The sequence below is a fragment of the Oxyura jamaicensis genome, chromosome 2 (assembly GCF_011077185.1).
Source record: "Oxyura jamaicensis isolate SHBP4307 breed ruddy duck chromosome 2, BPBGC_Ojam_1.0, whole genome shotgun sequence".
Taxonomy (NCBI): domain Eukaryota; kingdom Metazoa; phylum Chordata; class Aves; order Anseriformes; family Anatidae; genus Oxyura; species Oxyura jamaicensis.
In genome coordinates this window covers 146,545,216-146,685,444 of record NC_048894.1, presented here as the reverse complement: position 1 = coordinate 146,685,444, position 140,229 = coordinate 146,545,216, and the positions used below count along the sequence as shown (strand labels likewise).

Genomic DNA, 140,229 nt, shown 5'->3' with positions numbered 1-140,229 from the left:
AAGGGTTTTCAGTTTAGTGGTAATTACAGAGTAACTTTATGATCAGTACTGTGGTAGTCTGAGGATATAGAGGAAACAACTATTTGGAGGGGAGGAGGTGGATATTTTAAGGTTTTCTTTTTATTTGTTTTGTTTGTTTTTAAATCCAGTATTTTGTGGGTCTCTGATAAGATGATTATGGAAGTAGTATCTGAGTTTCCGTAACTGAAACTCTTCTGTTCTGGAACTGAAGCCAGAATCCCCCTCTAAAAATCTTAATCAGACTATTTAATCGTGAAGGTTACAAATTATTTTCTTGAAGCTGAAGATAATTTCATTCGATCTAGAAGGAGAGGCTTTATGGACGTTTTGTTAGCCTTAAAAAAAAAAAAAAAATATCACTCAAATACTGACTCTAGTTTCTATTTGGAATCAATTACTGTTTCTTTATGAAATTAACCTTAAACAAGAGAAGATCTAAATGAAATAATAAATTGCTGTAGTAATGATAAAGGCTTTTTGGATTCTGTAAGCAGTTAGTGCATAGAGAATGCTGTTGATTGCCAGATATTTTGTTGAGCATTCTTGAAAGCAGACAGTTGCCACAAGGAAAATCATGTCATGTCCTTTGAAATTGGATTCCTAAGGAGTACAGTGGCCTGGAAGATAGATCTCAGAATAAATTCTGAGATAGAATTCCCTTAATTTTTGGTGTTACTTAGTATCTGCTCTATTTTCTTTTTAACTTTTTTGGTTTATATGCTTGCTTGCAGACGGAGACGTGGAGCCTCCACCAGTGATTCTACACCCTCTTGCTCATCTCCCTCACTTGATAGCACATGTGATACGGATGAGAGTGGTGAGAGCAGTGAGGACAGCGAGAGCACATCTACAAGAAGGTTGCTGTCATTAGAGAATAGGGGAGGGATGAATCTTCTTCAAATGAATTTTTAACTAGGTTTAAGTTTATGTCAATTTAACTAGGTTTAAGTTTATGTCAATTCAAGGGTCTTTATATTAATTAATAAGGTCTTCTACGTTTGCTTGGCATCATTATAAAAACAATCTTCTAGCTGCGTCTTAAGTTATAAGGCTTCTTTTTCTTTCTTCTTAATTCAAATCAGGGATTTTCCAGTGAAACTTCAGAAACGTGACCTAAAGAGAGTTCAGAGGGACCAAAAGAAAGTTGGAGGAAGTCAGGGTGATCAAATGCAAATAGATAGTGCGGTAAGTCTTTAATTAATCATTGCGTCAGCGAGTGTTTCCAGTGTTTATGAAAGCTCTCAGTAAGGTGCCATCTACAACTACCTTCGTTGATGGTTTTCCCTAAAGCAACTTCAAAAATTACCCAGAATGTTTCCTTTGTGCTGAGATAATTTCTGATGAAACCTGTATCTAGGTTGCTGCTTTCTTTAACATATAAACTGTGTTGTGTTGAATTTCTCTTCAGCTTGGATTTGATAATGTGGGTGGTCTTTCAGAACACATCGCAGCTTTAAAAGAGATGGTGATTTTTCCCCTCCTCTATCCAGAAGTCTTTGAGAGATTCAATATTCAGCCCCCAAGGTAATTCCTTAAAGTGATGAATTGTAAGTCAGCTGTTTTTGGGAGAATGTTCAGTTAAGGTATCAACATGCTTCCATGCTTCAACATTTTTGGCAGTGTTGAGTGTTTGTTTTAGTAGCAGTAAAAAGTAATTTCTTAAGAATTGATAGAATCCAGAATATATGTAGATTAAAAATATAAGCAACGCCTTGAAGTTTTAAGTTTTACTGTCTGGTGTTTTAAAATGAGAAAATACTTCAAAAGTGCCTGGGTTTTAAAAAGTTGCATTGGAGTGGTTTTGTTCTGAGTTTTACATAAAAGTCAGCTTGATTAGTTTGTAAGCAAGAAGGGATTATCTAGTGGAAGTCAACTGTAATATGTTGCTTGGAAGCCCACCTACTTTTGGTTTCTTTTTTTTTTTTTTTTTCCTCTGAGTGCTAAGGCATCACTTTTCCTTCCAGCTTTAGATCTCCTCACTTCCCATCAGCAATAGATGGTCTGAGAGGCCAAACCCAGTAACTTAATGCTTTTGAAGGGAGAATTAAATGCTTTGCTATCAAATTCTGGGTTTTGTGAAAGCAAGAATATGCAGTTTATCACTGAAGAATGAACTGGTGATTTGTCATTGAGCACATTCAGAGGTTCTGTGCTGAAGTTTGCTTGTTTGGCTCCGGTTTACTGTAATCACCCTTTTGTCAGTAGTTTTGGAAGTGTCCTTCTGGGACAGTACACTCTCCTTTGAAGGTTTTGTACACTTGAGTTACCCCCCTTATTCATTTATTTGGGTGAAAAAAAAATTATTGTGAAGTGTTATAAAAATGCAGAGCTTGTATCTGTTCTGACTCCACCCATACTTCAGCTATTACTGCTGTCTTATACACGTGTTTTGGTTAGGAAAGAGGAGCTGTTTGTTCTAGAGATGATGGTTGTAAGAGGTACTCATGATGTTTTTTTCCTATCTGAATCTTTTTTATTGCAGAGGCTGTTTATTCTATGGTCCCCCAGGAACAGGAAAGACACTGGTTGCTCGTGCTCTTGCCAGCGAATGTAGCCGAGGTGACAGAAAAATATCATTTTTTATGAGAAAGGCTTCGGACTGCATGAGAAAATATGTGGGGGAATCAGAACGTCAGCTTCATTCGTTATTTGAACAGGTTAGGTTGAAATGTGCAATATATTCTGTCAGAATTTAAATCGTCATTTTCTATGGTCAAAATTTTTAAGTAGAACTTGCTCTTTTTTTTGTATTTTGTTAGTTTTTTTCCCACTGAAATGGAAATGCCAGTGTTTCTGCTGTAAATGTCAGCTGCAAGAACTACTGGTGTGATTTGTTTCCTGTCACCCAGTTACAGTGGGTTGACACAGACTGCTGTCTTCTATTAGTCATGACAGATACTCCATTAGCTCTACAAGTAGAAGTCCCAGATGCTAAAGTGACAAATCTAGTTTAAGTGACATTCCAACCATAATGTTTTTGTGCATTTTTTCTTTAAATAATGCTGTTTTACTCTGTGCTTTCATGCTAGGCCTATCAGATGCGACCTTCAATTATTTTCTTTGACGAGATAGATGGTCTCGCTCCTGTGCGGTCCAGTAAACAAGACTACATTCATAGGTATTACATTTTTGCACCGACATAAAGTCTGCTTGATCTTTGGGGATTAAAAAAAGGATGATGACCTGTTTAATTTACTGTGAACACATTAATTCATCCTGAAAACTTGTATCTCAATTGCCAAAAAAGGTGATTTTAAACGATAGTTGAAAACAATTCCCTAAGGCTGATATCAGCACATGGTCTGTGCTAACTTACCTTTTTTTTATGTCTTAAAATGAGTCTTGTCCTTAAAAAGCTTGTCCTTTTTGACTACTCATGGGAGAAAGTCATGTGGAATGTAACAAAATTTACTGAACCAGTAAGTAAAAATTATGTTTTTCTATTAGTTCAATTGTCTCAACTCTTCTGACGCTTATGGATGGCATAGATAACAGAGGGGAGATCGTGGTAATCGGAGCCACCAACAGGCTGGATTCTATAGATCCTGCTTTACGAAGACCAGGACGTTTTGACAGAGAGTTCCTCTTCAACTTGCCAAATAAAGAGGTGAGAACTTCAATTCAACGTTCATGCTAGTGTGGCAAAGTCCAACTTTATAGAAAAAAAAAAAAGACAACTTGGACAAAAGAGTGGTATGTGCAGACACTGTGTCATTCTGTGGAGGGCAAATCTGGTACTGACTATATATGGTCAGGATGATAGCACCAAGTAGTTAGTTCTATAATCAAATCTTTCATTCCCAAAGTTCCCATTTGCTTAATTATTTAGTCCACTTAGGCGCTTTCATCTTGAAGTTGTGTTCTTGGTCTCAATGCTTGACGTATGAATGAATAGGGAATGTGTTTGCATTTGATTATTCCCCAGATCAGTGGTAGTAGTTTGAGTTGTAATTATTTTCTTCTTTATAGTAATGGTAGCAGTTCGAAACATAGTGCTAGAAGTGCCTTTCTGTGAATTTACTGACTGAAGAACAAATGTGATGAACTAATGAGGCTGTCACAATGAAAGTTTGCTAAATTTTAGAGAAGGTTTCACGAGAGAAAAGATCTGTTTCTGGATACATTTTTCATTCATTTTCCTCTGGGTAGTTAGGTCTCATAGTTTGAAAACTTACTATTGAAGCTATAAATGCCTTATTTTCCATTACAGGCTCCTAGAAAAAGTTCAGCATAACAACTTCAGAAATATTAAATTTCCTGGTTGAAAAGGCAGAGTGTATATTAAGTAACTGTGAAATACTTGAAAGTTTAGCAAATAAAAAAAATGTATTAATATATGAGGGGGTTTTGAGGGAGAGTTGGTTTTTTTTTGGTTGCCTTTTTTTTTTTTTCTTGTTGCTATTTTTAGGGAAACTTAGGACAAGCTAAAATGCGATGATTTTTTTTTCCAGGCTAGACAAGAAATTTTCAAGATTCATACTCGTGACTGGATCCCTAAGCCACCAGATATGTTGCTTGATGAGCTAGCTGAGAAGTGCATTGGTAAGACTGAAAGCAAAATGGATTAATGCTTGTGACTAAGTTGTAAAGAATCTTAGCTTGTACCAGGCAGTACCCAAGCTCTTGTGCCTTGCTGCACAGCTAGTCAACAAGGCAGCTGGCACGCCTTTGTAGCAATCAGTTAGTTGCTTTCATCTATTTACTTTTTGTTGTCGTTCTTCTTGTTGCCTGAGAACACTGAATGGTTCTGGGGCATTTTTCTCAAGAGTATAGTTTTGATGAGGAGTCTGCTTCAGCTTCATAAGCACAGGGTATCAGGCGATGAGCAACATAAAACTTCCCTGCAGAGCAGTAGCACTTTCAATTCCCTGTTAACCTGTTCGGTTTTGGCATTACAAATTCTTTAAATGTTGCATATTGTATACCTGGGTCTTGACTGATGTAACATTTTTTGTTTGTTAGGATACTGTGGTGCAGATATAAAATCCTTATGTGTTGAAGCTGCGCTGTGCTCTCTGCGTCGATGCTATCCTCAGATTTATGCAAGTAGGGAGAAATTGCAACTAGACGTTAATTCTATTAAAATAAAAGCAAAGGACTTTTTTATGGCTCTGAAGAAGGTTGTTCCAGCATCAAACAGGATCATGGCTTCACCTGGACAAGCACTATCACCCATTTTTAAGCCACTTTTTGAAAATTCAGTAGCAAATATTTTACAAGCCGTGCAGAAGATCTTCCCACATGCACAGCTTGCGCTAAAGAAGGACCGACAGCAAGGTATAGCCACAACATCCGCTTCCTTAAAATTGTGCCAAAGCAAAAACTTGTAGTATGTGCAATCAACATGAACAAACCTTTCGGACATAATAATGGTGGAACTTTATTATTTGCATTCGTGTGTCTTTCTTTTGGGAATATCTGGAATATAATGCATAGGTTTTATTCTGGATTCTAAACTGAAATGCCAAACGGAAGCTCTGAATGACTCAACACATGGTAGAGGACTATGTGTTCTCTACTAAAGCATCCTGCTTCTGACGGTAGCTAAGATAATTAGCATTTGTAGAGGTTGACTTAAGGTTTGAATTATAAGGCACCTCTTTTCCTTTAAGAATAAAAACTCAGATATTTGGAGGGGAAGTGTTTCTAGGTCAATGTTTTTAATTCCTTTCTGAAGAACATTGGGACCAGGATACAAGTATAACTGATTTAAGCTAAATGTTGTTTTAACTATCATCATTTTTAACCAGTCTCCTAATTTAAATGTTTGTGGATCATACTGTACGCTTGCACAGGAGATCAATTAGTATTGATACTTACTAGTGTGTATTTTGAGGCTTTGCTTGGATAGTATATGTGAGCTGACTCCTGACTGCATCAGGCCTGATCAAGTTTAGTCTGTCTGTTGGTGAGAGCGAATAAATTGATAAACTCCCGGTTAACAGAGATCCCTGACTAGTTATGTGCCTATTCCTTGAGAATATCTTACTAGCATGACTCCCAGCAGAGCTGGCAGGAAAACTACCAACAACATAAAAGCAGAGAGGCTAGGGGATTGGTAATTGAGCTACCCCTCTGCTGCCTGCCTTCTCTTATCTTCTTCAGGGATCTTTAAGGAGCCTTACTGAGAAGATGCATTGGTCTCTCTGTCACTTCTCAGTAGTCCTAGGCTAAGGGAATTCTGTGACCATCACATCCTTAATCCCCGTGCTTTCATTGTGGGAACCTCCTCCAGAAAGAAATGGTCTTGTTTTTTAGCTATTTAGCAACTACAGAAATTGTTCCTCATCTTTATTCTAAGGGGAAAAAAAACCACCAAGAGTAGCATACCTTATCCATACACATCAGTGGGACTTAGGGCAGCTTTGTAGAGCCTTGTGCCATCTCCTTAGATCTCTGGTGGGATGAACTCTAGGAAATAGCATTCAGTGTGTGCCCTCAAATGAAGAAAGGGTTTTGGCACTGATTTAGGAGCTGTATTAATGCAAGAGAAAGAGGCACAGGCTATTCAGGAAAGTTAACAAGCCTCTTTTGTCTTTCAGACCATTTAAATCCTATTTTACAAGATGATATATTTGACAGTGATGACGACGCATCCCCAGACTCTGGTGATGAACTAACAGATAAAATGCCTGACAGACCAGAGGAAAAATTCCTCCGTTCCAGCAGGTAAAGAAAGATAGGTCCCCATTGTGTTTAAATTCTTAGGACTACTGAGTCGTTGTAAACAGTTTCAGCTGTTAAAAGTGCGAGGGGGGGGGTGGACGAAGGGGTATCATCAAGTTTTTGTGTTGAAGGGATGCTCGGTATTCACAAGAAGAAAGTGTGAAGGGACTAAAGTTGTAATGAAGGAAGTTGCTCCAAATGACCAAATTGGAAAGCCCAGGCTTCTCTTCCTGAGCCAAAGTGACCCGCAGACTACCAGAACCTGTTGACTTAATCCTTGGCATTCTTTGAAAGACTCAAGACCACATAAATGTGCTGCCTGTCCTTTTAGCTAAAAATAATTGACTTTATGGGTTTGTGTTGCCACCATTTGCCCTTCTGTTTTCCAGGATTGTTAAACTAGTAGTGAATTATGTAGCAGAAAGAAAACTGAGAAATGGCTTGTTAAAATACCTTGAGAAAAATCAGAATGGTGCCTTTAGTTGTTACCATTAAGCCACCAAGTTGTGTTAATCTTTTGGTATTTTAATATGGAAGTCACGTAAGCCCACAGTTGGAAAGTTAGATTATGTTGTCACAGTTGGGTCAGTTATTTTTCTCAGTTTCTATTGCTGTGCTGTCCAGAAGATTTTTTGTCCCTTAGAGCAAGGTGAAGTCTCTAGCATCTTTGATTTAAGCCAGCAAAGGTACGGCCTGATTGTAGTGGGAAACAAGCAAAGGTTTCCCGCAAGTTTATTTCCTAGTAGTAAAGCAAGATTGCCAGGCATTAATTCAGAATTTTGGTTTAGTAAAGAACAGGAAACATAAGGGAAAAAGATGAAACAATTAGAATGACTGAATAACTTAAGTGGAAATCTCGCATGTATTTAATGTTCTGCTGTCATTCAACCAATCCAGTTGTGTGCTGCTTTAGATACAGCCAGTGTGGTTCAGTGCCCACATACATTTTTTTTCTAGAAACATTCTGCTCCTTTCTTGCTACCTTCTCCAGTAACTAGGGCCACATTTCAGCTAAACTTGACAGATGTAGAGATGTCTCAGATACTCAAACTTGAGACCTTCTGAAGATTAGTGTATATGGGAAGTGGTAAGATCCAGACTGGTGTGTGCTGCAAAAGTTGCTGTGCTCCCCCATATCAGGTGGCAGACCAGTTGCCGTCTGTGTATTCGGTTAGACAGTCTGTGTACAATTTAGGAGTCATTATTTAGCCCAGCCAAATGAATAGCAGACACTATAGAGATGGGCAGGATTTCTTAGGGGAAGGTATGGTACAAGATGGTAAGAAAATGGGCTCTGACAGTCTTCCCGATCACAGAACAGCTTATTACTTGCTGGAATATGGAGATTACTTGGGGAGGGAAAAGAAAGTATATAGGAAAAGTACGTGGAACATCTGTGTGTCTATTCAGCACCTCATTTATAAACTTGTTTTCTTATGACTGTTCTAGGAGTGCTTTCTGCGAACCGACATCGTGTCGGCCCCATCTGCTAATAGTAGGAAAAGCGGGGTATGGCCAGGTTTCTTACGTGGCACCAGCAGTGTTGCATGCTTTGGAGAAGTTTCCCGTTCACACCCTGGACCTACCCATTCTGTTTACAGGCGTTGCACCGCCAGAAGAAATATGCGGACAGGTATCTTTTCTCTTTTTATTCTTATTTTCATAGGATTCATTGACTGCATGTAAAGGATCAATTGAGTTGCAAGTAAGGTGAGCAAAATTCATTGGTAATGGAGGTGGCCTTATTTTAATGTGCTGGTATGTTTGCTTCTGTCTGAAAATCCCCTTTTAGATAAAACCATAAACACTGTGGATGTTGTACATGTCCACGTTTTCCATACCCAGTTTTACAGTGAGGATGTTACTAGCAGCTCAGGAAGATGGGAGGTGCTGCTAATAAACCTCTCTGTGGGGAAAGAAATGCTTCCCACCTCCGTGGGATCCAGAAAGTCATTTTCATTGCCTCCTAAGACTATGTGCTCCCAGTAGATGTCTCTGTATCAGACTGTTGTGTACTTTTTGTAGCCTTTTTTTATTATATTTGTAAGGCAAGCAAGGTTTGGGGCTTCTGTTTGTTTTGTTTTTACATGTACATACACAGCTTGTGCTGTTGCAGTATGTGCAATGAAAGCATTAAAATTCACAAAAACGCTTCATTTGCACACTGTGGTTTTAACTAGAAAAAAAATAGAGATTTGGTGTTTTTACTTTTAGGCAGGAAATCCATTTTGTTGTTTGGCATCACTGTCTTAAAATATTTTTACCTTTAGTAAGAACATTTGAGAGCTGTACAAGTAAGGACAGACACTTTACGTGACTGGATAATTATGTGCCACATAACAGGAACATTTTTTTTTTGTTATGCGATGATTGTATCTGGCCATATAGCTACAGATTCTAGTCACTGCCTAAATATATCCTTCCCATCTTCTGACGAGAGTTCCCCGAATACTGATAATTTGAAAGGGCACACAGAGAAATTTGCCACGTGAAAGGACACTTGCCGCTCTGTTCACATAGTTTCATTTCAGGGGGCAGTTAGATGGATATGTAGGTATGTATTAACAGGCTATTTTACGTGTTTTAGTTTTCTTATCCAAGCTTTTCTTTTCACTAGCTGATCCGAAATGCTCAGAAGACAGCACCAAGCATAATTTACGTCCCAGATATCCATTTGTGGTGGGACAATGTTGGACCTGCCTTGAAACTTACTTTTCTAACTCTACTACAGAACATTCCAGCATTTTCTCCGGTTTTGCTGCTTGCTACATCTGATGTGTGTCACTCAGATCTCCCAGAAGAGGTATTTCTGTCAATACTTTTCTTATTATTTCTTCAGTTCCTTGTTAATTTAGGAATGCTTTCAGCATCAAAATGCTGTGTTTTCTTAAATGCATACTGCTATTACTCAGGCACCCTAACAAATCCCTTAAAATTTGCTTAGAGAAAAAGAATACTGTGAAAGCATTTGCTTAAGGTTTTTTTCTGAGTCCAGCAAGCGACTTTGACCCCACTTCTCACGCGCACAAATAGTAAATTTACTTAAGACTAATTCCGGCGGCTACAAAGTGGTTCAGTCAAGAATATGCAGTGCTTGAAATGTATATGACAAAGGAATATTTTTACTGAAGAGATTTCTTCTGGCAGTCTGCCATTTCATGCTATGTTGGGTAAACTGCTAATAATGCAATTTAGTAGAGAATTGAAACGCTTTAATAAAAAATTTGGTTTCTTTCTTCATATAGGCCAAAGCTTTCCAAGCTGGAAAGCTGAGTTCCAATTTCTGCTTAAGTAACTTTAGAATCAATTTTCAGTTGTATTCCTAAACAAGCTGTAGTGAAAGTACATGCATAACTTCGTTGATTTCTGAGAGTTTGCATTAAGGGAAGGTGTTCAAAACAGGAACACACTGTTCTCATTCTGATTATTTTGTCTCAGTTATTGGGGAAGAAAATGTGTCTCACCTAGGTGTGTTTAGTATCAACTGCTCTGACAGTGCTCAAGGTTCCTCAGAAGTTTTTGTACTGGTTCTAAATTCCTTCTAAAATAAGTATTGAAATTCCTTACCTACCTTTTGATACTAGAAATTGAAAAATGGAGGAAAAACAAGAAGTACTAGCTACTTCAGACACCTTCTTTTGGTACAGAAATAAAAACTCAGCAAAAAGCCCTCACTTGTCTACTGAAGCCATTCTCTTCCCCCTGTAGTCGTAAAGGTTCTAACTAAAGGACAGCAAGGCAGGTAAATACAAAGGAAACAATCTTGGATGTGGTGAAGGCCATGACTTTATCAGTGTATTATACAATCCCTTCATTGAGATCTAATTCTACGGGTGTTGCTTAAAGGTGATATTTGAATTCGCCATGTCAGCCTGTGAAAATGTAGCCTTTCAAGGCCAAGAAGATTACTAACCTAAAGAAGACAAACTGAAAAGTTTTCATTTTAAAAGGTACTTGTCTTTTTGGAATAGAATAAGACTTTTTGTGGCCTTATATCTGAAATGTCTTTTCTCCTTCTGCTTTAGATCCAAAAATTATTTATTAAGGAATTTGGAGAAGTTTACAATATCGAGTTGCCTGGTAAGGAAGAGAGAACAAATTTTTTTGAGGACATAATTCTAAATCAAACTGCTAAGCCTCCTATAAAGAAAGCAGGTGAGGATATAAGAAGTACACCTAAAACTTTCCTAACTGTAAGCTATTAGCTCTTTGGGATTTGCTTTGGTGGTCATTTTCTATCAGTAATTTTTCATATGGTTGTATTTGAGTACTGTAAATTGGCTAATTTTTCCCTGATTAATTGAAGTTCATCGGACATTGGAAGTCCTGCCTGTAGCACCACCACCTGAGCCTCAAGAGCCACCAGAGGAAGACGTAGGACTGCTGGAGGAGGAAGAGGAGGATACCTTGCGTGAACTTAGAATTTTCTTGAGGGATGTTACTCAGAGACTTGCCACTGACAGACGTTTCAAGGAATTTACAAAGCCGATTGACCCACAGAAGGTAAACTAGTGTTGAACTGCGTGTATCTGTAATTTCTCGGTGTTTGTATTTCTTAGCATTTTGGGGAAGGTTCAACTTTGTTTTTAGGACTGCACTATTAGGATTTTGCAAGAAGCAGAGGTGGTGCTTTTACTTCTGCTGACTCTCAAATGTCCATTATCGGATTATTTGCTGAAAGCCCTGGTTTCATTCTAAAAAGTCAGACCAAATGCCAACACAGTTTGCTCGTGAAAAGGCTTTGATATTTAGGCATGTTACAGTACTGAAAAGCACAGAGATCTTTCTTTATAATTACAAACAGTATTTACGGGACTATTTTAATGAAGACTAGAGCTCTTTATTGGACTGTCAGTTTCTGTGGGAACAGGAGTAGGAGCAGCAGTTTGTGAAACAAGTTTCGAGATTCTGTTTGATCTGGAACTCCTCAATGTGAATCAACCATAAGTGCACTGTGGTTTTTTCCTCCAATTTGTTGCTTAGGTCCCTTTTCCTCCTTCAGTTTATTTGTTAAGTCTAAACTAGGGGCATGTACTACAAAGACAGACGTAACTTGAATATACCTGCGTATCAGCAAAGTCCTGTTCACGTAGGCATCCACTGACTTCTTCCCCTTTTCTCCTAGGTTCTTGAGGTGTGAAAAATCTAGACATATATATTTATCCTCATCCAAACTAGTCATTAGGCTCTTATGGTCTGAGGAAAAAAAGCAGCACCTCTGGGCCCAGTTATCTCATTCTAAAGTAGATGCCTGCAATAGATACTTCGTAGGTGCAATTCATGCACCTTTTTCTCAATGTCAAAACAAAGAGAATGTCGGATGGCTTACTCAGATTTCATCGTTGTGATTTTCTGAAGCAAAGTGAAACGAATCTCCCACCCTTGGTGTTTCTTTCTCTCTACCTTGCACATGCTTCTGACCTCCCTACTTCTTTTTGTCCTCTCCTAGCAGCTGTAACACCAGTGGAAAGAGCCCTTCCATTTTTGAGAAGCAAACTGGTTAATTTCAGCATCTTCTGATGCAGCACAAATATTCAGGGTTTTTAAGAAGTCATTTATTTAAAGTTTTCAAAATAATATTGGTAGACAGTGTGGAAGTTTAAGAACACCTCTGAACACATGTATTTGATCTGCAGGTACCTGATTATGCAACAAGGATTAAAGAGCCGATGGATCTTTCAACAGTTCTGACTAAAATCGACTCGCGCCAATACCTCACTGCAGGAGACTTCCTGAAGGATATCGATCTAATCTGTAATAACGCCTTAGAATACCACCCAGATCAAAGACCTGCAGGTGAGGATGTGCTTTTTATCCCTAGTTTCAAAAATCTGTCAAACGTATAGATGGATAAATGTTGTATGTGGGCAGTAGACTTTTGGATTAGATGATTTTGAACATCCGCAAAGAACATTTCTTACCGCGTTGTAAATATTTTAGCATTTTGCTACTTGGGCATGGAATTGTGATACAAGTGTTCACAAGGAACTAGTGCTTTTGTTTTAATAATGCTACGTTGTTATGCTGAAAATATTCACTGAGATAACCTTTCAGAACCAACCTATGAAGAGAGCAAATTTTTTCTGTGATCAAAACAGTTTCATTGGTTGGTAGACAATATCCAGTTACAGTCTGTAAAATTTCAGGTCGTCACAGAGCCTATACTTTGCAAGACACTGCATATTCTATGGTGAGGAACGAAATGGATGCAGAGTTTAGGCGACTTTGTGATGAAATTAAAGAATCACGTGAGAAAAGAGGTACGTGCTTTGCTAAGGATTTTAAGACTTGTCTCTGCATTTGTAAACGAAAATGCAAGACAAAGGTCTTTGGTATCTGTTCTTTATTGCAAGGTCGCACCTCTCCAGTGCGTGCTCCATGTAACGACTCCGAGCCACCACAGCAAAATCCTGCTACTGAATACAACAAACCAGATCAAGACAGTAATGCAAATGCGAAGATGAGAGCGGCACCTGTAGATGCCAGTACACCCCTTCCTAATGGCAAGTTGCATTTTATTCAGCTGCTCATGTCATTCATACCTTCTCTGTTCTTGTGACACAACAGGTTTCTCTGATACCTGGCTCTTTATGCCAGAGGTATTGTGTTCTCGAATTTACTTCAAAATGTGAGAGATAAATCCAGAGGTCATTCATTCAATATAGTTATGAATTAAAGTTCAAATAAAGTTGGTTTACAATATAAAAAAAAAAACGACTTTGATGACCCAACTGACATTTAGTAGCCCCTAAATTGCTAATTCATAATGTAAAAAACGTTGGGGATGGCAGTTTCTGAATACTCAACTAGTTTTTAATTATGCAAAATGCTATTTTCCCCCACTAACCCCCCTCCCTTCCCCAACTGCTAAAATCTTTACTACCTGGTACCATGATTTCCAGCTGAAGGAGGGAAGTCTAACTAGTGTGAGTGGGAATTTTGCCACAGACTTCACCCGTATCCTTTTGCAATACTCTGTGAATACTACAAATTTTGGGCTTTTCTGTTGGGCAAAACCATAAAGCTTGTTTTTTCACAAAAGGTTAACTGAATCAGGAAGCATACGAGGTATAAGTCTTCACATTTTTTTTCCTCTTTTGAATATTCCCTTAAAATTCTCTCTTTAATGAAACTCTTCCAAACATATTCAGCTTTTGAAGTCTGCAGCTTGATAACAGACTCGAAGAAGAGTTTATTTCCAAAGGCTTTTCTGATGTTCATCTATATTAGTTAATGTAATTGTATTAATACTTCCCATCCAAAGTAATAATCCTCTGCATGTAAAATCTTGAAGGTGATTATTTTGTGAATGAAATTATGTAGTTGTGTTTTGTTGTTTTGTTTTGTTTTGTAAATCTAATAGCAAACTGACCCCATTAACTTTCAACTCTTTTCTCAACATATATAGGGAGATAGACAGTGGTGCCTCAGTTCCTTTGTTTTCCTTGTCAGTCCAGTAAGATGAAGATAATGGATTTTGAAGAAAGAATTATTTTGGTAATGTTTTGGATTACTTTTTATGCTGTCTCCTTTTAGGTGTGTCAGAAAGAAAGCGCAGAAGGAACAAATGTGCACGTGCTGTAGCAAAGAGAAGAAGAAGTTTTCAATGCAATAAAGAGAACAGAGTACCGATAGATGACCAAAACGATAGTGGCGAAGAAGAGTTTCTAGAAAAACATGTTTCTGGCATATATCACACTAAACATGGTGCTGAAAAGGAGAGTGCCAAGCTTGCTGGATATTCAGCACAAAGATGGGAAACTCTAGATTCTGAAGAGGAAAGTTCAAATGGTAAGTGAAAAGTCCAACAGGTCATTTAACACCGTATTCTTGCTGAGGAGGATTACACTATTTATTAGCTTTAGCCTTCAATTTCACTCTATTTTTTCTGTTACAGCTCTCAAAAATAATCACATGGTTTATTCTGTAATGATGTTGCTCCTCTACTTATTTAGGCCAAGCCCGTGTCTTTCTGTAGGTGCTGGTATTTTGATTCTAAAGTCTGTTTGTTTTTTTTTTCTAATGGTACCTAGCTGACAAACAGCAATCACTGACATTCTTTTATTGTACGAGGCACTTTCCAATAACGAGCAGCTTAGGTTAAAAAGCTGCACTTCAACAGGCGTGGATCCAGAGTAACATGTGGAATTAGGAGACTTATGCCCTAATATTGCAGTATAAGATGTGTTCCCTAACCTGAATTGGCAACATTACTATTTTTTTCGCTATTTTACCATTTTCTTCAGTGCCTTTTGTTTGTTTGTGGGTATTTGTGTTTGTTTTTTGTCTTAGTTTCTAATTTTTATGGTGCAGTGACTTTAGCTGGAAAGAAGGGAGAAGCCAAGTATTTCTCAGTGAAGATGATAACAATTCTGTCTCTGTAGAAAGAGATTGTTTTGCAGGTACAGGATACTTCATTGAGGCTGTATTCTAGATAAACAGAAAACCTGACTGAAGAAATTTGTGTCATTCCAGATTCTTGGACACTTCAAATGACTCCTACCCAACGTTCTCGGGTAGAACAGCAACAGATGAGTGTTGAGAACAACGTGGAAGCTTCTACAGAGCCAGACCATGTAGTTATTGTGGATCGTTATGAGCTCAAAGTATGTCTAATTTCAACTTTTTTTTTAATACTTAAATAGGACATATTCCTGTGACATGTACAATTGCAAATTAAGCCTGTTGTTAACCAATGCCAGTTAAAACAATTAATTGGAAGGACATATAGATAGTGAAATAATTCAACATATAATGCACTGACTGTTTAGTTTCCACACCTTGTGTAGATTTCTGTAGGCTACTGTTTGCTTTTGGTCAGCTGTAGTTTAGGAGACAGGTTCTGTGCCTAATTTTTAAGGTAAAAAGCCTCGTTGAATTTTAAAATACCGCACTGACGACCTGCTAGTACTATTATGAATATTGTTGTAATGATGCATAATTTTTATGATGGGTTGGAGAGCTTTTATTTGGGGATATTTTTTTCATGCTTTGATGTATTAAGAACCTGAAAAGGATCTTTATTTCTTTACAAGAAGATGATTATTTTAAACCTGAAGTTAGCAAGTTGACATAAACTAGCTAGCCATGGATAAGTGACTACTTTTCTGAAATTCCTTCAAAATGCAGTATTAGAATTTCCCATCCATCCTATTGCAGTGTAATAGTTTGCCAATCTCTCATGGGAGGAAAGTGGTTATTCTAGGCTCCAGCAGGGGAAATGGGTAAGAGTGGCCCCTAGGAATGTACGGAAAAAGGTTCCTTCGCATGAGTTGGAGAGGGCATAAGTAGGGACCATCTTGAGGGGATTGCAGAATGAGGGACATTAGAATTTCGAGTGAGGAAATTAGAATTTAGGAAAATTGCTAGGAGTCACGGAGGTTGGCCCAAGGCAGATAAGGGCTGCTGTTTATGTGCATGAATCCTGTGAGGGGATTCTAATCTATCAATATTCTCCCCATTGGTAAAGGGGCTTGCCAACACAATTTTTGTCACATCCTTAAGCTGCAACATAACTTGTAGAGGTGATACTAACTTTTTAAAGCTGGCTTCCTAAGGAAGCAGATTCCAGGTTTCTCTGTTGTTCATGTCTGCCAGTGTATACAGAAAAGCCACAGAGGTTTTTCACAGAGTCAGCTAGCTAAACCTCAAGAAGTAGTTGGGTTTTTGTTGTTGTTTGCTCCGTTGGCCTAGAACTTTGTGATCTTCTTGATCAGTGTGCAGCCATCTATATGGCAGCAGTTAGGTACATACACATGGCACCTCGACCTTTCCCAGATTTTCCTTTTCTGTTTACTGCAGCTGAAAGTGCTCTGGGTGGGTTTTTTTGTGTGTTTTATCTCTGTTGTATAGAATGAAGTTGAGGGGAATACTCAAGTTTTGCGCTAGCTGGTCTGAGGGAGGCAGAGTTCGATGATAAGATGATAAGCAGCAGTATTTCCGGGGGCAGTAATATTTCCATTTGGCATGGCTGCTCCTTAAAGCTACATACTCCCAGTCTCGCACAGATAATGAACAGCTGTGGCAGTGGAAGAAGGTGCTGCCACTAGCTTGTCACTTGCTGTTCCGGAGATAATCATCTCTTCATTTTTGTTAATAGAAATGACTGTGATAGATAGGTGATTGCTACAAGCACTCACTTTGCTCTTTACCCACCCCTGAATTTAAAGGTAGGATTGAGCAAACTAACTTTGCTTTGGGCACTTGAGCAATCTGTTCTGCCAGCAGAGTTGTAGGCATGGCACACATTCTGCTAATGGGTGAAGGTCACCACCCAAGGATGCTTCCTTTTCCAGCTGGCACAGCTGTATCTACAAGATCTGTAGCCTAGCTTCTAAACGTCCTTTTTACAGTGCCCTGTGCTGCTGCAACAGCTTCTCTAATGAAATACAACAGTGGCTTTGCTGTGGCAGCAACTGTCCTACAAAGAGGATCGTGTCATTCCCTGCTGTTTGGAAGCAGCTGACTTGGAATTATGACCATTGATGTGATAGATTGATTAGTAGTACAAGATTGTCTGAAATTTAAGCCTTTCCTTTCTCTGAAGTATGAAAAATTAACTCATTTTCTCTGCTGAAATCTCATGGGATATTTAATCTGTTCTCTGAAGTGTCACATTTTATTTAATAGTGTAAGAAAAGTAGGTTGTCACTTGTATTGTTACTGTTCAACCTCTGAAAACATAAAGAGTGTATTCAGAGGATCTCGTGCTATTCTAAAGTTGTTTTGTTCCATTGTTTTCTTCAGAAACTGTTCCACGCTGTCATTGAGCTAACTAAGGGATTTGACATATTTCACTTGGAAAAAGTTTATGGCATGATTAATCAGTGTATATACAAACATCGGGAAGACTATGACAAAACTGGTTTGGTGGAGGTAATTTTTGTTTTGTATTCTAGCACTTTCTGTCACTGCTATGCAATATTTGTGCATTCTGGATATCGTGGTAATGTAGCATTGCTCTTTACTGCTTAGCTGTCTGTGCGCAGACAACAACAGTAAGACTTTTTCGTTTCAGCCTGGAAGACGTTTATCCATATTGCAAAACCATTGTTATATTTGGCATAATTGTTGGCAGTTTCAGCAGGAAAAAGCTTGAACTTGAAGACAATGGGTCCACCCACACAGCCCTTTCAAAGCAGTTAACCTTAGTCTGTCAGTAGTTTTTCTTGAAAACCATGTTGGGGGCGGGAGGGCTATGGAAGGGAAGGTGCTTTTCTAATCTTTTGCTTCCTCTCTCTCCTCCTACAGCCAGTCGGGCATGGTAATACTTAGTAGTTGTTCCATCCTTGGAGAGAAATTTAAGTATATAACAAGAATTTGAGACTTCTCTCTAGTCACACTCAAATCTCTTTTTAACTAATGTACTTGAACATCTGTAATTTGGGAGACTTCTGCCTGTGCCAGTTTTACACTGAGTCAAATTCTCTGGTCTCTTCCTGTAAAAGATGATTTCTGAGTTGTCAGAACTCAGCAGAAATCTGTGTGAGGCATCCATGGTCCAAGTCAGGTGTTCCCAGTATATACTGGATATTCAGTCTTCAGATTCAAGATCCTTGAACCCATTTGTCTTGGAGTTGCTTGTGCTTGAGAACAGATAAATTTGTTATGCCTATCAGTCTGCCTTAAAAAGAGAGTGCCTCTTTTTTTAGGCACTGGTCATCTCGATCTCTTCCAGATCCGATAAAGAGTTAGAATGGACACTCTGTTCTGCCTGTGAGAGGATTATTTGCACTCAGGGAGGCCACTCCTGAAAAAGAGATCTTTTAGCTTGAGAAGGGGTTTGTTTATGTTATCTCAGGGCCTGTGAACTTTTGTAACTTAACTTTTAATTTAAGTATTAAAAGTTAAATAGCTTTGCTTTCTTGCTTTTCTATTTCTTCCTTTAGTTTCAACAAACAAATCTATTCAAAGGGCACTGTACAAGTTAGTCGGTGCTCTACTGTATGAAGAGAGAGAACAAGTAATTATTCAAAGTCTAGAAATTAATTTTCTGAGCTTGTTGCGGCTTTTCAAGAACTGTTTCCTCTTTCTAATTGTTGTGAAACCACTGCTGATAGAGATCCATTTAGTTTATATCCCACTCTCTATTTTGGATGCATAAGGATGCGTCTGAAGCTAGAAGGTGTAATAGGTCACTGTGATGGTGGTAGCACACTATTTGCTAAATATCACTAACTTTGTATTACAGATTCTTTATTTTTATCATAATAGGAAGTGTTCGTAAGCTTTCATTTGTGCTTACTGCTATTTTGTCTTTTTTCTTACTAGGAAATTAAGAAAGAAATCTCAGTCTTCCAGCGTTACAAGTAATGTGATCTTCAACATACTTGATTTCTACTCTCCAAAGGTTTTCGTTGCACGGTTTTATTTGTGCACAATTTGAGTAAAGTGTATCATATACAGGTATATGACATTTCATATGGAGGTATTTAAAATAAATTTATCTTAAAACAAATTTATGTTTATTTGACCTTTCTTAAATATATTTAAGTGCTTTTATTTGATATTTTTGTCCTATATATAGAGCTCTCTATTTGTTATGCTATATATATATATACATGTATATGGGTATGTATACAGCATGATAAATAGCAAGCTTGGACAGAAGGAATAGAATATACAGTCTTTTGAGATCACCGGGTATAGCTTTTGTTTCCACTACACAGCATCTTAGTTTTCTGTCTTCTTTTTATCGGAGCTACTGCTGACAGTGCCTTTGTAACACTGTAGATCTGGACATCCTTCAGACACTTCCAGTAACTCATTTTAAAAGAAAATGACTGAAAACTGGATAAACTTTTAACGTACTTTGTCAGCTATTCAGAATATATTTTTCTGAAGTAATCTGTGGTGTTCTTTATTCCACTGAACATTACATAAAGGTCTTAACCTATATATGAAATGCAAATCCTTCAGAAACCTCTTAGTGCAGTTTAGTGCAGGAGGTATTTTTACATCCTTTAAAAACTTGTAAACCTCCTTTACCTTAGTGCAGGGAGTATTTTTTTATTTTTATTTTTTAATTTACTGGTAGCACCTTAAGGGGCTTTCATAGTATTAACACCCTAGAGAAACTTTCGTAGAATCAACACCCTAGAGAAAGTATGTGGGAGAAACACTTTCCACAAACAACATTTTTGTCTATTAAAAGTAAACGACACAAGTTGAAGCAAAGCGAGATTTGCTTACTGAAACTTTCTGGTGCAAAGCTTAGCCTTGCTTCTAACAATGACAATCTTACTGATACCAGAGAATACCATTTTAATATGAAAAGCTAGTTACAAGAAAGCCTTATAGTTGAATAAATTGTTTTCTACTGACCTGGAGATAATTATATCTGTTTATTTCATAAAAATGAATATATTGCTGGTGATAAATATATTTAAGTAAACAGAAAGCAATATTCTCTTTGAAGATGGATACCACTTCAAACCAGCAGAGAAAAATTTCTCTATGAATTTGACAGATTTTTAAGTTAAGGATAAGGCAGGCAAGGTTTAATTTTTTGAAAATAAAATTCTGTATCAACTGTGCTAAAATAGGCAGCAGGATATGTTGCTGTTGTGTTATGTCACATCTTGTACACAACACCTAGTGATACAGAATACCTAAATACCTAACTGCAATCCCTGTGTCTGTTTCTTGTATGTGTGTTTCAGATTTCTTAATATGGGGCTTTCTAGCATGTGTCCAAATAATCTGTGTTCTATGAAGAATTTTTTCTTTCATCTGTATTGTTTGGATATGTATCAGTAAAAAGTGAGCCACCATTTGTTTTTTTGTTGTTGTCGTTTTTTAATCTTACACTTAAAACAGTATCAACTTTAAAAAAAGTTTGTGAGTGGCTTACCCCATTCTTGTTGTCTTGGTTATATGTCAAAGGCAAACACAGGAGGAAGAAAAATATATTTTGAAAATTTACATTTTAATGTATTATTACATTGAAAACATAATAAAAGAGTCAACCTCATTTTTACCTAAATTGTTCTTCGACTTGGTTAATGTCACAGATTTTTAGAATCACAGAATCATAGAATATCCCAAGTTGGAAGGGTCCCGGAAGGATCATGGAGTCCAACTCCTGGCATCACAAAGGTCTAGCCAAAAATTCAGGCCATGTGACTAAGTGCACAGTCCAAACGCTTCTTAAACTCCGACAGGCTTGGTGCAGTGACTGCTTCCCTGGGAAGCCTGTTCCAACGTGTGACTACCCTCTCAAGGAAGAACCTCTTCCTGATATCCAGCCTAAACCTCCCCTGCCTCAGCCTGACACCATTCCCACGGCTGCTATCACTGGTGACTAACGAGAACAGATCGGCGCCTGCCCCTCCACTCCCTCTCTGGGTAAAGAACCGTCTGGAGGGCCGTGCCCAGTGAGTTGTGGTTAATGAGGTTAAGTCCAGCTGCCATTCCATTGCAAGTGGTCTCCCCGAGGGGTTGGTACTGGGGCCTATCTTGTTTAATTACCTTTATTGATGACCTAGATGAGGAGATTGAGTGTACCCTCAGTAAGTTTGCAGATGACACCAAGTTGGGAGGTAGTGTCGACCTGCCTAAGGGTGTAGGGTGGCCCTTCAGAGGGATCTGGATAGGCTGGAGTGCTGGGCTGAGGTGAATGGGATGAGGTTTAACAAGGCCAAGTGCTGGGTCCTGCACTTTGGGCACAATAACCCCATGCAATGCTATAGGCTTGGGGCAGAGTGGCTAGAAAACTGTGAAGAGGAAAGGGACTTGGGAGTGTTGATGCTCAGCAAACGTTAACCAGCAGTGTGCCCAGGTTGCCAAGAAGGACAACTGGCATCCTGGCCTGTATCAGGAATAGTGCAGCCAGCAGGAGCAGGGAGGTGATCATCCCCCTGTACTCTGCTCTGGTGAGACCACATCTCAAGTACTGTGTTCAGCTTTGGGCCCCTCAGTACCAGAAGGACATCGAGGCCCTGGAGCGTGTCCAGAGAAGGGCAACAAAACTGGCAAGGGGTCTGGAATACAAGTCCTGTGAGGAGCAGCTGAGGGAGCTGGGGTTGTTTAGTCTGGAGAAGAGGAGGCTCAGGGGAGACCTCATTGCACTCTACAACTTCCTGACGGGAGGTTGTGATGAGGGGGGATCGGCCTCTTCTCTCAGATAACTAATTATAGGACTTGAGGAAATGGCCACAAGTTGTGCCTGGGGAGATTTAGATTAGATATCAGGAAAAGCTTTTTCTCTCAGAGTGGTCAGGCCCTGGAATGGCCTGCCCAGGGAGGTGGTGGAATCACCATCCCTCGTGGTGTTCAAGAAGTGCCTGGACAAGGTGCACGAGAAATTATTTAGTAGCTTAGTGGCTAGTGTTGGTGATAGAAGGATGGATAGACTAGATGATCCTGTAGGTCCTTTCCAACCTTGTGTTTCTATGATTCTCTCACAAGGAAGCTGTAATCCACAATGAGGTCTCACCTCAGCCTCCTCTTTTCCAGGCTGAACAGGCCAAGTGACCTCAGCCGCCCCTCATACATCTTCCCATCTAGGCCCTTTACCATCTTTGTAGCCCTTCTCTGGACACTGTCCAATAGTTTCACGTCATTTTTGTACAGTGGTGCTCAGAACACAGTGCTTGAGGTGAGGCCACACAGTGCAGAGCAGTGCAGGACAATCACTTCCCTTGACCGACTAGCGATGCCGTGCTTGATGCACCCCAGGGTACAGTTGGCCCTCCTGGCTGCCAGGGCACACTGCTGGCTCATATTCAGCTTGCTACCAAGCAAAACCCCCAGATCCCTCTCTGCAGGGCTGCTCTCCATCATCTCATCGCCTCATCTGTAAGTACAGCCAGGGTTGCCCCATTCCAGGTGCAGGACCCAGCACTTGCTCTTGTTAAACTTCACATGGTTGGTGATTGCCCAGCTCTCCAATCTGTCCAGATCTCTCTGCAAGGCCCTTCCACCCTCAGCAGAGTCAACAACTCTTTCAAGCTTAGTGTCATCAGCAAATTTGCCCAAAACACCTTCTAGTCCTACATCCAAATCGTTTATAAAAGCATTGAAAAGAACTGGCCCTAAAATGGAGCCCTGGGGGACCCCACTGGTGACCAGCCGCCAGCCTGATGTAGCCCCATTTACCATAACACTTTGAGCCCTGCCCATCAGCCAATTGTTCACCCATTGTGTGATGTTTTTATCTAGCTGTGTGCTGGACATTTTTAATGGGATTGTGCATACAGTTTGCTTATCTTGTTCTCTAAGACCACTTTTTGAAAAATCCTTTATATAATAAACACGAAGTTGAGGAATCAACAGACAAGACAACTGGAAATAACTTCTAAGGTGCTCAAAAGAGTGCACACCAGAAAAATATCCATTCGTGCTTCCTAGCTTCTTTCCTCATCTGTGATAAGTGTATTGTCATTTCTCCTGTGACTGCATTCTGCATGGTTGAGTTCTTGGGATGCTAGCTAGCACACCTGAGCACATCACTTCAGGTTTCTAGGCAAGTCTAATAAGCATCTCCCACCACTGAGGCACCAGTATGAATATGAACCAGCATAATAGCTTCTTTTTGTTAGAATTGTAGGGGTTGGAAGGGACCTCAAGAGATCATTGGGTCCAACCTCCCTACCAAAGCAGGTTCCCTAGAGCAGGCTGCCCAGGTTGGCGTCCAGACGGGCCTTGAATATCTCCAGAGGAGACTCCACAACCTCCCTGGGCAGCCTGTTCCAGTGCTCCGTCACCCTCACCGCGAAGTTCTTTTGCATGTCGGTGCGAACTTCCTGTGCTCCATTTTGTGGCCATTGCCCCTTATCCTCTCCCCACAAACCACTGAAAAGAGGTTGGCCAAATCCTTCTGTCTCTCACACTTAAGATATTTGTCAACATTAATAAGATCCCCTCTCAGTCTTCTCTTCTCCAGGCTGAACAGACCCAGGTCCCTCAGCCTTTCCTCATAGGGAAGATGCTCCAGGCCCCGTATCATCAATGAGGCCCTCTGCTGGACTCTTTCCAGGAGATCCCCGTCTTTTTGGTACTGGGGAGCCCAGAACTGGACACAGTACTCCAGGTCTAACTTTTCTAAATTGTTGCAAGCTCTCTCTATGCCATATAAAACATGGAGTTTTCTAGGCAAACACTGGCAAATTATGAACCAGGTACAACTCAATGCTGGCGTTTCCATCAGTGTGTTAGGGGTGACAGCTTTTTCCAAGATTGACCTGCATCTTCCGCATTTCAGTAGATGTACAGAAGGGAACAAAGAGCTGTGTTGTTAGCACTGTATTTGAAAAGCTACTGTGAAGATGTCTGTGTTCAGTGGACAACAGGAAGCTTTCATTGCATCTCCGGGCAAAGGAGAGGAAAAAAATCACTGAGGCAAAAATGTGTTTCTTCTTATCCACTTGAAGACAATGTTGATAACCTGGTATCCTAAATGCATCTTTACCTATGGAGCCACAGTTAGCTCATTGCATTACAGCTAGAAAATCTCATACTTCAAAGTGAATGACAGGAAATGAGGAAGCAGGAGCATTCCTGGCATCAAAACTTTTGCTCTTCAAAGTTTTGGGCAAACTTCTCCCCGTTATTAGTCTCAATAGAAAAAGAATACCTTCACATCTGTATATATATATATATATAAATGTGTAAATCTCGGTCCTGCGTGAACAGCTGTCACAGCTAACGGTTCCCAGGAGCCACATTCTGATTTTTCTGACTGGGGGAAAAGATCAAATTTTAGTGTCTGAGCCAAAACTGCAACGAGTGATAAAAGCAGCGGCATGTAGAAACACAACAGAGTGGGAGTTAAAGCTAAGTATCGACTAAGATATCTGGATATGTATTGAAGGAAAAGGTTCTCTTTATTCAAGTTGGAGGTGGAAAAAAGGGCGTTGTGTGTGTTTTGTGTTTGTTTGTTTGCTGTTGTTTGTTTTTTGTTTGTTTGTTTGTTTGTTTTTTTCCTCCGCAGGTTTTGGAGGTGTCCCAGCCAGCCCCCGGAGCACGCAGCGATTTCCTCCTCCAGCGCCGGGCACCTGACGGAAACTCAGGGGTGGAGAAAAAGCTGCCGGGTTAGGGAGCGGGGCACTGACAGCGTCTTTATGCCCGTGGGCGTGCACAACAGCAGGGACTGGAACCTAGCCCAGGGGCAGCCCCCGCCGCCGAGCCGGGCCGGGCCGGGCCGGGCCGCCCGCCGCCTGCCGGGCGGAGCGGCTCCGCCCCGCTCCCTGCGAGGGGAGGCTGAGGCACCGCGGCCCGCCGCTGCCCGGCCCTCCCCGCTCAACCCTCCCGGGGGGCTGCGGGGCGCCGGGAGGATGCGAGTGGGCGCCGCGGGCGGCGAGGCGAGGGCCCGGGCGGCCGGCGGCGCTGGCACTCGGCGGCTCACCGCCCGCCCCGCCGGGAGCGCACGACTCGGGGAGACGCAAAATGGCGGCGCGGCCGTGAGCGGCGGCGGCGGAGGCAGGCAGGCAGGCGGGCGGCAGGCACGGGGCTGAGGGGGCGAGGCGGATCCGGGCGGCGACCCCAAGCGGCGACGGGAGACCCCCGGCCGGCCTCGGGGAGAGGGCGAGGCGTTCCCTCGGCCGGCCCTGAGGAGAGGGGCGGCTCCGAGCCCCCCTGAGAGGGGAGCCGGGGAGGGGGGAACGGGGCGCGGTGGGGCGGCAGCGCCCCGCCCGTCGCCTCCTCCTCATTGTCTGGCGGCGGCCCCCGGGGGCCTGGGATGCCTCGGGGATAAATCCGGGTGTGACAGAGCTGGGGGGGAAACGGGCAGGGCGAGCAACTTCGCTTTCCATGCCTTGAAGCGGGACGGAGCCATCCGTGACCGGGCTCCCCCCGCCTCGGTGTGGCGGTGGGAGAGCAGCGGGGCCATGTCCCCATCCCTGCCGGGGGGTGTCGGGGTGTCGGGGTGCGCTCTGACGCTCGGCTCTCCCCTAGATGATGTGCAGCACTGGAGATCGGCAACTGCTCGGATAAGGCGCATAATGGAGGCAGTTGTGGGGCTCTGAGAGGGAGCGGAGCGTCTGCGGTTGTCAACGCTGGCTGGTAGGTGCTCGGGCTCCACGTCGGGGCCGCTTTTGCTTCCCGGCGGGTTGACGTGAGGATGGAGGAGTTTTACTTCGTGTCTGTCATGAGAAACGATAAAGGCTGAGGTGTCGGTCCACGAGCCGGGATAGACGCTGGGAGAGGTGCCGCTTGGTTGCCAAAGAGAGACGAGCACGGAGAGCGCGTTGGGGATGTCAAAGTGCATGCAAGCACTGTATAAATAAAAAGTGGGCTTTGTTATGAAACTTGTTACGTGAACACAAACATTCTGCTAAAGGTAGAAATGAGAGAGGAATTTTGAAAGCTGCGCTGCTGGTTTTAAGCAGCAGTCTGTTTTCTGTGTGTGCTTGCTCAGAGGGATTTCATGCGCAAGAAGCTCGTGGGTACTTAGAGAAACCCGGTCCAGCTGTTGGGAACAACCTGTACGAGGCGAACCCTGGGACCCAAATACTGTAGGCCCTAAATCAAAACCTCTCTGAACAAGCAGGCATCATTTAGAAAACCCATTTGTTCCCGTCTTTAAACATTGCCAGCAAGGCAGTCTCGTTCAGTTATACTGTTAATTGAATTCCCCAGAGCTCGTTAGAAGGAGATGCCATTTTTTATAACCGAGGTGACTGACTGCTAACTTCAGGCTAGCGGTCCTTGTGGCTTTCCTCAGCTGAGAATCCCTCTGCATTTTGGTAATGTACCTGTGCCCTGTGCTTGTTTAACAAAGACAAGTTTGGGACATAACAGTTTGAGGTAGGGCACGCGTTTGAGGTAGGGCACGCATTCTCTTTGTGAGGCATGCTTTCCTACTCTTCTAATGCTTCTGATGACTCTTCTGGGTTCTCTCCTCTCTCGCAAGGCCCTTGGTGACCTGTGCGTGCTTCAGCTGCATCCAGCGTTCCGGTGGCTAGCCTTAATTGTTGTCATTTATCTCTGCTGGTTATTATTGGAAAAGACAATGTTTATTGCTGCGTGTCCATGTGTCGTTGGAGACTGTTAGAGCTGGCTTTTGAGCTGTTCTGCCTTTTGTAAATTTCTCCATACTGAAGAATTTCTGTCAAATGATGGACTTCGTACTGTAGTTAGGATTCCTTTTGTTCCTAATGTACCAAAAAGGCTGTGTCCTTGTGTCTTTTGCTTCCCTTAGCAGTTTGTGGCGTTTCACTTAGGGTTATTACAATCCTTAAGGTATTTTTTCACACAGTCACTTACAAAGTCTGAGGGACAGGAATATATATATATATTTAATCGCCATTAACATAGGTGGCCTTTTTGTTTGGATGTGACTTTTGAATTCAAAAAAGTCTTACTTCAGAGATCTATGACTTGTTTAAATCTGATGCTTTCTCCAAGTTTGAGTTGAGAATTTCTTCCATCTTTAGGAAACTGACTTCTAAAGCAGCACGTCAGTATAAACTCTTTTCCTAATTCTGTTTGCACGTAATAAATATAATCGAGGCATACTCACTTGCGGCTAAGCTATGGCTAATCTTTATTTCTATGGTCAGTTTCTCTTTGTGTGTCAAGGCTGAAGTCTAGCTGAGAATTCCCCTGTGCCAAATGCAGTATTTTTATATTATGAAATTAGCTTCTCTAATTTTTAGAAATCCCGAGCCTGTTGCAAAATTGACAGAATGAGCTCTCCGGTGTCTGTTTAATACAAGTCCTATGTGATAACAATTTTGGGGTCACGAAGGGAGGGGACGTTCTGACCGCTTTTAGCTGAGTGCGGGAGGGCCTGGACATGCTGTTCCCTTCTGTGAGTTAACGGTCGGTATTCTCTCTCCGTCCTGTGCTTTAGACGTGAGGTCACTGATCCATGAATGCCCAAGATGGTTTGCCTCTGAGTTGCCGGGGACTTGTAAACAAGTGATGCAATTTTCCGTGTAGCACCGTTTCCCCCTCTTCCCTTTGTTTCCTCGGTATTTCCCAAACAGGTAGCACTATCAGTCAGTGTTCACGTCACATACCTGTCCCGCTGCAGGTCACTCGTATCACCTTTGCCGAACGTGTGCTCGCAGGAATCCAATCTTGTGGTGTTATTACTTAACTTGCTGGTACTGTCACATCAGGCATTAAAGGCGCTTCCTCCTGCAGTCTATACGAGGGACGTGATTACTTAGGTTTTCAGCATCTTTATTGTTATTAGTATTGTTAATTCTGATTTTTCATCTTTATTGCAATTCATCATGCTAGGTTTGTTTGTTTTTGTTTTGTTTCGGTTGGTTTGTGGTTTCGTTGTTGGTTTTTGGGGTAGTTCAGGGCCTCCTGAAATACTCCAACCACTTTGCTGCATAAACAGTTGTTTCTTTTTCTGTGGAGGTGGGAGCCACCAAAAATGCTACACTTCCTGATCCTGTACCAGCCAGATGGCATTTCGTAATGCTGCGCCGTGCATCCCTTTAGCTGATGGTTCATTTCCAGTTCTCTTGTCTTTCTGTCAGGGAGCTGGAAGGAACCACACCAGGTCCACTCGCCTCTTCCTCGTACCCTTCAGAGTTCGGTGGGCTGCAATGTGTTGCGTGAAGCAGGATCTCTGCTTCCAGGGGATCCTTTCTAACCAGCTCTGGAAGTCAGCCCAAAGCAAGCACAATGTCTGCTGTTGTCGTTTGTGGGAAGTTGTGGACCACTTGCCTGTCCTTAAGGGCTTTGAGGGCACGGTGATTTTTGAAGTTTGATAGAATTTGGTGACAAAAGAGCGTGATCGAAAGGGGGCAAGGACAGGAACGTGGAGTGGAGCACTCACTGTGTTGTTGAAGATGCAGGAAGGGCAGCATCACGCTCCGGCACAGAAACTGGGAAAAGTGCTGAGCAGTAAAAGAGGAGCAGATACGGCTGGGTGGGAGAACGTGAAGGGAAAAACAGGAGAGAGCTCTGAATATGTTGCTACTAGTTCTTAAAGATCTTGGAGGCAGATCAGGGAGAACTTAGCGGTGCAAACACCCTTTGGAAGTTTAACTTCTGCTTGCACCTATCAGGTCCAGAAGAGGTCACTTCCAAAAAAAAAAAACAGGCTTCCATTTGCATTTGGAGCTATTCAGGAAAGTCACTTGGTGTTGTAGCTTCACGCTGGGCGACGTGGCCTTCCCCAGTGGCACTTTGCAGGCTGCTGCTCACCTTCCTGTCCCACTGGTCTTGGTTGAAGGAATTTCACGTGTGGCCAGGGGGACCCGCAGCTTGAAGTCACTGCTGGAGCGAGCCTTGGAGGCTGGCAGATCCGTTTGAGTGGTGGGCAGACAGGGCTGTGTAATGAGGCGTGCACAGCACCAGCCCTCGCTCTTTGGCAACACCGGCGTCGTTCTGCGAGCGGTGCCAGCACCAAATTCCCCCCAGCGGGCAGGAGGACAGGAGGGAGCTCTTGAACTTTGTCATGGTTCTGGTAAAAGCTGCACGTGTTCAGCGCCCTGAATCTTCAGAGCATCTCTCGAGCCACATACGGTGGACCAGAAATAGCTGCCAGATTATGAGTGCTGTGACTTAGGCACACGGTTTGTGTAGGTTTTAAGGCTTGATTATATGGCTCGTTCATAGGTTGGGAGTCTTAGGATTTTGATGTTGTCTTACCTTAGAAAGGTGCTGAGAACTTTGTAGAGGTAAAGGTGTGTTTGTGTGGTCCCCGGCCGTTTTGGTGGAGGTGTCTAAGCTTGGCCTGCGTAAAAATTGAAGTATATTGGCCCAAGGAGAACGTGGTACTAATGGGATTTTGTTCCTCCCCGTGTTGCAAGGGAAAGACACACTTCGTATGTCAGCGTGCCACTGCATTTAAAACTCTCCCAAAGGATCTGTGCTTGAGTGTCAGGCTGGGACAAAATGAGATCTGGGCATGTTGTATGTCCTAAAAAGAGTACAGGGGAGACAAGTGGGAAGGAGTCAGGCAAGAAGAGCCACTAGTTTGTGGGGTGTAGAGGGGCTGGGGGTTAAACCTTACAGCTGTGGGCTTCTGCAGAAGGTCACAATTCCTGCTAAATCTTCAGAATACTTTAAAAACAGGAAAATACTGCCTTTTTTTTGGTGTACATATAGGTCAGCTGCCATCAGCAGCATCTCTTGGAGTCAAGGGTGCTGCGCAAAGCAGGGTCGTGTCTGGAGTAGCCGGGCACTTGGCAGCAGTCGCAAAGGGAGCTGAGCGAAGCCCGCCTGACAACTCAGGGGGTGCTGCTTCTCAGCACGATTCCCAGCAATTTGAAACACATCTGTAGCCGGGGTGGAAGTTCTGGAGCATTCAGCACTGCGCTGCCACCAGCCTCGTTTGTGGTGTTGAATATTACGGCTCCCCGTCCCGCACACATGAGGATGAGGACTGAGGAAGGCTCACCCTGCCCGCAGCTTTGTGCCAGGTCAGCAGTTCTTTGTGAGGGGAACTCTGAGGAGCTGGTGCCTCTGGACAGCACCTGTTGGTGCCGTGGGTATCTGGTTAAGTGTGATGCAAACCCACTCAACTCTGCTCCTTGTATCTGGTGAATGTTTTACAACTTCTGCTTCTTCACAGGTTTTACTTAAATTCGGTGGAGGAGGCTGTGGCTGAGCAGAGAACTACTTTTTTTTTAATTTCACTAACAGGAATCATTTACGATGGAAGGAGGCTTTTTTTTTTTGGTTAAAAAATGATTACAGCTTTGGGTGTTTGCCCTTACAGTCCACAAACATTCCTTTTAAACCTGACTCTTGGCAGGTAGGTTTTCTTAATTCGCTACTTCTTGGATTCCACCAGGGGAAAAAGAAGGCCTTGCTAATATTGGTTGGTTGTTTCCTTTTGGAGGAAGGAGGGGAGAGTTGAGAAAACGAGTAATGAAGTAAAATAAACGTGCTCTGTGGAAACATACTGAAGAAATAGACAGGTGTGCACATTCTTAGGAATACAGAATGTAAATCTCCGTGTATGTATTTAGAGAGATGTGTTCTCACTTAGAGAGGTCCATTTCTGGACCTAATCCTGATGAGGCCGGTATCTGGGGGTTACGCGGGCTGTTCTGAGCAGGGTTCTCCCTACCAGGGGAGCTGCATGGAGCTGAGTCCTGAGAGAGACGGGCCGAGTGTGAGGAGCTTGCTGGAGGCTCGGGGCTGCCGAGTGCCACGCACCAGAGCCGCTTCGCTGCGCTCCTCTGTGTGGAAAGATTCAGTCATTTCCACCCAAAGCGAGGAAATCAAAAGCTCGGTCAGCCATTTCATTTGGAGATACCCCGCCCTCCTTAAGCAAATATTAAAAAGGAAAATGTAGGTTTGGGCCCTCGCCTATCCCGGTGACCTCCACGGATTCGGTTGATGCTTGTGACTGGGATCAGGGCAGGCTGTCTTGTGCAAAATACAAGTTACCTTTTTTTCAATTTCGGTAGAGGAAGTTATAAGGTTGATGTAGTCCCTTTGATATGTTATTTAACCCACTAACTGCCCAGGAAGGAAGGAGTCTGCTTAGTTTACCTTTGTCCTAGATTCAGTTTTAATATCTCATGTTTAAATGGGGGGGGGGGGGGGGGGCTGATCTTTATTCTTAATGATTCATGCTGCCTCAAAGCACAGTGGTTTCTACTTGTGTGCTGCCTTTCCCACTGGGGGATGCAAACAAAAGAACAATAATTTCAGACTCCTCCTTCAGTTTCCAAGAGAACCTTAGCTGCTCAGGGATAGCTCTGAATTTTAAAAGCATTTTTTTTCTTCCAAATTATGTATTGATTGCACATAAAATAGCAGGACTGTAATATGCAATTTAAAACAAATGCACGATGGTGCTCATTTGCTTTTAATGCTCCTTTTTTATTTTGTTTTGTTTTCCAGCAGAAAACAAAAAGTGGATTCTGTTCCCATAAGCCAGTCTTGCAAAATCCGCACAAACATTTATTAGTCTAGACACAAAATATTCTCGCCCGGCCTCAGCCTGACGATGGCAAAAAAAAAAAAATATAATAAAAAAAAGGCAAGCTAATATTGTACTTGGCTGTCAAAAGGGAGGGGGGGAGTCATGCCCCAGGCTAGTGAGCCAGTAACATTTTGCTGGGGCTGCCTACAACAACAGATGCATCCAATTCCCCTGGGCTTCCAGGCCTGCCTATTCTCTTATGCTAAACTTGGCCACTCACAAACATTCTCTCTGAGTACCACACCCCGGTCTTATCCTGGACTCTTTTGATTCGATTTAATAATGGCACTGGGCATGTTCCTCTTTACCAGGCCTTCTCTTCTCCTCCAAAAATCATTTAACTAATTCGTTGATTCACAAAACATTCAAAATAGGTGGGATCTGGGGTAGCTGGTAGAAATCAGAGGGGTTTAAAATAGGCGATGTGGCCGCAGTTTAAATCTGCAGGAAGGGAGCATCGATCTACGTGGTTTATCTTGGGCTGCAACTTTCATAAATAGCAAATGCTTCTCCTTGCTCGCTGTTGCGGCAGTGTGCAGACTTTTGCTGAGTTAAAGGGATAAATTACATCTCTGTGTGTTTATTTTATCAGGCCTTTACCTCAGCGCTCACGTGCTCAGGCTACCGGGTTTTATGTTTTGTCATTTTCTTAGAAAATGGAGAATTATGCATATCCCGGCTTTCAGCTGAGCAGTTCCTGTTACTCCCGATTTGTGTCAGGCTGCGTTTGGTTGGAAATTAAAATTGAATTGAAAATTCCCCTAAACAGCATAACGTGTCTGTATTATTAATTAAACCAGTGTAAATACGTAGAATACCTAAGAAGACATTGATTCGAGCATGACCGTGTTTTTTAAAACCTACAGAGGAGGCAAAATATGATATTTGTACTTAGTGGATTCAGCGTATTGCTTCTGTGGGGACAGATCCATGCCTTAAGATTTTCAACCTGGTAGAGCTCGTGCTCGAGCCTTAGAAGGAAATGTTACGTAGGCAATAAAACGTCCTGCTTTTTCAGGGAGGACACTTCCTAGGTCATTCAGAAAAGTTCTTCGGGCTTCACTCAGCGCAACTCTTACAAAGTGAATGCCTTCCTAGAAGGTTGGTCACTGATGGCCACTCATCCCGTGTTTTCACTAAGAAAAAGTGAACTGGAGTAGTTTGTTTTCTGCAGTCCACTTCTTCACTCCCTGCTGGCGCTGGCCAGCAGAGGTGAGCGACTGTCAAGAGGAGCCCAAACGTCCCTGGCAGCTCCAGGACACGGGGGAAGGACACAGCCCCCTGTGCTGCCTCGCTCAGCGCCTCCCAGACCCGAGCTGCTGATCGCAGCCAGGAGGGCAGGGTGCATTGTGGAAGTGAGGCTCACGGTCAGAGTTTGGGGCGTGGGTCGGGAAGGGATCTTAATAAGGCTTTGAATTCGCAGCTTTGAATGTGAATTTGCAGACCCACGTTTAGGTGAGCCCAGAGCAGCGTGGGGAGGCATCAGGCTATCGCTGGGCTCCTCGTCTGGCGGCGCTGGTGAAGTGAGACAAGTCAGACGCTAAGTGCAAGCCTCCCGCTCCCACTGCAGTGAGCTGGGGTGCTTGTTCTGGCCTGGTGGCTCTCTAAGCCCCCCTGTCACTCCGTGGTAACTTGAGCACGCCGTCTGACTCCCTCAGGTGATCCTCCTTCCACAGCCGGCCTTTTATTCTGCATGTTATGCTTGGCAGGCTCTGCATTCCCACGTCTTTCACCCCTTTTGTCACTGGCCCCGTTGGCAGTGAGCGGTGTTTGTGCGCCCTGGGAACGTGTGATGGTGGGGAGAGGGGGATCAGACCTCGCCGCGCAGGATAAAACGCTCTCTCCTGCAGAAAGCAGCAGGAGCATCCCAGCAGCACGGTACGGAGCCCAGCGGGAGGCTGGAGTCAGGGTACTGCTGCAAATAGAAATGCCTTGCTGTCTGCAGAGGTTAACTGGGTATATAACTGGGTATATACTACGTGGTGCAGACGTGCGGAGAGCGTTCCTGCAGGCAGCTCAGTCTGCCCTCCTTTTTAGCTGAAACATCCCCAGATTCTAGGGGAAAAAATAATAGAAGGGACTTGTGGAGATCGTCTGGTCCTGCCTCCTGCTCTAAGTGAGGTTAACTTGCAAATTACATAGGGTTGGTCTGGGTCTTGCCGAGTTTTGCAGTCTTCCAGGGATGGAAATTTCATAAAAGTTGCCAGCAGATCTCCTCGACCTCTCTGGACAGCTGCCTGCAGTCCCCAGCCGGCGTGGAGATGCCGTTGCTCCTCCATCGCCCCAGGAGTGGTGGGTGATCTCCAGGAGCTTGCTGAGGGCATGCTGGCCTTGCAGCGAGGTGGAGACAGACCTGAGCCAGCCTCACAGCTTCTCCTGGGTCCTGGCAGAAGTTCGGTGCTGCACCGGGACTGCTGGCGTGAATGGCAGGGACTGAGCCCCCTCCATACGGAGAGGGCAACTCAGGTGTGGTGCCGGTGTTGTGAAAAGTGCTGCTGCCGACCCGTGTTGGTGGGCTCAGGCCAGAGGATGACATCCTGGAGAAATTGCAAGCATCGCCCAAAAAACACATCCCCCCAGTTATAGAGGAGTCTGCCAGTAGGGCCTAGGTGAATTCTGGTTCGGTTTTGTTAATTCAGCTTACAGTTGTAAAGCTGACGTGTGGCACTGGGAGGCACCTTCAAAAACATCTGAAATGTCAGCTCCAGAGTCACATTTTTGACTTCCAAGCAAGGAAGCAGATCTTGTGACGAAGACAATAAAGGACTTTTTGTGCCCTCTGCAGTCTTTGACCTTCGCCTGAAGCGGCAGCAGACCTAGGATGCTGGAGGCAGCTCTGAGCAGGGCGCGGGGTGGGACGCGGGTGGCTCCGGGGTGTGCAGAGGAGGTGCTGAGGAGGTGCTGTGAGCACCAGCCCGCAGTGCCCTGAGTGGTAGAGGAGGCTCTGGAGAGGAATCGCAGCCTGGATGCTTCAAGACTTCATCTTGCCAAGTGCTGAGCTGGGTCCCTGCAAGAGAATCTTGTTATTTTCCCCCCAAGTGACACTCCACGTACGTGCTTTCTCCCAGAACGCTGGCTTCTGCAGGCACTGGATTATGCACCTGGATCAAGTATTTGGGATCTTTTACGAGCTACCTGAGCCTCAGGTCTGTGTCCTGGTATATTCAAGTCCGTGTGCGCATGTGGAGTGTGTAGCAGAGCGTGTTGGTGTCACCTGGCGAGTCCGTTGTAAGTCCTTGTTTCCACTTTCTTCTGATCTTTGAAATGCCAATTTCTCACTTGTTTCTGTTTGAAGGCTGCTTTTGTTCTCCGGGCCTTGTATTTGGGGGAACATCCAGCTGGTTCGAGAGCAAAACGCGAGAGCGACGCAGAGAAGAGAGGCGCTCTCCGTGCACAAACCCTGTCATCGTTCTTTTTCTGAGCAGCTCTGTGCCTTGGGGATCCGACATAAGAACTTGAAATTTGGCAAGGCTCTAGCCTGAGGTCTGACAAATGAGTTCTGCTGTTTAAAGAAAAGAAATTGGCAGAATTATGAGTCACAGTTTATCGCCACCTCTCTGTATCCAAGGTAGGATTTGCAGGGTATTTTGTTACCCGCTCTCGATGTGCTTTTATGCCTGTCACTCGCGCTTGCAGGCTGCCTTAAACTGCCGCTGGTAAATGGATTCTCCTCCTCCCTCTGTCTGGGTCGTCACCCCGGCGTGCACCAGCGCGGTGTTAAGCTCCTGCTGCCGTTGCTCCTGCCAACACCGCTGGCCTGGCATCAGGTAGAGAAGCACCCTTACGCCCCAAGACCTAGTCCCGCTTATTTAAGGACGAGCAGAGAGCTCCCCAGGCTGCTAATTGCCATCGAGCTTTCCTCTCGCAGCCGCTTTGAAATCTTTCCCGTGCGACGAGGGCACGTAGGGCTGGTGGGAGGAGGAGGGAGAGGAGAGGCAAGCTGTGCCGAGCTGTGTCACCTCGCACAGCGCGGGGGCTCCTGCGTGCCACGAGCCGTGATGAGAGGATGAGTCGGGCTGGCTGGCGAAGGAGGGACCATCTGCAGGGCTGCAGCTCTCCTTCCCGGCAGCGCTGAGAGGTGCCTGGGGACATGAGCTCCCGAAGTGAACGGAAGGTTTTGTACTTCCAGCCCTACGCCAGGGCCTGGGAAAGCTGAGGTCTCTAGAATTTTTTTCAGCTTAGGGAAAAAAAATAAAATGGAAGTTGAAAGGAACATTTTGTGAAACAGTGCCTGTGCCAGATTTTCGTTTTAAAGGAGGAAATCCCGGGGGAACAAAACCTTTTGTTTTGGTGTTTTAAGGAGAAACTTTTTTGATTAAACAGCTTTTGAAGTGAATCAATTTTTACCGTTACATTTTTTAAAAGCCGATATGGAACAAACATTTTGGGGGTTGAATTAAATGTTTATTCAACCCAAAACGCGCTCCACAATCTTTTCAGGTCAATAAAGTTATTTCCTCTTCCTTCCCATTTCTCTGTGTAACAGCACAGCAAGCAAAACAAAACAGAGCTGTAACTATGCAAAAAAAAAAAATCCATCTCTTAACTCTGCCACCGTTCTGTTGGCTAAGGTGAACATTTACATCAGCGATCGTGGCCAGCCCTGATCCTTTAAAGAACAACCACGTCGGGTGCTACAAGCTCTGGGTGCTCACCGCCTGAATTAAACGCGCTGGAGGTCCAAAAATCAAGACCTGCCTGTGTAAAGTTACGCTGCCCAGATGAGCAGGTGGGGGAAAATAGGTTTGAACTGAGATTTGCTTTTATTCTGGAGCCATAAGCAGTAATGCCCCCTGAACTTTGCAGGTAATGAACAACAGAAGGAGGTGGCTCCGTAAAACCAAGTCCTTCGCCCTCCTCAGCTAGCAGCAGCAGTGGCAGCACCCGTCAGAGCAGAACAGGCTGCGCTGAGCTCTGCGCAGAGTAGTTCTTGATGTGGGTACAGCAACGCAGAGTGACTGGTAATGGTTGGGGGCAGGCTAAACAAACGACTGGCCATTCCATATCGGTGTGGGTTAACTGGGAGCTGTAAGGAGAAGCCAAAACAAAGCTTTCTGGGCTGAGGAGGATTGCAGACACCTACTAACCTCGGTGATTTTAAAAGTTGGAAGCAGGATCCTTTCCTCAGACTTCTCCTGAGCCACTCTGTTTGGGAACACCCTTCCAGTTCCATTCCGTTTGGGTTTCTGTTGCTTTTTTTCCTCCCTTTTTCCCTCATGCTGGATAGAAATGTCATACAGCAAGCAGGGAAAAATGACTTTTCATAAAGCACCTGAGCACACGGAGAACACTTTCTGTAATCTCATTTCTTGCGACATCAGCTGCTCTTGTTTGGGGCATGGAAGGACGAGGTGGGCAAAACCTTAGTCCTCGAGATGTGTTCTTTTATTTGTTTTCTGCTGTCAGCCATATATCTTTTCCTCCTTAAACTTCAATCAAAGAGGCAGCACTTAGGAAACATAGAAATCTTTATCCAGATCTGCTACAGAGACAACTTTTAAGTGTTGAATTCCACTTTGGAGAGTAAATCTGTCCTAATACAATTATTAATGAATTGGTATTATTAACTGTTTGTGCTCTACTTCTGAAGAGCAGTGTCCTGAGCAATTGCCCGCTCAGAGGTAAAATATAAGCTCCTGGGCCTTTGAAAATGTGTGCCTGCACTTATTTTGGTGTTATTTTCCTGGGAAAATACCATGGGCTGGTTTTGCTAGGAATGTCAATTGTATGAAGATCTGAGGTAAGATTACAAAAGGGCATTACAGCAGCAAATGTCTTGGGGGATGAAGTGCAACTACGTGCAAGTTTTCCTCCAGATTCTTCCACTGAAGAATCATGGAATGGGTTGGGTTGGAAGGGACCTTAAAGACCACCCGGTTCCAACCCCCTGCCCTGGGCAGGGACACCTCCCACCAGCCCAGGCTGCCCAAAGCCCCATCCAGCCTGGCCTTGAACACCTCCAGGGATGGGGCATCCACAGCTTCTCTGGGCAGCCTGTGCCAGGGCCTCACCGTCCTCTGAGTGAAGAATTTCCGCCTTGTATCTAATCTAAACCTACCCTCTTTTAGTTTAAAGCCACTACTCTTGTCCTGTCACTACACACCCTTGTAGAATGTCTCTCCTTGTCTTTCTTAAAAGCCTCATTTAAGTACTGAAAGGCTGCAGTAAGGTCTTCCTTCTCCGGGCTGAGCAACCCCAGCTCTGTTTCTCTGTAGGAGAGGTGCTCCAGCCCTCTGATCCTGTCCGTGGCCCCCTCTGGCCTCGCTCTGGCAGATCCATGTCCTTGTGCTGGGGGCCCCAGGGCTGGGTGCAGGACTCCAGGTGGGGTCTCACAGAGGAGGATCGCTGCCTCCCTGTAACCCGCTAAGGATTCGGCAGGCTTTCTGGGCTGTACGCACACGCTGCTGGCTCTTGTTGGGTTTTTCACCCGCCGTACCCCCAAGTCCTTCTCCGCAGGGCTGTTCTCAATCCCTTCATCCCACAGTTGTTACCAGTGTCTTCGATGCTGGGCTGTCGACTGCAGCTCTCTGGCTGCAGCCATCCAGCCAGAAACGCAGCGTTTGACGTAGTACAAACACCTGGAATGCTTCACGACAAAATAACTTGCACAACGGAGTTCCAATGTCATAGCGAGATGGAAAAATACAAAAATAGGGTCCAGATAGGAATAGAATATCTTAATCTTTGCTCATGTATTTGATTCGAAAGTGTTTAAGGGATCAAGCCAAAGCAACCTGTGAACCACTAGGGATAGTCTTTAGGAGGTGATGGAGGATGAGGGATGGTCTCAGGGGACTTGGGGCAGGCAAACAAAATACTTGGTCTTAAATGAGGGGGAAAGGCATGAGCAGCGGGGGAGAACACGCAGGGGATTTCAGATCAGCTAACAGAAGCTTTGTTCCCAGAAAAATACAGGAAGAATTTACTTTTAATAAAGTCTGTAAGCACCTAGAGAACAAGATTTTATTTTCTTTTAAAAACAAGCAGAATTGTCAAAAAAACAACTTACCCCAAGCAAACCTGCATTCGTTCCGTGTTAGTGGAATCAGCCTACTGGAACGGGATGTTGCAAACTCTCCTGAAGTCCAAATATACGTGACAAGGTCGCACATGGCATCCTCGTAAGCAGAACAGGAGAGGTGTTTCACAGGAACTTAAGTACAGGGGGTGCATAATTGCTTTGATCTACTGCTCGAGTGTGAGTTGTCGTAATTCCCCGGTAAACTGAAGGAACGTAATCAGGCAGCGTGCTGCAGCTGCAGCAATCCCATTAGTAACTGGTACAGGGGTTTCTGGAAGGTTTGCAGGGGATGAAGGGCTGGGAAGGGTTGCAAACATCTGGCTTTGTTGGGATTTGAGAATAGTGAATGCTGTTACAGCTCTGAATTAAACAGGGTTTTAAAATCACCATGTCCTTTTAAAAAATTGTGCAGTGAGAAGGGTGTAGATGCGGCTTTCTTCTGAGACCTGCTTGCGTTAAAGAAACATGTTGCTCGGTCAGCAGTAGAGGGCTGGGACGGTCTGCCTGGACACGGTGAGCAAAATCAAGCACAGGAGCCAGGGCTGTTACAGAGATTTGGCTCCCAGGGCACAGGGGATGCACTTGCACGCGGACTTGTAGGGTTATAGGCAGCTGGGTAAGTGAGGGACTGGGGAAAACGCTTATTGATCTGTTGGTCAGGGTTCACATTTTGTTCATGATCTCAGGCCTTATCTCGAGCATGCTTCAACGCTGCGTGTCAGGTCAAACATTGCTTCCCCTTGCGCTCCGGGCCGCCCCACGGCGTGACCCTCAGCGAGCCCCGTGCTCGTTGGGCTGCCCCGTGAGCCGGCCCTGCGTTCTGCTCGGCGCACGGGGCACTGCAAAGCACCTCAGGTCGCGTCAAACTGCAACTCCAGCCAGCTCTGCTGGCTGCTAAGTAGCTTGTGACAACTGGCATTTCTGGCATTTCGGAAATTTTACTCAAGATCGCAGAAAAATTAGGTAATACCACCCAGCTCTTCCCCAGGAGAATTGCCCAACATTGCGTCTTGGCAGTTGCCTGTCTTTTGTGAAGAGCCCTCCAGCCCCGCAGAGGAGTGGCACAGTTAATGATGCTCTACCTCTCGTCCCTCAGGGCAGGGAGACAAATGGATCCATTTAGCTCAGCTTTGTGGCTTTCTCGCTGCAAAGATAAATGAGAGGGTCTGCAGTGCACGCTTTGTATATTCTTTAAAATAAATATCCTTTACACCTCTCTGCAGTTTTACAGATTGCCGGCTTGTCGAAGGAGGGCAGCTTTCAACACTGTGAAATAAATACGATCCTGGAATGATGATTACCTGAGATTTATGGAGCGCTGCCGGTGTCCTTAATGCTGTGTAACCCTATCCTTGGCATCAGGAGCCTGTCGTCCTGGGCTGCACGCTCCGGGTGTAGGCAGAGAAGCAGTGCAGAGAGATTTGGAGGGTCACTTAGAGGAACTTGGGGAAGACTTTTGCAGAAAAGTGCAGTAAGGCACAGTTTCAAAAGGCGAGCTTACTGAGCAGCACCGTGTGATAGCTACAGATGAGCGGTTTTGTCTTTTGCCTAAAGACAAAATGCGAGGTTAGGAATTATTTACTAGCCACAGCCTCTGCTCTCCCCATAGTCAAGAATAAAGGGCTGTGTTACTGTACTGTGGGAATAGTATTTATTTTCTCCTTCTCGTTTCTTTAACCTGCACTTCTTCCTTTTACACTGCTCTTCTTTCAAGGTTTTGTCACGAACAAAGCTGGCCTTCTGTTTTTAGCCTGGTACATGCCTTATAAACCTCGGGAAGCAGCTGCTTGAATGTTCCTCTTGCACTTCAGCATGCCACGACTTTGGAAAGCAGATAATGTTCCACTGTCTACAAATTCTTGTATTTATGGGATTTCTTGCATGAGAAATCAGCGTCTGCTTTTATTTCAAGAAGAAAGCTATTACAGAGTGTATAACCCACTGCAGACGTTTGTGCATCATTTCCAGCGGCCTGGTTGTGGTCCCTGGGGGATGAAGCTCACTGCAGTCTGTGCTATTTAAGAACATATTTATTCTCTGAATTTATGTAGGCCTCAAATTGGATTGGTACTTCTTTAGGTTTTTTTAGGAGTGAACAAGGAATTCTGAATGGAAAATAGATAATTTTGTTTGGCTTCTGCTTGCTATATCACTTTTTAATGCTTTTTTTTTGCCCCTGGTAGAGTTCACGCAATCAATCATGTCCCCGTTAATGCACAGAGCCATGAGAACAGATTTTAGTTAATTGCCATTCGTTAACAATCAACTTTTATTGGTCTGGGATTGGCCTTCACTTGAAGAATGACATTTGGGGAGCTAGGAGGAAAGGATAATCGTCTTTTGTCTGTCAGAGCATTAAAAAGACATTTTTTGCCTAATTTCAAACTGGGGAGAAAGGCCCTGTGCATGCTTGTACCTACATGTGTAACGAAACAGAAAAATAGGCTAAATGTGCCTTTTTTAGGGTCCTTCACAATGTCTGGCGTAAAAGGCGGGATGGAGTCAGTAGCAGAGATGTCGTGCTGGGGGTGAGTTTGTGATGGGGAGGACCTGAGCTCACAGAGTGGCTGAGAGGAGTTGTAGGAGCTTGGGCAAAGCAGTCCGAGGGCAAGGAAACAGAGGGGAGCCAGAAGGTTGCCTTTTCTGTACTATTCCCTGACTTGCACATCTCACTGCATTGATGTGAACTAAACCAAATTTCACCCTGAAAGAACCGAGTTGGAATTTGTCTTTCTTGCCTTAGCTTTGAGGATCTCTTCTTGGAATGGGTCTGCTGGTTTCAGGGGTGAACAGTGGCAGATGGAACCCTAAAGGGCTGAATTACCTTAAGCCATGCTATGTAGCAGAATGGAAGTTAGTCTTTAAATTGAACTAATTACACTCTCTTCTTTGCTACAGGTGGTGGATGTGGACTTTAAAAGTGTCTCAACATTTCATCCTCAACTGTCTTTTTAAAATCTGATTGCACTACAAAAGAAAAGCTGCTAATGGGATAAATGTTGAGACGTTACAAGAACTGACTTGAAGTACCAAAAGCCATTGTTACTAATCAAGAAGAGCTTGAAGCGAAGTCTGTAGCTGACCGGTCAGTATCACATCCACAGGACAGGCATGGCAAGTAAACGAAAATCAACAACACCGTGCATGGTCTTAGCCAACGAGCAGGATCCGGATCTAGGAACGGTGTCGGACGTGGAGGAAGGACCACCCGCAGCTGCGCCAGCAGAGAATAACCCTACAGCAGAGAGCATCACAAGCGAGGAGGACGTTCACGAGGGTGTGGATTCAGACAATCAGAAAAACACAAATAAAGTAGAAGGTGGCTATGAGTGTAAATACTGTACTTTTCAGACTCCAGATCTCAATATGTTTACTTTCCACGTGGATTCGGAACATCCCAACGTCGTCCTAAATTCATCCTATGTTTGTGTGGAATGCAATTTTCTTACCAAAAGATACGATGCTCTCTCGGAACACAATTTGAAGTACCACCCCGGCGAGGAGAATTTTAAATTGACCATGGTGAAACGTAATAATCAGACAATCTTTGAACAGACTGTAAACGATCTCACTTTTGATGGGAGTTTTGTTAGAGAAGAAAACGCTGAGCAGGCTGACCCTGCCGAGGCCCCCTCGTCGGGGATCTCCATTAGCAAAACTCCTATTATGAAAATGATGAAAAACAAAACCGAAACTAAACGCATTGCTGTTTTCCACAACGTAGTCGATGACATTCCTGGTGAAGAAAAGGGAGCGGAAAATGAGCCAAACTCGGACGAAGTAGTAGAAAACCCACCACCGTCGGTTTCTGAGTCAAAAGCGAGCCACTCGGTTGTTTGCAGCACAGCAAACGTAACGAGCACGGTGGTGACTCCAGCACCGGTGCTTCAGCCCGGGGTGGCACAGGTTATAACAGCTGTTACAGCTCCACAGAACTCAAACCTGATCCCCAAAGTCCTGATACCTGTAAATAGCATTCCAACCTATAACACTGCTCTGGACAACAACCCTCTTTTGCTCAACACTTACAACAAATTCCCGTACCCAACCATGTCAGAAATCACCGTTCTTTCCACTCAAGCGAAGTACACAGAGGAGCAGATTAAAATCTGGTTTTCTGCCCAACGTCTGAAGCACGGTGTGAGCTGGACGCCAGAGGAAGTGGAGGAAGCGAGGAGGAAGCAATTTAATGGCACGGTGCACACTGTGCCGCAGACGATTACCGTCATCCCAGCACACATTTCTGCCGCTAGCAATGGGTTACCTTCGATTTTACAGACGTGCCAAATAGTCGGTCAGCCAGGACTTGTTCTCACTCAAGTCGCAGGTGCAAATACCTTACCCGTGACAGCCCCGATAGCTTTGACTGTAGCGGGAGTCCCAAACCAAACCCAGCTGCAGAAGAGTCAGATTCACACTGCTCAGCCCATGGCAGAAACCAAACAAGTAGCTGCCGTTCCTGCCCCTCAGCCTATCAAAAACGAAACCGCGCTAATGAATCCCGATTCCTTTGGCATGCGAGCAAAAAAAACAAAGGAGCAGCTGGCAGAATTAAAAGTCAGCTACCTGAAGAATCAGTTTCCTCAAGATTCGGAAATTAGCAGGCTTATGAAAATAACAGGCCTGACTAAAGGAGAGATCAAGAAGTGGTTCAGTGACACGCGCTACAATCAGAGGAACTCGAAGAATAATCATGGGATTCATCTCAACAGCGACTCGTGTGCCACCATTGTTATTGATTCGAGTGATGAAATGAACGAGTCCCCAACAGGAGCTGCTCCGCAGAGCAAGTCGTCGTGGGGTGCATTTCCTGATTTCACCCCGCAGAAGTTCAAAGAAAAGACAGCTGAACAGCTACAAGTCCTCCAGGCAAGTTTTCTTAATAACCCTGTCCTTACAGATGAAGAGATGAACAGGTTAAGAGCCCAAACCAAACTCACCAGGAGAGAGATTGATGCCTGGTTTACAGAAAGAAGGAAGTCGAATGTCTTAAAGGAAGAAGGAACCGACGTGAATGAGAGCAATGCCAGCAGCTCAAAAGAGGAGGCTGGAGAAACATCCGTGGGAGATGGAGCAGCAGGACCAAAATCAGGGGGTTCCACTTCAAGCAAAATAGGCAAAAAATCCCCAGAGCAGTTGCACATGCTTAAAAGTTCCTTTGTTCGTACTCAGTGGCCATCCCCGCAAGAATACAACAAGCTGGCAGAAGAAACGGGGCTCCCAAGATCAGAAATTGTGAGCTGGTTCGGAGACACTCGCTATGCCTGGAAAAACGGTGGACTGAAGTGGTATTACTATTACCAGAGCGCCAACGCGAACAGCTTGAACGGGCAGGGCTTTGCGAGGAAGAGAGGGAGAGGAAGACCAAAAGGGAGGGGGAGAGGAAGGCCTCGAGGGAGGCCTCGGGGAAGCAAGAGGTTAAATTGCTGGGACAGAGGCGTGTCCGTCATCAAATTCAAAACTGGAACAGCAATCCTGAAGGACTACTATATCAAGCACAAATTCCTCAACGAGCAAGACCTCGATGAACTTGTAGCCAAATCTCACATGGGGTATGAGCAGGTCAGAGAGTGGTTTGCAGAAAGGCAAAGAAGATTAGAACTTGGAATAGAGCTCTTTGAGGAGAACGAGGAAGAAGATGAAATACTGGAAGATCAGGAAGACGAGGAAGAAACAGACGATAGCGATACTTGGGAACCTCCCCGACATGTTAAGCGTAAACTCTCCAAATCAGATTGACGCACAGTGTGGGATCTGGGAGCCAAAACCTGTGAATTAGGTTTGATCCTTCGGTGAAGAGCCAAACAATTTTTCCTGGCCTTCGGTTTTAGCAAGCACCTGCAAAGCATCTTACGTGCACCCGAGAGAACATGGGCAAGATGCTACCCGTGCAGGTGATGAGCATTTGCTTCCTTGCTACCAGAGATGGACATCCCCAGGCCTAGCCTAGGACATGGGGTTATAAATCAGCTCCAGTTCAGCTCCTCCTGTTCCGCATTACCGATGGGAAGGTTCATCATTCACATGACTGCTTCTCAGTATTTAATTGCCTTATGTTGTTTAATTCCAAAAAAACACAAACCACCACAGACGCATTTTTTTTGTTGTTGTAGGAGAACATTGCCTGCTCACGAAGGAGGAAAATACAAAAACCTAGGATGTGTTTTTGCAAACATCACTTCACCTGAAAGGTTTCAAGGCCTGGGTTTATTTCTTAAGGAAAGAATTCAAAACAAAAGAGAAGGGGAAAAGTGTGACAAAGGAATCAATGAACCTAGGGGTGAGGATTGCTTGGTTTAAGAAAACGAGGTGATATTGCACCTTTTGCATATCTTCAAAGTGTTTTGGGTTTACAGAGCTTGTGCTGAAATGTTTCTTGCTGATAATTATGAGCTAAGTGAATGAGTTTAATGCTAGAAGATGCTTTTCGTTAAATTTAATCAGTGTATCCTACATCCATTTAATTTAAATGCCTGACAGACTTGATGCAGTTGATAGCAACATTCATTTTTAGCTTATGCATTCTTTACTTTGTTGGAAAATGGTAAGAAAAGTATTTATGTTTCTAGCTAAAGAGACTAATTTCTTGAAATCTTACACTGTATTTTAAGGTAAACATGAGGCAGAAGCTGCCTGTTTTCATTGTTTCGCATTGCTTACGGTTTTGTAAGAATACACAGATACAGAGGCGAAAAGCGTCTTCAGGTGCTAGTAAGAAAGGTTTTCAAGTAAGTTGTGGCAACGACCTGCTTTATAATTCTCAAACAAGAAGTTATATGGCTTTTAGGTGGTTAGGAATGATAACCACACCGGTGATTAATTGTTCTTTAGCGATAGCCCGGTTGAATGTTTCATGTGCAAGTTTAACCTAAAATGCAGCCTAATGGATTGAGCTTGCCGCTGTGCTGGTTGCTGGGTGAGCACACGCGTTTATGGGGATGGTTCGATCTACCTGAACTCCAGAAGCAGTTGAATCGGATAGGGAGCATCTGCATCTTGGATGAGTGTCTGTGTTAAAAGGAAAGAAAGGAAAAGAAACGAAAAAATGCCGTTTGGTCTCGAGGCAATGAAGTCACAGTAGCGTTTGGATAACCAGCTTAAAAACGGCGGGCCAAATTCACAGAAGTTTAGGCAGATACCTGGCATTCTAGAGTAGTGGTACTCCAAGGAAGAGCAGTTTGAGTTCTTGCCACTGTCGGTCTGCATTTTTAGGGGTAAGTTACTTTATGTTTGGATGTCTAAAGATGATGATGAATTGGTGCTGCCGTAACCAGCATTGTCTGCTTTTACATGGGCACTAACAGGAAGTACGCCAGCGATCTCCTTTCCAAATCTGTCGACATCTTTTCTGTAGGCATTTGCATCTGCTGACCTGTGAGGGAAAGCTTAGCGTAGAGAAAATGTGTCCTAATGTTTCCACATCTCCAAGAACCTAATCTAGAGTTATTCTTTCATCCTTCTTGCGATAACTGTCAAAAGACCAAGGAAATCTTTTCGGTGATGATTTTCTGAAGCAGAGGAGCTCATATTAGTTCTGATTTCCTTGCCAGATTGTGGGTGAAACCCGGGTCAGAACAAGAGAGGGAATAATGTCTGACAAATGCCTGTGAGGTGGTGTAAGAGAGATCAGGATCTGGCCTTCCCGGCACGGGCTGCTGCGGGTGGCTGGCAGGTACGGTTTGGCAGGTGATGGTGTGGGTGAGGCCGCTGGAGACAGCAGCAAATCAAAGAAAGATCTGCGTTAGCTTCAAGCTCCACTGGGACTACAGGGTCAGAAATCAATGCTTGATGGGTGGGAAAGGACAAAGCTAGTAGGGAAAGAGATGCTATTTTTAAGTTTCTGAAAATATTAAAGCAAATCCTTAAACTCCTTAGGAATATGCCTCCAACAAGCGAATTCTGGAGTTGCCTTAAACCTTAAGGGTGAGCCGGAATTAATCTTAAAAAAAAAAAAAAGCCACCCAAGCAACCTGTATAAACATCTTTGTTAGCATTTAGTTTATCACTAAATCTAACCTTCTTTAAAAGATGCGAAAAAATAAAGACCCAAGTGAATTATACGATTAAACTGGGAAATTTTCCATTTTGGCAGCGCTCTGTTAAATAACACTCAGCTACAACGTTAGGCCTTAGCACATCTGGTCTGAGAAACGCAGGAAGAGGAAATACAATGTTTATCAGACTAAATATAGTTGGATTGGACGTCGTCTTCGAGTAAAATAATCAGAGAGGATGGCTGATGTATACTGCACCAGATTTTCAACTGCTGTAAACATGATAGTTCCACATATTGCATAACATTGTTAGAGTAGCATTTACAGCCCATCTCATCTCTTTGCAGAATACAGAATTAAAATTAAACCACGTGCTGTGGGCTGGATAAGGAGAGGTGCAGGGTACCCACATTTCCCTTAGGCTAGATGCAACCTTTCAGTTGTGCCAAGGACGAGAAAAATCTGGTTCAGTCCTGAAAACACCGGCTGTATGCGCTTCTATCACTCACAATCTGCTATTTTTGTTGGAAAAAAAAGAGTGCAGTTTATTCCATGTTTCCAGCACGTGTGTATTTGCACTGTGGGAGATGCTTAGCAGAGGCTCCTGCACCAGAGCTGATAGGAGGAGCACTGGAAGGAGTTGTTGGGGTGCTGGAGGCTGACGGGATGCTCTACTTAGTCTGTAGACCCTGGTTGTGGCTGGTGGCAACCCCAAAGTGCTGGCAGCAGGGGTTTAGCCCAGATTCATCTCATCTGATCTTAGGCCACTGTGCTCCTTACCGTGGTGCCCAAGGCACCTGAGAGAAACAGAAACTGTGGAGGGGGCACGGCACATCCTCGTTCTCAGCTGATGAGGAATCTGAGCATCACTGTCCTAAGGACCAGATCTGGCTCAGGCCTTGCCTCTGGGTTGCTGGTTTGCTCTCAGTCTTGGCTGGGAGCACTGTTTCAGGATCCAGCCCTGAGTGTGAGTTCCTCTGGAGCTAAAGCTGAGCTTTCTTTTCTTCTGCTGTTTCTGATAAGAGCACCTGATGTTACGATGCTGGTTAATGCTGCCTCTGGAATTCAGATAAAGCAGGGGTGAAGGTAATCCTGTGCTAGAATCGAGAGGGAGAAGGGCTAAAAACATGCAAGCGGTGTCACAGCTGCTGAGGCACTCGCTGTCCCTGGATCATGCTGCTTCACAGCATGTTTTGCTCTTCCGAGTACAATGAAAAAGCACAATTCTGTCCAAGCAGTGCTGAATTCCCAGTATCAGCCTCGTAATGGCCCTAGGACTGGTGTTAGCTGGAAAGAAAGTCAGAGACATTCCCCCCTGGGGTTTGAGTGAACTAACGGAGTGCTGGCTTGGAAGGAGCGGGAGAAGGGAAATGCAGAATCTTGACTCGGCATTTTCCTCGCCCTGCAGAATTCGCTTGCCTAAAACTTGTTGAGCAAGACCAATTTTACTCTTGCTGTTCTGACAGAGCAAGTACTGCAGTCACTCCTGTTTAGCATGCAGAAATCCCTGCTCTGGTTTGAAAGCAAAAGAAAGATTCCTGGTACCCCACGAAGAGATTTAGTGGGTTATCTCTAATAACTACAGTGAACCGGGCCGTTCCATTTTTGAACCTTGTCCAGTACCGTTTCTAAAACAGGTTTTTCCCAGCATTATGTGCAGTGTGGTTTCTAGCTGTAACTTTGATCATCAGTGAGGAAACTCACGCAATGTCCACACGTGACATGAAATAATTTTTCTAACGCACGGCCTGCTGACTTCAGGTGAAAGCCGATCGTCTTCCTGCTCACCAAGGGACTCTGGGGCAGGCGAATGCTCTCCCTCCTCCTTCAGAGCAGAGAGGATTTCTGGAGCCCATCTGAAGGGATTCAAAGCCTGATGCAGTCCCGTAAGCCAGAAAGCCCCAAGATGCAGACCCTCTCCTCCTCCTCCATCTTCCTCAGAAGTGCAAGCACAGCAGTAACGCTGACAACAAGTCTCTGGCTGCTGAGGAACTAAGCTGTAGTTTAAGGTGGGGAGCGTTTTCCTTTTGCACTTAACGGAGAGCTGGGGATCCAAGCTGGATCTCAGTGTTTGCTCCTGTAAATGCGACAGCCCCAAATCGTGTCCTCCACCACCTCCTCCTCTCTATGTTCCTATCTCCCAAGGAGAGAAGATAATTGTTAAGCTTCTGTAATAGTAAATATCCCCGCCCTTACCCGAAGGCACAGAAGTAGAGTGCAATGAAATATAGCTACTTTTCTTTGATCTAATTTATTATTTATTGGAAAATACTTCCTGCTGCATTCAGTAGTAACGAGGAATTAGTATCAGTGATGAGAGAGCAGTAAAACTGCTGCAGGTTGTTGGGAACGCCTGGGATGACCGTGTCAGCTGGGGATAGGACAGGCAAGCGCAGGGCTCGGTTCCCCACCCTGAGCAGTGCTGTGCTCCCCGTCGAGCTTCTGATGTACGGGGATAAAGACGTTTGGCGAGAAGCGTGACACAAACTTACTGGGTCAAGTGACTGGAGGTTTGGTGAGGTATTAAAATGCTGTCGGAAAAGATTGGAAAATGAAGGATGCAACAGTGAGAAGACCTCGATAGCTATTTGTACACACTCAATAGCGCAAATTGCGGTGTCATTATCCCACTTGTGACAAGGGAGGTTCTGAAGCACAGGCAGGTTGCTGGCAGTATTTTCAAGTCTAATGGTCTGATCTTGTCTTTTGTCTTTTTTTTGTTTGTTTTTCCTGCTGCAGTGAAGAGCATCTGCACTTTGTCAGTGGATACTCATAGAAAAAAATGACTTCCCGCAGCATTTAAAATGTTGGGTGGTAGCTGAGGATCCCGTAGCACTTTTCCTGAGTTAAGGGGGGATTTGTCTGGCTGTGTGATGCCTGCAGTTGAGCAGGACACCGCACCAGCTGGTCAGCGTAGCAGCCGAGTGTGAGCCAGCTCATCCCGAACGCCTGGAGCCGGTCAAACTGCGCCCTAGCTCCGCTGGCTGTTAGAGGCGGCTCGCAGACAGACACTGATGGGATGTTGCAGACGTCTGACGTTAGGGGAGACGAATCTTCACCGTGGGGCGTGCTGGCTGGGTGGCAGCACTGGTCTCGGTGTCCCCTTGGGCTTCCGTTGTGGGTAGCAGTGGTACTCGCCTCCACTTCGTACCTGGCACGCCTGGGGAAGTGTGAGGTCTTAATTTTTGGTTTTGTTCTTTATTCTAGAGCAGATGGCACTGCAGTGGTGGGTAAAGTACCTGCTCCTGGGTTAGAGTACTGTGGCATAAATAAGGTTTTCGGGTTGCCAAAGTATTTTAGAGAGAATGTTACTGTCTGAACATTGGACCGTGCATACCTAAAAATGTGTTGAGACGTAATCTTGGTATCCCAATTGATCAAAGCGTTTCCTTATGCTTATTCAATACTAGATACCTATCATGAAACTTACCCTAAAGAATCTGCTAGAATGACAGAAGATTCAAGCTGCCAAGTCTTCACTTGTGACACGAAACAATCAAGCACGAGAGCTCCACTCTGATTTTGAAATGTTCCCCTTGCCTCCAGTTCCAGCTCACGGAAGTGTTCCCAATCCTGCTTAGTTGGTTATCCGCACGTATGCTTACAGTTTGTACAGAAATGCACTAAAACGAGTTGCCCTACCTGGGAAGGCTTTATATTGTACAGAAAATGTGGCACTAGGTACTGCTCTTCACGTGCACAGGAGAGTTAACAGGTGTCGATCTCGTTTACAGAAAAGATGGAGCTTTGCAATTTTCTATAATATATTGCAATATATTTAAATGTCCTGTTTGACATGTGAAATGAAGCTAAGTTAATGCATTGTTAATGTATTTGAAGTATGAGGAAGACGATTCACTAACGACCAGCAAGGTTTTTAGAAGGTGTCCAGTATGTAGCAGTCCGTGTGATGTCCGGTGTATGTGCTGTTGTTAACGGAAGCAGCGATGCTATTCTCGTTTCGAATGAAGAGTTTCTTATGGATGATGCAATAGCTTACGGTGTCTTTCCTTTGTAGCTGCCCAGCGTGGTGAAGGGGAAGCAATTCTTGCAAAAGTTCAAGAAAACTGGTTAACTGTGAATGGGCCTAAACTTTCGTGAAACCAAGAAAATATTTGGACACACACAGGACTTGAATACTCAAAAGGATTGGAACTTAGTGTTGTGCCAAAGTTAAAACTACTGCAGTTGGCAGAAGTTCTGCACTGTAAATAGAAGACTGATTAAAAGACAGCTTGTAAAAAAAAAAAAAAAAGGAAAAAAAAAAAGGAAAAAAAGAAAATTGAATTTTAATACAGTACATTTTTATTCTGATACATAACGGAAACATTCTGTTTTAGACCTTTTTTGAAGAGGCTTCAGTGACCACTAGATTTTGTCCTCTTATATTTTGTTTGGCCTAATACTATACGTTCTAGTAAGATGGGCTTTATCGCCTGTGTTCTTTGATATGTGATTAAGCTTATAGCTTGGAGTGACCAAACATTTTACAGAGTAAAAGTTCTTAGAAACAGTATAATGTAACTGATATTTCTGTGTCTTATTTATCAGGCTCTGCACAAACTTGGAAAGTTGTGCCGGACTTGTACAACTCATATATGGGAACGCAGCATACTTCTTGGTATTACAAACCTAAGCCTTTGTGGCGGTATGGATCTCGTCTTTGGATTTATTTTTGTTATTTTTTTGAGGCAAAGAGATGAATGGATGCTGCTGTAAAATATTTGTAATATTGCCATTATTGCTTTCTGTAGCAATTACTGCTTTTGCTTCAACAGATAAAGAAAATAAATCAGAGATAGAAAAATCCTACAAGAAGCTGGTAGAAGAAAGGATCACGTGGGAACTTCTGAAAATAAACTTTGTACCAAAAAATTTGAAAACAGAAATAATGGAATAAACGTCTCCTTACAGAGTGTGTGTGTTTTTAAAGGGCCGTGTGGAAACCAGAACCCATGTTTGTCTGAAAATGTCGCAAACTGGATCTTGTCAAGTGCCTTTTTTTTTTTTTTCCTGTTAAACAAAACCAAATTTCATTGATGCCTCGGATGCGATACAAGCGGAGAAGTGGCTTGGCTGGAGAGCCAGCACGAGGTCAGCTTCACGTGCGGGTCGGGGCAGACGCTCTTTATTATCACACTGAAAATATTTGGGGTGGGAGGAGTAGGGGCGAGTAGGAGCCTCACTGCTGAAGTCCCTGTCAATTGGACGTCACGCTTGGTGACCTCAGGGCCGGTTCGAAAATGTGTGTTTTCCTCAGACGGTGGCTGAGATGGGCGTTTTGTTGAGCCCTGCATCTCTCTGGCAGCCCCAGAAGGCTCCAGGAGCGCCGCTGCCTTTCGCCAGCCTCCCTCACCTACCCAGCTACACGTGGTGCCCTTCAGCCGCTGTGCCGTGGCCAGGGGTGCTCAGGACCCCGCTGTCCCCACACGACCTGGCATCACTTCCCCCGTGCCGATCCCTGCAAGAGAAATACAGGTTTAAGGCAACAGAGCTGTTCCTGTGCTGTGGCTTGTGTCAGCCCAGAAAAGTTACACCCCAAACCAAAGTAGCAACCTGCAGGCGAGCGCTAGTGGTCAGGACAGCTGGGTGTTTGGCCAAATGGTTGTGCTCAGTCCAGTGAAAATAACAGGAGGGGGAAAAAAACGCTTGTTCAAGAGCAGCCACCCTCATGGGCTGTGTCTCCTCTCCCTTCTCCTCCCAGCCCATCCCGCCTTCCAGCTGCTATTTTGAATAACTCCAAGCACTGAACCACGTAGCGCAGCGCCTTCGTTTTCTCGCTGCACCAGGGAGTCCCCTCCGGAGCCATGTCAAATTGCTCCCCGTGGGGTTTGCTTCGCTTTGGAACACTGCTGGTGGTCTCGGGGCTGCCTGATAGTGTTTTCTGGCGGCCCTGGCTGTTAAATGACTTGTTGCACTTCGCGTACTGTAAAATGAAAGCTTTGACGAGACGTGCTTCCAGTGCAGTAAGGTGGAGCTATGAGCGTAGTGACTAACTCCTTCCCATCTGTGTCTCCCTGCAGTCTCAGTGCGGACGTGCATTACCTTTAAAATATTTGGTAGAAGAAAAAAAGACGGGAAGAGGGGGAGAAACTGGTGGTCTCACCTAGCTGATTTCTGTCTTTGGGTGAAAATAAAGGTCAGCGCTGGCAGCAATTCTCTGAGCGACTTTCAGTTTTCCTAAATGAAAACCGGAGAAAAAAAAAACAATTTCAGTGAGGTCTGTGTGAAGAGACTAACATGAAGAGGCCTCCCTAGAACAGCCCCCATTTTTCCACGCTCCAAAGGAGATGGTGCAAGTACTACCGCAGCCGTGATGCTCAGTGCTGCAGTTCCTCACGCCGTGGGATGGAAACGGCCCCTCGTTTTTCTCAGCGACGCCGCAGTGTTCAAGGCTGTGCTGCTTGTCTATGCCGTAGGGCGTTCTTTGCTCTAAATTAATTTCCTTTCCAATAATGTGGGGAGGGGGCAATTGTGGGCAAAGCCCATTCTGGATTCCTGCATTTTGTTTGCATTTAGTAGTGCTGCTACTTAAGAAAAAGCCCTGCTTTTTCTTGCACTTCCCGCAGCACTGGGACCTGGACGAGGCGAGCGTGGAGCCACACAAGCTACACTCAACGGCAGTTTCCACCGGTCCTTCCCAGCTGTGCAGAAGCTGCACCGGAGAACCCAAAAAAGCCAGTTTGGTTCCCCTGTGGAAGCTCTGTCCCCTGCCAGCCTCCATTTGGACAAGGAGAGCGGTTCTGAAAACCCCCAAGTTGTGAGGGGCACTCGAGGGCAATCCCGAAGCCCTTTGTGTATTTCTTTGCTGTAGCTTTTTGTTTGTTCATTTTCCCATTCTTTAAGATTTATTTCTCTTCGCTCCTGCAAGGCAGCAATATCCTAGGAAGTCAGCTCAGTTTTCCAGCTCAGCAGAGGCTCGCAGCAGCCACACACGGCTCCTCCAGCGGTGCCCTCCAGGAGCAGCTGCCCAGTCCTTCGCAGCCCTGCCCAGCCCCAAGCGAAGTTTTAACGGGGAGCAAGTCTCTGCCATCTCCACGCCCTGGTTTCATCACGAGAAGCAAATAAAACACCAAGCACAACTGTGGCTGGGGGAAGACGATGAGTTTTCAGAGGCAAACTGACAAAACATGGGGAAAGGCCCAGAAGGAGCCCCACGAACCTCACTGCAGCTCTTGTGCTCCACACCGCCCGCTGTGATGGTTTTGGTGTGAGCGTAGGTCCCCGGAGCATCGAGCCGCAGCCCTACTGCCCGCAACAGGCATCCGAGAGAAGTGTTTGGGGCAGGCGGTTCCTCCCAGCGAGGGCAAGGTGCCGGCGTGCACAGGAAGATGACTGCTTTAGGATTCTCCCAGGCACCTCATCTCCTTTTTATTCCTTTCCGGAAAGCTTTTTTCCCCCCTTTCCACGACGCTCTGGTCAAACCCAAGGGCATGCTCGCTCCGTTCCTCATTTGTCTTAGCAGACGTAAAGCAGCTGCACGGCGCGTTGATGGCTGAGCACGGCTGTGCTGAGCGCACCCCTTTGGCAGTAACGACTTCAGTGGGTTTTGCGAGGCCTGCGGGGGAAGGATTATGGCCTAGTTAATAGGGCTTGCCAGGGGTTTGAAAGGTTGCACTGTTTTAAGGTAGATCAGGCGAATGAGCCAGCTTTGGGGGGATGCATCCTCTCTTACCGAGGTGTTCCTAAAAACCTTCTGGCTTCTGCTGACAGCAAGCTGTTCTTACCCCGACTGCTGTGATGCGCTACCCCTCAACTCCCCGTTCATTTTTGTGTCTTTTTAGAGCCGTGGCTTGGCTCAACGATTCACAAAGAAGCCGAACTCCCTGGCTTTGCTTCCTTCTGGAGAGGAGAGAAAGGCAAAGGAGGCTCCCTGCCTGCTGGACTCGCTGCTGAGGCAGGCTGGCCGGAGCACTGCTGCAGCTCTGGCCGTTTGCAGCTCACCGCCACCTCCTCTGCCCGATTTCTTGCCTGATGTTGTTCTGCTCGGCCCCCGGCCTCTGCATTCCCCTGTTCACGCTGCCCTGCTCTCAATTTACTGCCCTCCTCCCGCCGCCAGCGGAGGTGCTGGAGCCCTCGTTGCCCTTTGGGAGGAAGGAATCGTGCCGGCTCCGTGTCTGCCTTTGCTTAGCGCTGGCTTTGCCTTCCTCAGGGACGGACGTGGGTTTAGCGAACGCAGCTCTGTCCGTGCCACGTTTGGTTTCTCACCCAGCTAGAGGCAGACGGAGGCCCTTCCCGATTCTGCCAGCGCTTCCTTAAAGATGGGCTGAGGTGGAGCCGAGTATTATTTTTCTGCCATTTCAGTCAGTGGCATCTCGGAGCTTTGGCTCAGGGGTCAGCCTCTTGCCACCCTCAGTGTGACCACTTCGTGTTCAGGGACGATTGCTCTGACCTGCAGCTGCATCTCAAACCGTCCTAAGATTTGCTAGAGCTCGTCTGAGCTCCACTGCGGTTTTGTTTGCTGGATCGCCTTCGTTTGTCTTTGATGGCTCGTACCAGCGATAGCCTGCGTGTGCCCTTCGGCACGAAATGCGGTTTGTACTACCCTCCTGTGCCCGTGGAGGACAACATCCCCTTGTTTGGCACCACGCAAAGAGGATGAAAGATGGCTTCTGCTGCAAAGAACTCACTCAATAAAAGGAAGGAGACAATAAAGAGAGGGAGACAAGGACATCAAGACAATGCCAGTAAATAAAGAGCTCCTCCTCGTCTGTTCATGAACGTGTTTAGGGAAGAGCCAATGTTATGACTGTCAAAAAAAAAAAGCAAACTAATCTCCCCTCAAGGTACGAATGTTTCACAATGTGTGGAAGAACCCATTTAAGATTCGGGAACCACCCACCCTTTGAGGAATGCTGCCTGTGGGCCTCGCTGCCCTCTTCTCTGCAGGCAGCACGCCTGGCTGAGGAGGGAACTGGTCTCTCTCTTGCCTCCTTCCGAGGGCAGCTCCCTCCCAGTACGCCTCGCTCAGCCTATAAATGATGTGAGAGCTGCCTAGCCGACGGGTGTGGGTAGCGCCGACCAAAATAGGGCCCTGGTTGCCAAAGAGGCTTCTTGTTTTTCCTCTGTGTGCTCGATGGTCTCTTGAAACCTTTGTGGTGTGTGTTCTCCTCCTGGCACAAGCGTGTCTGGGCTGTGGTGAGCACCCATGGAGGCTATCACAATACAAATAATAACACCAGTAAATAAAGAAACTCCACGGGGCAATTCTTTTGAATTAATTTCGCCTCAGAATAGACTGGGACGCTCGGGGAAAAAGGGCTGTCGGGACCGAGACAAGCTCTGTCTGCCATGCTGTAGTTTTCTTTCCTGGCTGAAAGGCTCAGACGCTGCGGCAGCAGAACAAATTCCTGCCTGTCGTTTGGGCTGTCCTGGGTGTCCAGGCTTCCCCTGGGCTCACCCTGACGGCGAGGTGAAGCACACGAGCTTGTCCCCAGCTCACTGAGGCTGGAGCTGGGTCCCAGCACATGGCAGCTGGCTCGCGCTCATGCCAGCAGCTCCAACAGCTTTGCTGATGTGCAGGAACTTGCGACTGCAACTTCTCAGAGCCCGTCGGTGTCACTGGTCTGATTTTCATCCACTGAGCTGGTGGTTTCGGCTTACAGGGTGGTAAGACCTAATCTGCCTTGAGGAAGAGCTTCATCTGTGGCTTTTTGTCCTTGAAGTTGCCTACACGGAGCAGCTGTGGCAGCGCAGTCTCCCGTCGGGCTCATGTATCTCCAAGCCCCCTCACAGCTGCCTCTTGCAGAGCTGTTTTCTCCTGCGTGAAGCCCAGGCCCACAGCACCGCGGCAAATCACGCCGCGCAAGCTCAGGCAAACAGCTTGAGTCAAGGACAGTGGGAATTCGTATGCTGGCAGCTGCGCCGATGACTCGGGTCTTGCAGGAGAAATTGAGCAAATCTCCAGCGCTGACAAGGCAGAGGAATTTCCTTAAGTTGCACTTTTTTTAAATTTCTGTAACTAATACACGAGGAGCTTTATAAATGTCTGAGGGGAGGCGGGGGAAAGGGAGAGCCAGGGAAGGAAGGAAGAAGAGAAGCGATATTACGCCTGTGACTTCTGACTCAAAGCAAGCAGTCAGCTGCTCGGCCCCCTGCGTGGCGCTCAGGAATTGCTTCCCTATCATTGATTTACCAGACAAAGGCATGCTCGGGTTGCAACACAGAGCCTTTGCAGACCACGTTGGTATCCTCGGAGGCAACGATGGCTGAAACCCTGAGCCCTGGAGGACTCCGCAATCCAAGCTGGCAGCCAACTGGCTGCTCTGGGGTTTGCCCCTGGGAGCGCCTTGCACTTTGTGTTTTGCTTTGAGCTGGGGCCACGTTTCACTTTGATTACTCATGTTTCTTTTTTCTTTTTCACTTTTTTTCTTTTTGATTTGTTCTTAATAGTCCTGCTGGATTTTAGTGCTGTACTCATCAGACTTGTGTTTTGCAGCATGACCGGCAGTCCTGGAGGAGTGGGAAAGGAGCACGTGCCCAGCGTATGTGAGGAGAAGCGCAGACGCTGTAGCTGTTCAGACACCAGTGCCAACCTCTGCAGATTCATTCCCGTGTCCTCTGCCTGTCCTGCAGGAGCTCAGCACACCAGTCTGCATGCAGAGAGGAAACAGATGGTTTTGCTGTGCGCATACAAGAGGCTCTGACTGTGCTCGCCTACCCTGACGCTTGTAATGAAAAGACTGAGGCATCATGTGGAGCAAGCTCCCGATTCTCTCCAGACTTGCTTGTTAAGCAGTTTCCTATGCTCAAGAGGGCTTGTTTGCCAAACAGTCAGCTTAGAAGAGAAAGAAACCTCAATCCCCTTTCATTTTCTAGTCAAATCTACCTGCCAATGTTTAGTTTCTACCCAAGGATTTATACCAGCTGATGCTAGTTCCAGTCATAGCTATGCTGGTATTCTGAGCATGTATCCACTCAGAAAGAACAACAACAACAACAACAAAAAAAAAACAATCAAGCACCCTCCACCACGTTCTCACATCTCTACTAGAAGGAAACCTTTCAAATTATCCATACAAGCAGTGGTTTGGCCTCCAATGCTGTTCTGGTAGGCATGGGTTCATGAGTCCATTTTCAGGCTAGGGAAGTACAAGGACAACTTTTCAGCTCACCTTCTCTGAACTTGTATGGTGGGTTGGTTGGAAGAAATGGATTTCCCTGGATGAAAGGGCCAGCAGGGCAGAGAGGAAAGAGCGTTGCGGTATGCTTAAAACACAATACACATTCTGTAAGGCAGTGGCATGAGCCAGCACAGACAGCTGGAATAGCTAAGTGTTGTTAATCAGCAGTGGTATATCTGAGTCTTAAAGTCTTAAAGAAGCTCTAGGATCAGTCTTTACTTTGCTGTGTCCCCTTTTCCCATAGCACAACAATACAGAGTCCAGGGAGATTTGGGAAGTCCTGTCTTCGGAAAGCCTGAGATTTCAAGTTTCCCATTCTGCCTTGGGCGAGAACTGAAATCAAACGGAAAAGTTACTGAAATATTCTCCCACCCACCCTGGCATGCACACTGGACCAAGATACCAACAGAATAACTCCACAGCTATGCAATTAATTCACCTAAGCATGGGACACTTAAGTTCATATATTTCTTATGGTATCTTTCTAAATTTCCATTAGGATGACTCGTGACAAGGATCTTCAGCAGAGCAATGGGAAACGCAATAGTCCTGTTCCAAACGGGAGTGTAAACTTTGCTCTCTTACCACCTACCTCGTAAAACCAATGCACAAATGCTAGGAACAGGATCACAGAATCATTAAGGTTGGAAAAGCCCTCCAAGATCACCTGGTCCAACCATCCCCCTACCACCAATGTTACCCACTGAACCATGTCCCTAAGCACCACGTCCAACCTGCCCTTGAACACCCCCAGGGATGGTGACTCCACCACCTCCCTGGGCAACCCGTCCCAATGCCTGACTGCTCTTTCTGAGAAGAAATGTCTCCTCATTTCCAACCTGAACCTCCCCTGGCACAACTTGAGGCCATTCCCTCTAGGCCTATCACTAGGTACCTGTGAGAAGAGGCCGACCCCCAGCTCCCCACAGCTTCCTTTCAGGCAGTTGCAGAGAGCAATGAGGTCTCCCCTGAGCCTCCTCTTCTCCAGACCAAACACCCCCAGTGCCCTCAGCCTCTCCTCATACTCTGTGGCTCTCCCCGAGGGGCTCAGCGCTGCCAGCACGACCCCAAAGCCGTGTCTCGGAGCCCAGACCCCCTTCCCCACAGCGCCCTGCCCAAAATGGCGGCCGCAGCCCCCTCAGCCCCACAGCCCGCCGCCCCCTCAGCCTCCCCCCGGGCCCGGCAGGGGGAGCGCTGCCGCCGGCCGGCCGGGAGGGAGCCGCTCTGGGCTGCTCTCGGTGGCGATGGAGGCGGCGACGGAGCCGCCGCTGGGCTGCGAGTTCGCCGAGTCCCTTTTCTCCGGCGGCAGGGAGCGGGGCGCGGGTGGCGGGGCCGGGCAGCCCTACAGCGCCAAGCGCTGCGAGCCCCGGGTGAGGAGCCCGGGGGGCGGGGAGCGGGGTGTGGGGCCGGGATGGGATGTGGCGGCCCCGGCCCCGGCCGGGATTTTGCCTGCCCAGGGCTTGGGGAACGGGGACCAGGGTTTGAGGGAGGCTCCCGGGGGCTGAGGGAGGAACCGGGGGCTGAGGGGGCCGCCCCGGAGCGCCTCCGAGCGTGGCGGCCGTGGGTTTACAAATGTTTTTTACGTTTTATTTATTTATTGATTTATTTATTTATTGTGCCCCCAGTGGTTCTGCGGCGAGACGGGCGGCGAGGAGGACGCCGAGATCTTAACGGGCAATAAATTCCGGGCTGACCTGGCGTACAGGGAGCGGCAGTTTGAGGTACCCGCACCGCTCTCACGCACCGGGGTTGGGGGCGAGGCTGTGCCTTGGTCAGTAGCAGCTACCGGGACACTAAATACAGGCCCTGTAGTCCTCAGTGTGTTGAGTGGATCTATAGGTTTCTAAAAAAACCTCCTGGTCAAGCTGTGACCCTAGGCCCTGTGGTACCGAAATCCCGGCGCGATGGCACCTTTGAAGGCCCCACAGCCCCGTCCGCTGGGGAGGAGGCGCTCTGCTGGTTAAAGTTTGCCCAAACCATAACAGTTAGCTTTGTTCTGGCAAGCTCTCTCAGCCGGCTGTCATCTCTTGGAGGCAACGGGAACCAAGGTGAATCAGCCAGCCTAAAAGAAATGGTGTTTGACTTCGGAGCCGATGCAGACTGAGCCTGTATATCTATCTGAACAGCGCAGCAGTGAGCAGGGCTGATGTTTGCAATCACTGAAATCATGTTCGTCAGGAGTTAACATGCTGGTTTCTGTGCTCATGGGGATCATGCCTCTACCCACAAAGGTTGTCACCTCACAGGCCACCACCTGGCTGCCCTGCACCTTTCTCAGAGCTCCCTCTGGCTGTCAGGGTTTGGCTGACTGGAGTCGTCAGGCCCCTGACAGTTGGCTCGTGAGCCTTGTCATTGCCTGTCCCACCCCTCTGTTGGCTCTACGTGGCTGGTTATGCCTTTGGGATGCATTTATGGTCCCCATTCTTGCATGCTGCAGTCCTAGACCACAGAATCACAGAATTGTAGGGGTTGGAAGGGACCTCCAGAGCTCACCGGGTCCAACCCCCCTGCCAGAGCAGGTTCCCTAGAGCAGGCTGCCCAGGTAGGCATCCAGATGGGCCTTGAATATCTCCAGAGAAGGAGACTCCACAACCTCCCTGGGCAGCCTGTTCCAGTGCTCTGTCACCCTCACTGTGAAGAAGTGCTTTCTCATGTTGGTGCCGAACTTCCTGTGATCCATGTTTTGACCACTGCACCTTGTCCTGTCCCCACAAAAAAGTCCTCTCCACACTGCCTGCTTCCTGAGCTTCATTCCTCATCATCAGTGCTCTCCTGCCTCTACCATCTTAGTTACAGGATCCTGTCTTTTGCTTTCCCAGACATATTTCCTGGTCAAACTCAGCTGTTTCTGCCCATGCTTCAGCTCTGATCACTCTTTGTTCCAGGCTGTGGTTTGCATTATGTGCTCCCTGATTTCAAAGCAGTCAGGCCAGCAGCTGACTACACTCCTGTTGCCTTTCCTGTTGGATTCGTGGTTCTGTTTCCTGTCCTGCTTTTAAACATTATTCCATAGCTGCTGTCACCTTGTCTGTACCTGACAGACATTTTCCAGTCTCAGCTAAGACTCCCTGAATGACTTGACAGAGGTGTGCAGAGGGAGATTCCTAAGGCTGCAGCCAGGCATCCCACTTTCGTGAAGAGCTTTGCTCCATGCCATGTGCTGCCATGCCCTCCCACGAGGGACTGGCACCCCACAGATCTGCAGCAAAACAGAAAGTCTCTCGCTTCCTGACTATCTTCTGTCCCAGTGATCCACGTCAGCCGTGTCTGGTGGTGTGATCTTGGATGACTGTGGCAGAACTAGAGCCAGGGTAGAGAGTGTCTGCATGTAAAATCACAGATTTGAGAGCAGTGACCTCAGAAAGGGGGCTGGAAATAAGTAAATGGGAATCTTGTCACTCATTGTGAATAGTTTTTGATGCCAGCTGAAGCTAGTGGATAGGAGAGACCAAGGACAGCAGTATTCTAGGCCTTTTTTTAGGACTGCAGAACCCGCTTGGGCTGATAATGCCAAACCTTTGCCAGGGTTATACCCCTTTGTCACATAGCAAGGCAGACAGGGACATCCTGCAGCCCTGCTCTGGTCCCCCTGCCCTCATGCCTGCTGCACTCACTGGGAGCTCTCGCTTCTGCTTGAGAAGGAATGTGAGCTTACCAGGGAAGAGAAATACTTTGGCCATTAGGCCAGGAGGTATTTCGGGGGTGTTGCTTGTGGGCTCTTTTTGTCAGAGCTATTCGAGTTTGCAATGGAATAATTAAATAGTTAGAGAGATGGGAGAACGAGCTCTGCTCTTTAGTCTTTTGGTCTGAGCTCTCCCACAGAGAGGAAGGAACGAAGATTCCAGTCTCAGCATCACTGAATACTTAATATAATGTATTTAAATGTTAATTGGAGTCCTGGTGAGTGCCCTGAGCATTAAGCTACAGAGTATTGCTCATTCTTGTCTTTTTCCTTGAACCAATTAATATTTAATTATTTCACGCAAATCCGAGCCGCCGTACAGGAGTGATGGAGGCTCACTTTCCATGCGGTCTTCCCCGACTTGCTGATTATTCATGTGAGGTGAGGGACAGCCCTTCTTGTTGCTCAGACCTTCGCAGGTTCATAGCTTCTCGCCGAGACGTGGATTTGAAGCACCGTCTGCCTAATTCCGGCCGAGCGCTCTGATCACTGAGTTAGCTGCGATGAAGCAGCCTTGTGTCACGTATGCCCTGGGCCAGTAGGTGACCTCCTACAATCCCTGCCCGTGCCTAGACGTGGGTTGGGGCTGGGGCTGCTCGTTGCTGTCCACGCTTGGGAAGTTCAGAGCTGGGCTCTCTGACCCCGTGGTAGCAGGTCCTTTGTGCGCTGCTGGCAGTGGGTGGTAGCCGAGTCTGGAGACACGAAAATTTGGGCTTCAGTTCCTGGACCCTCTCTGTGACTGTAGTTGTAAACAAAGCGTACTGTCAGGGTTGCCTCCAAATGACAGTTTCTCCCTGTTTTGTTTGCCTTTTCTTTTTACCAACACCACTAGAAATCTCTGTGTGAGTACTCCAGCTGCTTGCTCCTCTTACCTCCCGGTAACGTCGCCATGAGGCGGGATGTCCAGGAGGGCCAGGCTCGGTGTTTGTCCCAACTAGGAAGGCACCAGGAGGCTCTGGATATTGCAGAAAAAATGGTAACTCGTACAATCTTTCTGTTACGCTATGAACATAAAAACGTTGCCGGTGGTCCTTTTACATGGACCGTTTTCTGGAAAAATAATCTTCATGGGTGTAATCCTTCAGCATGTTCAGTGCTCGGAGTGCTTGGTAAGCAGAGGGTAACTGTCACTGCAGATAGCATCACCCTGTAGAAATCAGAACACCCTGTACCACAGTGAGCTCCCCGTGCAGGGAGGCTGGTAGTCCTGGAAGGGACTAAATATCATGCTCTGCCGGGCAGAATTAACGTAACGTAATAGGATTTATAAGAAAGGGGATAAACGAGGGCTTAAATCTTCCCACTATAAAAGTGACAGTTCAAAACTTCCTTTTATTTCCATGTACTCGCTGCCAAACTGCCACCAAGTTTGTACCTAGATGGAGTTTTTTCCATAGAGGAAAATGTTGAGAGGCTCTGAAATCTGCTAAAATCTTCCTGCTGCTGTTTGTTGTATATAAAAGGTATTTATACCATCAAGAAGGGCAGCTGTATGAAACTGGAGGCAAATAAGCAAATGACAGAGTTCAGGGGCAGAAATGGTCAGGGGCCTTCTTGTCTTTCAGGCTGGGACAAGGCAACGGGAGGCAGTGCTGCCAGACTGATCTGGCATGATCCGTGTCACGCTGTGTCGTTTCAAAATGTTTTAAAAATTACTTCAGAGGTATTTGTCTGTCATTGTTCAGGGAGTCGTTCTCTTAGGCTCTGAAGGATGGTTCTGTTCTTCTGTTACTAATCTTGTATCTTTTGTTTTTAGAGAAGCGGCGCTACTAACACAGATCACTTAACGACTGTTCTCAACCTGCAGTTTGCCATTTACCAGGATCTGAAAAACGTGGAAAAAAAGATCCTGTGTCTGCAGCAGCTGATCTGCTTACACCCCTTCCACCCTTGGTACTGGAAGTTACTCGCTGAAGCTTACGTGAGCCTTTTAGAGAGTCTGCCTCCATTCCGCGTTCCAGAAACAAACGCAAATCGCTCTGAAGAGGTTAGTGTCAGTGACAGCCCCTCCAAAATATCAGCTGGAAGGGAGATGCATTTCCAGCCTCACCGATCAGGCAGCCAGAGGGAAGGCCTTTGGACCGGCCGTGCTACAGAGACAAAGAGCGAGAACACAGGGACTTGTAACGGCAGCCAAGCTGTAAAAGAAACCCTCTGCGCTTCACACGAACCTGAGAGAAAGGACAAAGGGAAGGAGGGAGCCTCCGAGTCCTGGGAGCAGAGCGTGTCGAAGGAGGTTGGGATAAAGGCATGTGCCTCATTTGTTAGAGCGAGGTAATGAAATGCATTCTTAGGATAATGCTAACTTCTCCCAGTCCAGGACGATTTTAAGCATATTGTTACCCAGCCCTGAGATTTTCAGCTTCCATTTTCAACGTCAAGGCTTTTTTCAGCACTGACGACACAAAGAGGCACCCTGCTACTGCTTGAGATGTAGCAGGAAAAGTCCACCAGCAACAAACGACTAAGATCCAGGTGGAAAGAGTCAGCATCATGCAACCTTGAGAAGCAAAACTTGTTTTTAGCGATCTCATTATGTGATTTTTTTTCAAATAATTGTACACCGAAGGGGTTATTCTCCTACAGACGCTCCTGTTAGGGCGTGGCTGCCCTCTGGTTTGCTGTTAAAGATGCAGCAGCTGAAGGCCCCCAGAGGGGAGGCTAGCCCGTCTTCCCTCTGTGAGTGCCACCTGCCTTATTTGCTGGAAGCCTCATGCTTGAGCAAAAGCGTGTTATTTTAATAATACACCAATTTGCATAATGGATGAGGTTGAAAAATGAACTCCGTGACAGCTGACTGACAGGGCTGCGTTAAAATGCTCTTCCCTTTTCTTCTTTCCCTTACTAAAACTCTTGTCCACAACAGAAATCCCCACAACACAGTCTTTCAAAGAGATAATTAGGAAATGATTTTTGTTAAAATAGCCTTGATTTTTTTTTCCTCTTGCCTTTCGGTAACGTGTTAGTCACGGACTGTGCTTAATGCCCTTTTATGAACTTCTGAACATTTTTACAGAGAACACCCTCTAACTGCCCTGTGCGGGCAATTGTTAAGAAATACTAAAACAGGCGGAGTAGTCTTTAACCGTGCTTCGACTGAAAGAGGGGGATTTAATTGCTGCTTGGGGGAAGTTAATAGATTTAGTATCGATGTCCGATATTAAGCCGCATTCGTATTAACATAATTTGGGCTGCTTATTTCAGTGTGTGGCTCAGCACTGAGGCCACTGTAAAGTCAGGGATCTCCTCGCTTCTCTGCACAGACTCACAAGGTGGTGGTTGTGGTTTATATTCGCATCAACACTTGTCCAGGGGGAACTGCTTCCCATCCCAGGGTTTTTGTGTCAGGTTATCTGAAGTTTTCAGCTGGATTTTAAGTGAGACGTGGATGTTGCATGTGCGGGGTAAATGGCACCTGGAAAAGGGGTGTGAGTATGGCTTATTCAGTAACTGAGGGTCTGCTTCAGAGCATTATAAATGGGTAATAATTCTAGTTTGGCCAGCAGCAGAAATGGAGAAATGGTTTCGTTTAGTTTTCAATATTCCGTTTTTAAAATATTGCTATGTAAACTTTGAAACAAAGATGTTCCGTAAGAAAAGCTCATTCCCATTTTTACTTTGAATTCTTTGTGAAAACTTTTCTCAACGTACCCATGGTTTGTTGGCTGAGACGGGGAGATTTTGATCTATGCTGCTCACGTGAAAACTGCCGGCTGAGATCGTATGTTCTGTCTTGCTGCAAATGCACGCCTTTATTATAACGCCTGCTACATTTAGCTGTGGTAGATGCGATATATTTTTATTTTATTTATGTATGAAGTGGGGTTTCAGTATGATCCTGCTAAGTCTCAGTGGCTGCTCCGTTAAACATGCACAGATACTCCCTCTGCTGACACGTTTGGGATCCCCCTTGTGGGAGGAGGACTCTGGAAACCGCCAGGATATTTGATAGTTGAGGGTATTTGGTGTTTGGCTGAACAAAACCTAATTTCTAGCTTTTCAGGTTAGAAGGAGAATCGCTGCAACAATCGGTGCCATCTGCAGCAAAGCACTGCTGTCTGGTTCGCCCTTAGCCTGGGGGGTGCTTGATGCACAGCACCCTGCTTGCGGACCCGAGCTGCTCTGCTGAAGTGTGGCATAACTACGTGGGGAGGAGGATGTTTGTGCAGAGCAAGCGGAGATAGTTGGTATGTTGTTTTTTAAAGGCACTTCTCAGTAGCGTAGCTCCTAGGACAACCAGAGCAGATTGCTACACGTGTTCGTTTCTCCTCAGTTTGTGCAGCTGCCTAAGTTCAGGGAGAAGAGCTGCTTCAAAGTACGATACTGCAGTTGGTTTTAGGTTTGCTGACGTGCTCTGTCTCCAGCTGTCCCCTCTTCAACTGCCGTTTTCGTTTCAGGCTTTTACTGCAGCTTGCCCAGTCACAACAGGCATCGTTTGCTCTGGAGAACAACATAAAAAGTCAGAAAGAAATTGATGACAGGGTGGCACAGTTTGGTTTAACCGAGACCTCCTTGCTGCTGCTGAGCGAGGTAAGGGGACGTTGCTCTGGGTGGAGGTTCCTGTGGGCAGCTCAGCACCGGGTCCTGGGTGAGGTGCCTGGGCCAGGTGGTGCATACAGGTGCCCGACACTCCCCTCGGCTAATTAACTGTGCTGGGAAGCGAGGTAAATTAGGCAGGGCGGGCGCCCTGGGAGTGTGTTATCCGGAACTGTTCGGCGCTGCCGTGTGTCACGCGGGTGGATCTTTGTTCTGATGAGGTTCTCCTTGCGGGAGCGCTCAGGGTTGTTACGTTCCTCATTGGACTTGTGTTTGCATCATCACCGCCGTGCGTTTCCTGGGATGCAGGTTTTATCGTGGGAACTTCAGATGCCACCAAGTGAATCACGGGCATGAAATGCGAGTGGAGATTGCATCGAGGGCCACTGGATTGTTGAACTCTTTGCTCCTTCTGCAAATTTTCAGAAAAAGCCAGAGACAACCTTTTAGGTTATTTCTTTGTTCGGTTTGAGTACTGGCTTCTAATTTTAAAGACCTACGGAGAAGGAGATTAATAATGTATGGCTTTATTCACGGAGCTTAAACATTTGTGGTGTCATTTATGGAGTTCTATTTTAAAGAACGAAAAGAAGCTAGCGGGATTTTAACTTTGCTGCCAGCATTACAGGTTTAAGTTACTAAAAGCCAAATTACTTGCCAAGTTGGCAGACGATCTTGTGGGGTTTCATCCATAAGAGGGCAGTAGCATGCAGACTATCGCAGGTTTCGAAAATGCTGGTGAAAAGAAAATCCTGTCCCCACTTCCCTTCGCCTGACACCCCCTAGCAGGAGACCACAGTCGGTGTTCCAGGGAGGTGGGCATTGAACACGGAGCTGCCGGTGAGATTTCCCTTGCTATTCAGTGTAAAAATCCCCACACAGAAGCAGAGACAGAAGATGGGAGGGGTTGTGCACTCTGAAGGCTCTTCATTTTCCATATTTATTGCAGAATTCAACAGGCAGACAACTTAATGGTGGCTTGGAAGCGTCTCCTAGGTGGAGTATGGCTCGTGTGTAAATGGCTTGGCTGTTGTCACGTTCCTTGTTTTCTCTGCAAGGTATTTCCTTTTTTCCCACCTTCTTTCTTACTCTGTTGGCAGGTTATGGGGGCGGATCTGATACCGGATAAACTAAAAGAGGAGTTCCAGGGTGAGGTGAAATGCATAGGCTCGTCAGCACTGTCATCACTGGTAACTGCCTCGGCCTCAGAATTTGAAAGCAAGTGGTTTGGTGAGCTCCAGGACGATCTGTGCCACTCTGACAGACACTTCTATTCAGATACACATAACCCACCTCTGGCTACATAGAAGTCTTGTTGTTTGTATTATCGTGTCTTCAAATGCCCATGGAATGATACTTGCAGAAATGTTCATATTTTTTAAGAATTCTTGCTGTATATCTTTTAAGAATGTACATAAATCTCCGCACTTAAAGTCCTAATGGCTCGTATTTTTCTTTGCTCTCTGATACATTTATATTAAAAATAGTAAGAAACCCAGTGTAAAATTGCCCTTTCAGTTTAACTTTCGGAGGTGGCTTTCCGTCACAAACCTCACAGGGTTCTAGAGCACCTGTGATTTTTTGGGGGGGTCTGTGATGCTGGTGGAATGTAAGGCTTCCTTTCTGATGCCCAGTTTGAAAACTCCTCGGTTCTAAATCCTACGTGGTTGCATTTAGAGACCAGGAATTAGCCATTTTAATTTAAATTATTATTTCTTGATTCGTTGACATGACACTGATTTACTGTTCAGAGCTGAGTGGCTACGAATCTTAAATGTATTTATGCTGCAAAGTTGTCAATAAGAATAAGTCCATATTTGGGGGGAAAATACTGAAATAGCAACTGTTTAACTTGGAACTGGAAGGAGATTTTTGCCTAGGCTAAATGCTTTTGCAGGCGTGGAGCTAGCCACAGCCTAGTCTTCAGGGTGCTTATACAAGGAAGGTGAATAACTGTCAAGGCTGTTTATATGTGCTGAGGAGTGTTTAGTCAGAGCATATCCTTTGTAAAACCTTGCAAGGAAAAAAAATCCTCTGCTGGGGAAATTGGCAGTGTTGTTCCTACGTCTTACAGATCCTTATGCTCTGTTTTTGCTTCCCAGTGACAGCACTTTGCTTTATGCTCTGAAGCGTTGACGTCTGCTGTGGGCTGGCACAGGAGAAGGCAGCGAAGATCTTGTAGTTTCTTTGGTCTGAAACAATTTAGATTTGAGGCAAACAAAGTGTGCTGTTTCCCCCATTTTATCTCCTGTTAAACCCTGACCCTTAAACTCTTAGTAGCGTTTTGGAAAAATGTTAACAACTGGACTTTAAAACTGGGAGTCTCTCAGACGTAATTTGCTGTGACTTTCCATTTCCATGTTTTCTTTCTGCAGTATTGAAGAGTGCTGAAACTTGCAATACCGCCCAGTTGAAATGTCATTCACCATACACGAGCACACTTTGTATCTGCAGCTTTTGGATGGATTTTAAAGCTCATTAGGAAATGGGCCGCTAATACTTGGTGTACCCTGTCCCACTGCTAAGCCGACTGTGAAATCTCCCCAGAAAAATGGAATATCGCCTTGAGCCGTGTCAAATTACCTCTGATAGTTCGGTGACTTAATGCGATTAAACCACATCCTGGGCAGCTGGTTACGAAATCTGACCGCTTGGCAAGGGTACTCGGGGAAGCATGAACGCGCTCCTCACGTAGTACAGAATATTTGTTTTAGGCGTGCGTGCGCTTTGCTAGGTGGAAATTTTTGGGGTGTGCGTGTGTAGAGCACCGTGTTCGGGTGGCAGGAAGCCCACCTGGAAGGCTGGGGATGCTTTTAAGGCTGACTGCTGTTTGCAGCAAAGACTGTCTGTAAGGGGCTCTAAATTAATCACACTGTTGGCAGCAACAATAGAAGGTCTTGCAGAAAAGCCATAGAAATGGGGAAAGCTTTGTGCTAAACATGTCAGCAAAAAAAAGTTAAGTTACTGAAACGGGGACTTTTCCCAGGTTCTTCTTAAACTTACGGTCATGAGTAGCTACAGACAAAGGATAAAATCTGTTTTCCCACAGCTCCCCAGTAGGTTCAGCAGTTACAGCATCGTAACGCAGCTTCTGTGGGCCCAGGTTCGCGGAGAGATTTTACGGGAACTTGCCAAACGATTTGGCTCCGCTCTTTAGAAGGTGGAAATAGCATTCGAGCTGTTTTAGCAGCAAAAGAACCGCTTTGCCAAGTGTTGTCATTTCAGGGCTGAGATGGCCAAAATACACAGCGACATGGCCAACGCGATTTGGAGGCTCGCTGGGGGGTGTGCGGGTTGTTTAGCTTGCGGTTGTCGCTTGGGCTGGCACCACAACGGTTAAGCCCAGCTGCCTGGCGGAGCGGAAGGCAGGCGGCAGCTCTGAAGAACAGGCAGTATTTTCTCAAACACAGCAATACAGCAAAAAACGTTGTTTATAACTACTGCAGGGAAGACACCACGAGCGCTGTTCTGAGCGCGTTGCGTGGTTACTGCTCCAAGTAACCGGTGTTTGTCGCGCTGGGCCTGGGAAATATTCTTTATCCCGTTCATGCCTGGCTACCTTTCCTCCCATCTACTTCAATTCCTCCTTTTTTTGGCCTCCTCCTGACTTTTTTTGGCATGCCGCTTCTACCTCCAGCTTTCTGTTTCTGATCCCATCTCCTGAGGGGCTTTGCGTTTCCATCTCGTCTTCGAATGGCCCAGCATCGCTTCTGTGCTCCGCGTAATTCCGCATCTGCCTGTAATGGATCTCCTCGTGTTCTGGCTCTCACGGTTTAATATCGGGATTAATACGTGCACCAGGACTCCACGCCGAGTGAAATAGCAAATTTAGTATTGCAAACTGCAAGCAGCGCTCTGTTAGCTGTTAGCAGGGTTCGATTCTGTCACTCTAACACTTGCTCATATTCCAGGCGCTTCGGGCAGGACCCCCTGACCTGGTTGTGCTGCTTCTGACGCGACTTGGTGTGCGCGAACACAGCCCGAGGAGCAGGAGCACGTTATTGCTGCAGCTAGCGAAGTCCCCCCGCTTTTCTCATCGCATGGCAGCAGTGTTTATGCAAGCCCTTCCCTCGCAGCAGGCTGACAGGTATGTCAGCATCCTGCCCCGACCTTCCTGACAGGTAGTTTCTGCAGCTGCCTGTAACCACACGTTCCCTTCATTGCTGAGCAATCAAGCCTGTGGGAGCCTGTTAGGATTTTTGGCATAGCTCACTGCTGAAATTGCAAACTCTTGATTGTTTTCCATCAAAACTGAAATTCCATTCGTTTGACATTCAAGTTCAGCTGTCGTCTAAATTAGCACAAGCTGTGTCCTTCATCCAGGGCTGAAATTAGTTCTTCTTAACTCACAATGCTCCTTCTGTGCTATTAGCTCGTCCCTTATCTACTCCTCATTAGCTGCGTGCTCCAAGACTTCTGTAGGCAGAGCACCTCACCCCACGGTGATGACAAGAGCTCCTTTCTGGATTTCACGGGTCATGCCCTAAGGAAATGAAGGCTTCAGAGGTGTAGTGGTCTATCAACTAGTGGTCTATCGACTTCTTCCCATATCCGCTCCGTGCCACCCCCAGTCGGGCCCCAACAGTACCAAGGGACTGACCCAAATTTAGAAGAAAAGTCTTAATTAGGCAGGAGGGACACACATTTAATTCTGTTTGAGTTGATTTCAGAAAAAACAACTACACATTTTCTCCTCGGCTGGGCTCTGGCTTTGTGGAAATCATGTAGGTTTGGGAAGAGGCGAAGAAATAAAATGATTCTCAAAGGGATTTTAATGAAACTTTCTTTTATTTATCTAAATACGATAACTGTATATGATAATTAAATAGAATTCTCATAGGAATGAAGAATCAATTTTCCCTTCTTCCCAAGGAATCCAAAAACATGTCGCTATGTACAGAGATTTACAGTGATATGCGATATAGTTCATTGGTTTCCCGGACTCCAAAATTTGATACACCACGGGTAAAAACGTCCACGCCACAGCTGTTGCAGCAGGTATCCATCCTGTACCTTTTATAATGTTCGGTAAACTTTAAGTTTTCAAAACTATAGCTCTTCCATGGATGAGAAACTTTTCTCACCTGAAATTCCGCTGTTGCGTACAATTTTCACAATCCACAGCCTAAAAAATTAAGTTATATTCTTTTGAATTCAGTTTTTGGACAGGTGAGAAGACAGGCAAAATGGGTCAGAGCAGCGAATAAATGTGTTTAGGCTTCTGTTTTCTGTTGCAGTCGGGTAAAGGTGAGGTAAAGCAGGTTTAAAAATAAAAATAATTAATCAATAGATGTTAGGTGTCTAGTAACTTTGGGACTTGGATGGAAGGCCTTTGTATTTCATGAATTTTCCTACTTTTTTTGCCTTTCACTTACAGAAGCTTCCTTCGTTTTCATGGATTATTTGGCCAACAGTTTCTCAGCTTTGTGGGCACTATGGTTCAGGGTGCTGAATCTCTGTAACTTCCTTTTATTTGATGGAAACTACAGATACGCAATTTCTCTCTAAAAATTAGAAACCATGAAGAGTTCTGTAAAAAAAGTATCATCATCTCTAAGTTAACGTTCAGTCAAGTGGCCACTGAGAGGATTTCCAAGATCTGTTAAGTGAGTTGGAACTTGGTACTTGGAGGCTGTTACTAACAGGACTTCGCTTCCTTACTTGGCTTCAATTTCCAGTCTGCTCTGCAATGAGGAAAATTGCTCTGAGCTGGTGGGACTGGAGGTTTTTAACGAAGCGTGCTGGAATGCACCCACGTTGCTCATGAGGGAAAGGAAGCCTAGAGTGGCTGCAAGATGTCCTCTGCACCCCGAGCTTTTGGTCTCGGTCCATTTTGTGGTTAGCAGGCCTGTTCCTAGAAACCCTGCAAACAGATTTCCTCGCTGCGCACCTCAAGCAGACAGCTCTGAGACAGTGCGAAGGTGGAAACTGTGCTTCCCTGCCAGCCCTAAAGGAGTCCTCCTAAATCAAGACTAAGCTGTGATGACAGCATCGTGTCAGTCTGGCACGTAAATAGCAGCCTTCAGTATCCCGAATTAGTTCCTTATGCAAGTGCACAAAGTGCACGGGGAGAACCTGCGCCTTGCCCCGCGTCCAGGTGCCTGGCCACACGGAAACCTCCTGGATCTACCGAAACACCAACCGCTCACCAGGGGCACGTGGCCGGCAGCAGCAGTGCTGCACCATGAGCAGCGCTGTTTAGATGTGCCCTTACTGGGACCGTGAGGCATCCAACATTTACGTGCTGCCAGGCTTGGCTTTTTAATTAGGGAAACGAAGCATCCACAAGCACCGAAACAAAACAAGAGGCTCGAAATCGTCCTCATTTTGGGGTAGGCAGAATGTCTATGTTCATCAGTACACAAGCGATTGCTAAACAGGTCCTCACTACGTTCGCTTGCAATTCAAGGCCAGGTGGTTATTATGCAAACAGGTTACCTTTGTGGAGGCATCGCCAGGGTGAATTTAAGCCCGTCCTGTTTGGTTCCTCTTGTCTAACTCTTACAGGTCTGTAAATGTTCATGTTGTTGTAGAGAACCGCCGAGCTATCGGCTGCGTAGTGCGGCTGGTAGTAGTTAGGCTGGATGGGCGGCTGCGCTGGGGGCGGCGTGAACGAGACGAAGCTGTGGAAAGAATTAACTCTGTGCAGCGGTGACTGCGGGGTCAGGTTGCTGCTGAATATGAGAGTTCTTGGGGTTTGCTTGTTCTGGTGGGTGCTGCCGGCTGAGAGGCTGCTCAAGGGGTCTGAGAGAGTGTTAGCGCTGCCCTCGTTGCTGTCGGGGAGGCTGCGCTGGGGAGCCCAGCTGGTGCGGAAGAGGAAGGGCATGGTGCGTGGCGGAGACTTCGGGCCCCTGACGGGTTTGGACAGCGCATAAAGGTGTCGGAACTCCTCGTCAAACAGCTCCACAACTTGCCCGGTGAACTTGGAGAGGAGATTGCGGTGAACCTGGCCGCACAACCACGTGAAGCTGGAGGGAGAGACAAGGCAAGGGTGAGCGTTAACTTCAGCCGTTTGGAACGGGAGATCCAACACGGGACAGAGATGTCCCAGTTGACTTTCGGGTCAGTTCACATCAGTGCCTCTCTCTTTGACTTGGATTGAGCTTTGTTATTGCAGCTGCCGCTAAAACCTTCAAGAACCCTTGTGAAGTTATATAAGCTCCTGCAGGGAGTGGTGGAAACCATCAGCCACGTCCATGGCAGGACTAAATGCCAAGTCCTTCAGGAGCCTGCCTCTGGGTGGCTGTTCGTGGGAAGGAGCTTAGCCCCCTAGTTTAGGTATCCCTCAGCGCCTAAAGTCTTGTCCTGCCATGTCTCATCTGCAGATGATGTATCTCCCCTGCAGAATGCCACGCAAGTTTGTAGATCTCACCCACTCAAAACTGACGTTAGAAAGACTGCTGAAAAACAACCATCCTTTTTCTGCTTTTGTTTCGCTGCATCTCTGTCTGCACTGGGCAAGAGAAGCATGTGAAAACCCAACCTCCCTGTCACATCCCCCCCCCAAACAAACCTAATTTGGAGTTGGGTGAAAGCTCGTTTTCTTCACAATTGAGAGAATGAAATTAGCAATATTTTCTACAGCCTTTATAAAAATAGTAATAATAATAAAAGAGTTTGCTGTAAAGTAAGGGAGAAGCACCGCAACAGTTTTTATTCCTGTAGACCAGAAGCTCACCTTGGAACACTTCATGGCTTCTAAATGATTTTTCTTTTATGTACTACCCTCATCCACTTGGCAAACGTAAAATTGTGCTCTTTTACAAAGCCACAAGCCAGCTCGACTGTGCTGTGCAGGCTGCCCCGTGTGAGCAGCAGCAGCATCAATAACGCAAGCGCAGCTGAGAGCATGAGATGTAATTACTCCCTGAGCTGACCGGGGCTCGAGCTGGGCAGCAGAGCTTACGGTCCAGCGTTATTTGAACTCGAGGTTATTCAGTGTTGGCAAAAGTCTGGCCCGGTTATTCCTGCAGGACCTTATTAGCTGCGCTGGATTTGCACGAGGATTGCCAGCAGGCAGCTTTGGCTGTAGGTGTGTGCACTTTCAATCCTGGTCTTGTCAAAACTGACAGAACTCTGTGAAACTCGGAGGGACTGACAGCCTCAGCTGATGCTAACAGAATGAAGATCCAATTTGTACCTGCCCGTTCAAGGTGTTCTTAAAGAGGGCTAGGTTTTGGCATGCGTTGTTCCTGTACTGTTGATTCAGGAGCGGGACAAGGAGTGAAGTAATCCCTGTTCAGTGCCACTGGGCACCTGTACATTTATGACCGGACATGAAAATATGCAGTAAGTTACTAAACCACGGGTACTTCTCCTCCACCTCATGCAAATCATTCTAAATTTTGACAGAACCTTAGGAGCTGCGATAAACTGCCCAGCAAGCCAACTCCCCCTGCTTTGGTAACATCTGCTGTGCTAGCAGGGCATTGCCTTCACTCGCTAAGAAGCGCTCTCTGAACCTTTGCATGTCCTTTATCTAACCGTGAAGGAGGCTATCAACCTGGAAAGAATATGAAAAGACAAGCAGTTAGTCTGGGATATCTGCACTGAAGCTACAGACTCCTGAAGGGGCTGAGGCATGGGGTGACAGGTGTATATTTTGTGCTATAGGTATATTTCATTTCTACATGAAAGTTTACAGAAAGCTCCATTATAAATGGCTTTTGAAAAGAAACCACCTCAGAGCAGAAAGCTGTTGGGGCTAATTTTGACAATTCACTCCCAGATATGACTTCCTGGCTCACTGATCTTAGCTGTAACACTGGTAAACAGAGAAAGGCGGGTCCTTTAATAACCCACAGATTCTCTACAGACTGATGGTGAGTTTGTCAGCAGTAAAACAAGGGGAAACCTGCGGGATTTTAGACAAATGTTTGTGGCTGTGTGCTGCTTCCAGCCCTGGTGCTTTCTGCCTGAAGAGCGAGGGCCAGCTTCTGGTGCTCTCATTTTGCCTCCTTTAGGAGCACTGAGTTCATCCACTAACTTCAAATTTCATTCAAATAAAAAATACAAAGAACTAGCACAGCTTTGATGGGATGGGGTAGATTAAGACAGAGGCAGCAAAAAGAAATATTTCATCCTAACTCCATAACATAGACACAGGCAATAAAGATCGAGACAAAAACTAAATCTGAAAACATTTATTGATGCCTGCAGTCACAGACACACAGCTGGAGCTGCTGCTTCTTCAGGAGCTTCTCTACTCCAGCCTGTCGTGTGGCAGAGCCAAGCACATCCACACTGACCAAAGCAATGGCTTCTTAATGTTTTTTTAAAAAACCACGCCGGAGCAGGAGATCCCACAGGCTCCATGGAGGTTCCTTTGCCTCTAACTAATGACCAAATTCAGCCCTCCTTGTTGTCTATTAGGCTAACATATTTTGTTCCCAGACACTTCGGCTGGAAACAGCAAGCTGTAGTCCTGCTCAGGGCGCTAAGTACCAAAGAGCTACTTTATTTCCTCAGCCTGCTCCCCTCGTTGCTGTTATAAAACCATGCAGAGCACAGCACTCAGGTGAAATATATTGTTATATTAGTTTTAAGATCCTTTGTATCAGTTTTAAGATCTATTCAAACTTGATTTCCAGCAAATACATGGCAAAAAAAGTGTGTTTTACTCCCTTAGCATCATCCCGCTTACACCTGCAGCGGTTGGTGGGTCAGTTTTAGCAATAACAGAAACCTTTCAGATGAATAAAGGGAGAGCTAGCAAGCCTACGGAAAGGCCATGCACTGATAGCCAGTTATAACCCGTATGAATCTCCAGACTGGTGCTGAGCACGCTGAAGTTAAATAACATATAGATTTGCTCCTCACCACCCTCCCTGCTTGCTTGCTGGATAGGGGATTAGGTAGTTTGACAAGGCTCTTGGATTTAAAAGATAATGCAACAGCAGCAGAGAATGACAGGAGTGACTGCACAGGACTTTAAGGGTTTTTTTATTTTTTTAGGATTGAAAAGAGAAGCCAAAAGGAAGCTTCTTGGCTAAAGAAAATCTGTCTAATTCTGTCCCTCTTCTCCCACACATCTACGTCTGCTCTCCCTATGAATCTGCTGATGCATTTCCAAATGTCTTCAGTGAGGGATTAAAAGAAAACTGAAAGAACAATAAAATCATAGTGGCCAATAAAAAAACAACAGTGTTCACTCATTTTTATCTGATGGTTTGTTTAGAAGCACTGAAAAAGTGGATGCCTGTGTCAGTAGACAGCTGAGCTCTTACAGCCTTCACCAGCCCCGCATGTTCACCTTTACCTTTGTTATTATAGTTGCATAATCTTCCTGGTGGCACAGTTTTATCAGACTAGAAGCATTTAAGCCTCCAAATCATAAACCTGGATTAAGAAAAACAATCTCCTCCTTTTAATTATTTAATCACATCTGTAATTTTTTTTCCCTTGTCTTTTTGTATCTGAGTTTCTAGGATACGCTTCAGCCGTTTGTGAAGCTTACCTCTGTAGCCATGAGGCTTAGGAACTTTATTTATTTGATGCAAGCTCACAAGTCTTATGAAATTCCCTGACCTGAGGATCTCAGCTCTTAATTAAAAGCCCAATTGCTGAGATGCTACATCCTGTACCTGAAATAATTACAGCAGCACAGAAGGGGAGAGTTGCAGATGCAGCTTTTGAAAAAAAAAAAATACAACAGCCACCTAGATACGCACTTCCTATCTGTTAGGGAAGCACAAGACAAAAGAGTCAGTCTCTGAAGTATTTCTGCTTTCCCTTTGGTCACTAAACTTGTCATACAGAGAACAAATCCTCAGATAAGCTGAGCTGCATTAAGGGATCCCAAGGGATGGAAACGTATCGTGTCTCATGATCACAGCATCTGAGGACCCAAACAATAAGGAAAGTGTAATACTAAGACACAACACGTCTCTAGTTCTGCTCCAGGGCTGCACTGGCAAAGTTGTTTTAATTAGTTTCGGAACATTTAAATTAAATACCACACTCTGTAAAGAAGTAACACGGGCTTTTAAGCAAGAGATTTGGATTACTGAAAAATGGCACATATATGAAAGCAGAAGGTTGTTTTTTTGTTGTTGTTGTTGTTCAAAAAAAATGTTCACCCATACCAAAATTTCCATGGCACTTTTTTTGTGAAGTAATATTAATAAAAGGGCACCTAGATATGAACTGCAACGGTGTATCTCACCTGTAAGATCCAGAGAGCACATATCTCCAGTCAGAGATAAGAAATTTTTCTTGTATTTGTCCTGAAAATTTCCTGCCTGATTTGGCACAATAAACCTCTCCAGTAACACTGCGGACTGAGATATTCTAGTAAAGAAAAAGAAAAGTTGTATGAACAGAGTGAATTACATGTTTTGTCTTTTTTTTTTTTTAAAAAAAAAAAAAAGTCAGAAGAAAAGAGCCCTTTTCCCCTTTTGCCCTTAGCACTTCACTTCCCTCATTTCTGTTACGATTTCTTCATGGATTCTAATGTTATATTTGAAGGTTTGGGGACAGGGAAACTTTCTGAGCAGATACAGGGCTATTTTTTTCAATGGGGGTATAAACCTACATGGAAACTTGTGCAGGAGCAGATGCACTGTACAAGAACAGCTGCTCCTGCTAGTGAAATGAGTACTAGAGACGTGTCCTTCGTTCCGAGCAGTCTGTTACCTCCACTGACATCCCACCGCCACGTGATTCCCCATTGTTTCATGCTGTCTATGGCACAACACAGCAGGGCAAAACCTCTGCTTTTCTAATCCACCTGGGCCTGCAAGGACATGCTTCCTGCGCTGCTGGGGAGGCCCAGATGAGCTGGTAATGCAGTATCAGGTGTGAGTACACGTGTGAGTGGAGGAAAAGGTCCATTTGGCCGTGATATGCTTCTGAGCTGTCACAGCTCAGCTGCTCCAGCAAGCTCAATTAAAGCCACGTCAGGTACCCAGACCTGACACCGCTGTCTCCGTGCACGCTATGCAGAATTAAGGCCTCGGTAAATGAGTGGCACCAAGGGTGCAGCTCACTTTTGAAACCTGTGGATTGGAGCAGCATACATACAATAAATAGCTAAAGAGGGGGGGGGGTTATAGACATACAGACACCGTAATGAGAATGTTTTATTAATTTTGGCTTCCTGATACGTTTGGTGTGGAATTCAGCTGCTGAAACACGGGTGTCTGCTGCAGTTAAGATGCCCTCAGGCCTCCTGCCTGCCCTCCAGCTGCTGTTCCAGAAGGCCGCTGTCTCTGCGGTATCAGCCATCCCCGTGAAGATGTCACAGGTGCCCTGCAGCACCTCGAGCAACACCTGAGAGGGCTCCTAGGAGGTTATTTTTAAGGTCAGATTCCTCCGTCAGGGATGACGGAGTTGGACTATGCCAACAGCCAGCTCAACGTGAGGCATCATCTTTAAAGCAAAGCCTTAACAGCGTCGTTTTATTGTGCTTCACATTAACAGCCACAGAACCGAGCTGAAACGCTGAGGATCAAGAGCAGCAGGGAAAGGAGCGAGGCGATGCCAGCAGAGCTAACCCCTCCCAGCCCAGCTGAAACTGCCCCGTTCAGTCCCTCTGGCCGCCCAGGTATGGCTGTGCACAGGGGGTTGTGTGCAGCTCGTGCTCCCTGCTGTCTGGGGCTGCTGCAGTCATTAAACAGAAGCAGCTGTAATGCTTTTGTCACCTCCCTCTGTTAGGGGGCTTCATCTAATGGAAATCCCTCAACTTCCTCTAAAATCCATGGAAAACTGTAGGCATCCTCAGAGGGTAGTTAGGTACGCTCATGCTACCTCTGAATTCTCTTTTGTTGTTTTAATTACAAAGTGGAATGACCCTACTGTAAGCGTGCTTCTATCCCCAAATGCTAGAGGTGTAGCCAAGAGCTGCAGTACCTTGAAGAGATCCTCAGCAATTTGCAGTTTGTCACACATCTCAGAGAAGAGGTTTATGTTGCCGTGATCGAGCAGCAGGTAGACGAAGACCATGCGCTTGTTGGCTGCCTCCAGGAGGTCACAGAGAATCTCAGTGTCTGTGAACACGTCCATCACGATAGCGAGCACCTAGGGGAAACAAAGCTGAAGCATTAGCAGAGCAAATTTATGTAAGTTAAGGTTGCCTGGGAGGTCACTGAAAGGTAGTGGGGTTTTTAGTTGTTTTTAAGAAGTTCCAATAAATGCAAACCTCAGGAGATACATGGGGATATTTCTCCGTTTTTCCCCCTGAATCAATAAATCAAGGACAGACATCACTTCATTGCTTTATTGTTCTTATAAAACCAACACAACACGCAACATGCACACTTTTAAGTTCTTTTAATCATAAACCAGAAGGTGACCCAGGAAATTGTAGGTGAGATTTCAGCACCAGGAAGTAAACTGAAGCACTAATCAGAGAGTTATAAGGATGGAGCTAAAACAAGAGACCGCAGCCCAAATGGCTGACTGGCTTTCCTTGAGCCGTGTGCATTTAGCAAGAATCACCGAGTGATGTTTTCTCTGTTACAGCCTACCTGCAGAACGGTCCTGTTCTGAAACCTGCAGTCTGCACTTGGTGGTGGGGCCACAGACTGCAACAGCTCCACATATTCTTATTTTTACATCCATCTTTCATGATTTATGAGCTAATTGTTCCAGTTTAAGCACACATCTATGTCTCCAAGTGCACAAACGGTGGGATAGGGTGTGAAAGCCTCGGAGCAGCACGGACTGGGCAGCGAGACCCAACAGCTCCTTAAGCTCACAGCCCCGACGGCATGAGTCGAGGGAGCAGTAAATGTGCTATAAAACCACTTCCATGCTCCTGCTTGTGGTACTTGCAGTCACAGGACACCGTGTTCAACCAGTGGAAACAAACCTTGTAGTATATCTGTGGTTCTGTCCTACTAATTTTGTTCAGCTTTCACCGAATCCTACTCAAAGCCTGTGCCCACGCTTGCCAGCGAGCTTCCCTTCCCTCCCCGCCCCAAGGAAATCCTACAGGGCCCAGCACGTCCTGCGTGCCAGCATCCTGTCCTGACAAGCCGTGGTACTTGTGGAGCAGCGAGGATCCCACACCTTCACCCTGCTGCCAAGGCACAGTGCTTCAGAAAAAGCCCTGCCAGTGCTGGGTAATTGACCAATTATGGCCAATTACGTCCAATATCTTACGTCCACACTTACTGCTAACACACCTCCGACTGAGATTGCCTTTTTCAAGAGCCCAATTGTGCTGCTTCCCATTCAGCCTCACCGTAGCTCCAGACTGTGTCCTGCTTTTTCCCAGTCCTTCCCAAGTTGTGTTTCTGTACGTGATTTTTACTTGCAGTACTCAGTGCTTTTGCCTTTCACTTTGTGATTTGTGCCTCTCAAATGTACTAGGGTCGTAGTTCTCCCTGCTCCCCAGTCCTTTGCAGTTTGATGTCATCCACAAACATAATCCTTACTCCATTTTTTATGCTGCTAATGGCTGTATTAAATACCAAGTGTGCCCTTATCAGACACTAATAAATCCAGTCACTGAGAAACTACTCAAAAAGCAGGTGCCAAATGGATCCTGTCACCACGTGTTACTCTGGTACCCTCCTGAAACATAAATGAGATGGCTAAGGAGGTCATGTGAGCTTACATTGCATTTCCCACTTCTTCCCCTGTGAGTTTTCTCCTCTCAGGATGGCAAATTGGACAGGATCGATACGTTGGCTGATGCTTATCTTACTATGCCAGAGGTGTTTCTTCTGCTACTGCACCCTTCCGACGTTGTCAGCTTAAAATGACTGATCTGTGATTCTCCTGACGCGCTGAGCACTTGTAGCCTCTTGAAGAGAAATTGCCAGCGGGCATTCTTCTCCCAGGCTGCTGCATTCAGCATTATCAGTCTCAGTTCTTGCCCTTGCAGGACGCTGCCACAGCAAAGTCCCTGACTCTAGAGGGCTCCGCAGCCTGTGCCGGCGAGCAGGCACCACACACCTCTCTTTTCATGTGGCTGCTGTCTTGCATCTCTCCAACCAGCAGAAATTTGAGGTTAAAGTTTTTGGGAAGGAATTATACAACAAGAGTTTGTTTAGCAGAGCTAAAAGCAGGAGGTGTGTGATCGTAATACCTAGAGCCATGCTTTCCAAGAAATCAGAAATGTGCGCTATTTCCCTCAAAATGCTGTTCTGTTCCTAGCTCTCACTCAGGGCCTCTCGCCCCTCACCTAAGGTGGAGAGTGTAGCAAGTACTTTTCCCTACAGAACGAAATTCAAGCAAATTGCCTGCTGCATCAGGTGTGCCCACTGCTCTGACCCTTGAGAAGTCTTTGGGGACTCCATCGTTGCCACTGAAGTCTCGGGACCCCCCAGATTTCCCTTCTAACATAGCGGTCGCAAGGGTTTTGCTTCTGACCATTCGTCTGTGACACCGCCAAGGGAGTCTCAAGTTTACACAAGGGCAAAGCTCCCTGATGATGATTAGCAGAGTCCTGAAATGTCAGGCAGGTTTTTTCCAATAAAAGAGTCGAGCTGTCACCACTCCGCCAGAACACACATCAGAAGAGCTTCCTGCCCCCTTCAGCTGTTCATCTGCTGCCTTGCCAGCTGGTGGGCAGCCTGCCTTGAGACAGGCACCTCTCCACGCCCCCCCATAGCTTGTCTGCTATCTGAGGCATGCTCCACACCTGTCCCACATGCTGAGTTAGGCTGTGGAGGCTCTGTATGGAGCCCTTGTGACAGTTCAGTGACACTGATAACCTGTCAGGGATGAGAAGGATTCTTCTGAACAATTCCACTCCTTCGGGGACATCTGGCACACACCTGCCCTCCTCCAAGCGCTCCCCTTCGCCCTCATCTCCCACCAGTCCTCCAAAACGATCACTTCTAGCTCAGAGCTGGCTTCGGCTGACTTCTCGCTGCGGGTGAAATGGTGCCTTTTGAGGGCCATCCTGCCCCACAACCCAGTGGCGGGGAGAGCCCCAGAAGTGACCGTGGTCGGGCAGTGCAGCGAGGCAGCTTCCCAGCTGGGCTGCAGCACACTGCCAGGGTCACGGCTTGCACTGCCGTGGCCGCTCCGAGCTGAGCAAATGATGCATGAGAAGGAAGAGAGCCCACCTACCCTTCACACAGCGTGCTTGCTGTGCTAGGTTAATGGGAGTTTAAGAGAACAGGGAACGCTTTTTTCTTTCTTTCTTTTTTTTTTTTTTAAGTCACCAAAGTGAAAGGTGCTGGTGTGAGTACAAACAAAGCACTGCGTTTGGTCATTAATGGGCTCTCACTAGAGCAAAGCTACACTGCAAGGCACCAGGCTGGCTCTAATCAAACACCGCCTTCACCTGGTCTTTTTAAGAGCAGGAGGACAGAGAAGTGCAGAAGGAACATGAATTTGCTCTCCGTACCTGAGTGGTCTTATTGATGTACCGGCGTATAATGTCTCTGATGTTGCTGTTCTTCTCCGTTTGGAAATACACCGTGGCCGTGGACTTTTCCTTTAAATAGGGCTTCTCTGCCGTAATCCATGTGTGCAGGAGGGCTGGCTCGCTGCTGTCAGAAATGGTTGGGAAGTAGGTCCCCGAAGGGAGAGAGCCAGCATCGGTCTGCCTTGGCGCAGCCGCCCCGTCCGCGGGGGAATCCTGCGCGTAATACGACTCCCTGGCGTTCTCCTTGATGTACCGAGCTTCCACCGAGGAGAGGAAATCCACCTCTCCTTCTTTGCTCAACGTTTGGAGATACGAGTCTGTCCCACCGTCCAGGAAGGCGTCGGTGGCCAGCCTTATGCTTTCGTTGTGGCTGAAATCTGCTTTCGTCGACTTAAGGGACTGGTTCTTGATGTCCTCCAGCCTCTTTTTTATCTTGCCCATATGTCTGGAGTGGCTCATGGTTCGTTGTCTCAGCAGCCGATCTGCGGGGTAGGCACAGTGCATATGCGCGGCGCAGGGAACGTAATCGTCCTTCGGGTTTGGAGACTGCATTCTGGCGTAAAATCACCTCGGCTGAATGAATTAGCTGTGAATAAAAATAAAGAGATCTTATTACCTCAGGCAAATTCACACTCCCTGATTTTGTTGGTACAATTATCTTCAAAAAAAAGAAGCTTACTTCTCAGGTGGCGGTGAACTTCAGCAACAATCTGTTTCCAGATGGGACACAAGTACAAAGCTGATTAGATTGCTTATCTGAGAGGCACCCACCTCACCCCAAGGGCATACGGAGGATTCAAGTCCAATTACCAGAGCTGTCCGATTTGGCTGTATTTCCCTTCTCGTCGCATCCTGTGAAATGCGAGTGAGGAAAGTATTCAAGCAAAAGCAGGTAGGCTCCCGAGGATGGTTGCACAATCTTCAAAACACCTTAAGGCTTCTCTCTCTTCCCCTAGTATTTGTTACGGAGCAAAAACAAGTCTGGTGTTTAACTGGGACAAAGACATCAGCCATGTCCATAACTTCGGAACAGCAGAAAGGGTCACAGACTCTCGTCTGTACCTACATGCTTCCAGGCAGGCTTAAAAATAAACGTGAAATTCGTCACTGTGCCCCGTTCACAGTATGTTGCTATTACCATAGACGATTCACTCATTTATTTCTTTAAAGCTTTGTGACTACGCTGCCCTATTAAAAGAAAAATACCCCTTCCCAAACATCCTGAGTATTATGTGGAGGGAGGGTTGTGAGCTGGCCTCAAAGCATCAGAAATACAAACACTCATCATTTGATTGTGCACATTTAGTGCTGTTTGTTTGGTTTCCTTTTTTTTTTTTTTTTTTTTTTTTTTGAGGCAGCAGCTTCTGGAGTCACGTTGTCACCGTGGCAGCCCGGCTGCTGTGTCATTAGCAGGACGGAGGCGCAGGTTCGCAGCGGGGTGAGAGGCGCAGTGCCTCTGGGAGCCAGGCCGACTGGTATGACTGCACGGGGGTGAGGTAAGGCAGGGTGTGAAGGCACCGTGCCTGAGGTATTCCATAAATACTTGTGTGCATGCTTTTACGCAGAGGCACGTGTGACACACATTTATCACGCAGGTAGGGTTGTAGGGTTTACCATCGGGCTGCATAGCTCTGCTCCACGCTGCATCCGTGCACCAACGTGCCATGGCTCCGGAGGTGGCCATAGGCAGAGCAGGGTGGAGCAGATGCAGCAGCCTGGTCTCTCCTGGGCTGCTAAGGGCACATCTGAGCTGGGAAGGAGTCCTGTCACTCTTACCAACACGCTCTGGAGCACGGCGTCTTCAGGGCTTTTCAGAGGAGCACAGACCTGTTTTTTCCAGGGTAGATTCCCAGATTCTGTGTCTGTGTCCCCAGAGTCTGTGTCAGATGCCTTATGGAAAAAAAAAATAAAAGAAAGTAATTATATGCTAGCATGCCACAAGCATACATATTAAAACAGAGAGGAGCATGAAATGGTTCAGATTTTAAACCCAGAGCCATGGAGGGGGGGAACACGCACCTCAGGAGCCAGAGGAGAGGTGGTGGAGGTGGTGGCCGGAGCGGCGCAGCTCGTGATGTGATTTTGGGAACTGTCCCCTGCCCTCCCCCCGCCCCCGACATCCGCCCACAGCTGTCAGACGCAGCAAAAAGTCATTAATTATCTAGTGACCTGCTCTGCGCAATTATGCTGAAAATGATGCCTCCTAATTAATGTGACGTGCGAGATCGCGCCCTGCCAACGCCAATCAGGGCCTGGCCAGGCCCAGCAGGGCGGTCACCGGCCCTGCCCACCGTCCTGCCCCCAGCTGAGGCCAGCACAGTCACTCTGGGGTCCCACATGGTCACCCCCATGTTCTGCATGGCCACCCTGAGGTCCCTGCATGGCCACCGCAGGGCCAACACCATAATTGCACCTCATGGTCATTTTGGGGCCACACACGGGCAGTCCAAGGACCCCCTGTCACGCCAAGGTCCACTCCTGTCACCCTGGGGAACTCCCACTGTCACTCTGGGGTCCCAGTGTCAGGCTGAGGGCACATGGCAGTCACCTCAGGGTCCCACAAGTCATCTTGGGGTCCCACACAGTCACCTCAGGGTCCCTCCCACACAGTCATCTTGGGGTCCCACATGGTTACCTCAGGGTCCCACACAGTCACACTGGGGACCCACACAGTCACATTGGGGCCCCACACTGTCACATTCGGGTCCTATTGGTCACCCTGGGGCCCCACATGGTCACCTCAGGGATCCCCATGTCACTTCGGGGTCCCCCATGGTCACCTAGGGGCCCCTCAAAGTCCCCTTGGGGCCCCATGCTGGAGACAAACACAGACACCACAAGGGCCCCATAGTCACATTAGCTGTCACCATCAGGCCCCACACGGCCACCACAAAGCCCCACAGACCCTCATTCGGGTCCCTCAGGGTCCCCCACAGTCCCCAGAGACCAGCCCGGGCATTCCTCCGCCTCCCCAGCACCGCCCTCAATTGCCAGAGCGGGGAGGCTGCTTTCAGCCGCCTCGTTAGCGCAGTAGGTAGCGCGTCAGTCTCATAATCTGAAGGTCGTGAGTTCGATCCTCACACGGGGCAAAGGCGGATAACATTTTTTTTTTTTTTTTCTTTCTTGTTTCCCTGGAACGAAAGGCGCCACGGTACCAAACCCGCCTGGTACCGGCCGTGCAGGGGGAGCCGGGCGTGCCTCACACGGGGCAGTCGCCCCCCAGGTGTTCCAGGGCCCCGCAGGGGCAGTGACCGCCCGTGGATGGAGGTTTTTGAGTGAAGCAGGCGGGCAGGGCATCTCGGGGATCCGCCAGGGGAGGTTCCGCGGCAGCCCCGGCCTCCAGTGCCAGCTTGAGCAGATTCACAGCGGGTGTGATCCTATAAACCATGCACAAGCATGACAGGGCTCATCCCAGGGCTCATGGGGCATCCCCAACTTCTCTGGGCAGCCTGGTCCAGTGCCTCACCACCCTCTGAGTGACAAATTTCCTTCTAATCTCTAATCTAAATCTCTCCTCTTTTAGTCTGAGACCACCCTTTGTCCTATCATTATCTATGGGAGTAAAGAGTCCTCCATCTTATTTATAAGACCCCTTTAAGTACTGAAAGGCTGCGATGAGGTCTCCTCAGAGCCTTCCATTCTCCAGGCTGAACAGCCCCAGCTCTCTCAGCCTTTCTCCATAGGAGAGGTGCTCCAGCCCTCTGATCATCCTCGTGGCCCTCCCCTGGACTCACTCTAACAGCCCCACGTCCTTCTTGTGCTGGGGACCCCAGTCCAGGACACAGCACTCCAGGTGGGGCCTCACAAGGGCAGAGCAGAGGGGGACAATCACCTCCCTCCCCTGCTGCCACCCCTCTGGTGATGCAGCCCAGGACGCAGTTGGCCTTCTGGGCTGCAATCACATGCTGCTGGCTCATGTCAAGCCTTTTGTCCACCAGAATCCCCAGGTCCTTCCTTGAAGGGCTGCTCTCAGTGAGTTCTCCCAGTCTGTGCTCATGTCTGGGGTTGCCCCAGCCCAGGTGCAGCACCTTGCATATAGCCTTGAACATGGTTCACATGGGCCCACTTCTCCAGCCTGTCCAGGTCCCTTGATGGATTGATTCCCTTCATTCTTTTGTTATCAACTGCACCACTCAGCTTGGTATCTGCAAACCTGCTTAGGGTGCACTCAATCCTATAGTCTATGTCATTGATGAAGATATTGAAAAGCATCGATCCAAAGACATACACCTGATGGACACCGCTTGTCACTGGCCTCCACCTGGACATAGAACCATTGACCATTAATAAACTAGAATCACAGAATCATTAAGGTTAGAAAAGCCCTCCAAGACCATCTGGTCCAACCACCCCCCTACCACCAATGTCACCCACCAAACCATGTCCCTAAGCACCATGTCCAACCTTTCCTTGAACACCCCCAGGGATGGTGACTCCACCACCTCCCTGGGAAACCGGTCCCAATAATGCACAACCATAACATTTTTTACAAACCGTGTGTACACATATGGCCCAAGGTGCTAGCCAAAAATGTTTATTTATTTGTTTTCTCTTTTAAATACAGAAATAATCACATTTAAAGTCTAAGACAACTCCAGTCATCAAAAAAAGACAGTTTTTTCATCTACTCATTGTGCATCCCAAAGATCTTTGCTTGCTGTGTTTCTTCGAAAAGCAATGCTTCTGCACCCCTCCTGAGCTCTGCTGAGGGTCTTTGATGAGTTTTCCATGAATTTTGGTGCCTGCTAATGCAACTACGGGTCTAGACACAGAGTATGTTAACTTAATAAGTAAGTACCTATGGCATTTAGATCTTCATGGAATTTAATGTGAAGTTGGGAGGCTGCCATCTGCCTCAGGTGATGAAGAGGAGCTGTTCAGCGGTATTGCCCAAGCCTGCCTTCTGCGTGTGCTTGGCACTCACAGGGAGCCCCTCTCTGATACTGCTGCCCCAAAGAGTGTCATCAAAACCCCAGGGGAAGCAGAACACCTGGGCAAGATGTTTAGGGTTTTTTCTTTCTATCCCAGAGTTGTTCAACTAACAGTATCACATCTGGATTACACTGCTGCTTTGGAACTTTTGAAAATGTGCGTTCTTATCTTGGAGCTTGAATGAATGGGATACACAGAAAACCAAAAGAAATTTTCAGTCTCTCAGGCTGAAAATGAACAAATTAAGTCCCAGGTCTTTGGGACACAATGTTGTACTCTTAGTTAAAAGCATCAGCTAGTGAAAATCAGCCTTGCAGCACCAAAAATCATTGTTTTTATTTAGTTCCTCTCCCTTTTCTCTGGAAACATGCTTTGCTAATATATATGCAACTAATATATATGCTAATATACACACACATCTCCAGCAACTAAGATTCCACAGCCTCTCTGGGCCCTGTTTTCAGTGTTTGGCTTTCACTGTCAAGGATTTTTTTTCCTCTAACTGCAAATATCCCTGCTGCAACTTGTAGAATGCACTTACACATCACTCACAAAAGCAATAGTTTCACTGTGGTTTGTTGCTTCAAGTCATGGCTTTGACCAGAGCCAATAAAGTACACAAATACTCTAAGTGTAATAACAATGATAAAAAGCGAGTTTATTTTACAATTAAAAATAGAATTATAATTACTGAGAAAATAACGAGGTTACAAACACTGCACATTTTTCTAGCTAGAATTTTATTTTTATATAAAAATATTTCCAAAAGACTTTAAAATAAACAATCTATGATCAGTCTTTAATCACATCACACACTAGTTAGGGTTTCATTGATTGATAATTTGAAAGTACAGCTGAGGTCCAGAGCACATCATCTCAAGTTGTCCACTTTGTAGATGAGAGATGAGTTGGAGGATGTCTAATTCGAGCCTGTGAAGTAAGCTTTTGTCTGAGCTGTCTGACTTCTGCCATCAGTTCCCGCTCTTGGCATGCCAGTTCTCGTCTTCTAACTGAAGACACTTAAATGCAAGAAACGCAGAATTAATATTGCAATTGTTTTCCGAAAATACCATGAATGTTTATTGGAAAAGAGGTAACTCCTGTAGAGAAAAACTATGTTTAATTACTGAATGCTGTTGTATTTGAGAAAGCTCTACAGCCTGTAAAAGCAAGGAACAGTTTTCTTCAAAAGTGGTACCAGGGCAAACTATGTTTTGTTACAAAAAGGCCAGATGTTGATGGGGTGCTATGGCAGGTCCGATGAAACATGTTTCCTGTTGCATGCAGAGTTTTATAGGTAAGATGCAAGTCTGTGCTTTCATTGACTGGGACAGTCCTCAGGAAATTACTGAAGACTAGTTCTTGACTATAACTCTCCGTAGGATTTTCATGAAAGACAGTTCTACACATGCTCAACAACCCCAAATCATACTTAATTATGAAGACACAGAAAAAGCATAGGTAAAATTATCGGGTCAGAATGGCACTAAACTAGGCTGAGGTTTAAAATGACTGGTCTCAGAATGTGACACGCCTCAGGCACTTCCTACCTGTGCTATTCCTGGTGGTGATTTTTTTTTTCTAAGGTGTGAAGTAGAATACAACAATAAACTAGTTTACTATCCACTAAACACATACACGACTAATAATGACTCTATCACCCATCTAGGTGTTCCAGTAATGCATATGAAGCTAAACGTGAGGGAAAGGAGGACTGTAACTTAGAAACTTACTGTACGATGACGACTCTGAGGCAGACAAATCATTCAAACACACATTTCCAGACTTTGGCACCTGCTGTAATTCTACCCCTCTCCCTGTATGTCCAGCCTTTAGATCACGCAGTCTCTCTGTGGGAAATGGAGAGAAGGTGTATTTGTAAACTCGAAGTGTTTAAATTCCTAGTGATTTTTTCTTGCTCGAGGTGAAACAGCTTTTTTGCAGGAAGCAAAACTGGAACACTTGCTCCTATTAATGCGAAGTAGAATTTCCTCAGAATTTAAAGTCAACATTTTTAGTCTATGGGTCAAAGGCATGCATCATTGCACTTCATTTTAACTAATGACAGTTCCACATGTGCTGTTTCTTCCTACATAATTAATCTTCTAACAAATGGGCCACTAAGTTCATGCAGAATATGTCGACTTGTACTTGCAACTTGCAGTTTTAGAAGGAGACACCCATTTTAATAACTTACAGTTGCAAATTACTCAATATTAAAACCATCAGGCAAATTAGGGCAAAGTCGGAAAACGTTTGCCGAAAGCAATACTAATCATCCAGTGTAAATACTAATCACTAATCTTGTATGTGTCTTGAGGAGAATAAGATAAATATCTGCAATCCCACCCAAATGCAGCATTTCAGAAGGATGTAGTGGCCAATCCTGGAAAGACACAAATACCTTTTTTTTTTTTTTTCTCCGTGAACAAACCCTTGGCAAAGTCACTTGTTGCTAGTGAGTTTGCTTTTCTTTAGGTTATTTGACAGAGGATTTCTAACAGATGTGAATTTATGATTGGCTTAAGCTGATATAAGCCTACCAAAAATGCCATTCCCATCCTTTCCTTTGCTCCCCAGTCACTGCTTCCTCTGTGCTGGCTCTGGAGCTCAACACTCTGTGGTGCAAAGTTAGATCCGACGTGACTGAATTTCTGCTTCTGGAAAATAAGGACTAATGTGCAGTCAAACAAGCAAGCTGCTCTAGCCTGTCGTGTAGCCTAGGAATAACAGATCTGATACAAGAGGGCATGGGAACATGTGTCTGGCACAGGAAGAAGGAGGAAAAGTTTCCTTTCTGATTGAAGCCTGCAAGAGGACACTATTTATAAATCACAGGGATTTGGAAAAATCCTACCTTGTGAAAGAAAGAAATATATTAGCATGAAGATGACATTATGGGAACAAAAGGGAAGGAGATAAAATGAGTTTGTACTCTATCTTGTGTTCTTTAACTGTATGAAACCAGCCAGTGGAACTTAATTCTGCCAGCTCATCATACAATTGGAATTACAGTGAGGCTGGAACAGTACTGATCAGGTTGGAAGCAAGACTGCTGTCAGTGGGCGATCTGAAAGATATGCTTGATGAAAGACTCCCATATAACCTTTGGTGAAATTTATTTCATCCATATGGAAAATATCTATGCCTCTATCATGAGCAGCCCAAGCTGTAGGTATCTTCTAGGCAAACAAAATTACAGGCTGCGGTTTCCAATCTGACGAAAAATCAGTGAAAACTATCCTACGTTTTCTGTTTATCTGTGCTCCCAACAAAAAAAAAAACACAAAATAATGTACTGGGAGAAAAAAATATCCTCAGTTTTGGGGGTGCATGAGGGAACTGCTGGGAAACGGAACTTAGAATCCCACCTATACACAAGAGTCAAGTAATTTAATGGATCATTTATATTGCTGCATCTGATGGATATCAAACTGAACTTCCTTTCCAAGTCTGGCCGTATATATTGTTTACATGAAAGAATACTGCCAAAAAGTGCTCAGATAAAGTAGTTTATCTCTAACATTAGATACTTTGTTTGTATTCAGTTGATGAGTCCAGGCCTTCATGCCTGCATTTTCTCTAAACTCACCAAAATAGGCATCCTCTCTTTGCAGCTTTTCAGCCAAATCTAACGCATCGTTCATTTCGTCTTCTAAAAACTGCTTCCTGTGTTCGTGTGCAGCAGCAGCAGCCTTCTGCTCTTCCTCCAGTTGTGCTTTTTTCCGTATAACTTCTTCCCACTGTACAACAGAGATTTTAAGTGCATCTGACAGATGTATTACAGGAAAAAGGCAACGAGCAAAACCATCTGGGTTATTACAGACTGCACCTAATCCTTCAATTAAAAGGCATGTTATTACACCGAGTGCATGTTTCCTTTTTGAAAATTTTCTCCTTCAAACACCTGGAGAAAGGTAAAAGTCTTGAGTTGGAGCAAAAATGAGAGAAACTTACACAATTAGGAATATGCTTTCCTAAACCTAAAATATCCTCATTAATTTGCTCTAGTGCTTCCAGAAACTTCTGGTTGAAACTGTTCTTATTCAAAACACTTCTTACTCAGTATTTTTTAGTTTTATGCCATACTATGTTATGGGCAGAAGACAGTTACATGCGTGCCAGTCCTCCTTAGGAAAAGAAATAACGCAAATACCTTTTTTTCTTCTGCTTCCCTCATGGCCTTCAGCAGTTCAGCTTCTTTTACCCTGTTGTCGTGAAGGAGCTTGGCTATCTCTTCATAACGCTTCTCACGGTCCTGATCATCGTGCCTTAGTTTGTGCAACGCCTGCAGCCTCCAGTCGACCTCAATGCATTTCTGCTCTGCTTTGGCTAAATTTTCTTCAGCTACCTAAACAAAAAAAATTTCTTACCAGGAATCCATTTACTTTATTTCAAGTACACAGCCATACCTACAGATGAGGGAAGATCTTTTTCTGTCAAATTGAAGTGTCCTCCAGTATCACTGCTAGATGTCCCTAGTAGGAGACTGCACCTGCACTGCCACTCCCCCATTCATTACAGCAAGCTGCCTCATCTGACAGGGCTGTCTGCTTCTTTTACATCCTTGATATTCTTTCTCTCACCCAGGGCCTTTTAAATGAGACACAAGCCCACTCTGTGATTTGGGGGATTTTGCTTTCCTACCATGGATTACATATCGTTTCCAGGTGCTCTTAACATAAGAGCGATACCTGAATGCCAATACTTCCACCCACATCCATCTGCTTCCAAAAATTGAAGGCTGTTTACAAAAATTCAGACCCATATGTTTATTTCTAGACAAAATATAAATGCAGATGCCAAGCATATGGGTAGTGGGTTAGCTGCAACTATTTTTCCAACTGTGCAGTTACAAGTTCTGAGCTTGAAAATCTGAACAATTCCTAATGTCAAGCCATACACATTCATTACTGTGATCAGGAAGACAGCTTCTACAGTTGAATTTCCTGCCAAGTACTATCAACTGAAAGTTCCTTTGTGGCTTACTTTTGTTTTATTATGGTTACAAATAAAACCTGTTCCTTAACAGGAGGAACTTATTCTGAAGAGCACTTTTGAGTCTTATATTCCTTTTAAGTTCTGGAAAGTGAAGGAAAATTAATATTTATGGCAGTCCCAGAGAATTTCAGTATTATATAGCTGCTTGGACACTTCAGTCAGATTTTTGAAAATGTCCTAACTTTCAGCATGCCATCATGATCTATTAATACATGTAACTAGAAACTAATTTTCTTCAAAATATTTTCTCATTAACTTGTACTAACTAATTGCAATTAAAATGCTATTAACTAGTACCACTTGTACTAGTTAACATACTAACTTCCCCAAACACATGTTTAAATCCAATCATCTTACCATCTGAGCTTTCTGTTTTTCTTCTCGATCTGTTTCCATCAATCTCTGAACAATGTGATCTTCGAGATCTGCCTTTCTTCGATTGGCATCTATCTCTTCTTTCATTCCCTGTGTCGAGCTCTCTTGATCTTTGATAAGATGCTGACAAACACCCAGCATAAATTATTGTTGCTTAGCTACTAACCAACTTTTTAAATTCTCTTTGAACATTTATTAAAGTTTCATTAAACTAGTATTTGAACATACACCTCTTATCCCATGGAATATCATAACCTACCATAACTGCTCAAGACAGTGATATTCCCTGCTGTTTTGCCCACTTGGAATTATGCTAAGCCTGAGACAGCACAGTGATCTCCCAGGTTTATACTGATGTAATTCCGTTCCATGGATTACAATGGAGCATGAAATTAGAATTCCAACTTAAATCAATTAGATTAATCATGAAAATATTCTCCATTTTCATGGCATATCTTAGCCAAAACCTCAGAATGCTTCACAAATATAAATCATGTTCCACAGCACACGGACTTGAACACATCTGCAGATTGAATGCGGAGATTATTTGTCAAAATAGTACAAATCAGCATTAGATCTAGAAAGAGAATTTTAACTCTAAACAACTTTTGTTCACGTTCATTGGGGTGTATCTACAGTTTTCTGAAGAAGGCACAATCCCCTCCCAGTCCCACTGGAATCCGTTGAGCTGTGTCAGCGGGGTACTGAAGCACATTTAACATACACTGCCTCTCAACAGGCCTTCAAAGATTGAATACAGACCTTTGTTGACAGCAGTAAAACAGACAGTTCAGGGCATGGGCAGTGAAAGCCTGCCTGTACAGGCTCTTGTGGGCAGACATGTATCCTTGGTTAGTTAAATAATTGGTACCTTTCTAGCCTAAAGAGGATGGCCACTGCAGAATTAATTCCCTTGAACAGCTGTCTTTTCATGTACCGGAACACCAGTGATCCTAGCCTGGTTTGTGTTTTGTAGCCACAGTACAGCTGGCTGTGTATTTAACAAATAAATGCTAAAAGAAATTTAGCCCAAGTATGGTCAGCACAAATTATAAAAATTCCATGGCCAAAAGCTTTAACAAGTCAAACATACATTACTAAGTCTTTGACTGGCAGCCTTGTCAACCATTTTTATTAACTCATATTTAACTTCACATCTGAACAATATTTATCAAAATAAAAACCTTTAATACTAAATAATGATCTTTCTGGATTACAATGTAAGGCATTTGAGAAAGGAACTGCCCCTTCCCCACCAACCATCCACTCCTTTTTGCTTAATGATGTTGCTGGCAGCGAGACATTCTTTCATCCACTACATCAATCTGTCACACTGTTCCCTTCAGAAAATGGAGATATATCTGGATACCACAGATGAAAAGGTGGGAGTTCTGGGGATGAGGAACATATTGTTATAGACTTTTTTTCTTATTTACATGTTTCTCACTTCTCTCAGCCAGCTGAGTATACAGATAAAGCCTGCATCAACCACATGATACCTGATGATAACGGGGAGGATATGGGCATTTTCTCCCAGAAAAATGGATAACAGTGACTACTACTACTGCGCTTATTATCAGAGGGTTTATTCAAAAAAAAAGGGTGTTAAAAAGGGGAAAAAAAACACCTCAATTTTTCCTCACATAGTCTGGTTGAATGAATACAACCAAATCTGAGAACTGCATAGGAAGAACCATGAAATATAAACATCTGTACAGTTCCCTAATAGTTACCTGTTCAAAAAGCTGTCTTTGCGATTCAAGTTCCATCCGTCGTACTTCTACATCTTGAACAGTGGCAGCTGTTTCTTGCTCTCTCATGGATGCCTTGAGGAGAAGAGAAACACATGAAAACAGTGCAAAGGAGAAAAAAAAAAACACCTCCATTTAAAAAAAAATATCATGAAAAGTGTCCAAAACCAGAAGCAGCATTCTACTCCTAAGCTCTAGTTAACTTCCTGTTATATGACAAACAATAGAAAATACTGAAGATCAAAAGTACAGGGCAAGGGAGAGAAGAGGCAAGGAGGCACAGGGATAGTTTTGCATCCTGTCACACATTAGGGAAATATCAGGCTTGATCTAGTGCTCATAATCTGTACGATGCAGCTCCAAAGTGAACAAAAAGTTGCTAAATCCTGTGGAGGACAGTAGAGATAAAGTTGAAGATAAAGTGAAAGTGGCCACCTGTGCTGAGCTGCAAAAAAGAATCCAACGGTACTCTGACTCAGCAAAGTGTGGTGCTGAGATAGAAGGAATGGCTTTGCAAAGACTCAGTTCACACCCAGGAGGTTCTAAAGCTCATGCTCCACTCTCTGCGTCTGCACGATGTCGTGCTTGAGCTAGTAACCCTGCAGGAGCAGAGCCAGGCTTGGCCAAAGGCTGTTTCAGAGCCTCTCAATCAATGGCAGAGTTAATTTGCAGCCTGAATACAGCCCACAGACAACTGTTAATTGACTAGGCCTTTAAGGAGCTCATTACATTTTTCACAACCGTCAGTATACAGATAAATCTGGCTTTCCCATGAGTTTTGCCAGTTAAAATTGCCCCAAATTACGCATTTATCACCTCATGCTAAATACCTCATGCTAAATACGCTTTTGGGCTCACAAATCCCAGTATATCGACTGAAATTTTGGTTCTACATTTTTTCTTGGTTATTTTTCTGAATAAACCTTTGAGAAAAGAGTTGCCTGAGCAATACTCAGCTTTTCTAGCAATTTCATCATCAAGACGTTTCAGTTCCATTTGGCGCTGATCTTGCTGGTATTTCAGAAAACGCCTTCTTGAAGCATCTAGAAATTGTAGTTCCTTTACTTTCAGTTCTCTTTTCACAGCAGCTAGTCTTCAGAGACAAAATAAACAGAAACATGGGAACTTTTATGACCTTTTATAAAAGGTCAATAACAAAGAGCACAAGCTTGCACCACGGTTACCCATCAGTTACTAGGAGCTAATCTCTAACTTGTAAAGCTTAGGGAAGTTGCTCTCATTCTTGTCAACTTCCCAGTTTTCATTTACAAGACAAAATTAAATTCAGAGACACACAGACATCCTCTAATGGCAATCTCTCCCAATTAAGCTTTGAAGCCCTGTGCTCTGTTTCTGTTGTACGTTAATAAGCACTAGTTTAGTATTGTAATGATCCAGAGCTGGAAACTATTCCTTAGAATAATTGCCAGTGTCCTAGTACCTCTTTCAGAACAAAATTAGTCCTATGTTTATTTGCAAAATATCAAACTGTTTCAAGGAACAAAACCACAAACCCAAGAATTACTTGGCAAAGAAAACCCCACTGCTCACTTTTTAAATAAAAAACTACGTTGTAGGTTACAGAAGTTTAAGACAAGTATGACTTTTAGTTGATCTAAAAACCTTCAGTGGAGACACTGAAATTCTCTTAGACCTTCACAATCGCAAAACATACGAACTACGGAATGACTTTGGTACTATCTCAACTCTTTACTCAGCAACTGATAAATTAAGCAGTCATTTTTCTAAATCCACTAGAAATACAAGAACGTGTACAGTATAGCATCAGTACTCTGAGACTGTAGATGACTCTTGTATTTGCAGTTAAAGTCTGCCCACAGTATAAGCCTGAAGTCTCAGTGTGCAAACAAAGAGCAATTGGCTGTGCAAGAGCATTCACAATCCGAAGAGACCAGAGAAAAGGCTGGGAGCTGAGACAAAAATATCAAATGTCTTGGCCTCTGATCTGCTGTATTCCCTTGAGCATGACAGTAATACAGCCCAGATCACTTCATTCCCACACCACAATCTGACCCAGCAGACCATACTGCTTTCCCACATTTCAATTTATACAAATTAGTGGCCATTTCTCCTTTACTTATGGCTAAAAATGTAATAGCAGGATACCATAACCAGGCCCCTAATGTTTCTTATATTATAATACTTTTGCCTCTGTTCTGCCAGCTTCTTTTCCTCTTCCAGAAGCATTTTTCGCCTTTGTTCTTCAGCTTCTCGAAGCAATTCCTGCTTTCGATACCAAGCTTCATCTTCTGCCTTCTGTTCCTGTGCTTTAGCTTCTAACTCATGCATTAACTGTCTAAATGGAAGGAGATCACGTGTTCTTATATCACAAGTACCAATAAATTACTTGATTACTTTGAAATCAATAAGTGAAACATGATGTCATGAGACTACAACATCTCCTTTATGTACTGATAGAGAGTGAGAAAGATGAGAGAGATGAGAAAGGTCAACAGTGCTGACTTTTACAGACAACTGGGCATTTCATATGAGTGCAGACATTCTTCACATTCTTACCAAAAACTGGTTTCTAAATGTCTCTTGAAATCATGGTTCCCACTGATTTCAATTGCGAGATCAGAATTCCTGGCCCTTCACAAAGTTGGATGTGGCAACATTAACAAAAGTTTAGGTTCTGACTTCTAAGCTTTCAATTTTGAGGACTGGCAGCCCAGTATTTAGACCACAAATTTAACTTAAAAAACACGTCATGCCAAGTAACTGTTTGAATATTAAAGTTATCTTCCCCATTTTTTAAAATGTATTGCCTCTCTATTCTCAAGCATACAGAACATAACAGAAAAAGGGAATTGCATCCACCTGTCCCTCCCAGTTTGACACTGTCATCAACTTTCCCATTAAATACCTCTCTCTCAAGTATTCAATTTCATCCTGTCTGATCCTCTCCCATTCCTGAGTTTGATAATCCACAATGAACTTGGGATATTTATTAAATACAGGGTACTGTCCTTTTGTAAGTGGTATGAAGTCATCAAGCACACGTTGTGGATGGATATCTGGTGGTGTAGCCTCCATAAAATGATAAGCTTCTTTAATCACAACGTTAATGTCCAGGTTGTTACGATGATGAAAGAAATACTGTAAGAGACATGCTTCCATTTACATTCTACAAAAGATTAAGCAAGTTTTTAATATACTTATGTAGGAATAATTAGGTAAATTAGCAAGCTCTATATTCCAAACGTTGATTAAAAAAGTGATTAAGTTGGCCCTACTGATTAGTAAAGTATCATGGGCTCAAGTGACTTGGCCCAAATGTCTTTAATTTCTAAAAGTGAACTTGGGTTCTTTTCCTTCTCTTCCAATGACCGTTGTGAAGAGATTTGGGAACCTGAGTGTGATGTAAGAGTGTCCAACTGCTCAAAAAGATACTCCTACCACTGGATAGACCTCACTCAACTTTTAGTGTTTAAACATGAACGACAGAAGTTCCTCTTCTAGCAGGACTGTTCTTCCCATCAAAGATCTTCACCAAGGAAATCTTTCAGTTGGTTACTGAAAGAATGTAGCAATAATGTTATCTGATGTTTGTCAAACTGCTCACAAGCACATTTTCAAGGTGGAACCCTTTGTCTACAAAGATGTTTTCATGTAAAAAATCATCCTCCTCCCTTGTAAAGCTAAACATCAGAAAACATTTTAGCTTAGCATCAGAGAACATCAAATAATATTGCCTGACTTCACAAATCTGAAAGCCAAATAATGAAACACATGACAGAATTACTGCCTTTTGTCTCCACACACAGAAATCAATATTAGAACTCCAAATAAATGGCAGAATTATTTTGTGGTTGATGAACCATTGCCATTTACTAAATAACTTTTAGGGGCATTAGAAAGTTTATGGAAGCTTCTAAAGATCTTGTTGCATGAAACTGCAGGAAATTGCTCAATGATTTATTCATTTATTGTACATTTGTCAGGTACTAGATGACGTTGTTCAGAAATGTAATAATACATTAATATGGATCTGAAACACCTCCTTCAAAACTCTGTAACAACAGATAATGGTGTTTCACACTTCTCTGTAGCTACACCTTCAAATGACAGACTACAAAAAAAACGTTTACCTCAAAATCCTGTCTTTGATTACAGTGAAGCAATGGAGCTCTGGAACATACAATATAGGCAACAACAAGCATTAGGAAGTATGAAGGATGGTTAGAGAAGATATTATCAAAGACTTTGAGCCATTCTTCTCTTGTTAGAACCTCAGAGAACAGGGTTTCTAGAAGAGGCCAGGCATAAACCTACATCATTTGGGAAAATTGAAAAAACAATCCATTAGTAGGATTTTACTATTCCTTTCACAGAACTAACATAAAATTTTGCCTCATACCAAGAATTTATTTATTTATGAAAGAAACAGGAACTAAAACAGAATGTTTGAAGATACGCTTTATTCCCCACTGTAAACATTCAAAATGAATATGGGGTAAATATACATAATTTTCTTAATTCACTGGATGTGTTTAGCTTTGTGAAGCTAAAATCATCCTTAATGATAAACATGTATAATTATGGTTTTGACTTAGAAAATTCATTCATCACACCTACGTTGAATTAAAAAAAAAGAAAGTAAAAATACATTTATAATTTGGCCAGTAGATTTTCAAGCACTGTACACTTGAAAGGGAAGGAAGGATCTCTAAGAACTACAATAGCATATACATGAGATTTATGACTATGCAAAAAGAAAGGTTGCAAGAAAGCAATGATATATTCTTTATACTCCTATATTATTCACTCATTCAATATTACTTAATGAAAACTCCTTCAATAAAAGAATTATGTCAAAATAAAGCACTAGTGCACCATCTACCATTTACTGCAATGACATTTCATATACAAACATAGGCTAGAATGTTACCTGTGAAGTCACATTGTATTTTGTAAAATGCTGAAGTAGTTCATTGTCATGATGTGCTAAAATATTTTCCATCATACTAAGGACATTAACTGGAGGATTGGGAAAATACTCAAACCAGTGCTGACAAAAATTAACTAAAAAAGAAAACAAAACAAAACACAATCCATTGTAATGCAGCGAGGAAGACTCTTGACAACCTTAAGGTTTGTTTATAATGTCTGTGAATTTAAGAGGAAGTTTTAAGCAACGTCTATTTAAGGCATTCTTATCTCTCCTTCTCTCCTACCATTTATTCCTAAACCATGTCCACAGTACGCTGCTCCTCCAGCTGCACTGGCATGAGTGTGTCAGCACGCTGTGAACCAGCTTGGGGAACTAATCTGGCTCAAAGATAAAACGAAAAAAGTCTGTGTGCTGTGAGACAAGGTGGTTGGGGGCAGATGGGAATACTTAAACCAGTTTTTCTGTCTCATGAAACTACAGCCTGGATCAAGTAATTTTTAACATACTAAGAATAACTTTGGTAAACTTGGGTGCTTATTCACTAACAGCATGTGTTTGCAAAGTGTGTATGGATGCTTGGCAGTATCTATCTTCTGTAGATTTAGAAGCAGCTGCAACAACTAATTTAAGTGTAGTGCACTTTAATTTAGTATGTTTCTTCAGAAGACAGACAGAGAACTTTCAGCCAAAATATCTAATTTTGAGATACCACATATATAGGACAACTAAACACAGGAAAACTTTAAAAGAGATCATTCCCCTTTGATTGGGGTGGGCTTGACAACTTTTTCCATGTCTCAGATACACATTTTAGCTATTAAATATGATGTAAGTATGCAAGATAACATTCGTTTTTACTGATGAGACTTTATGTATGCTGTAAAACTGCTTGATTTTGCTACAAATACTGCAAAAGGAAGTCTAATATCTTGTTTTGATTTAAAAACAGGTTTTGGTTTTAAACGTACAGTGCTACATATTAATTCCTGGCAATACCTTTAAAAGAGAGTCTGGTGACATCTTAGGAAAGCACCTCATTCATTTCATCAGGAAAAACTCTTTTGCATGGGAAAGCTTAAACATGTTGCATCATATTTGACTTCTGAAAATCGTTGCTTACCTACCTACTACTGTAGCAACAACTTCAAAGCAGATCAGCTGGTTGTTCTGGAATAATTTTACAAATGGGAATGCTAGCAAAGGAATATAAGGCGTCTCACCAAAGATAGCAGACCAGTGAGCTAGAGCTGATAAGGTCCTGTATGTAAAGGCAAGAAAAGGTGTAGAAAACGTTGGTCTCAAACCAAACAAATGCATTTTAGAACTAGCATACTATCATGTAAAATGTATCAGGTACCATGCTATCATGTAAAATTCAAACTAGATGAAGGATTATACCAGTTATAAAAACAAAAATGCATCAGGGCACGGCTATTTCATTTTAAACTTTTCCTTCTAGCTGATTCCAGCTATTGCACACGCTTCAGATCAATGTATGAAAAAAAATGAAGTTATAATATTTAAGTAGATATAAATATACATTTTACCTCTGTAAAACTCTCAGCAGTTTCCTGCTTTTGATCGGGTACTCATTCTGAATATTCACAAACGCACTGTGGGTACCCTTATCTATTAGGCTACTGAATGCTAAGTGGTTTTCAGGAAGTTGTAATAAGGAACGCCAAACAAACATCCTGTAATTAAAATGGAGACTTAGTCAAGCAGCTTCTCTTTCATAGGCCAGTAAACACACGCAAATTGATTTAGTGCAAGCATAAACATGCACACAAACATACCTGTATTTTGCTGGATATTCACCGTATCCTTTCAACAAAGCCTGTAGACGTTTCTTGTTTAATCCACCTGGCAATTCATTCTACAAAACAGGGAATCAACAATAAATCTAAGGATTTCTTGTTCTTTAGCTCTTTCCTTGCACAGTAGCTAAATACTGAAGCTCTTAGCATAATGTTAAAGAAAAACTATAACACGTACAGCTACTTTATCCCAGGTATTTCAACAACAAAGATCATTCAATAGATCATTCATCTTCTGCTGAAATCAAACAGCTGCCATTGATTTCCAGCAGAAGCAGACAGACCCTGACTGACTAAACTATACATAAATAAATGATGGACATGGTCAAACATAAAGAACATTTACATAAGGAATGGATTATGTGCTGATGAATGTCACAGGAGAAAATATGTATGTGTGTATATATATGCACATATGACTACATATATATGAGACTCAAGATAAAGACAGAAAGAGAAGGCAGCACAGTGATGAGGGAAGGGAAACAAATATAACTATAACACATCATTTAAACAATTCAGAAGAATGAAATAGCTTCTAGGCAGACATCTTAGAAGTGCAGTTTGCTAGCAGGGAAGCAGATCAGATCTGGCAAATAAGCAAATGCGTCACAAGTTGCTTGAAGAACTTCAGAGGCACCCAAACCTGACTGGAGGAATGGTAGCTCTGGCTGTATCACATAACACAGGCTGAACAGCAAGCAGAAATGGTGTAAAACTCCCTTAACTCTGCTCAAACATCCAAGTGAATCAGTGCCTTAACTTATTCCCTAAAGTAAATGGATTTTTTTTTTTTTTTTGTAATGAAATCTAAATGCTGCAGACTGGAGAACAAAACATTTGCAATTTCTTCCTACCTCTTTATTTTCAAGCGATGTGTTTGCTTGCACTTTCAGCAGTCTGGTTTGAATTTTGTTTCCTTTGGGTTTCCAAGGCCGCTCTGACCTTCCTGAAGTCACTTTCATCGTCAGCTTATTTGCCTCTGACTTACACTTGGGCCAATCCTCCACTACTTTGAACTGGGGTGGTGGAGGCTAATATTAAGTGAAAATAACTTGGTTAACATTTTGTAAGACCGAATAAATCACACTATAATTTGATGTTAACTATTTTATATGCTATATCCTTGAGCGTGATGGCTATACCATGAAGAAGAGAGCCACAGTTGTAACAGAAACAAATACATATGGTCTGTATACTCCTGAACATATCTGTCAGAGAATTAAGCTGCCGTAATAAACTAGCAAGAAGTACTGTGAGAATGTTTATGTAGCTTTCAAACATCAAATCAAACATCATGCTATTTCCTTGTTTAGTAAACACTAAAATACAATTGGGATGACATAAATGTGTACCAGGTAGCATTCAGGTTATTTATTTTAGTATGTTTCTCAATGTTACTAAAATACTTTGCATTTCTATAGCACCTGTTAGAAGGAACACAAAAGACCTTTACGAACTTAAATTAATCATCGGTGTCAGGTAGGCATTAATTCAGTTTTGGAGATTGGGAAAGCAAGGAACAAAGTGGATATCCCAGTTCATGTCAACCCGGCAGCAAAAGTGCAAATGGAATGCATGTGTGACATCTTTACACATCCTTCCTCAGCTCCAACTCCTTCATTATCCAAAGCTGGTTACTGTTTACTTCAAAGACGTGGTGATTAAAGATACATGGAATTCTGGATTTAGAAACCTGACTCCCATTAATAAATTACTTTAATAAAATAAGAGCTGGTATTTAGAATGTTTGTTATTTAGGAAGGATTAGGAGTATGATTGTGCCATAATGACGGATGCTGGTATCCAATAACACAGCAAGAAGAACAAAATCACAGTAACAAAAAGACCATTCATGCCTGCAGTTTAAGAGAGCATTAGTTGCAAGGCATTTCCTGGTAGGAAATGGAACAGAAGCAGTACAATTGTGCTGTTTCCATCTCCCCCCAAATGTCATAAAGTAAAATTGGTCCATATAAATCCCTGTAGAAAGAAATGCCATCTCCCCCTCCTCCCATAACCAGAAACACAATGATGCACTTTGAAAACATCACATTACCTGACCGGCTGGAATAACCATGAAGGGAACCCAACAAACAACTTTTTCTGCATTTGTAGTGTTAAATATGACACTGCCACACTTCTAAGCCAATGATACATCAGCAAACTACTGCTGATACAAAAGGTACGTGGACAAGTGTCCTCTTTAATAGGATTTACTGCAGTTATGAGAAATGTAAAACACCGTACCTTATTTGCTTCCTGAGTCAAAGCTTGGACACTGTATAAATTGACACTACCATTTTCCATTACTGATGCAATATACCGTCCGCTGGGGCTAATCGCTGCTGTGCTAATTCCCTCTTCATGAGTCCCAATGGCAAAAAGCAGTTTGCATGTTTCTATATTGATAAATCTCATAATATTATCTTGACTTAACACTCCAAGGACCTACAAGTTAAAAGGACTCATCAGTAATACTGTCAATGTAAAACAAAGAGGAATACTAAATTAAGGACTGACATTCCTTTAAACTATAAGAGCAATTGAACAAACATTCAGCACAGTAGCTTTCCTCTTGTATGGTATGGGCCCATCTTCCCAGTGTCCCCCAAAAACCCTTAAAGTACTTGTGTTGACTTGAGTAACCAAATATCCCCTCTCAAGTTTTTATTTATTTGTTTTTTAAAAACTGACCTGATTGGAGCCCCCATCAAAACTGTCCGGGAGGAACTCCAGGTGGCGAACAGCTCGTACTTTTGTAGGCATCTGGATTATTTTTATCAGCTGCTTTGATTCTAAACACCACAAGTGAAGATGATTTGATTTTCCACCAGCTACAAAAATCCGGCCATCTCTGCATCACAGAGGAGGCAAAGTTTCTCAGTATTTATCAGAATACTAGAATTTAAGCTAGTATTAGCTACAGAGACACAGATCATTCATTTATTTCTATGCATTCAAATAACTTGGGAATCTGTTATTATTCCTGTCACACTATCCCAAAAGGACAAAATAGCTCCTAAATAATAAAATTGCTTTTAACTTTATTTTAGTGGTCATTATATTAAATTACTTTTTTTCAACTACTATAGGACTATAATAAAAACTGCTCTTGATCCTTGCTGCGTCAGTCATAGCAGATTTCAAAAGCTTATCATAGCATATACCTCAATACTTCCATAAAACATGACAAGACATGAAAAGCTGTTTAAAATTACAGTTTTTGTACTTTGCCTTCAGAATGTTTAAAATAGCAATTTACCTGGTAACTGCAAAGCTCTTATAAAGTAATGCAGAACCTTCTACTGGAGTTGGCAACTGGTATTTACAGTGCAGAGTATCAAATTCCCATGCAAAAACAGAATTGTCTTTGAAACAGCTGAGGATGGTGTTACTCAATGGAAGGAAAAAAACCTGAAAGAATATGAAAAAAAATGGAATAGCATTGTCGAGGAAGTACCCTTTACATTGGACCAAAGTGAATGGCAGGATAAAACAGAGCAAGAAACCATGACAGTATGGGTATTTTGGTAACTGTGAATGCAGCTGCAATGCAAGGCTTTGATCCCACAAACAGTGGGATCCTTTCTCCTGTAACAGACAAGTCTGGCATCTCTCCCTTGCACTGGTTCAGAACTTGTCGTACCTTTTGCTAAGCCAGTTTAACTCACCAAAATGACACAAATCTTTACCTGGGTTATTTTTGTGACTGTCTTCTGGAGGGTTCTGATGAATGCCAGAGAGGGTATAATATAGATGCTGAGAAAATGCACCCAGCAGTGGCAAAGGATCCAGAACTGCTCACTGAGCACTGGAGGGGTTTGAATAGCTTGCTACATCTTCTACAAACTAACTTCAGCTTTCAACAGCTTGCAAATGTATTCTATGAAGCACTTACTTTCAGACTTAAGCTCTGTAATTTTACATACAATTATTAAGTGTTGGAAATATTGTAGAAAATTTAGCAGTGTATTCTGCAACTATGAAATGCAGAGTTTGGCATGAAAGAAAATAAAATCAATAAGCTTGTAAATATATTTTTTATTATTCTGAACAGGTGTATTGCTTATGTGTAATTGGTTTTGATTAAAAAAAATGATTTTTTATATGTTGGGATGTCATCAGATACATGCTTGGTTAATGACAAACTACTGGCTTAGAGAGAGGTTCTGCTTTAGCAGCAGCACATGCAGCTTCAGCTAATTCCCTACAGCTATAATTTTGAAGGTTAAATTCAAAGTGTTTTTGGCTATTTGTTCGTTGAGGGACTGACTACCTGAAGGGTCCACTAGCTGACATTTACAGTCAGTGCCAAGAAATTCAGAGTTTTTGTCCAAATTGTTTCTCTGGGCCTTGAAATCTGGATAAATGGGACAGGTTTTATGTTGCTGAATGTCAGTGACTGAAAGTTAGATGATCAGCCCAACTCAGTCACTTCACAGTGGGTAGAAATTACCTCTGAGGAAAAAGTCACCTCACTTAGCACAGTCATTTCTGTTCAGACAGGCTGAGCTGCCCGTTCTCCCTCAGGGACTGAGGAAGCTTAGACAATGAAATGAGAATAAATGCCCATCGTGCAGATGGATGAAGTTAAGCAATACGATTTCCACCTTTTCTTACTTCCAGTTATCAAAAAAAGTCTGTTTCTCCTTCCAACAGTAAATGAAGCCCTAGGAAGGGTTTAAAGTTGCTATTTAAGTTCTGGCAAGCTGGAGTAATGAGCAGTTCCTCATTTTCTGCTTTGTCCTAGAAAAATACCACACACTGGTTACACGCAGCTGTTGAATGAGCAGCAACGCTTTGAAAATGGTCATTACAGATGTTTTTTCTTTAGCTCTTCTTCCTCGTTTGTCTTTTTTCCACCTGTCATTCTTACAGCGTGCAACTCTGCCTCTGTCATTTTAACTTAGCTTTGTCCCATACCAGTTGAACAGAAGGTGGTTTAGGAGCGCAAACTGGGCTTAAATAAAAGGGTACCACAAAGAACTCTACAGATTGGTGTGAAATTAACTAGGAAGCAGGAGTCCAACTTTGGACAATGAGTGTCATGGCTGTGTCTAATAATAAATCTGATGTTTAATAAAGCACTTATCTGTGTATCTGGAATCATGGCATAGGAATAAACATCATTATCTCGATTCCAAAATGAAATCCAGATAAAACAGATTACTTGCATGAAGTCCTATCAGAAATGGTAGAGCCAAACCAAAATTGCAGGCTCTTGCTTCCCAAGCAGTGATTTATTCACTCAACCAGTCACTATTGTTTGGATTTAAAAGTTTGTTTCTGCATTGTAATATCATGATCCTACCAAATTCCAAGAACCATTCATCAGTGAGAAGCCCCTACATGTAGCCTACGCAAAGAAAGATGAGCAGCAGAAAAATCACAGAATGGTTTGGGTTGGAAGGGACCTTAAAGTTCATGGGGTTCCAACCCCCTGCCACGGGCAGGGACACCTCCCACCAGACCAGGTTGCTGTAAGCCCCATCCAGCCTGGCCTTGAACACCTCCAGGATGGGGCAACCACAGCTTCTCTGGGGTACCTGTGTCAGTGCCTCACCACTCTCTGAATGAAGAATTTCTTCCTAATATCTAATCCAAACCTATTCTCTTTCAGTTTAAAACCCCTACCCTTTGTTCTATCTCCACATGCCCTTGTAAAAAGCCTCTCTCCATCTTTCTTGTAAGCTCCCTTTGCATATTGAAAGGCTGCAATAATAAAGATCTTGTGAACTAAAGAAATGCAGCCTTCTTTGGAGAGAGGACATGATACTTTTTTTTTTTTTTTTTTTTTTTTTTTTTGTGATGTGCACTAAACAGCAGCTTTAGTAAGCAACTAAAAATGCATACCCGATCTCCCCCAGTAATTGCCAGGTGACTGTTTCAGGCTGGCAGAATTCCTGCCTGACCTAGTACACAGCGAAAGCACTCAAACGAGGATCCTTGTTCTCTACAAAATCAGCATAGCTGTTCAGTGACCAGTCTGATGAGAACTTCGGTTTGAAGTGGTGCGTGTAAGACTATTCACTGTAGGGCAGCACGTGTGCAAGCAATGCTCAGGCACTGCAGTGGTGCTTTCTGTAGTACTAATGCCCAAGTCTGACGTTTGGTGGCGCAAGGAGACCTACTTAAAGCAGCGTAACACGACGGTAGACATATTTAAACTACTCCCTGACACAAATGTACTCTTTGTCTCTCCTTCCCTGTGTTGTTCCAGTATTGGTACACAGCAAACCAAAACAAAGAAACCACTAGGCTAGAATGCAGCAATTTCTTTTTGCTGAGTTAATTCTCAGCTTGTTTGCTCCTACATTCAGTGCTTAGTGTGCACAGGAGCAAGAGAAGCTTTGCAATAAGTGGCTGCATGGGGTGGGTGGTGGTGACTAAGTTTCCATCGTCACCCCCAAACTGTTTTTTGAACAACACCCTTCGAATCACAAATTCATTCAGGTTGGAACTGATCTCTGAAGGTCATCTGAGCCCATCCCCAGGTCAAGAAAAGGCCAACTTCCAGGTTAGATTGCATTGGTCACAGTCAGAGCCAACCAAGTTCTGAGTAAAGATACTCATCTGTTCCTTTCATGTTCCCAGCACATCAACTGCTGACCACCCGCTGGTCTTGGTGGTGTGACTGGCTAACAGTCAGGGAGATACACCCAAGGAATGCAGGAAAGATTCTGCTGATTTTTTAAAAGGACCACAGAGTCATAGAATATCCTGACCTGGAAGGATCCACAGGGGTCATTGAGTCCAACCCCTGGCTCCACACAGGACGACCCAAAAACAGACCACGTGTCTGAGAGCGTTGCCCAAAGGCTTCTTGAACTCCTGCAGGCTCACTGCCATGACCACCGTCCTGGGGAGCCTGTCCCAGTGCCCAACCACCTCTGGGTGCAGAACCTTTCCCTAACCCCCAGCCTGACCCTCCCCTGTCCCAGCTCCATGCCGTTCCCTCGGGTCCTGTCGCTGTCCCCAGAGAGCAGAGCTCAGCGCCTGCCCCTCCGCTCCCCTTGTGAGGGAGCTGCAGGTTGCCATGAGGCCTCCCCTCAGCCTGCTCTGCTCTGGGCTGAACAAAAAAGGGAATTCAGTGCTCCTCATACATCTTGCCCTCTGTTTTCAAGTACTGTGACTTTAGCATGTGGTATTACTCCTGCTGAGGTATGCTTGCTTGCCCTTCAGCTGTTCTTTACTCACCTTCTGTATACCCACAGAATGACGAACGTTCAGCTTTCTTTTCCTTTGAAAGGTGTCCAAGTCCCAGAGCTGCGCTGTATCAGTGGAGGTAGTGATGGCATACCTGCCTGAGCCATTGACTGAGATGGAAGACACTGAAGAATCATGTCCTCTCATCCAGCTAACGAGCTCCTTGGTTTCTGCATGAGTTGATGGGAAAATAAAGAAAGAAATAAAAGATATGAAAGTCATTCAAAGTGCAATGACTGTTATACTCTTCATTGCCAGCACTACGCTGTGAAAGGGACTTTTAAACACACCTGGTGTATGACCATTTACCATCACAATCCAACTAACAAGAAACAAATGTATCAGTCTTCATATTATTTATATACCACAGATAAACATAACCTTTTCATCTCTAAATATCAGGTTTAAGTACCAGATTTCATACATTATTCTCAGTTCTACAGAGAAATCCAACCTGCACAGGCTTGTTTAATTTAGCCTAAGAATCAATCGTAAGAAATCATGAACGTTAAGATCAGGTAAATTCAGCATGCCTCGTGGGCAGATTATCTGATGTGAACACCGGCAGAAATATCTAGAAGTTGAATATTCAGAAGGCCGAATGTTCTAGTTAGAGTTCTCCACTTGTTTTGACTTGTGGACGATCCATGTGAATGATTATGCAGCTATTCACACGTGTAAGGAAAAAAGGTTTAATGACAATGGGCAATGCCTATAGAAAAGTACAGTCAGAAAGCAACACCTCATTAACTCTTTTAGAGGCCAAAACATTTTTCTGCTGTGCTCTGCATGCTGAGGAAATAGCTCTCTGACTACACTGTCTCCCACTGGTGACTGCGTGACCACTAATCCTTCCTCAGCAACTAAACTGCAGTTGTGGCAATCAGACTACGTACGCGGGGCAGGCTGCCCGACTGCCCGCGGGCTGGTTCCGGCTGACCAACTGCCTCAGCATCAAGGGTGGGAAGTGGCTGTAATGCAGCTTGTAAAGCCCAACAGCCAAACTTTCTGCTGGGCTTACAGAGAGCTGAGTGTTCAAAGCTGTTGTCACACGGGAGGATGACATGGGATTACAGAGAAGGGCTTCTGAAGTAGGGGATGGAGCCCACTGGCTATTATCTAACACGCCTCTAAGGGTAGCTCACCCAACGCTGACTAATGTGAAGATCACTTACATTTCAAAACATTCTTCCGTATGATTTGGTATCTGGAAACAGAGCCATAAAAACATGCAGGCCTGTGGGATAATTAGCAATATTTCTCTAAGTGCATCCAAAAACTATGGTTGGTCTTACCGTGGTTGAAAAGAAAAGGAGGGAAAATTTCCAGACCTTATCTCGTACTCTTCCTTTATTTTGGGAAACACTGTTACTTTAAAAAGTGCACTAATAATATCAGACTCGAACCACTCGAATTGCAGGTAAGTGACTCCTATGGCTTTTTAAAAAGACATAAGTCCAGACAATATGGGATATTACAGTTATAATTTTGACAGGTTAAGTTAGGAAGAACAAATTGTTAATGCCCTGCACCATTTAACTTCTAATCAAGCCAGAGGTACACAGCTAGCCTGCAAGGTTAATTTTAGACATTGTTTTTGAACAACGATACAGATCTGCTGGCTTTCTCAATACAACTGACAATTCTTTTAGTATATAAGCTTACTTTGTTTACAGATTTTACTGTAAACATAGTTTACAACTGGTTCAGTTGCAAACTAACATATTGTTGACTGATTTTGCTTTGATTTTATATAAATACCTTGTTCTAAAACAACAACAAAAAAAACCACAGATATAGATTTGCATTAAAAAGGTAAAATATCTAATTGTGATCCTGTGCCAGCCTTCAGTTAAACAGCTGCCTGTGTGACTCAGTAGGAAAAGGAAGCTCTGAGCAAGTGAAGGGTTTATTTACCCTCAGGATCATAACCCATATAGGCTTCAACTTGTGCTTTTTTTGTTGTTTGTTTTCAGGGGGTAGGATGATGGTAGGAAGAACACAAGGCATGAGATGCATGAAAGACTTCAGTCAATTTACAAAACATTGAGAATGAAAATTAAAATTATAAAGGCTTTCATAACTATCCAGATAATAAACCTTTGAATTTCTCCTTACCCGTATCAAAGCACTTAATAGAATAGTCTGCCAAAGCCACCAGGAATTCTGTCTTTCTGCGAAGATTAAATGCCAAAGCAGTGCACGCCTGCATTGTTCGCTGAACGAGGTTGAACCTATTTAAAAAAAACATGGCCTCATTGTGTTAGCAAACTTGGGGACATTAAGTAATAACTTAAACTGTTTCAACATATTTCACTAAGAAATAAATGAACTCAAAGGAAGGGATCAAACAAATATACCTATTTGCAATAAATACAACAATCAGTGCTAATACGGTAAAGTTTAGTAGTGTAAAACTGAAAAGACATGAATGCACTTCTGCAAAATGACAATACCAGGACTAATTTGTTGCAATTCATGGCTCGTATTATTAGTTGATCAGTACTGGTCAGAGAACAACTTAATCGGTAGTCTTTAATCACTGAAGATCTATGAAACTGCTGTTCGGTTTACAATTACAGCCCTCTTCTCTTTTTGGAACAGCTAAACTAATAAAGTAGCACACAGGGAACCTACATCAGACACTGGCTGGCAGCTTCAGCTCTGAGCAAACCTTCATCTATCCCCACAGCCACGGAAACCTGAAGATAAGACCAGACCTGCGGCACATTGGCAGGCAAGTTCCATGCCCCTGAACGTTACAGACAGCAGGAGAATTACAATGTCTTGATATAAATATTCTCACCTGTTTCCTTTGAGGTCAAAAACATATATATTGCCTTGGTGGTCTCCAGCGAGGAGGGAATCTCCAGAACTGTCAAACGCCACATTCAGAAACCGTATCGTCTTTGAAGGAGATCCTGGGACACTATGGGTTATGTTCACTATAACTCTGTGAAGCAAGCAAGCAAAACAACCTTGTTTAGAATTGTTTTATACACACGCATTTTTCAAAGATTCCTAGATTATGGTTTTAGAATTCTAATTATCCATGGTGTTTTATGAGAAATCTTCCCTAAAAAACACATTTCTAATACAAAAATATACTAAACAAAGGCAGTCATTCACTATGTTGGAAGGTAGTTTTATAGTCAGGAGATGTCAAAGAAAGCAGGCAGGGGGAAATTCACCATTCATGGTCCTTTCATGTGGCTCCAAGTTAACTGATTTTCATTATATTATTGAGTAACAGTAACTTGTATGCTGGTGTATCATCTACCAAACTATCTGAGAACCTAGTTCAGTGCTCAGCAAGGAACCTGCCTCTTTGTTGTCACTGTAAAGAAACAAGCTAGAGAAAACTGAAAAGCTGTGAATTACTGGAGAAAAAAAAAAAAAAAAAACAAAAAACACTTTGATGGTGGTTTGATGTGGCGAAGCTGGGGGACAGGAGAATCCATTTTAATACTGCTTCTTTCCAGAGTCTTCAAAAGCACGGAACAAGCCATTTTTATCATTGTTCATCTGAGATATTACAGAGCAAAAGCTACTGCTTTCTCACGTTCTCTCCTTGCGTCACGCTGTTCGCATAAAACGAAGCCAGATGCAGAACAGAACCTCATGTGCAGAATGAGCCAGAAATGGATGTTTGTTTTTTCCAGGAAGCAGCACACTAAGATTTGGGAGGCCTGCTGCTCCTGGATTTCTTGGATAATGCTGGGAAAACCAATTATTTTGGGAGGCGGATTAAGGACTGCAGGGCCCTTACAGAACACTGTGGCCATGCCAGTGCAAAATCCTGGCATCCACCTGTTGTCAGGAGAGTAGAAAATGTAAGCCAGCACCTGCAAGCAACTGCTGGTGTGTGCACAAAGTGCGAGTGAACACCAGAAGGGCCATGCAGTTATCACACAGGCTAGAGATAAAACTAATTGTACTTTGCCTTGCTATGCTCATTCCTTTCTGGGATAAGGGCCATAGAAATGAAATTAGAAAGATAATAAGCTATTTAAATTAACAGTTTGTGATAAATTAGTGTCTTTAGCATCATCAAAATACAAAGTGTGACTTCCGATTCTAAAACACCATGAAGTGAGAGGACTTATCAAAGTAGTTACAGCATCTCACAGCATTCCTCAACACTGTTCGCTGCCTTTCAAAAGTTCCTTTGCCACCAAATTAACTTAAGAGGATAAAGGGATCAGTTCATGGAGCTGCACCCAGATTTCCCACGTCAAACACAACACAGGTACACAAAAAATAGGGTTCTTACTGCTCTTTGGTTTGGGCTGGACAGTTTTTCACATACTTTTTAATTAAACCCTCATGGGAAAATGCTCATAAAAATAAAAAACAAACAAACAAAAAAAGCAAATTCAGGACAATTCTGATATTCACGAGATCCAAATAAGCTATTTTGAGCATTTAAGCTGAAATAAACTAAGCTATTTCAGCATGTGTAACTGCTGCACCATTAGAGATGTACAGCCTTTGGAATAAATTACTTGTAACCCTCACATCTAAACCTCTCTCTGAGCCCTGCACATCAAGACCCGTGTACTTGTATTTAGCACTTTAGTGACATACACAGGGACGTTCTGTAGCAGTGGTATGATCTGAAAGATCACACGGCCAACCATGCACGTCACACTGCTGGTTACACAGAAGATAAGGTGTAATCACAAAATCATTATGGTTGGAAAAGCCTTCCATGGTCCAACCACCCCCCTACCACCAATATCACCCACTGAACCATGTCCCTAAGCACCACGTCCAACCTGTCCTTGAACGCCCCCAGGGACGGTGACGCCACCACCTCCCTGGGCAACCCGTCCCAATGCCTGACTGCTCTTGCTGAGAAGAAATGTCTCCTCATTTCCAACCTGAACCTCCCCTGGCACAACTTGAGGCCATTCCCTCTAGTCCTATCACTAGGTACCTGTGAGAAGAGGCCGACCCCCAGCTCCCCACAGCTTCCTTTCAGGCAGTTGCAGAGAGCAATAAGGTCTGCCCTGAGCCTCCTCTTCTCCAGACCAAACACCCCCAGTGCCCTCAGCCGCCCCTCACAGGACTTGTGCTCCAGGCCCTTCACCAGCTTCGTTGCCCTTCTCTGGACACGCTCCAGGGCCTCGATGTCCTTCTGGTACTGAGGGGCCCAAAGCTGAACACATCACTCGAGGTGCGGCCTCACCAGAGCTGAGTACATGGGAATGATCCCTGGTCCTGCTGGCGGAACAGTTCCAGTCTAAACTGCGGTGTTGCTAAATCCCTAATTGCCGAGGTGAGGCATTGCTCATAGCGCCGTTACACTGATACGGTGACAGGTGGAGTCCTGAGGAGTTATTTCTCCTGTTTTAATGTCCAGGGAGGGAGCTAGGTGCTGGATCACCCAAATGCCCCCAGGTGGGTCACAAAACCAGGGAATAATTCAGGGAGAATTCAGGAGGGATTCAGGAATGTTTCAGGGATAGTTCAGGGATGATTCAGGAGGGATAATTCAGGGACAGATCAGGGATAGCCCTGGAGGAATTCAGGGATAGTTCAGGAGGGATTCAGGGAGATTTCAGGAGGAAAGGTCCCTCTGGGGGCCCCTCACCGGGCAGGGCCAACTTAAGAAATCAGAGGGGCCGCCTAGACGAGGCCTGGACGCCTGCAGCCCACACACCGGGCCTCCTGCCTGCCTTCAGAGCGACTTAACTAAATTAGATTAAATTAGACTTAATTTAATTTAATTCCACCCCCCCACGACCCACCAGGGAGCTGCCCCCGGCGCTGCCCTCAGCCTGGGACCCCTCCCGGCCCCCTCAGGCCCCCTCAGCCCTCCTCAGCCCCCCATGGCAGCCCCAGCGGCCGTTACCCGCCGCCGCCTGCCGCCGGGCCGGGCCCGCGGGCCCACAGCGGGCCCTGGCTGCGGCCGCCCAGCTCCCGGCTCGGCATCCTCCGGGCTCCCCCGAACGGCCGCCAAACGGAGGAGGGAGAGCCGCGCGCGTGGTACAGCCCACCCCCGCTTTGTTGATAAGGGGAAATAGGAAGAAGGAGGGTGATCACTCCCTCTGATTGGATGGGATGGAACAGTCCCCGCACGGCGGCCGCGCAGCATGCTGGGAGATGTAGTTTCCGCGCGGCGGGAGTTCCGATCCCGCCCGTCACCTGGCAACGGCCTCCGGAGCGGGGCGGGGCCGGAAGCGGCGGCGGCGGGGCCGAATTCGGAGGCGCCACGTCTGGCTCGGGGCCTCCCCCCGGCTCCTTCCTCCCTCCTCCGCCGGCCCCGGGAGCTGTGCGAGCTGCGGCGCGGCCCCGCCGCTCCCCGCACGTCCCTTCCCTCAGCGCCCTTTCCTTCAGCGAGGCCTCGGCGCCATGTCGGACTTAGGGGACTGGTTCCGGAGCATCCCGCTGATCACCCGCTACTGGTTCGCCGGCTCCATCGCGGTGCCGCTGGTCGGCAAGCTGGGCCTCGTCAGCCCGGTCTACCTCTTCCTGTGGCCCGATGCGTTCATCAACCGCTTCCAGGTACGGGCCGCACTACGGCTCCCGGCGTGCCTTGCGGCGCTCCTCCCATAGAAAGTATGGGCTGCGGCGCGCAAGGCGTGCTGGGAGTTGTAGTGCGCGGCGGCAGGGCGGTGGGCTGCAAGCCAGGGCTTGGCCCCTCAGCGGCAGCTCTGTGAGGGCGAAGCGCCCCGGGACAGCCTCGGGCACTGACCCGGCCCTTCCCCGGCGTGAGGGGGGGCAGAGCCCTCCTGCACCACCCCGTGCTGGGGTCAGCCCCCGCCCTGCAGCCCCCAAGGTGACACGGGCTGGGTGCTCGGCCCCGCGGGGCCCCTGCGAGGCAGAAAAGGAGAAGAGGACGCGCCCCTTCTGGAGTGGTGTCGTTTTCTTCACCTCTCATCCTCGTGCCTCGACTCCTATAATCATAAATACTGTGGCAGTAGCTGCAGGTGACGTGCTTGGTCCCTGTTACACCGTGGTGGGCGAGCAGGCGGGCACGCAACTGCCCCAGACACAGCTGGGTCTGGGGCTACCGGGGCAAATTTTATGCATAAAAAGTGCTTTATACGACCCTTAGCGTTTTATGTTAATGTTCTGAACATAAAAGATCATGTTTGGGGATTGTCAGCCTGGGTATGCCTGATGTAAGTTGTCTGCTGAAGTCCTGGAGCTCCAGAATAACGGTGTTCCTCTGTGTTAGAAGTGCTGAGGCTGATCGCAAGGCAGGCGTGGCCTTTCCTTCTGTTAGGGGGTCACAGGTTCATTGTTTTGGTACACAGATGTTTGGGAGGATTATTCCCTGGCTGAACTGAAAATGAAAGTGAAGGAAGTGAGGGTTGCCCATCCTTATGTTTATATGTGCTCAGTACATTGCTAGTAAAACAGACTGAGTGAACAAAAAAGAAAAAGATAGCTTCCCCTCTGTTTGCTTCATATACTTTCCCCCAAATTTAATAGCTCATGCGGCTGTGTCTTCCTTAGTTCTCTTAATCCTTCTGGAACTATGATGATCAGGAGCCTAAAACGCTGCTTGGAAATGTTGCCCATTCAATATCGAGCTCACTCTTAAATGGGCAGACATTTTCTATCCTGGCTGCGTGCTGCCATTCACTGCGCATAATGCTGATGGTTGAGAGACTCTAAAGCATGTGCAAAAAGCTCAAAGTAGCTTGTGCTGCCTGAAAATGTAGGCTGAAGGCTGTTTGTGAGATCCTGCCTCGAACAGGTCAGAGTGAATTCTGTACAGATGCATTTAAACCAGGCCAGCATCCTTGCAAGCAGATCTCTTGCACCACAATAAAGACTCGATACTGTGAAGGTGTGATGGAAGTCCCCTGGAAAGCTGTGACTTCAGTTGTAGTCTTAACAGCTTTGCTCATCAGATTAAAAACCAACTGTAAAGTCTGCTGAAGCAGCAGTAATTGATGCTTGGGCTATCTTTAAAATTCGTTTTTCCAATTAATTGGTAGTGAGGGAGCACACACAAGCTGTGCGTACGAACGCATTCTGCAGCGTATAAATGTGTCCTTCTTTTCTGCTCTGCACAGATCTGGCGACCGATAACTGCAACTTTCTTCTTCCCGGTGGGACCCGGCACAGGCTTTCTCTACTTGGTGAATTTGTATTTCCTGTACCAATATTCATCACGATTAGAAACAGGTATGTTGTCCATCAGGGTGTGTGCACGTGGTAAACTCTGCCTGGAGGTGATGGAGACCAAGCATTGCCAAGCAGAGCTGTGGGGACTGTGGCGGTGAGACAGTGACAGGTTTGGACAGAACTGGGAGAAAGATGGCTCATCTCTGTGCCCACTTCTGTCGGTCAAAGGGAAAACTGCTCTAAAAACTGATTTTGTGTGGCTGCTTCTTTGCCTGTGGCATGGAGCTTGTTCATTTAGGACCTGAACTTCATACTTCTTTTAACAAGTGCTTTTAGTCATAGATTTCAGGTAATGAGGGAGAGGGATGAGAAGACTGCTTATTTCTTTTTTCTTGTATCGAATGTCCTTTAACATGAAAGTTTGATAGAGCATGTGCAATTTGTAACAATCTCAGCTTGTCCTTTTATTTTAAATGCAATGGTGCTTACTTGTGTTCTTCTGTAGGATATGCTGACCTGGGAGAGACCTCTGTACGGATGAAGCGTACCCTCCTGTCAAATAGGAATGTGAAAATGTTAAGGAACTAGTTGGGTTTCTATCTAGGGGAAAAATTAAGAGTAGAAGACAGGAGATCAGATAGTGGAAAATAATTGTTTTCATTTTTTCTTGAAGAAGAGATTCTTATTACGAGGTAGCTTCAAAGGAGATTTTATTTTTGTATCATACAGTTCATTAAAGCTAGCAAAAATTATTTCAAATCAAATAAATAATGAAAGAATTTTAGGAAGCTAAACTCCTTCTGGAAGCCTTTATGAACAGTAATTCCAGTGTAGTTCTAATGGAGCCTTAGAACTGATGGCGTGAGTGGAAATAGAGGAAATCTGGGAACCCATGTGTGTGGAGAAGAGGTCCCCTGTCAACCTGTCTTCCAGAGAGCGTTGTGGGATCCCTTTTTTAAGGCATGAGTCGGGTAACAGGGAAATGGAGGAGTGTGGCCATTGCATTTGGTTGTTTCTCAACGAAAGCATGCGGCAGTTCAGTAGCTAAAACCAGCACCTCCTTCTCCTTAAGCCTTTTGGTGTAGAAGGTTATGAACGCATGCATGTGAGTAATGGCAGTTATGACATTCTACTGTGCAGAGCTATCCGAAATAAGAATTCTTGATTAATGTATGCAAATTATAAGACATCACTGCTTTATACGTATACTAAAATACTGTAGTTGGCTCTGCTGTGGCCGAAGTCTCATGGAAGGGAGTCAAGTCTTTGAACAGTGAACTTACAATCCTGCCAGATACGTCTGGATTTTGAAACGGAGAAGTCAGCTGTGTTGTTGTGTGAGGCAATGCAGTTCACCTGTAATATTAAGATTAATTTTTCTTAGTGTAGCCCGAGTTCTTGGTTAGGTCAGTCCTTCCTTTCTGCAAAAACTTCTCGGATCCTTCTGTAGGTCTGAAAGCGGGAAGTGGCTGTGTGTAAGTTGCTGATATGCTTAAAGGTTGAAATCAGCATAGACCTGCCTCCTTTTATCAGTGAAACTGAGGAAGTGAAATTACTATTTTCAGGGTTGTACATGACTTTTGAGCATATGCTATTGTTGCGTGCTAACTTCAAATTTATGAGGGGAAGAGCTTCAGCCGTTAAAAAAAAAAACAAAACACAACCATGTGGCTTTACACTGTGGTTGTGTTTTCCTAATGAGCTGATGGCCAGCTACCTGAGGAAAACGGGATTGTTTTTGGTTTGTTTCTCGTGGTGAAGAATGTAACAAATACCACCAGGGAGACTGCAGTGGGAATATGCAGAGCTGACAGAGTTGTATATGCAGCATCTCATCAGCAGAATGATGAGATTCGGAGCCCCTAGCTCCTCACCAGGTGCTGGGTTTAGCCTGGGCCCTGATGGATGCAGTGGGCTCCTCACTGCTGTGCTGAACTTCTCCGGAGTCAGTAGCTCAATTTTCTTAGGTATTAATTGGAAATTCAACTTAAATAGTTTGTCTTTCTAGTTAGTAATCTCTTAAATAATGAGATGTTAAAAACTTTTATTTTCTTAATTCTTCATGTTCTGGAGGAATTCCTCTGCTTGGAGGTTCTACAGTGTTAGTCAGCTTCCTCTCTGTTTTGTCGTATGGCAGCAATAAGGAGAAAACTCCAATTGATGGAGTTCTCCAGCTTTAAAACTTTCCAAAAGACTTCTTTGAAGTGTTTTTGCTTTTCCTGTCATGTAACTTACATGGCTAAACTTAAATAATAAACTTAAGATTGCCATTTTAATTCTTTTACACAGGCTGAGTCACTCCAGTTATTTTTAAAACGCAAATGCTAAAATCAGGTATCTTTTTCTTTAGATTTTTGAAGACCGGTAAAATAGTTGTAGGAAGCCACATTGTGCTAACATTAAATAGTGCCCTTCTTTCTGGGTATTTTGATGTTTATTAGCAAGTAAATCAGCTTGTTTATGGTGTTTTGGGTCTGTTTCAGCAGGATTCTTGGTCTTCCCTTGCCTGTGTGAGGTTGTATGGAAGTCGATAGGAATCTGGCTGAAGTGCTGAGGTCCGTGCCATGGTTTGCAAGAGTGAGAGCTTATAATTTTCATGTTCACAAAGAGTCAGGGGGTTGTTTTTTAACCCTTCTCTCTGCCAGGTCATAAACTCAACAAGACATCAAAAGAGAACTTCCTTTTCTGTGAACTGCAGGGAATGTTACTAGTTTTCTTTTCCACTGTCCTGAAAAAGGTTGTCATGTTTTAAACGGGCAATCAGACAATCAGGTCAGGTTGGAAGAAGGAACAGAATGCATGGCATGTGTATACTCTCTCTGACACATATATTATCTTTTCTGGAGTGTAAAAACTCAGATCTCTTGAGTCTGACCAGCTGATGCACAAAGGGTGCAATTTGCCTAGGTAAGGACTAGCTTTCATGCAACTTGATAACCTTTGCGCCTCTGCTTTTGCTGTGTAAGTACACTTGGTTTTTGTGGGCTTCTGACTGGCAGCTTAGGAGGGATTGGATCCAACTCCAATTTGAAGTCTTGTGAAGTAAAAACTACTTAGTTCCAGAGTTAGTATGTTGCTGTTTGTTTATTTTTTTTTTAGTAGAGCTGTTGTATATGCACTACTGCAATAGGTCTTAATTTTTTGGTCTCGTAGGTTGTTGTACTATTGTAAGGCTTTTTAAACTTAAAAAATAAAAATCATAAACCACTGGCAGTAGTTCGTGTAACTCTTATCAGCTGAAGCTTTCTTAAACTTCTGAAGGTAGTCTTAATTTTTATCAAGATTTCATATCTTTCTTAACAATTCTTTTTATTTACAGGGGCTTTTGATGGAAGGCCAGCAGATTACATGTTCATGCTCCTGTTCAACTGGATCTGCATTGTTGTATCCTTCTGTTCGTCATATCATCAAACTTTTAGAATATTTTAGTTCTAATAATTCTGAAATATGTTGAAAGACATTTTAGCAACTAACAGTTCTACAATGTAGCAAATGTTTACAGATGAACTTTTGTCTTCCTGGAAATGTGTTAGTATTGTCTTGCAAGCCACTCACTACGTGTGCTAACACAGGATTGTAATTTGAGGAGTGGAGTTCTGCTTATGTAAAGCTTCACTTGTGCTGCAAGAGCTTCTGTAGTGTTCCCTGTATTACTTCTAGTAGCCACTTCTGTGGCTTGCAGCATGGGCTAGGAGAGAATTTAGTGTGCTTAAGCTGCCATGTGCAAGCAGGTCTGATCTCTGCTGTTCCCTCATTGGGAATTTGGGGTTACTTCATTACCTCCTACCTTACCTGCTGGTTACAAGTCACTGTGAAAGCAGTGCTGGGACGTTTGCACTCAGCCAACTTCCTGAGTCTCGTTAGGTTTCAAACACAAAACTTGTTGTTGATAGCAGACGGTTGTGCTGCCACTCAGAGGGATCCTGACAAACTGGAGAAATGGGCTGGTCAGGGATTTTGTGGAGCCCAGCACAGGAAAGTGCAAAGTCTTGCCCCTGGGGAGGAGCAGCCCCGTGCACCAGGACAGGCTGGGGGCTCGCTGCCTGCAAAGCAGCTCTGCAGAAAAGGCCACGGCACTCCTGGAGGTCACCGAATTGACCAGGAGCTAGCAACGTGCCCTTGTGACAAAGGTAGCCAACAGCCTCCTGGGCTGTGTTGCCAGCAGGTTGAGGGAGGTGATGGCTCCTCTCTGCCCAGCTCCGGTACAGAAGCACAGACAGACTGGAGTGAGTCCAGCAAAGGATGGTAAGGATGGCTGAGGAGCTGGAATATCGTATGAAGAGAGCATGAGGGAGCTGGGACTGCAGCACAGGAGAAAAGGTTCAGGAGTATCTCATCCCTGTGCATAGCTACCTGACGGGGGAGGGAGTAAAGGAGTAGCCAGCATTCTCGGTCCTCAGAAGGACCAAGGGGCAGCAGGCACAAAATGAAACACAGAAAATTGCATTTAAATGCAAGAAAGAACCTTTTTACTGTGACACTGGTCAAAGACTGGTGAAGGCTATACAGAGAGGGTGTGGAATCTCCATCCCTGGAGGTGTTCCTGTTCTGTTTGTGCTGTTCCTAGCATCCTGGCAGCAATTTGCAGTGGCACAACTAGTAGAAAAAAAGGGAGCAAAGGCAGCGTGAACCAGATACAGGCAGGCAAACTGCTGAGTCGAAATGCTGCCACCTTTATCAATAGATTAACCATCTCTAGTTACATGCCACTGCATGGAGGGAATTGTTATTCCTGCTAGTCCTGTTGAGCCACAGCTGTACTGGGAAAACAACCTGTGTTTAGTTGTGTTGTTAAGAAACCCATCAGCTTCGTTGTGGTTGCAGGCTGCTGGCTCTGAGCTATGAGAGGAGTCTGATGGTGACGTTCAAAGTGGTCATTTGAAAGCTTCCAGGTGCTTGTTCTGTAGATGATGTAAGGAGAGAGTTGGATGCCTGAGCTGGGAAAGAGATCAGTGCCATTTAATGTGTGTTCATGAACTGTTGAAAGCATTCTGATCATAGCAAAATTCTTCTGTAATTGTTTCTATGTAGCAGTTACTACAGCAAGCAAACCTTTTGAGTTCCAAGACAGGAAAGTGATGTTAAAAGTCTTTAAGAAATTATTTTCTATGGCCTAGTGGCAATGTTAGATATTTTTGTCTGATTTGGTATTTTTTTGTTACAAAAGCATTTTAGTCTTTAAGAGACAAACGAACCACCAAAAACTAATGGAAGAAATAACCTGCTGTTACGAAAGGACTGGCTGAGTTTGTAGCTGGCCAGCTTCATCGTGGAGGAAGGCCAGTGCACCTGCCAGCTCCTGGGGCAGTGACTTGAGGTGATAGTTCACGTACATTAATCACTTCTCAGTAGCCTTTCAAGCTAAGTGTGCAGGTCTGTAGATCACTGGAGGTTTTTCATTTTTCCAGTGCCTGACTTAATGCTTCCCAAGAACATTGTTTTCATTTTAAGCGTTAAAATTAAAGGCCTTCCTGTTTGTGTTCAGTGTGTGTGTGTAGCTTCTTTTTCTCCTTCAAGTCTATCAGGTTTTGCTGCCTTTTCCTTAATGGCAAAATGACAGATAACTGGCTTGGCCATGGACATGCAGGTAAGTGCAGTGCAGTTTTTAAAAATAATAGTCTTCAGCTTTCTGGCTATTTAATGAGGGTCCCAGACTATTTAATGGCTTTTTAGACAGCACTGTCTACATAAACACAGGGCCTACTTAAGGTAGGTTGGTTTAGTTTATGTCAAAATGAACTGGCTCTGTGCGTATTGTTTCTTTTTGAGTTTGAGTAGTTTGTGTTAGCCTCAGCAGATATCACAAGCTCATTTCTGAATCTTCCATCTGTAACCTAGTTAGGGAGTCAAGGAGCGAGAAGCAGCTTTCACAGTCAGGAAGCTTCTGCCTGTCACTGAAGTGGACCCAAGATTTCATCTATGTACTGTTTCCTCTAATGAATGTGGATCTGCATTCTTAGCGTTTTGTTTTGTTTTGTTTTTTTTTAGCTAAAAATGGTTCCTGGGTTCGTTAGTCTTCTCAAATTCATTCCTTTTACTTGCTGACAGAAGCTCTTTTTGTGAAAAGTGCAGCTTCAGATTCCTATCAAAACTGTGAAGTGCAAAATCCTCACAAGAATGATTAAATAGTAGTCTGAAGAATGAGTTTCAATGAGGGAGCTCTTATCTGCCCAGATGTTAAGGGGGTGGAAATAAAGGAAGCATTTCTTGAATACAGCAGAGTATCAGATACAACTGCATGCCTTCAGCATGCCTCTGCTGTTCCGTCCTCATCTTATTTCTGTCCCCATCACCCAAAGCCTGCACCAATATCTCTAATACTCTGTGCAAGATTATCTTAGTATTTATTAGATAATTTATCAGGTTCCATGGTTGACAGAAATAATGGTTATGCACCTACAGTCAGGACTGAATTCTGTTAAGGGATGTCCGTAACTTTGCGGTTATTTTTTTTTTTTTGCTGTGGGGAAGACTCCACAAAACTGTTGAAAAGAAGGGTGATGTCATGCTGTATGAATTTTAGACTGTCTGTGTTGATTTGTTATCTTTTTAAAAATAAAGTTAAAATGGTGTTAAGTCTGCACACAAGATACTGCTTAAAAGAGGGCCAATTGTTTGGTATAGAAATGTATTTTTGTTAGAAGCAAAAAGGCTTGTGTTGAATGAATGACTTGGAAAGTGAGATGATAGAGTAGGACATCTGGGCCTCCAATGTCAAATACTTCAGAAACATAGTTTTTTATATCTATCTATATAAATAATATATTTATATGTATATAAATAACTTTAATAAATAATTTAAGGTGCTTGTGTGAAGAGTCAGACTGCTGGTGAAACTTCAGGCTTGGGGAAGGCTGGATTGACTCTGGTATACCAGCCAGCTGTAAAGTGAAGCACATTAAGTGCCAGCCTTGAAAGGACGAGTTTTATCCTCTCTTCCAGTCACCCCGGCTGGTTTGTGGTGTTAAGCCTGGTTATGGCACACTCTCTTTGGTTCAGAAATCAGCAGATACCTGAAGTAGTGCTTTGTATTTGTTTCACCAAAATACTCCAATCAGCCGATGTACAGTTTCAGTACGGCAGTATTAGGAAGTCTCCTCTCCCAACATGGAGCAGGGGGTGACCTGAAGCTCTTCCAGAGCTTTTCCTAATCAGGTTGTGATCCTTTGCAGTGGTGATGAGCTGCTATGCCTCCCCCCTGGTGATCTGAGTGGCACACAGCTGGCAATCAGATGCAGTAACACCTCTGACATACTGGCTTAGTCCCAGATGAGGATGTGTTTGGGTTACTGCCTTGGACTGTAAACAGAAACAATTATGGCACAAATGTTGCTGGTTGTTGTAGGTGTGGTACCCAGCAGCTGGGAGCACTGGAATCAGCCACGGCTGCTGTTCCGCATAGTGCGAGTTGCTTTGGAGCCCCTTGCTTTGCTCTTGTGCTGCTGTAGCTACACAGCTTCAGAGCCTGAGATACCTTTGCTGTGTCTCCACTGCTCTGTGCTGAAGCATAGAGCTGTGTGTTAAGACCAAGAAGTTATCATTTGGTTGTATACTCAGGACATAGGTATTTTTAATGTGTTTAATCATTTTATTTTATGCCTATATCAGGAATTGCACCACCTATTTTGACTTCTGTGCTCATCTAAGCTATCATACTGTAGCCTAGTGGGGCACTGTCTTCATTAACAAAGTGTTTTCCAGCACAGCAAAACAGAATGACCAAGGAGATTTTCTTGTTTAGCTTTCTGGTCTTGTGAGCAGATCCACGATGTGTGGTGGCAGAGATTCTGGGGCAATCTTTAAAGACTTCACTGATGTATCGTGCTTTTAAACCATTTTTGAACTGTTTAGCCTCTTGCTGTCTAAGACTTCTGTAAATGGTATGGTAACTCTGCCTTTTTTTTAATATTGCAGTTGCTGATGATTCCACTCATCATGTCAGTACTTTATGTATGGGCCCAGCTGAACAGAGACATGATTGTATCGTTTTGGTTTGGAACAAGATTTAAGGTAAATCAAACAGATTGTTGGAAAGGTTTTTGCCTGGAAGATGCATGTGAAGGGACTGAGGGACAAGATATAAGTATTTTCTCCCGTTAAAGATGTCCCATGCTTTCACAAATCTATATACTCCTTTAGAAGCAGCAGAGACAAGTCTCTTGGTCTTCCATATGGTGTCACTCATTGTGTCTTTACTGAAAAGATGTCCTGACCACTGAAATTCAGTTGCCTGAAAAAAAGGAAAAAAAAAATCCTGATAAAACATTAATCTGACTAAAAGCTGAATAGTAGTAACTAAATGTTGTCATTTTAGATTGCTCCTTCCTATGCAGCTTGGTCAGTTTCTGACAGGTGTCATAGTGAAAACTCTTTTGATTGTTGTTTCCAGACCTTTTCAAAGTCAGAAATGTTAGAACTTTGTTTCAGACATAAGCTTGGCATGGAACATGGAACTGCAAAAGGCACATCTACTTAAAATGTTTAAGTCAGTATGATTTGTCTAAACATGCGAGTGATTACTCAGTTTAGACTATTCTACCTTTTCAGTTAGAATCTATCTAATACATTAGGATTTGAGTAATGCTAAAACATTAAGATTCTAATCATACATTCTAGTGCAGTGGAGTTTGAGCAGGTTTTAGTAGTAATTCATTTGTATTTCCATTTTTTTTCATCTCCATTGCATTCGTTTTCAGGCCTGTTACCTTCCATGGGTTATCCTGGGATTCAACTACATCATTGGTGGATCGTACGTATTTACAGATGTGGCCAATTTGAAGTCATAAAGGTTTTTACAGCTATCTCTTATTGCTGAATTGAACAGCAATATTAAAATTAGAGGCTTAAAGTCATATAATTGGACTGATCCTTCTCAGTGTCATATGGTGATTATTTAAGATAAATGCGGAGAGGGAGATGTGGATGTGCGAACTAGAGAACGTAGGCGAGGAGAAAATAGTAAGAATTCATGTTTTAGTAGATCCATGCATTAGGCCTTTTCCTTGCTAAAAGCATGATGCCCAGTGAAGAAAGATTTCATCCCATGTGACCAGCCATTATTACTGGTTTTAGAAACAGCTTAGCTTGCCTCTGATAAGTGTTGTTACTTCGTTCCATCAGAATCTCATTCAGCCTGATACTTTTATCAGCTCGTGAAACAAGGAAAAATGGCAATAACAAGCCTGCAGGGTGCCATATTAGCACTTTCTGTATCTGTTGGTTGGTTCTGCATTTCCTTAAGTGCTGTGATGCAGAAATCCCCTCTTTGTGCACAGCCTTTCCCACCGGTGCCCTGTATTGATTGGGGCCTCTTGGTGACGCTGTAACACAACTGGTGACAACAGCAAGTGATGTGCTTGGTTTATAAAAGGAGGAGATAGGAGCGCAGCAAAACCAAATTCCCTTTCCTGGCTGTGCCTCCCACTGACTCACCCATCACTTGAGAAAACTGCTTGCTGTTAGATACCTGCTGTTTCTATGCATGACAGAAAATACTCAAGGGCCTCCATTCAGCAGTGCTTTTGCAAAATTGGGAACAAAACAGTACAGCGGGAGACAGGTTGTCCAGCGAAAACAGCCGTAACTTCTCAAGCTCTGCAGACTATTATTTTAGACACTAATAGCTATACGGTCTAATTCCCTGAGGTAAACAAGCATTTAATTGCATTTTCAGTACAGTCTGCAGAGATGGCTTGGAAGGGAGGGTGGAACAGCCTGTTCATGTGTTGGCACTGCAAGCTGGCCCTTCTAAAGAAGTGGCTGCAAAATGCTGAGGCAAGGGAAATTTTCTGTGGCTCATGGCCCTGGCAGAGCCTGTGGCAGGTGAGCAATAGTAGCTGGCAGAAGATGGTCACTCCGTTATTTTTGTGGAAGATGGCATGTGAAACTCGTCTTTTTTTCTTTTGCCTTGCAGAGTCATCAATGAGCTGATAGGAAATCTGGTTGGACACCTGTATTTCTTCTTAATGTTCAAATACCCGATGGATTTGGGAGGAAGGAATTTTCTGTCCACACCTCAGTTCTTGTAAGCTGGCTTTACACTTTGTCTCACTGTGTATTTGGACTGATTTTTTGGGTTGTTTATAAGGGCGTATATTTGCTGGGATTGCAAGGTGAAAAATACTTTGTTAAATCAACCCGCTTCAGACTGTCATAGTGACTGTCCTACTGTGTATAGATTCAGCCCTCGAAAGTGTTTAGTTTCTTGTAGGTAGCCAGTGTTCTTTGTTACCACTATGGGTGTCTCATTTCCTGTACCCACTGTACAGAGTAGGAGTAAAGGTTATACCTGTGCTAGTGAATTAAACTATAGTAAAGAGACCTCCCTACCAATTACCAGACGGTATCCACCACATTCTTTTTTAAATTATTTTCTCCTGATCTTTTATCTGTATTTCCGTGTATCATTACAGTAGCTACCAGTTTAGCAAGCTGTAACAGAAGTCTGTTGCAGATTTAAGTGCCATAATACATATTCTGCTCTGCAGTTGGTACAAGTCACCTTGACTGAAATGTCAGGTCTTGGATTCTGAAGTGCTTTCCTTGTAACTTATTCATTGTTTTGGCATTGGAATATTAAGATCAGAAGCCAAAGATCGTAGCTTCAGTTCCCCTTGTCCTCATCCCTTTTGGGTTGTAAATAGTTTTTCTCTACCAAACCTTAGTTAGCAGTTCAATTAATTGTTTGTCCTTTAAAAAGGTTAAAAGATGTAAAGTTGAATTACCGTTATATTTCCCGTGCAAGTTTTAATGAGAAGGGAAGCTTTGTTGACGAGCCCTACTGCTAAACCTAGTTTTCCTAAAAAGTTTTCCTTAAAGATTAGATGCAATAAATGTTGCTTTCAAGTGTCTTTCAAGGTAATAACAGCTCTGAAACTACCATCAATCTTGTTGATTATATGCAATTCTCTTGATTCCTCATACGTCTATTTAATTTTTCCTCTATATTTGAGAAGCAGGAATAGAAGTACTGAAAACACCTCTAAAGTGGGATAAATTCTGCTTCTGTATGGTAAAGTTTTGTAAAGAAAAAAAGAAAAAAGAAAGATGCTATCATGAATTACAGATACGTTTAGTACAGTGAAGATTGTACGGGATCATTTTTCTTCTATAAAGAAATCTCTTTTTATGCTTGGGCCTCAGATTTTTTTGGTCAAATTCAGGACGAAATTTCAGGGGCTCAGCGTAATTAACAATTTATTGTAGACCTGAAATGACTCTGCGTTCATAGCATCCCAGACATCCCACTGATAACTGCAGAAGCTGTGTTTTAGATCCCTATGTTTAGATGGTAGCCGATGTTGGATGATACGGTCTTACAGCCCTGATTTACTCTGGCCAGGTCACTTGAACTTTGATTTCAGTCATGCTGTGTGCTTGAGCCTGTTTCCCTTGGTCTCCTTGGTCCACAGTTCCTCAGGAGGGTTTATTTAGGGAGCAGTGAGATAACTGGATGCTGTGGTAGCAGGAGCTTTGTAGCTATTGGAGAGAGATGCTCATAAGTAATTTGTTTTTTTATTACTTCTCCAGGAAAAAAAAAGGAAGATAACTTAGGGAAAATAAGTTTATATCACAGCATTTGTTCTCAACAATGAGATTCCCTTATTATCTGTCCTTTCCCTTTGCTTGGATTATTGTTCATATCACCACATCCCAGGGATGTAAGTTCCCCAGAATTCCTACTTTGCAGTGTACAGGGGGCTTAAATTTGGAAAGAATCCTGTGAGATACTGCTATCGAAAGCTAGTCTTAAAGCAAAGTCTAGCAGCTGAAAGGAAGTCCATGGAGAAATAATCTGGTAATTACCCCCAAGGTGCAGCTATTTCTCAAACTCCTTGTCTTCTGGCTTGTCCTAGGTACCGCTGGCTGCCAAACAGGAGAGGAGGAGTGTCGGGCTTTGGTGTCCCACCTGCTAGCGTGAGAAGAGCTGCAGAAGATCAGCAGGGTGGTGGAAGACACAATTGGGGCCAAGGTTTCCGGCTAGGTGACCAGTGAAAAACATCTGCCCTTGGAAAACAGCAACTCTTTGTTTTTAATTGCTTCTAGGACTGATCCTTCCTGGTGCAGAGCTTGCTAAAGAACTGAGCTCTCTGTAGTGCTGTTGGATATAACCGATTGGGAAGAATTTTTCTGATGCAAGAGAAAATTTAAAAGTCCAGAAGGGAAAAATGTAGATTCTTACTCCAGGTTGTCCAGTAGTGTCCAATTTGATTCTGCCATTAAAAATAAGCTGCCTTTGGACAGTATTGTCTGTCTGTCACAACAGGCACCCATTTTGCCATCTTGTTCTGTGATGCGATGGAACAAGCTAACGATGTTCTGTCTCACCTGGTACATTCAAAGCTTCAGCCGCAGTAAAGTAAGAATCCAGTATATGGCAGTTGGATCAAACTAACCCCAGTGTTTAGGAAGCTGACTTTTTTCATAGCTATGCTTAAGTCCCAGGGTCTTTGGAAACATTACTTAAGCGATATTTCTGTGCTGCGTTCATAAAGTGAAGTACAAATGTTTTATTTCCATTATTAAGCTATATCTCAAGCAATTTTTTCGTGCCATGCATCATTTGTCCAACCTGCTACAGCAGGGCAAGACTAAGGAAAACAGGGCTTTCGTTTGAAATGGCAATAACAGATACTCAGAGAATTGAAATCCATGAATTCTTCATGTCATGTACAAGGCTTGCTCTATTTAAATTGAAGCTGTCTGGATTGTTTTCTTCCTGAGATCTTTGAATTCTTGGCTTCAAGGTTTCTGTTTTGATTGTAAAATTGGATAGCACAAATAGTAATTTACAGCTAGAAAATGTAACATATCATTGTGGTTAAAGGGTTCTGACTACAGCATTATGTTTATATTAACTGAATCTACGACTTTCTCTTAAAAGCTTTAAGACATCAAAGAATCAGAGCTGGAAATAAACTTTTCCAGGTTCAAGATAAAATAGAACAGATTTTTTTTTTTTACTACAGGACTTTCACTGGTGAATAAGAAACTACGTACACTATTTATTAGCATCTGTATTTTTCTGGTAAAGCTTTTTGACATGGAGAGGGAAATGATTCTGTGCAGTAGTTATCCTAGTACTGGGTTCCTGTGGGCAGAGCACAGGGCTGAGATCCAGGAAGCTGTAATGCTAGCTAGTTACTGAGTCACCCTATGAATTTGAGCACACTTACTACTTATCTCGGTTTTCCCAGTTATAAGGAGGACTCGTGCATGTCTCATAGGATTCTTAAAAAAGAAAAAAAAAAGTAACCATCCCTCAACTTCCCTGGGTGGGAGCTGCTAGTGAAAATGTAAGGCTTAGGTTCATGTGAGCGACACTTAAGCTGAGTTGGAATATGGTTGGCCCTCTTGTTTTATAGTAGGAGGAAAAAGCATTTTCACTAGGATGAAATTGAAGTCTGAATTTCCCTTTTACCTTTGTCTTTCTTTTTACTGGGTGGATAGGGCACAGCAGGCTGTTCTGCCCCAACGTAGGTATCTCAGGTATCGACTCCTTTATTTTTCCCTTCACTAAACCTGGCCAATGAAGGTTGATAAACTTGTAAATACTTCTTGATGTGAAACTGGGTGGAAAATCAGCAATCAGATTGGAAGTTTTCAGCTGGCTTGCTTGAAAAATATGCATGCTCCATTTCATTGTTGCAGCTCCCTTTTGTTGATCCGTCTTGTGGACAAATGTGGAAAACTAGTAATGATCACAGCACGTGCTTAGATTTTATAGGAGCTTGGAGCTCAGAGAGAACCTGCCATTTTTGTCCATTCAGTGATAAGTTTTGAACATGCTCTTGTCTCCGTCTGTCCCTGTAGAAAATGGTGGGTGGAAAAGAGGACTTCAGTGTTGTAAATACTAATCTGTTGTTGACCAGCACCTGCTAATCGATGGCTAACTCAAAAAGTTTCAGAAACATCAGTTTTATAGGAGTCATGGTGCAACTGGTCTTTTTACTCATAAAATATCACTGCCTCCAAATCGGTATTACCTTGTCTTCATGTTGTCTTCGTTTTGAGTCAGGACCTAACTGCAAAGTGAAGATGCAGTAGTCTGTGGCTCAGCTTAAACTCTGGTACATTCACCTTGCACAGCTCCTTTGTTACAGAAGGAAGGCACGAGTGGGAGGAAGCATGGCAAAAGTCATTGTCCTGGCCCTGTGCGTTGTGCTGGGTCTTACTATGTAGTGCATCCTCCTTCCATAAAGTAAGAGGAAAAGGATTTGTGAGGAAAGTAGACTTCTGGTAAGTCCTGATTTGCTTTTGAGCCACTACAAGTCAATTTACATTGCTGTATGGAAGATTCACTTTGGAATTCCATATTATAAATTCACTTTGTTTGTTTCTCACTTGTCATTTGACCTGAAGCACCTGTTTGTCCTCCAGCGTACGCTGACAATGGCAGTCTCTTGCTAAACGAGTACCTCCTTTCTTATTTTGTACAGATAATTTCCCTTTTTGTAATCACTTTTTGTTGGCAAAGTTTTAAATTAAAGTTTTAATCTGTTATTGTCTCTGTTTTGCTAAATCATAATTCAGTTTAGGAGAAGCCTTCCAATGTATGTGTCTCCAGAGGGTGTCTGGCAGCTGCGTTGTGACACCACCTGCTGTTGATCAAAAGGACTTTCAGGACAATGACCTGTTTTGCGGGGGGAGTCTTACCTTCTTGGATCAGCTGCAAAATCATAAAGATATTTTATTTGTCTCTGTCAAAACTCATGGTGATAAACAGTCTATGTCCTGCCTGGGTTATTACCCCGTTGCAGTTTTTGGGGGGTATACTCAACTATTCACTGTTTATTGTCCTCTGGGAGAAAATACCTGTCTATTCACACTAAAGTTTTAAGGGATTGTTAGAGATCAGTTAATTCTCCAGGAGTTACCTTGGTATTCTGCAGCACCATCTCTGTCCAGCCAGGTAGGCTCAACTGCCAGAATTTTTGAGGGTCTGTTATCTCAGATGATTTGGAGACCAATTTAGCATCATCCGAATGACTCTACTGGTCCCCATCATTCATCTGGCTGCATGTTTTCTGTTTGTTACTGTAGAGGTGCCAAAGAAGATCACAGACTTGGTACATGAGGTGGTACATGAATTTGAGCTCTTTTAAGCTGGAAAGTCTCGGTCCACGCTAAATACACCAGATACAGCAAAGTGACAAATGCTTGCTTTTGATTTTGCTCAAGCTGCATAAATGGTCAGTGGGAGAGCCAGGAATATGAAATCAAATGTCTGGTTCTGGAACGCTTCATCTTTCCTTCCGATCACTTTGGCTTATCAACAGCTATTCTCTGATGGCTTGGTAGTGGGGTGTTGCCAGTGTCTGACTGAGAAATGACCTGTTGCTTTGACCCATCTTGTCATCTGAGTGCCACCTGAGGAAAATCAAGGGCCTTTAACTTGCAGAGTACCATATTTGCAATTTAGTGTAAGGTGTTTTTTGTGTTTGTCTGTACCTTATCAGGGAGGCAGGCTACATTGCCTTAAGGTAGTGAGCTGAAGAGGTGCACAATAATTTAGTCTCAAGCTTCTGATCTGACAGGTCACCTAATATCTTCACTTCTGCTCTTCATACTTAAAAGGTAGATGATTCATATTCTTCTCTGTGCTACAATCAGGATGACTGATCAATTTGTACTTGCCATAGTATGACAGGGCACTAATTTTGGTGGAGATGTTCTTGGAGCTGTTGTTGCATGCAGCAGTAAATAGCTTTTCTTGGTTTTGTGCATCCCTAGATTCTTATTTTGCCATGGATGGTAGTAACAATGTGACTCGAAATTCAGTATTGAATCTATCATTGTGGTTTTATTAATGAAATTAATTATCTAGATGTGCATATTAAGCAAAAGTACTCACATCTAAAAGATGACAATGTGCTGCTTTTTATGACTGAAAAGATGAAAGGACTTAGTATTTTTCAGGCATGCTTTTTTGGGTGATGAAGGCACACCCTTTTATCACCTGGAACATGATCTAGGAGGAGTAATTGTAACCTGAGCAGAAGTTGGAGCTGCCATTAGGGAGAATTAGAGAGAAGTTGGAGCTGCCCTCTGGCTTCAATTTGTTGTATTGGCTAGTTGTAGTTAACCCTAACAGACTCCCCTCAGCTTATTTTAAAGTCAAAAAACCTCACCTACTTCAACTGGAAGGGCTCTTTGGGAGTAGTTGTCTTCATTAAGACTTGACTGGCATCGCTCAGTGTTGGAGTCTAGCCAGTGATTAAGTAAAAAGTTCGCTTTGCACCCATGAGAGGGGAGAAGACTGGGGGGGGTTTCTGCATTCCTGGTGGAAGCTTCTCAACATATCTGCTGCTCTTGTTGGGGTAGTTGTAATCTGCTTTTTAGTTTTGCTGTACGTTTTAGTGAGAACAGCATTACTTCACTCAAGTCTTCTTTCCCCCTTGGTGATCTGAAACTGCACTCAAAGAATTTGGTCCAAATGTAATGTTCCAGCAGAGCACTGGAGGAAGAGCAGGGGTGTGCTCTCAGCCTTCCTCCACCAAACCTGCACCTGCTCCCTGGGCTTTCTCCAAGCCTGTGTTCTGCAGTGGCAGGGAAGAGTTCTCACAGGAATCACCAGATCAATCACCAGCTCCACCTGCAAAATGTAAATCCGCATCAATTTACAAAGCCTGAGCAGGTTGTAACAGAAACTCTTCATCCATTGCCTACCATGACAGCCATTGTATATAAAGAAGAGCTTCAAACCATTTCCAGAAGCTGAGTCTTGATACCTAAAATCACAGGCCCAGGAGTAATACTGGCTTTATAGCAATTTATAATCTCTTGCTTCTTCTGGTGGCTGTTGTGCAGGCAGTAAATGACCAGTCACCTTTATTTTTCCTCTTCAGGGAAGAACCAGTTTAATACCTCTTCCCTTGCTCATCGTCATCTGTTTTTCAGCTGTCACCAACTCTGTCTCTCAGATGGTCTGATGAAAGTAAGTAGTAGGACTCAGAAAAATTGCCCTCAAATTCTGTATATACTCTGGGAGCTTGCTTTTGCTTTTCCAGAAGAACTCTTGTGCCCTTTTTTCCAGCTCTGTTAACTGAATGTCTAATAAATTCTCAGACCTCCTTGTTGCTGAGGCAGCTCTTGAAGCCGTGTGTAGGCTGAGATTTGGGAACCAAAGGGCCGTGGCAATGGTACGATGGTGCCATTTTGTCCAACCAGGAGGGGAAGCAATCAAACAAACCCAGCACTGCCCACGTCTTGCCTTGGCTGCCTGCCCCTACCCTGTGTCTGGCACCAGGAGGTTTCACCAGGCCGGGGAGTCCTTGGACGGAGCGTTGCCTTCACAAGAGGTGGGGTTTTGTGGTTCAGAAAGGCATCCATTAAAGAGAAGTTTTTCTCATCTCTAACAATGCATTTCCCCTGCTTTTGCACTCACTCTGCCCTTTCAAGCCATTTATTCTGTGTAATGTGCTTGGGGAGGGGGATTGGAAGGATGAAAAAAAGAGAAATTGATACGAGTTGATGCCTTTTAACTTCCCTGGGCAGTGCGATAGTAGAATTGAAGGGGAAAAATCCCCAATCAGTAAAGTATGTGTGGTGATGTAGTGCTTGAAGGTCTAGTAAATCTCTAAGAACTGTATCAGTCTGATTTCTTGGAAGCAGACAGGTACGATAGCTGTACAGCTGTGTTACTTGGTTGAGTAACTAAGTGGATGGGGGACATTTTAGCTGGATGCAATCCCCGTGCTGCAGGATCTTAGCTCTGTGGCTGCCATCGGAGCACAGCTCACTGAGGCCAAATAATTACTCTATAATTGAATGCCAATGCAAACAACATAAGCTAATGCATTTCCTCCCCTATAGAAATGCTTTGTCCTCTAAATCTGCTCCTGCCAGCTCCTCAAAGTCATCCTCCAGCTTTTCATGTCCCCTTGTGCATCTTAAATTAGATCAATAACTTCCTGGGCTGGCTGTGGTGGAGTGGCTCGCTCCACAGAGCTGCTTTCTGAAGCCGAAAGCAATGCAATCCTGAGGAAATCCTGCTGAGTAAGGAGTGTTTCTGGTAATGTGTAATCGAGCTGTGATAAGAGCAGCTAATAAAGATAAGGTTCTCAACAAGCGGCACGGGACAATGAGCAGGGAAATGGAGAATGGAAACCAGCGTGATTAAAAATGACCCCTAGCTGCACTGCTCAAAAAGGGGAAAAAAAAATATCTTGAAGGGGGTGTGTGGGCATGTTGCTGACAGGGAAGGAAAGTAGGAGGAGTCCAGAAAAAAGGGGAGCAGGAAAGCAACTGTGCCCATTTAATTGCCAAGGTAACACCTCTGACCTCAGGGCAGGGTATCCAAGTCTTGATGCCTCCACAGCTGGAAAGCCAGAGGGAATTCGGTTCCATTTGTATGGGTCATTTTTTGTTTTAAAAAGCAGAGTGGGGCTTATTCCTGCTAATTTCCTGGGGTAGGAGTGGGTAGGCACAGGGCTGGGGAGGAGCACCCTGCTGTGGAAGCGCCCTCAGGCGTGAAGCAGGAGGTCCTTTGAGTTGGTGGCCTTTCCCTTGGCGTTATTGCCACAGCCAAGGTCACTCATGCTGGATCTCTACCTCGTTGTATTGCTACTATTTGATTTTTATTTTTTTACTTAAGCTAAATTTACCTGTGGGCCAAATCAGTAGGGCTGACACTTCCCCATTCAATAGCCATCTTGCCTATATAGCTTTAATTTTTCCCTCTTCCAGAGGAGTACCATAAATTCTCAAGCTGTTGCCCAGATGAGGGCAGTTCTGTGGACGTGCATTTATTTCTGACAGTGCCACTGTGTGTCAGGCTTCAGCTTTACTGCGCGTATGCTAGAAAACAGCCATGGGCTGGTACTGCAACCCCACTAAAGAGCTGATGAATGCAGGTGAAATGGGAACAAGAAGTATATTGGTGTAATCCCTTTTTGAATAGCAGCAGCACCAGACAGGATGTGGGCATAATTTCCCTCCCTAGTCCCTGTGTATCTGTTTTGGAACCTGAGCGGTGATGGTTTTAAGCAGCTTGTAGTCTGGGTCATATTTGAAGCATTAATCTAGTGTTGAACAAGCAGAAGTGCCAACTGAGAAATTGTTACTTGCATATGATAATTCAGGGAGAACATAATTCCAGAAAAGGGCTGATCTTCCTTGCCCAAGAGTTTGTGTCTTGGCTTGTCTAGGTACCGATGGCTGTCATTCAGGAGCAGCAAATTAAAATCAGTTCTGCAAGGCATGGGAAGTAGGGCAGTTCTAGCTTTCATCAAGAAATGGATGGTGAAAGCCTGATAAGCTCTGAATAGCTCTTCTATTTAATCTTATGCTTGTAACAGCTTTCACTTTTTTTTAAGCATGAACTAAGAACGTGAGTGCAGGTTGCTGAGGAGACATCAGTTTTGGCTCTACCACTTCTGAGAGCTAGGAGGAGGCTCGCCGAGTGTTGCTGCAAGAGTCTGTTAATGGGTCAGCAGGAGCTGTTGATGTAAAAACTGCCCCATGCCTGCATCCTTCGGTTCTTTTGCAACAGCGTAGGTAAGTCAGCAGCTTTTGTCACAAAACTGGGATGAAGAGCAGACCTAGGAACTGCAGTTCTGGCACGCTGAGGCCGCAGATGGCCATAAGCAGTGGCTTTGGGAGAGGTGGGAATCGCTCTTTTTTGAAGGGGTGTCAACACTACGGTGAAAATGTACACGCTGTGTGATTTTGCTTGTTGAAGGTCAGTGCGGCAATGTCTGCAGTTATGCTGAACTGGTGGGTGGTGCTTTCACTGGGTGAAACCATTTTTCTCCTGCCAAGGGACACCTGGAAGTTATTTGCAAGCAGAGGAGGAAAGCTTCAGCAACCTGTATGACTTCAGTTCCCAAGTCACTTGTATAAAAAATCTCCTTCTAAATGAAAAATGTGAGTGAGAGACTCAAGGAAACAATTCAAAGCCCTGAAAGGCCAGGCATGCCATCAATAAGCCCGTTCTGCAACACGACTTGCCGCGGCGCAGCTGAGGACAAAGCACTGGAGCCATCTTTCAGTGCCACCGCCCCACCGCCTGCTCGCTTGGGGAGAGACGCGTTCCGGCTTTGTTCGGATGCTGGAATGCCCTTGAAAGCAAAACCCACAGAGAGAGTAGGTGGGCCGGAGATAAATTTGCATTCGTCATGACCCTGCCTGTGATGAGGTGCTGTCATCTGCCATCGCAACGGCAGCCAGCGCTACGGGCTGCTGCCTAACACAATTATGCTGCCGCGCCTCCCAGCGACCGTGGGCGCTTGGTCCAGTTCCCTTCCCTCGGCCAACACAAAACTGGTGCTTCCCAGGTTCAAGCTTAGGCCAAGTGTGAAGAAAACAAAGCAAAAACATCAGCAGCCTCCTGTGATTTAGCCCGGCAAAACTCACACCAGGGAAAAAAATTCCCCATGCTCTTTGGGTGAGTGCTTATCGTTCCTGAAGCTGGCACGGCAGAGCAGAGCAGCACATGCTTCAGAAAGCAAAGTAATTAATTCTCCTTGCTCCTAGCCACAGCAGTCTCCGTTGTGCAATCCTGCACCACAACTGGGCATGGAGAAAACTTTCTTTCCAATCAAAAGAAGTATTCATTTTTTCTTTCTTTCTTTTTTTTTTTTTTTTCACTCTGACACAGCAGGGTTGTTCTTCCTTTTAATATTATTGAAGACAATGTCTGCCTTGCCTTTCTGTGACCTTCAGCATGTGGCTTCATGTTAAAATTTCCATCCTCCCCCCCACTTCAAACACTGGCATTCATTAAAAAAAAAAAAAAGATTAAAATTCCTGTTGTTTAAATCCCTGCTAGGGAGCCTTACAGCACACTGCTGTTGAGGTGCTGGGGCAGGGGTTGCCTGGGGCTCCTGGCTCTGGGCTGTTTACGGGGGCTCTGGCAGCAGCGTGCAGCAACACCCCATGGGCCCCAACCTGGGTGCTCCCTGCCCGTGTTTCTGCCTCCAGCTTTGGTTCAGGCCTGGTGGTAGCTGAAGCTGGGCTGGGTGGGTTTGGAGCTGGGCTTTCCCAGCTCAGGGCATGATCTCCATAGGTGTTGAGGTACCAGAATTATCCTGGCATTCTCTTTCTGCTGCTGCTCCAGGTGTGCCCCCTCTTAGCACTGCACACCTTGCTCAACACCTCTGTGCACTCTCTATCTCTGCATGTGTCACAAGTAAGAATGGCATCACCTGATCAAATTTAGTGCTAATCTTAATTCCAGCAGGCCTCCCTGGTTTTCCAGAGCCAGCTTCCCTGCTCAGCATCCTCTGCTCAGCTCGAGGTGGATTTGGGGGAGCTGAACCTAAATCTCTGAGGGGCAAACATGACCCATTGGGTGAGGCAGCAGATGATGTGGATCACAGATTGGAGCTACAGCCAACTCCAGTGAAGGAAGATGTGCAGAAGTGTCTTGGGCACAGAGCTGTGGACAACAGACCGTCCAAGAGTTGCCTGTCTACAGCTACATCCGCGTTTCACACACCTGAGTTTGTGTGAAACCCTGGCTGATTAATATGAGCAAGGGAATTTCCACCTATTGGGTGAGAAAAAAGGTTTACCAAGTGACAAGACATGGCACAGCTGTTCAGTGTGTGTGTCTTGGGAGTGTGCTGAGGCAGGAGGCAAAGCCAAGTACATCCAGCCTTGTGTATGGAGAGGATGATTTTGTGCATTAAGAAGTTTCCCAGATATCCCATTTACTTTGCCTGAGCCAGTTTGCTCTTGGTGTGGTTTTCACAGGGCGCTCAAATGATGAGGACTGCAATACTTAAGAGCTACTGTTTTGGAGCAGCAAGGCTGATGGCAGTATCAACACAGAGAAAACCCCCCTGTGGCTTCCTGCAGTCGAGCTGGGTGCTTGGGACTGACGATTCCCTTCCTGTCCCCATCATCGCTGGAGCTTGTGCTGTTGTTCCCTTTTCCTGCTGTACTATTAATATTTTCAGAATTACGTTCAAGGCCTGTAGGCCCCATTTGTAGCTTTCCATTAGTTAACAATCAAATGACCACTGAAATCCTCCATTTCACTGATCTCCATGGTCTTAGGCCTCTTTCTGTTCGGGACATTAAAAAAGCTTCCTTTCCACCACTGGTGTATGCTTTCCTTGCTATCCAGATACCAAGCTGACTTCTGTAATGTTGCTGTATTTGCCTTTGTAATTAATTCTGTCTCTCCCAAGTGACAGTGTCTCTTTTTGCTACTTGTAGCCATTAGGACCAGGGATCGTCCCCTTGTACTCAGCTCTGGTGAGGCTGCACCTCGAGTGCTGTGTTCAGCTTTGGGCCCCTCAGTACCAGAAGGACATCGAGGCCCTGGAGAAGGGCAGCGAAGCTGGTGAAGGGCCTGGAGCACAAGTCCTGTGAGGGGCGGCTGAGGGCACTGGGGGTGTTTGGTCTGGAGAAGAGGAGGCTCAGGGCTGACCTCATTGCTCTCTGCAACTACCTGAAAGGAAGCTGTGGGGAGCTGGGGGTCAGCCTCTTCTCACAGGTACCTAGTGATAGGCCTAGAGGGAATGGCCTCAAGTTGTGCCAGGGGAGGTTCAGGTTGGAAATGAGGAGACTTTTCTTCTCAGAAAGAGCAGGCGGGCATTGGGATGGCCCCTGCAACAACTTGGTTGCAAAATGAGTTTTTTATATATAAGTAAAGGGTTTGTGAAAAGCGATATAATTTAGGCTGCAGAGAGACTTATATGCTGAGATTTCTGCTCTGAAACTTTCCTCCCTCTGAAGTTCTTGACTCTGTGGGTAGCAGATGGGACTGTGTTTCCTGAGCTCTCCTGCATGACATGTGCCAACAAAATGAGTCACAAGTGATTGCTGGGGCCAGTGATGCCTGGTGGCACATCGCAGCCTTGCCGTGCGTGTCAGCAGAGCTTTGGTGGCTGCCCAAGGATGGCCCTCGGCTGAAGGCAAGCAGGAGGTGAGAGGTGTTAGCTTCATCGATTCCCAGGCAGAACTTCCAAAAACCACAAAATCCACTTTATGGGTGTTTGAAATCTAATCGGTGCTCAGATTCAGGGCAAAGTTTTAAACTGGCATTTTTATGCCACAATGTATTTAATGAATATATGCACACAGTCTGCAAAAATAAGGGAAAATGTAATTCCTTGGGGAGCAGGGCAAACAGGGTTTGGAGGATGCCATGTGTTTGGCACCGCAGTGAGCAGAATGGGGAAGGATGGTGTGGGGCTGCTCCGGGTGTGTTTCTGCATCGTCACAAAGGAGATGTTACACAGCCTGATCTGTGTTCCCTCTGGCAGGAAAACCGGCTGCTGGTAACTCTGAGATGGGAATTTCCCTGCCCAGTCTCCAGATCAAGTGTTTGTTAATTAACTAATTTTGACACATGGAAGACTTCAGCCAAAAACCCCTCAATTACTTCCATAAAATCAGAGTAATAAATTCTGCTCCCATGAAAAACTTCTGGGGGCATTGATTTAGGAAAGCTCTAGTGCCCTTCAGGGAAAGGGCATTAGGAGGAAAAGGGCCTGTACCAGTGCTGCTTTTCATCACCCCAGCAAAATACACACAAATTTGGTCAAATTATAAGCCACTGGTAGCAACAAGTTCCTATGTGTTATATGGCTGAGCATAGTGTATTGCCAGGGATTTTGTGGCATGTGTTGACAGGAGAGTTTGTGTGGCCAACTCCCTATGGGCTCCTCATGCAGTCTGACCGCCATTGTCCCATGGACTCCTGCCAACATCCCCAAAATATTCAAATCTGGCTTCTGGTTTCCTCAGGCAGAGCTGTCCAGTGACTGCCTAGCTGAGGGCTGGTGCAGAAGATGAAATTTGGTTTTGGTCCTCCTGCCCAGCCAGAACAGCAGGGCTGCTGGTGAGGAAGCAATGCCAAGAAGAAGGTGGACTCCAGTCTTCACACCTTCCACCTGGCAGTGGTGGCAGTTTGGCATCAAACTCGTGCCAGCTCATCCTTTGGTAAGGTGCTCCTTGGATGCTGGATGTGAATGTCT

The 140,229-nt window shown here is 44.6% G+C and overlaps 6 protein-coding genes and 1 non-coding gene across 11 annotated transcripts in view; 5 read left to right on the top strand and 2 right to left on the bottom strand.

Moving 5' to 3' along the window:
• Positions 1-18,446, top strand: part of ATAD2 (ATPase family AAA domain containing 2) — a 29,870-nt gene extending 11,424 nt beyond the window's left edge. The window contains exons 9-28 of the mRNA XM_035317395.1: positions 753-878; positions 1,104-1,206; positions 1,430-1,545; positions 2,504-2,678; positions 3,051-3,139; positions 3,469-3,628; positions 4,473-4,563; positions 4,984-5,298; positions 6,564-6,690; positions 8,137-8,320; positions 9,305-9,490; positions 10,713-10,842; positions 10,994-11,190; positions 12,324-12,483; positions 12,834-12,947; positions 13,041-13,190; positions 14,224-14,478; positions 15,163-15,293; positions 17,434-17,562; positions 18,135-18,446. Of these exons, the coding sequence (XP_035173286.1) occupies positions 753-878; positions 1,104-1,206; positions 1,430-1,545; positions 2,504-2,678; positions 3,051-3,139; positions 3,469-3,628; positions 4,473-4,563; positions 4,984-5,298; positions 6,564-6,690; positions 8,137-8,320; positions 9,305-9,490; positions 10,713-10,842; positions 10,994-11,190; positions 12,324-12,483; positions 12,834-12,947; positions 13,041-13,190; positions 14,224-14,478; positions 15,163-15,293; positions 17,434-17,562; positions 18,135-18,287 (3,091 nt within the window). The 3' untranslated portion in view covers positions 18,288-18,446. The remainder of the gene's footprint in view (positions 1-752; positions 879-1,103; positions 1,207-1,429; positions 1,546-2,503; positions 2,679-3,050; positions 3,140-3,468; positions 3,629-4,472; positions 4,564-4,983; positions 5,299-6,563; positions 6,691-8,136; positions 8,321-9,304; positions 9,491-10,712; positions 10,843-10,993; positions 11,191-12,323; positions 12,484-12,833; positions 12,948-13,040; positions 13,191-14,223; positions 14,479-15,162; positions 15,294-17,433; positions 17,563-18,134) is intronic.
• Positions 18,447-24,814: 6,368 nt separating this feature from the next.
• On the top strand, positions 24,815-57,308 carry ZHX1 (zinc fingers and homeoboxes 1). 4 transcript variants are annotated; one of them, XM_035317398.1, is made up of 3 exons: positions 25,617-25,689; positions 41,454-44,835; positions 56,988-57,308. In XM_035317398.1, the coding sequence occupies exon 2, from the start codon at positions 41,667-41,669 to the stop codon at positions 44,292-44,294; it is 2,628 nt and encodes an 875-aa protein (XP_035173289.1). In that variant the 5' UTR covers positions 25,617-25,689; positions 41,454-41,666; the 3' UTR covers positions 44,295-44,835; positions 56,988-57,308. The 4 variants fall into 4 exon arrangements, 3 of the variants coding, with proteins under 3 accessions (XP_035173289.1, XP_035173288.1, XP_035173287.1); XM_035317397.1 differs by lacking the exon at positions 56,988-57,308 and adding an exon at positions 50,568-51,464; XM_035317396.1 differs by lacking the exon at positions 56,988-57,308 and adding an exon at positions 49,960-51,464.
• A 1,330-nt stretch (positions 57,309-58,638) lies between these two features.
• On the top strand, positions 58,639-67,330 carry C2H8orf76 (chromosome 2 C8orf76 homolog). Its single transcript, XM_035317400.1, has 6 exons — positions 58,639-59,042; positions 59,298-59,393; positions 62,187-62,330; positions 63,111-63,628; positions 65,752-65,884; positions 66,991-67,330. Exons 1-6 carry the CDS (start codon positions 58,917-58,919, stop codon positions 67,195-67,197), a joined length of 1,224 nt encoding a protein of 407 aa, XP_035173291.1. The 5' UTR covers positions 58,639-58,916; the 3' UTR covers positions 67,198-67,330.
• A 3,650-nt stretch (positions 67,331-70,980) lies between these two features.
• Positions 70,981-84,105, bottom strand: FAM83A (family with sequence similarity 83 member A). Its single transcript, XM_035317401.1, has 7 exons — positions 83,991-84,105; positions 83,025-83,066; positions 82,894-82,924; positions 82,194-82,800; positions 78,740-78,907; positions 77,055-77,179; positions 70,981-72,858 (listed from the first exon to the last, which is right to left on the bottom strand). Exons 4-7 carry the CDS (start codon positions 82,764-82,766, stop codon positions 72,312-72,314), a joined length of 1,413 nt encoding a protein of 470 aa, XP_035173292.1. The 5' UTR covers positions 82,767-82,800; positions 82,894-82,924; positions 83,025-83,066; positions 83,991-84,105; the 3' UTR covers positions 70,981-72,311.
• Positions 84,106-85,230: 1,125 nt separating this feature from the next.
• Positions 85,231-85,303, top strand: TRNAM-CAU. Its single transcript has one exon. It is a non-coding gene; the product is annotated as a tRNA-Met (tRNA).
• Positions 85,304-87,778: 2,475 nt separating this feature from the next.
• On the bottom strand, positions 87,779-114,228 carry TBC1D31 (TBC1 domain family member 31). Of its 2 annotated transcripts, XM_035317013.1 has the most exons (22): positions 114,075-114,208; positions 111,021-111,167; positions 110,333-110,448; positions 108,206-108,384; positions 104,271-104,422; positions 103,703-103,862; positions 103,256-103,456; positions 101,863-102,039; positions 100,985-101,064; positions 100,736-100,882; positions 100,313-100,446; positions 99,186-99,319; positions 98,386-98,565; positions 97,161-97,393; positions 96,438-96,590; positions 95,231-95,366; positions 94,256-94,348; positions 92,505-92,645; positions 91,303-91,497; positions 90,739-90,889; positions 88,880-88,996; positions 87,779-88,165 (listed from the first exon to the last, which is right to left on the bottom strand). In XM_035317013.1, the coding sequence occupies exons 1-22, from the start codon at positions 114,149-114,151 to the stop codon at positions 88,023-88,025; spliced, it is 3,246 nt and encodes a 1,081-aa protein (XP_035172904.1). In that variant the 5' UTR covers positions 114,152-114,208; the 3' UTR covers positions 87,779-88,022. The 2 variants fall into 2 exon arrangements, with proteins under 2 accessions (XP_035172904.1, XP_035172905.1); XM_035317014.1 differs by lacking the exons at positions 87,779-88,165; positions 88,880-88,996; positions 90,739-90,889 and having other exon boundaries at positions 91,332-91,493; positions 111,021-111,168; positions 114,076-114,228.
• Positions 114,229-114,519: 291 nt separating this feature from the next.
• Positions 114,520-130,799, top strand: DERL1 (derlin 1). The gene is made up of 8 exons (XM_035317015.1): positions 114,520-114,724; positions 116,248-116,359; positions 119,619-119,683; positions 121,860-121,886; positions 124,214-124,309; positions 124,996-125,048; positions 126,213-126,323; positions 128,155-130,799. Exons 1-8 carry the CDS (start codon positions 114,572-114,574, stop codon positions 128,291-128,293), a joined length of 756 nt encoding a protein of 251 aa, XP_035172906.1. The 5' UTR covers positions 114,520-114,571; the 3' UTR covers positions 128,294-130,799.
• Positions 130,800-140,229: the final 9,430 nt, after the last annotated feature.

Excerpts from the sequence above, each read along its gene's own strand:
- FAM83A (XM_035317401.1), bottom strand. The coding sequence starts at position 82,766 with ATGCAGTCTCCAAACCCGAAGGACGATTACGTTCCCTGCGCCGCGCAT. Across the intron at positions 78,908-82,193 it reads ACATCAATAAGACCACTCAG|GTGCTCGCTATCGTGATGGA; the intron begins GTACGGAGAGCA and ends TGTTTCCCCTAG. Across the intron at positions 72,859-77,054 it reads GTGCTCTCTGGATCTTACAG|CTTCACGTGGTTGTGCGGCC; the intron begins GTGAGATACACC and ends CTCTCCCTCCAG.
- ZHX1 (XM_035317398.1), top strand. The coding sequence starts at position 41,667 with ATGGCAAGTAAACGAAAATCAACAACACCGTGCATGGTCTTAGCCAAC.
- TBC1D31 (XM_035317013.1), bottom strand. The coding sequence starts at position 114,151 with ATGCCGAGCCGGGAGCTGGGCGGCCGCAGCCAGGGCCCGCTGTGGGCC. Across the intron at positions 100,447-100,735 it reads CTGCTGAGAGTTTTACAGAG|GACCTTATCAGCTCTAGCTC; the intron begins GTAAAATGTATA and ends CTTTACATACAG. Across the intron at positions 90,890-91,302 it reads GGGAAGCAGAAGAAAAAAAG|TGGGAAGAAGTTATACGGAA; the intron begins GTATTTGCGTTA and ends TCTGTTGTACAG.
- C2H8orf76 (XM_035317400.1), top strand. The coding sequence starts at position 58,917 with ATGGAGGCGGCGACGGAGCCGCCGCTGGGCTGCGAGTTCGCCGAGTCC. Across the intron at positions 59,394-62,186 it reads ACAGGGAGCGGCAGTTTGAG|AAATCTCTGTGTGAGTACTC; the intron begins GTACCCGCACCG and ends CAACACCACTAG. Across the intron at positions 65,885-66,990 it reads CCTTGCTGCTGCTGAGCGAG|GTTATGGGGGCGGATCTGAT; the intron begins GTAAGGGGACGT and ends CTCTGTTGGCAG.
- DERL1 (XM_035317015.1), top strand. The coding sequence starts at position 114,572 with ATGTCGGACTTAGGGGACTGGTTCCGGAGCATCCCGCTGATCACCCGC. Across the intron at positions 116,360-119,618 it reads TTCATCACGATTAGAAACAG|GGGCTTTTGATGGAAGGCCA; the intron begins GTATGTTGTCCA and ends TTTTATTTACAG. Across the intron at positions 124,310-124,995 it reads GGTTTGGAACAAGATTTAAG|GCCTGTTACCTTCCATGGGT; the intron begins GTAAATCAAACA and ends ATTCGTTTTCAG.